The sequence below is a fragment of the Lycorma delicatula genome, chromosome 6 (assembly GCF_047948215.1).
Source record: "Lycorma delicatula isolate Av1 chromosome 6, ASM4794821v1, whole genome shotgun sequence".
NCBI lineage: Eukaryota > Metazoa > Arthropoda > Insecta > Hemiptera > Fulgoridae > Lycorma > Lycorma delicatula.
The window spans coordinates 23,385,206-23,491,907 of record NC_134460.1 but is presented as its reverse complement, the minus strand read 5'-3'; the positions used below and the strand labels follow the sequence as shown (position 1 = coordinate 23,491,907).

The following is a 106,702-nucleotide window of genomic DNA, read 5'->3' as shown; positions in this document are numbered from 1 at the left end:
GGTCAACTTTTAATAAAATTATAACAGATTTTTGTAAAATTTTTACAGCTTTACAAAGAATTTGTTTAAGATTTCCGGCATAATTTTTGTGACAAGAGCATGTCTGTGAAGGAAGCAGTGCATCCATTCATGTCCATGGTATAAGACAATCTTTTAATTTTTTATAATGCTGTAATCTGTGGTATTATGTTATTGCTTACTCAGCCAAGTTCTTCTGCAGCTGATCCAACAGCAGCTAAGAGGTGCAAGGAGGATTTATAGGCCCCTGGCTGTCTGTGGAAAGTTGTAACATTTGTGGGTTTGCCCATTTGAGTTAATAGGTAGATAGCGAGCTTTTCGTTAGATTTTTATTTCTTCAGGCGGCAATTCTTAGAAGCAACCCAAGTCCAAGTAAGTTGGGACTATTGAAGTCACTGAGGTAAGGACTGATGATTCGTCAGCCTCCTCTGGTGATGAATAAAGTCAGGCAGGGACTTCCACCTAGGTAAAGGAAGATAATGTGGCTGATTTTTTAAAATCAAAAAGTAAGTCTGGTAGCTCCATGCCTTTGATGAGGGATTTTAATGAGCAGCTGATGGCTTTTCTGGAGAATCCCAGAAGTGCGTCAGCTAGTTTTAAGGCAAAATTGACCCTACAATAGAAAGAATTACAAATTTGTATGTCTGCAGTGGCAGAAGGATAAAAGGCGTTGGCTTTGACGCCAGTCCAGGTTAAGGAGACTGTTCTTTTGTTAGATACTGAGCCTCCTAAATCCCAGCGGAGACATGCAAATGTTATCAAGGACAAGTGGGAAGTCAGTTTGTCTCAAAAGCAACCAGAGGTCCTTTTCATTAATATGAAAGAGGGACATACCAAAACCAGTAAAGAAATGAGGAATGAATTTCAAGTCATTCTTCGGTCATAGAGGTCAAACCTGAGAATTTGAAGCATAAGAGAAACTAAGAAGGGGCTTGTGGTAGCTGGTATCAGGGAAACAGTCAAAATTATATCATACTCGTTAACGGTCGACAAAAGCGACAGGAGAGCCAATCCTAAAAGAAAGACATACAATATTTACCAGTGTCTAGCTGAGATTGAGAAGATGTTTCTCATTAGAGAACAGAATGTCCAGTTGGATGATGCTGCATTAAAGTCCGAATGTCAGTTTTTATTTAAAATGGGTGGTAGGTGTGATGCAAAGCGCTACCATGGGGTGTGAGGTGAATGCATCATTGTTAAAGACTTTCCTCACTGAAGGGAGGCTGTTCATCGATTTTGCTTCTTGCAAAGTTAAAGAGTACGTTGATATTAAGTGGTGTTTTAGGTGTTATTGGTATGGTCACAGAGCTAAGTACTGTGATCTGCCCATTTTCTGTGAGGAAAGACATAAGTGCGAGGACTGTCCCAAAAAGGCTGATCTTCCATCAAGTACAAATAGTAAAAGGTTGAGGAAAGATCATAATGAGCACACTGTCAATAGCAAGGAGTGTGGATCATACTTGAAAGCTGTCGAGGTGTACTTTAATTCTCTTGATGGTTAGTTTCAGTCAGCTGAATGCACAGGGTGCTTCAAATCAAGTTAAATGACCTTGCGTCGTAAGCTAGATGTTTTGTTGCAGTATCCGTATACTGCAGAAAAGAAATAAGTTGTGTCCTCTTGCAGCAGCTCTCCAACAATCATGTTGTTAGGGTTGATATTCAGAACTTACCTCCATTGTAAGTTCTTATTCCAGTATTGGGACCCTGCTGAGTATCATCTTGAGATCAGGGAGAAATTTCTTCAATTTTCAGAGCATAGTTCAGTTATTATTGGTGCCGAAGTTAATGCTAAATCTCTTATGTGGCATAGTGATTATACTAATTAAAGTGGTGAAGCAGTTGAAGGTTTTGTCATTCAACATGACTTAGAAGGTTTTAATGTTTCTGGTGAGCTGGTATGATGGATGGTAGGAGACAATTTGCCAGCACCAATACTGATGTCACGATTAGAAGATACATTCCCGCATGTGTCTGTGGTTGGAAGGTTGTTGATAATTCCTCTAGTGACCATCAACTTATGGTCTTTGAAATCACTAGTGGCTGAGTGATGGTTGTAGGTGTAATTTCCCAGTTCAGCAGAAGCATTTTCTGCACAGCAAAGCCAATTGGCAGAGGTTTATCACAATTCTTTCTACCAGGCTTCATGTCTTGGACAGGAATCATGATAGTCTTGATCTAGAGGACCTGGCAGGTCGGTTATCAGCAGCTTTCATCAATGCTGAGTGTTCCATTCCCTGCAGTTCAGGTCGGGAGAGGGCGGACGTGGGAACTTACTGAGCTGAAGTCATCAGTTCTTCATTTATAGAGGTCCTCTCAAACAGAGAGTGATCCCAAGCAGATTTGGCTTTGAGGTATAGGAAGCTCAGTGTTATTATCACAAGAAGGCAGGCCAAACGTGAATCTTGGTTCCTTATTCAGGAACTAGATAAAGACTCGTGGGGTGTTGTTTACCGAGTGCTAGGGCATAAATGAACGAAGTACATTCTTCTGTCTGCTCTCTTGACCAGGCGAAGAGTGATCTCAGATAAAACTGAGATCCTACATACTTTGTTAGATGATCTTTTGCCGAATGATGATTTAGCTGTAGAAACTGCTTATCATCATGTTTGAAATTTGTTGCTTCTCATCGCGTGGATGTTTTGTCTTCAGAAGTTACTAGGTGAAGGTGCATGAGATAATCTGTAGCTTTGGCAGAGGTAAAGCTTCAGGGTTTGATGTAATAACGGTGGAGCTCCTTGTTCATTCAGTGAAAGTTAGTATGAAAATATTTAACAAAATGTTATTTGCGGGCTATTTTCCAGTTTGTTGGAAAAAGGGAATGGTTAAATTGTTGTTTAAGGGTGGCGGCAAGGATCCCTTTGTTAGTTCTTTATATTGGTCTCTTACATTATCGCCAGTTATTGGTAAGCTCTTCGATAAGATACTATATCTGCGTATTAATGAGAGGTTGACATCACAACAGTTGTTGATGTTGAATCAGTATGGCTTTCATCCTAGTAAGGGGATGGATGATCCTATTTTACGAGTTTTAACCATTTTCAAGAATAGTAGTTCTCTGTTGTCTTAGGGATTTACCTTGACATATCTGGTGCATTTAACAATCTGTGGTGTCCTGCTGCTTTATTTTAATTACAGAAATGTGGGTGTACCAAAACTGAAATGCAGGTAATGCATAGCTACTTTGGGCATCGAGATGTTCTACTTTGTGATGGTGACCATGAAATGGAGAAGACTGTTTGGTTGTTCCCAATGCATTGTGCTGGGCCCCTTATTGTGGGTTGTGGAATTTGATTCTTTGATGCGGCTAACGTTGCCTGGCGGTTGTCGCTTACACCGATGACAGCCTGCTGCGGGTCGAAGGATGAAGTTGAACTCCGTGCCTCTTGGGCATGCAGGATACTTGTGCTGTAGGGCTGTCAACAAAGGATGGTAATTAGCATAGTTAAAAACAAGATTATGCAGCTGAAGGGCTGTGATGTGGTAGGTCCATGTTTCAATGTCAGGCCATAGAATCGGTATGTTCAGGTTCAGAAGACCTCAGGGTGCTCCTTGATGAAAATGTTCGTTTTAAGGAACATTTACAGTACATCGCAAAGAATGCCACTTGTGTCTTCTTTGGTGTTCAATGTGTGGTTAATCAGAATTAGGATCTGAATTTTGAGACTATGAGTATCTTCTCTATTATGTTGTATGCCACACCTGTTTAGATGGATAGACTAAAATTTAAAACTTATAGTGACATTTTGTTGAGGGCTCAGCACCTTTTGTTGTTAATAGTAACAAGTGGTTATCATACAGTTTCTCGTGAGGCTGTCCTGGTGATTGCTGGAGTAAAGCCTGTTGATGTTCTTGTGCTTGAGCGTCAGCAACACTATTTCGCAAAGTTGGGTCAACTAACTTCTGCTATAATTAGATAGATTTCAGTTGTGGCAGACTAGGTGGGATGAGACCGCTGATGGACATAACACACATGGTCTTTTCCCTGATGTGAGAGTCTGCAGGGCACCTTTTGGGTGTCTCCTAACAAGTATGTAACTGTTTTTTGAGCCATGGTGCTTTTAGGAATAGGTTGGCTAGTTTTGGTCTGCCTCATTCAGGTCTGTGTCCATAAATTCGCATATTAGGTGATGCCTTTCATGTTTCATATGTCTTGTCATTAATATGTTGAAAGATGATTTGAGGTAATGAGGCAGATCAGAGATATTGGGGAAAACAGAGGAAAGCATGACAACCAGCCAAAGAAGATTTCTGATGAAGCATGGCAGCTTGTTAGAGACACTGAGCTTCTAATACGAGTGTTGAAATTCATTATAGATGTAATGACACAAGACATATTTATTTTATAAATCTGTTTCTTGATGTCAGATCTTTGAGTCCTTTACAGGATTTTATAAAGAAAAGCACTATATCTTGATATGAAATATAGTAGTTATTACAAGTATTTCAGAGAGGTGTCTCCTTACTCTTTCCATAGACCAAGGACTGATGTGTGCGATTTATGTGAAAAATTAAAACTTAAAATTGAGGCAGATCTTTCTGATAATACCACAAAAAGTGTACTTCAAACCCACGCCAGGAAAGTTGCTACTCATACAAAACTGAACGGAGATGTAAAATGTTTACCAATACAATTTGACTACACCCAAAATTTTCCTCTTCCTAAACTTAACATAACATTTCAATTTATAAGTGTCAAATGTGGTATGATATTTTTAATGTTCATTATAACAATGACAGACAGTATTATGTATTATTTTGTTGAAATAGATTCAAAAACGAATGCAGACAGTGTTGTTTACAGCATACAAGCACGTTAATGAAAGAGCTGGTATTGCAACTTTCACTTGTACAGAAACAAAGATTAAAGCCAGGAAAGTTGGTTGATGTTAGGAGCCTACATAGTTTCCTAAAAGCAGAAGAAATATAATGGATTGAAGAACATCTACAGAACCCAGTACAAATGATACTGCAGAATAAGATGATTCTGTCTGATGAATCTACAGATGTCAAAGAAATTCTTAAAGATGATTCAAAATGAGATTGTTTTCAAAGTTTTTATTTTTATTATTATTTAAAAATCGTACAATGCTGATGGTAATATTTTCACTGTTTTTTTTCATACTCACGTAATTTGTAAAACTTTAATAAACATCAATAAAAAATGACTTATGACAATAAAGACTGTTCACTTCATTTTTGATTAAAAAGGTCCTCAATGGACTAAATTAATATTAATATACTAGTAACATGTGAAAAGTACTTTCATTTCTTTTAAATAATCTAAAAAAAAAAAATAAATTATTTTATCATATCATAAAACAGTTTCATTCTTAATAAAGTCTGAAATACTAAAAAACAATTCTTTCAAAAGTAATATTTTTAAGGTCTGCCTTGCATCCAACAGTATAATTTATGACATTTTTCAAAATGCTGCTGTAACATTTGATAACCACTATTATTAATTTACTTAGATAAATATTATTTGACTTCACCAATGGTTTCGGTTATTGTTTAAATATTAATTTTAAGACTTTCAATTTCCTTGGACAAAATTTTCCCTGAAATTAGACAATTTTATGAATGAAAGTTTTAAACCAAAGCCTCCAAGTCTTTAATGCACCAATTTGTACACTGTAGATTTAGGTATTCTTAACTCTAAACTGCGCCTTGCTAATGACTTTCAGGCTATGCGTAAACGATACTTTGATCCATATTCTGTACAGATACAGATGGCCTGCCTGATGACTTCCAATTTCCTCTGATTAAATCAGTGGAGTACTGGTTTTTTTTATAGTTGTGGCATCTATGTCGATTATTATCCTGAACTGTGATAACCAATTTCGTTTTGATAAAACAAATCAAGCAGAGCTCTCTACTGCAGTTCATCATGACCGGATATGCAGTGGTGCCAACCACTATGAAAAACATCATTAATATGAAAATCAGTTGCTTTTACCAATTCAATTTTTTTTATGGAACCAAGTTCTTTTATAAACACGTTTATTTTTAAATAAATGTACTTTAATTTACAAAAATTTCTCAGCAAAGTAAAAATGTAGTGCTTTCTAAATAAGTGGCTTTCCACTAGTTAGTACGTCTACGAATCTGTTTACACAAGATCAAATATTAATTTAGTTTTAATCTGTCCATTTTTTATTTATAGCTCAAAAGCTTGTGACATAAGTTTGAGTAAAGAGCTGCTTACAAACATAAATTTTATTTTATAACTAGCTAGTCAACAGTATGACATGCTCATGTACTGCGTTCTTATCATGTTCAGAGTTCAACACATCCACCCTGGTGACCTTCCCAGACAACTGCAGTTTTTGTTAATTACTACTTAATTCTATTCATACTATTTTCAGATGAAGCCACTTTTACTCATAATATATACAACACATGGGATTCACATTGGTGATCAGAAAAAAATCCATATTCTAGTTGAATCAAATTTACAGCAACGATTTTCAGTGAAAATTTGGGTGGCATAACTGACAACCAATTAATAGGCCCTTTTATACTACTATGTGTAAGATTATTTGGAATTTTTAAAAAAAATTCTTAGTACTTGAAAATTTCTCACTGGCAAAACAAATTGAAATATATCTACTTGATGGAGGACCAGTACATTTCATGAATGAAGCAAGACAATTTTTAGATGAAATATTTACTGGAAAATGGGAGTAGATGTAGAGGGCCAGTAAATTGGCTGGACCTTACTCCCTTGCTTCAGTTTATGAGTGGATGAAATGTCAGATGTAAAGGTAAAAAGTAGACATACATGATTAATTAATTGCTTGCATTCTCAGTGCTGCTGCCCTCAATGAATGCAATAGGTTTGCAGCAGAAAATGTAAGGAAATGAGTTGAGTGTGCTGATGTCAATGGAGAAATTTATTGTAATTAATATAATATAAACTACAGTATTTGTTTTAAGTATAAGTACTTTTAGTTTTTCAAAGGTCTGAATTTAATGTACTAAAACAGCTATTTTTAATAATAAAAGTTTATCTTTTCTTCTTAGACTTTATTACTTTAATTTTCTCTGCATTAAATTCTCTACAATTTTTTTAATAGTTATATTTCAAACCTAAAAAATTTTTTTTTTATCCCCAAATTTTCCAGGTCAAAAACATAAGAAACCATCAAGTTTATCACTTATAACACCTTAAAAATTTCAGTATGACCTCATTTTACTGGGGGAACTGAAAACTGAGCAAACATTTTCACCAGCTGCAACTCATTTACAAACATTATCTTTATTATAGCCCATCAACTATCGAACATAAAGATAGGCAATTTGTTTCTAGATAAACCTTGTATTTCATCTATTATTAAGCATATAAAGCTAGAAATATTTTCATATAAACAAAAAAATCAATTATAGCTCAGGTATAAAATGGTTCATTTACGCACCTTTAGCAAAAAATGTAATTTTCTGAACATAAGACATGAACAATTTATTAAAACTGAAAGGAAACGCATAGACAAACTATTTTAATATTGGTTTTTCTTTTATAAAAAATTTATATAGTTTCTTTGCTGTGAATGAAATTCTTGAAAGCTTTTGAATGTAAGTGCACTTTTGATTTTATATACAAATTATCATATAGTTTTTGCATAGCTTACATTTTCGTCTAGCATTTTTCACTCTGAAATAATGTGTGCCTTATTTGATCATAACAAACATCTTCTGGGAAACTGATTTTTGATGGACAATCCTTTGTGGTGAAGGAAAATTATCTTTACTTTTTTCTTCATTCTAAGCAAGGCTTTGTGGTTTTTTTTAAAATTCTTCACTCTTTATCAGTGATAATACTAGAGTAGACCTAAAATCAATTTGACTAATAATTGCAAGTTTGTATATTTTCCATGAATTTACTATAACAGAATCAACATTTATAAACAATGGTCATCACCATTTTTCCATGCTCCTGAATTCTATAATTATCATATCAATCAATGCCACCCATACTTTTAATATATTTTCCCATCATTAATGGCTTAGCAACCAAAGTGTCTTCTTTCGTTTCGCATTTGACAATGGATATATGCCATTGTGGCTGCTGGCAACTGTCACCACTGCATTATCATTCCATCTGGCAACTGCAAAATTTGTTTTTTCAATGGAGAATCAGGAAGTCTATTTTCTCTGACGATGCCAATCACAAAATATCCTTTTTCGTTCAGTAACTAAAACAGATCATATGTAGAAAGGAGATTGTTGAAAAATTCTACCCAATAGGATTGATATATTTAAAAAATCTAGTACTACTAGTGTCTGATGACCATATTCAGATTTTTCTTTGTCTGCACCTCGCATGGAATAAATTGGAACAAATAACCATCTGAACTACACAAACACCAAAACTTAAATCCAAATCAAACTGGTTTTCCCCTGATAAACATTTTTGCTGAATGCTTACCAAAATATGGCATAATTTCTTCATCAATAGATAAATTATTAGAAAAAAAACACCAAATTGTAAATTTTGTTAGTTGACAAATGTAAAAGTTGAACATTTTATAAAATAATAACATCCATAACAATAGTAAAAATAGTACAACGTGGTAAAGCAAAGTTATTATTTATAATAAAAGAAAGCATGTTGCATGCCTAGTGCGAGATTCATCACTCCATACGCCAAAAGTACGTAAATGCACATTTTTTTTAACAATCAGTTTTCAAAATAAGTAATTTTCATGAACTGATGAATAAAAAACCTTAAATAAGAAAATAAATAGAAATATTATTTTTAACAAGCATATTGCAATCATTACATACCTTATATGAAAGAGGGTTACATGATCTTTTAAAATACAGTTAAGTTGATATGCAAATAAATTTGCTAATTAAAAACCTATAACCATATAATTTATTTTGTGATTACAATACCTAAGAAAATAAAAGCAAATTATACAAGCATGAAAATTTCTGTAGAATCTGTATATAGACAGTGTTATTATTCTTAAGAATCATTGTTATTCTGTTGTAAAAATTAAGCTCAGAGAAAATTTTAGGTATTTTCTCTATAGGCAATTTTTCTCCAGTGATGTACTGCCTTTATTCTACCAACTGGGAATTTTATTATTAATTTTTAGAATGACATACTATAATAATAAAAAAAACAAGGAAAGTGGAGATGTATAATCAAAAGTTGACAACCTATCTACTATTTTACTGCTAGAGATGTAGTGTAAAGCTTCAGGATGAGCAAAGGTAAATGTGTTTTCCTCCTGGGGGTCCAGTTATCAGTAGACTATTTTCATCATGTTAAAATTTCAAAACAAATCCAGTGGCACTGTATAATGTAAAATTAGTTTTAATTATATCTAAAACCTGAAATGTAAGTTATCATAATTACACTTGAAACAGAAAGAGCTAAAAACATTTCTCACTGTAATCTACTTGGTTTAATAATTTATTTGGAATACCAGTCAAAGTTTGAAACTACATCCAACAACTTAATTTTGTAAAAGTGATAAGCAACTCATTCACTGCTGTTTTCTTTTTGCAATAACATGATGATGCAGTCAACTTTTTAGAATAAAATTTCATTTTCCATTTGATACATATAAAATTCAGTTTCAAGGTTGCTAAGTTCCAGTCAATCAATAAATTTAATGCAAAAAATAAAAATAAAATGCAACATTTCATTACCAAAACTTTGGATTTAGATTTACACACATAAAGAATGTAATAAATTAAACCAACAAAAAAGTGTAATTATTTTATTAACACAAAGTCAATACACAAATATTAATATGCATCTATTTTTTATATCCACAACTGCGCCTACGACCACGAGCACGTTCAAATTTACGTCCCTTGGAACGTACATAAGGTTTAGTATGGCTGTGTGGGACACCTGGTGCAGGTCCGAAATGTCTTTCAGCTTCTCTAGCTTTCCTTCGTCCTAAAAAAAGTATAGAACTGTTTTAAGAGTACTGCTTTGTTCTGTTAAATATAAATTTGCTGAAATCAATTTATTACTATAAAAGTTTTATGGTTAATTTTTTAATTTATTATTATATTTTCATTCAAAACTAGATGCTAAAAAACAATTTAAAAAACCTATGTAAAATTTAAAAATAGATTCAAACTTCGTTCTATTTATGATTGTTTAACAATTAAAATTAAAATGAAGTTTAAATCTAGTTTTAAACTACACTTATAGACAAAATCTTTTTTTTTTAATGTTTCTCTAGGCGTGATAACATTTCTTGAACTGCTTTTTTTTACATAAATTAGATCTGTAAATAAAATTTTTCTATCACCATTATGTTTAAATAAATTACGCTTGAAAAAAAATTAAGAAAAATATAGTTAAAACCTGTAAAATTTATAATTTTGCATGGCCATTCCTGTGTTAGAATGATTTCGCTGATGCTTTTCTCAATAGCATCAGGCACATCCTGAATTAATGTCAAACAGTAATCAGGTAGCATGTTAGTACTCCATTTTCCTTTAGAGTGGCTTTCCATCACCGAAATGTCTTGGCAAAAATATTCACTGTGTTCATCACTTATATTTCCGTGGTTGTCCAAGAAAAAATCTAGATGCGAGTAGAGGAAATGTATTTTCAAACACGTATTACATCCCATAGCTCTGTATGAAGTAAGAAGTTGATTAACAATATCATGGTAATTGTCAGATTTTTGTTTGCCAAGAAAAGTTTTGCAAACGTCTTTAAATGATGTCCAACCTGCACTTTCTACATTATTCAAGATTGAGTTAAATACATCATTCTTTGACAATTCTTACAATTCTCTCTTATTTCAGGACAGCAAATATTCGTTTCTTTAATTTTCCCTTCACTTACATTCAGAAATTTCTGCCTGATCTCCCTGAAAAATCAGGGACTTCATTGCTTTTACAAAATTTTTCATTAGTCCTAACTTGATATGGAGGGGGGAAAAATATTTTTTGGGTTCAACTAAGGGCTCATGAATAATATTTTTCCCATTTGGAGTTGAGTTGTCTTGTTTTTTCCACTTTTTGGTAACATAATGTTTATCCTACCTTGGCTGTCCCATTCACAAAGAAAACACATATAATTAGTATAGCCTAACTGCATGCCTAACAAAATAGCTGTAACTCAAATCACCACGTATGTTCCAGCTGCTTTTTTATAATTTATTTTTTCAAGAACGTCTTTCTTCATATTGTATGTCTCTTTCAAATTAATACCATAAGCCTTTTGTATCAAAGGATATTTGTTACTCCTGTGCAATAGAACCCACTTTTAAATTACACTTGGATGAATCTATGAAAATGTGCCAGTCCTCAGGTTTATGAACTTGTCCTAAGTATAACATAAGCTCATCAATGTTTGTGCAATAAACAAACTTATTTTCATCAATAAAGTACTGAGAAGGTTCTTTTTGTCAGGTTCGAAAGCCCACAATTTTTGTATTTTTTTTAAAAGTAAATTCCAGACTTGCAGTCTTGATGCTAATAGTTCAGCTTGATTTTTTGATAAATTTAAATCTCTAACCAAGCCATTTAATTCATATAAGATGTGGCTTATTGAAAGATAATTCAAAATCATTGTTCTCTTTTTCAGTACTTCCTGATTCATCACTGCTTTTGAAAAATACATTCACAAGTGGCTCAGGAACCAGAAAAATTTCACTGTGAGGTACAGGCCTGATTACAGATTGCAATGAAAGATATTTTACAGTATGTTTAGATTTTTTTTATAAATTCCAGATACAAACAAAGGTAACAATCAGTTACAAGATTCTTTGGTTCATGCCAATCCATAGGTAATCCAAATGGCAAAGCCTTTCATGTACTTTTCAGCCATCCTCTTAAATATACAGAACAATTAGTGCATACTATATGAGGAGCCCACATCTTATCCTGATCACCAATTTTACACTGAAAGTATAAATGATGTGCTTTTTCAATTAAAGGTGTAATGTTTTTTCTATTTGATTTTACAGTAAACTCACCATATACATAACAAAAGCATCCACAGAAATTACACAATTTTGAGGCATTCTGACACTCCTGTTAACAAACTTAAAACAACAATAAGACTGAACAAAATTAATTCATTCCTAAATCCAGTGCTTAATACAAACACAACTGTGTTTTCAGCTCACTCTTCAGTATTAGACATGATGTCATAATATGTGACTATGATATGATTAAATTCTTTGTCTACTATTGTTTATTTATAGCTTACAAATTACGACATAATTTAAAACAACAAAAATGAGTTAACAAAATACAATATAGGAGCTTAAAATTGCTAACTATATGTTGAAAAATGACAAAAAAATTTTAATTAAAATTTAAAGATTTTCAAAAATGGTAAGTGATAGAAAGATTCTGAGTTCATATTCATTCATTTTAAGCATAAAAAAACAGATGGAAATCATGTACTGCAAGTTAGGAAACAAAAATTATGTTTATCAGTGCTAAATATATAAATTAATAAAGAATAACAGTAACAATAGGCTGAACTAATAATTCATACAATTAAATACTATATACTAATATTTCTACTTATGTTTATAAATTACTAATTACTGACCAAGTATAATTTAAAAAATTTAAGTTTGGAAACAAAAATGTTGCACTCAAGTATAAAAAATTTGTAACAAACCATAACATACTGACAACAAATTCTACATTTACAAAACATAATTAGGTAATTTACAAGCTTCATGCATGCACAAACTTAAAAGAGGGAGATAGGCAACACTTTACTAAGAGGCAATAGGAAATAGTAAATCAATTTAGTGATCCAGTTGTAAAACATTTATAGCTGTAATAATGAGAAATAATGGGACATTCTAGTTAATTAATAGTAGTATGTTTCTTATAAACTGATTTTGCTAATCCATCAATTTTGAAATATATATATATATAAGATTCTGTCAAACATTTTATTATGAAGACCAATAATTTAAACTTAATATTATTAAAATCAATTTATTTGTCTAAGGAGTAAAATATAAGGAAAATATTTTCTAATCATACTGATTCACTCTTTTATTTTGAAATGAAAAATGTATTTTCAGAGGAACCTTCATTTTATTAATTCTGTTTATAATACTTAATTTTAAAAACAAAAATGTGCCAAAAAAGAGAAGTAAAATTTAAAAGCACTTTTAGTTTTTCAATATTTTTCCATATAACTGAATTATATTACCAGTATTTATTATAGCAACCAGCATAAGCTATACTATCCCTTTTTAATAAATCTTAGCTGTTATTTTTATAATACACCTGTGATTCATTAACTTATGTTCTCTTTATTTTATAAATGTTTAAAGGAATTTCTAAAATTAATTTATATCTTCTTCACGAACACAATTTAAGAAACTTATTTTATATTACTGATTGAGAAGGTATTTCGGAAAATACCTTGGTATTACGGAAAATATTCTATTCACAGTAAAATAAAGAATGAAGTAAGAATAATTGTAATTACCTTTTATTTTAGTTTAAGTGAATTTATAATCTGAATATACATATAAAATCTGGACGTAAAAAAAATTGTAGACAACATATTAAACTTGAATTTTAAATAATAATATTTTATAATCATTAAGAAATATTTCTAACTGTTAATAAAAAATAATATATCAATATATAATACAGTTATATCCACAAAGTGATTCATGAATGTAACAAACATGTAACTGGTGAAAATAAAAACGTTCAAAGTACACTTTGTTACTTGTCAGTTGACAACAGATTTTGGCCTGATTCTTGGAACCCAAATTAAGGACTAAATTTAATGGTTGACCAATTAAAATAAAATTAAGCACCAGAACTGTATTTTTAGTGGTTTTTGAGAAACCTGGAGTAAAAGACAAAACATGCATGGATTGGGGTCAAAAAACATACTTATTTTAATAACTTTGTTAAATGGATAATAAACACATAAAAGTTTTAAACAAAACTTGAAATGTTATTATGAGAGAATGAAGGGGTTTCTAAACAGAAAAAAGGGAAAAAAGATTAGTGTCACACAATACACACTTTTTTAAAATATTTAACACAAATAAAAAGGGACTGTCCATTCAAATTAGTTCCTACATTCATGGAGGTACAGCCTAATTCATATTGAAAGTTATTCATTCCAACATGCAATAGGCAAATACACAGTCTAATATGCCACAGCTGTTTATACATTAAGTTTGGCAGCACTAAATCTGGAACATGAGCACTGGATGTATTATGCATGTTCTTACTCATTTACAACTATCTGACAAGCCAGCCAATTTGAAAACGTTTCATAATATCACTCTTTACATCAAGATACAATAAGGACAAATAAGGTGTAATAATACTTTAACTAGTAACAAACCTTGCATCAGAACTGTTTTCTTCCCAGTTGGTGCTCTGACTGCCAACTGATCAAAAGTAATTATTTCACCTCCTGCTTTAAGTATTCTCGCTCTTGCTTTCTCAGTAACTCTTAAAGCACAAATCTGAAATATTTTTCTCAATTAATATGTTTTACAGTAACATCATACATTGTCAAAGAAGTGTAATTCTCCCCCCCCCACAATAAAAAAAGCATATTAAATTTAATTGTAAACATACAGTGGCAAACAAATTAATCTGAACACAGTATTTGTAACAGAAAATTTTATTTTTAAAAGAGAAAATGTTTAATAGTCAAAATTACTCATATTTAATAGTTTATGTGTCTTCCTTTGTTTATGGTTATTTCATTAATCCTCTTTGGCATTGATTCCACTAAGGTAGAACAATGATATTTGATTTCTTCATCTTGAAACCAAACCTCAATCACTGAACTAATGTCATTTTTTTGTGCTACAATTCATTTCCCTGTTTTCTTTTTAGTATGACCCATCAATTTCCAATGGGATTCAGGTCAGGAATGTTCCCTGGCCACAAGAGCACTGAAATTTTTTGTTTTAGAAGAACTCTTTTGCTTTCTTTGACATGTGACATGGTGCAAGGTCATGTTGGAAAATGAGTTCTGGGTTCTTCTGCATAAGTGAGACTACTTGGACATATTAGCAAATGTTAATGTATTGGTCCGATTTCATCATCCCAGCCACGAGCTCCTGGCCCCTTCATGTGTAAAACATCCCCCAAAAAATCTTTTTGGCTGCATGTTAGGTAGCTAGTAGCTTCTCATCTACTGACTTACAAATATAGGCTACTCTCTCCCCTTGGACAAAGAAATGAGCCTTGTCTGAAAAAATAACCCTTTTCCACATCTCAACAGTCATTCTTTGCCCATTGAAGTCTTTTTGTCTTCATCACCTGTATCAGTAACTGCTTCTTTTTAGGTTTCCGAGCAATCCTTCTCACTGCCAACAATCTTCTACAAACTGTCATATCAGAAACATTAGTCCCACTGGTTTTCAAGTCCCTATTAAGGTCAACACCTGATAATCGTGGGTTAATATTGCTTTTCCTTATTAGTAATCAATCCTACATAGGCATGGTTTTCTTTTTCTATCCACATTTTCCTTTTCTCTTTGGAGAGATGGAACCTGTTTCCCTAAACCTTTTCAGGATTTCATTTACAGTACCAAAACCCACACTACAGTCACTGGCAACCTCAGTCATTTGTGTGTGTTGGGACAGAGCAACAATTTTTGACCACTTTCGTGAGGTTATATCCATTGTATTAACTTTTCTTTCTTTTTTCTGTTTACCCTCCGGAAATTACCATTGAGGCATTACTTTAGAGGAAGAATGAGGATGATACGTACGAGTACATATGAAGTGAAATCATGTACAGTCTCAGTTCAACCATTCCTGAGATATGTGATAAATTGAAATCTACCAACAAAGAACACTGGTATCCACGATCTAGTATTCAAATCTGTATAAAAGTAACTACCTTTACTAGAACTTGAACCCACTGGAACCACTAGACCAACACGGTGGGTTCCATTGTATTAACTAGAAATGAATAACAAACTTATAACAGAAACTCACAAGGTCACAAAAAACTAATTGACAATAAATTATAAAAACAAAAAAATCACTAATTCAATTTGTATATGAATTAACAACACAACCTGCAATACCTAACAGCATGCTGTCTGCCACAGAATGAAAATTCCCTTTGTTCAGAATAATTTGTTCGCTACTGTAATAGAAAAAAATATTATAAGCTGATTAATAAATGGTTACATAAAATTTTTTTATTATAATATGCGTAATAATACATTTTAGTTGTTTTTGAAACAATATTTAGGGCAGAAAATAATGAACTAATAAAATAAATCCCTTTTGGCACGCTAGAAGGTTAAAAATTAATTGTTTACTGACTAGTAATGTATTCATAAACTTAAGCAATGACAAATTATCTAAAGTACTTTTTTTCATAAATGATACAATCATTTATTTTTATTTTAATATTAAGCTCCTTTCATTTTAATTCAAAGCTTTAATGCTATGCTTTTTCTTCTTATCTTCAGATAAAAAATTAAACTGAGCATTGAAACGAAACTAGTATGAAACAGAATGTTTTCTTTTAATGTTCTTGAGTAAATAAACTTTTTTGCCTGCAAATAATTATATATGTTACGAATCATATTTTTAGTGACAACATTTTCCCCAAAAATATTTTTAATAACCGATATATCCTTTTAAAGTAAAAAAATCCTATAAATTTTTTTTTAAATAAAAATTTTTATTTTTAAAAAGCATCAGTAAAAAACCTTAACCAATCTGGTATGATATAAATAAAAGTAACAGGAATTAAAAAGCTAAGTAACTAAAATTTAGATAATTTAAGTAAAATTTTTGTAATATAATTTAATATTTATGTTAATTGACAATTAATGTTATTATCTATCTATACATTAGTAATTAATTTTATCTGTAAAAAAATACCTTCATTTGACATACTTACAGTCAATTTGGGGACCTCCCAAATTCTAAGATCATCAGTTACAGTTCCAACAACAACAGCAATCAAACCCTCTCGTCCAGGCTTTTTCATAAATCTAGCAATTCTAGCTAAAGATATTGGTGGACGATTTATTTTGGACATAAAAAGTCTTCTTAAAATTATTTTGTTAAACTTGGCATGTGTTCTTCTTGCCAGAAACCTGTAAAGCTATTCACAGAACAAATAAATCAGAACACATTAGAATTAACAATGTACAAATAATTTATTTTGAAACTTCTATTATTAATTTCGAATACCAGAAATTTTTTTGTTTTTTAAAATAAATTGGTTTTAGATAAAAATCATTTTCCAGTTAAAACTTAGCTTTGTATTACTCTAAATGAAAGTCAATTTTATTAAACTGTTATTTGCTTTCTGTTTAGAATTAGATTTTTTATAAGTTCTATTAAAAAGTTTTTATCTGCTTATTTTGGCAATTTAATAAAGTTATTACATGTCATGTTATTACATGAAAAAAGTGTGTTCTTGGACTATTGTTTTTTCACTAGTTTTCTAAAAAAAACTATAGAAGTACAGTTCTTGGACTAACTTTTTTAAATTTGTCAGATTGGATTTCATATAATCAATCATATCATACAGGGGCATGACTTCTGTGTTGTACATAGGGATGCATGGAGGGGATATCACTTTTAGAAAGCCAGCTCACTACTTTTTTCTAGTCAGCATCACAATGTCAGAGCAAGAGGTATCATTGTGCGTTGTGCAACGTATTATTAAATTTCTCATGGCAGAGGGTGTGAAACCATCTGAAATTTTGAGGCACAACATACTTAAAAAAACTCAAGTGTATATGATTGGCATAAGATTTAGTGTATGATTGGTCACCAACGTTGCCCAAGGACAAGTGCTACTGCTGAAAATGTTCTCATGGTTCGTTGCCTTATCAAGGACAACCATCAATTAACGATTGCAAAAACTGCTTCTGAGATCGGAATAAGCTACAGCAATAATTACAAGCTTACATTTATAAAATGGCAGCATGATGGGTGCCTTGTCTTCTCACTGAAGGTCAGAAGCTTTATCAGCTAAAAGTATGCCAGCGGTTGAGTTGCTACCAAGCTAAAGGCGAATTTTTTTTGCATTGAGTCATGTCCTGCGATGAAACTTGGGTGAACCATTACACTCCAGAATCAAAACCGGCAAGTATGGAGTGGAAAAAGGGAGAAACTGCACCCATTAAAGCCAATACTTAACTATCAGCCACACTCACTGACTGGAAAGGTTCTGGCCACAGTATTTTTTGAGTTTAAAAGAGTTTTGCATGTTGATTTTTTCCATGAACACTGTGCAGTTAATTCTGCGACTACTGCCAATTTTTATAGAAAGAAAAACTGGCATATCATCAAAAAAGATGTCAATTTCCAATCTGAGACATCAGTCTGCTTCATGACAACGCCTGGCTCCATACCACGGCTCAAACTCAGGAAAAAAATTGGATCCTTATTCAGGACTACACTGGAGCACCTCCATAAATTGTCAGTGGAAACCGTGTTTAATTACAGTTAGAAATTTACTTCTTGACAAAAATTTTGATTTGTTTGCATAGGTAAGGTACAATCTATAACTTATATACCAATCATACTTTACTGTTAATAAATTAATTTATTACTTATTGTATATTTATACACGCACATTATAATTACATGTACTAGAGCTGGTATATATAATTGATAATTTGACTGTTTGTTCAATCCCCAGAGGTTGGAAAGAATCTCTAATTACTCGTAGGACTATCTGTAAATTAATCATGCCTAAAAGCTCCAAGTAAAAATTAACTAATCACCACTGCAATTTTACATACCTTAATATTTATTTAACTTTATTAATCATTTTAAAGCTACTGCTTTACGAACACGCTACAACAAATTAATTAAATTTAAAAAAAATTTAATAAGCTCAATATTATAAGCTAAATTTAATCTAAGCTCAATATTCACTCTAATGTGTGTCAGTGTACAGCATTTATGAATACTAAATTTACATTTAATATTTTTATATAAAAATAAAAACACATTAAAAATTCCTGGCTCTTAAAAACAGCTGAATGTTCAGATTTTATTAAAATTACTTTTTGACTTTTCGTGTAAACCACATTCTAATTTTTTTGTTTGGTCCTTTTATAACTATTTTTAATTGTTTCTTGTACTTTTTTTTTAGCAATTACGTTCTATTTTTTATTATTGTACTTTTAAATTATTATTGTACTTTTAGCGTAACAAAAATTTCTTCTTTTTCTTATATTAAATATGAGGAGCGAGTCAAAAATTATCTACACTTTCCCCATAACATACCTTTAAGGTTGTCATACAGCCTTTGCGCATGTGCGCTTAAAGAGTTGGTACAATTGCACTCATATGTGCAAAGTTTTATCCCCATTAATCATTTGTCTTCCGGCTATTACAGTATAAACATGTCCCCTCCACTAGCAGTTTGCACCAAGGATGAACAACAAGCAGTGAGTAACCTGATTTCTCTGGTAGGATGATGTGAAAGAGACTGAGATTCTTCAAAGACTCATCACAATTTGGGGACAGTACTTTATTATGTAAAATTGTTTTTCATGGATTGGGAAGTTTTCAAGTGACCGAAAAAGTGTGATGCATGAAAAGGAAGCAGGATACCCATCAACTTCCACCACATTTGACAAGATTCAGCAAATATATCATTCACGGTATTACCCATCAATGATGAGCTTGGCTTCCGTTAAGTCTGTGTGTAATAGGTACTAAGACAGCTTACTGTAGAATGCAAGCTCAAACATGTTGACATCTGCCAACGCTTACTCAAACAAAAAAGGCGAAATATTTTTGAGCACAATAGATATTGGTGATAAAATGTGGGTTCATCACATGAGCCAAAATTGAAATGGCAGTGTATGGCGTGGTAACATCAGGATCTCAGACGTAGAACAAAATTCAAGATTGAGCAATCGGTAAAGGTTATAACTGTTTTTTGGAAAGCAAAAGGGCCTATGTTAAATTTCATAGAAAAGGAACTACGATAATTTCACTTTGAGTTATAGTGAAATGTTGAAAAACAAGTTGAAGCCAGCAATTCACAATAAAGGCCGAGGTCTATTGTCATAGAAAATGTTGTTGTTGCATGGCAAAGCTTAGCTGCACATGGCTTGCCACGCAACACTGTTCAAACCATTAATAAGTTGAATTTTGAGTGATTGGAACACCCTCCCTACAGCCCAGATCTTGCTCCCTCCGATTTTCATCTGTTTGGGCTACTCAAGGATGTTTTGCAAGGTCATTGATTTTCTAAAATGACATGTAGGAAACTGTGCAAAAGTGGCTTCATGACCAATCAAAAATCTTCTTAGAAGGAATATACAAGCTTGCGGACTACTGTACCAAGTGGACTGAAGGGAGGTGACCATGCAGAAAATGATTACCTGTTGAACCCCTACCTTTGCATAAATAAACTGAAGAACGAAAAGTATATAGATAATTTTTAACTCTCTTGTACTTGAGGCTTGTTTATGGTAGTTCATTTTCATCTTAAAATATTGATAGTGTAAGTTTCAATATTTGTTTTGTTTTTTTTTTAAATTAACTGTTCTCATGAAATCAATTTGTTTTCTGAAGTATGCAGACATAATTACCTTGATGACTACTTTAAATCGATTCTAATTTTTTTGGGTCATAATCTGCTTTTCCTCCCTCAAAATGTTCTGCTATTCCAAAGTTTATAATAAAGATGATTTAAAAGTAATTTATGTTACAGTTGTAGGCCACCGAATTTGTATTTTCTATACTGTGATAAAAACAGTCAAGATATATGACAACCCAAAATGATCTTTAGTGCAACCACCTTAAAATCATTAAAACTGTATAGCCCTTAACCTTTTCAGATCATGTAGCCTTGGAACTGGTTATGTACAGTGTCAGTTTTAAAACGCTGTTACAAAATCATTTTATATGGCATCTAAGTCGGTTATTCTTTTTTATGTTCACAAAGGAATCAGTTTTATTACACAATTTGAACAACGTTTATACGATGTAAAATGTTTTATTTAGACTAGAAAGAATATGACCATTTTTTCCCAGAAATGTGCTTGTGTGTGTGTGTGTGCGACTTGTGTATTATAATTGCTATGAGGATTACGGATTTATTTATTATTTACAAAAATAGCTTATCTTACTAGCAACATATTGATGTATTGAAACACATAATAAATTATGATATACGGGACGCAAAAAAAAAGAAGGAATTTGTGGTCATAAATTCGTCACTTTTACTTGAGGTCTATAAATATCTTTTCTGACAAATGATATCGGTAAACATGTACACACATCGATTCGTAATGAATAACAGTATACAGTAAAAATGGGTTTTTGTCAATCTGAATAGTCTTTTGAGTGGTGGGAATTTTTATAAAATGTAGTTTTCTGAATTTACTTTCACTTATACTAACATATGTTACTAATCTGTGATTTATGTCACGGGTTTTTCATCATATTCTGCCCAATTTTCAACCAATTTGCTTGAAAATTATTTTTAAGTATTATTTAATACTGAAAGTATTATTTTTTAAATCAGCAAACTATGTTTCATAAACACAAAGCAAAAAAAAAAAAAATTTTGCTAATAAAAAACGCGGTAGAAATGCGCAAAAAAATTCTGCAATTAAATTATTGTAATTTTTGTACTGTTTCAATTATTTTTTGTTACAGGCATAAAAAATATCCAATCGTAACAGTTTTTTTTTGTCAGAATCTGTTAAATCTCTTTAATATACTGTAATTTTTTGAAATTTTTTCATAAGACTATGAAGTGCCTCCCTTCATAGTCAGATACCAACATATTTTCGCGGAGCGCTAATCAACCACGGATCATTGTGATGGGGAAAAGGTTAATGTAAATATTGTATTAAACTCCTGTATGTCAGTCAGATTTGTAGAGTTTTTGCAGTTGTTGTTGTTACATCTTTGGTTTTAAACAGAGATCTGTCCAGTGAATATTATCTCACTGATAAGAATAATGTATGTCAAACAAGGGCTTTAAGGTTTAATCTGGCTAGAATTTTAGAAACTAATTCTTACAGTACTTCCAATAGCTCAACAACAGCTGCATTTATAACTGTTCAGCAATGCAAAAAAAAAAATCTTACTGGCCTGTCCATAATAATTTATGTAAAAATGAAACAATGAAGGGAGAAAATCATAAATTGGTAGATACAGCCAAAAAAAAAAAAATGAATTTCTAATGATCATAATTCTCTACAGTACTTGAATACAATGCAGTAGCAATAGTAGAAAGTTTGTTTCAATACCCCATTACAAAATAAGGTCACTGTTCTAGTGAAAGTGATCTTACAGAATTTTGGAAATCAAGATATTATCTTACATAGTTGCATAGTGTTAAACAGATCAATGAATTATATCATTTGTATGTTACAATATTCTTTAATGTGTCCTTTACAGATGATATATATTAATTCTAATAAAATGCAGTCATTTGTGTCATTTTATTTTGACTGACAATTCAAAAAGACCGCTGCAAGATTTATCATTAAAGAAATCTTATGGATCAGTATATTGCTGATCTTTACACCAAGAGGTTTGAAAGCCTATATTGCATTAAATTTAATCAAAAAATATATGGTGGCTGCTGACATAAATCAGGATGTATGGTAAAAGGTTATTTTACTGGCTTTTGCTTGATATCACAATATAAGCTTGCGTGTGAGAAATAGGATTTTGTTGTGAATGAAAATTGCCATTTCTGACTGGGATTTGCACCTGAAACCTCTAGATGAAACACTGAGATGTTACCACTTCATCATGGAGATAGACATTTGTGGGAAATCAAAGATATACACAAGAAAAATGTCATAAAGCTATGTATTACTTTTGAAAGTAAGGCTGGCCTGGCCTTTTATTATAAGTAAGTACAATCCTAATCAAACAGAGATAATAAGAAATTCATCCATTTAAAACTAAAGAAAGTTATTCTAACTCATTAAAGATAAGATTTTTCTGATTATTAAATGCCATATACATTGTGGAATGACAGAACAGAAGATTAGGATTACCATGTATTTATCTTTTAGTGTGGTCACATTAAAATTCAGCTAAAAATACATAATCCACTATCTGATCTTTTGCAACGTGAAATTGTCATTAAGCACATGTTCTATGCAGATTTTTAACATTAAATCTCCTTTTTACAGTAAATGGGAACTGTTCAAAAATCCCCAAAAGAAAATATTGATGAAAATTAGTCAAGATTTGCAGATCCTTATGCAGAATAAAGAAAAGTTATTAAAATAAAAAAAAACCATTAATTTAGAAAGTTATGAATTAGATAGAAATTTTAATCAATTGATCAAAATTTGGTTTTAAACTTCAAAAACTATAACAACAAAATAATTCTTGTACAACCTCCTCCCACCCTCAAAAAAAAAAAACACAAATTATATAAAAGATCTGAAAAAGATTGCGACTTTCAATAAAATAACAAATCATTCAACTATATTCATAGTCAACCAATGGATTGTTCTATATTGTATCATTGCTTCAAGACTCACATTAATATTGAACAATATAACAGACAGATATATATATAAGCACAGCACAATCTATCTGGAAATAATGTCTTTTGACATAATATTCTGCAGTAGTTTTGGGGGGGGGGGGGAAATTGATAAGGTTTATTTCAATTCGAAGAAAATTAAAGAAAAAGTTCAAAAACCTTCTAAGACATTTAACTTTTTTTTTGTATACTGGAAATCTTTTTGCGACAAGCCATTTTACTATTTTGAAATTCCCTCATACTGTACATAAACGATCCGAAAGGAAAAATAGTTTCTGGAAAAGTTTTCCAAACATTAAAAAGGATACAATAGGGAGGGTTTTTACAGTTCATTCTAAAAACTGTAAATGTTATTAAAACATGCTCAGAGATTAATATTGTTGTCATCTAAAAACAGTTAATGGTATTACATACATTTAAAGCAGCTTTGGGTTTGCAACAAAACAATCACCTTTGGGATGACTGCCTCATGGAGTTGGAAGTTTGCAGATGCCTAACCTATTAACAGAAATTTGTCATACTGCTATTAAACTCTAAAGTTTACAACCCAAAAAATGATTTATCCAAGAAGAGTAATAAGTCTCCCAGACACCTACATATAGTTTACAATGAGTTATAATAAAGCTTCAATAGTGTAAATTAAAAACTTTATCAAATAAATTTATACTTTTAATCTATCAGAATGTAATAATGCTAACACTGAAAATAAACAACTGTGAAACCTCATACTGTTACCGAGCTAAGTAATTATGTTAAAACTAATGGGTCACTTTAAATCAAGAGAAAAACATTTATTTTATCACTATACTTTTTACTGTTTTAACCAAAATTATTCATTGTTACATGGAGATCATTGTCAGACTAGATTGAGCAAACATTTAATACATTCAATGGTTTCATCATTTTAATCGTACATAAGACAATTTTTTTGTACACAATTACCAAATGCATTGACCTTAAAATGTATTGAAACCCAAGTGGATAGTCGATCACATACGAATGTATTAACTTATAATTATGATTGCTAGACAAGAAGCAAACGCAATCTTTAAGAGGTTATGTACAGTTCACCCGAAAAACACATAAAACATTTCAGTAGAACGTTGAAGTTGGAGAATGTGATATTACGATGTTAAATATGACTACTTAAAAACCAATTGTATTTTAATTAAAAACATCATGAAATTACCTTAACAAGAAGGGCCAGGTACACATCATCTGACTTCGGCTGAGTGCGCCTGACCTTTCGATCGTATTTGTGGTTGATGTCAATACCCTGAAAATTAAAGATTGCTTAGTTAGGAGATATTAAAAGAAATTATGCAAGATATATACAAAAAAATGATTATAACAGATAATAATTCCAACAAAGATGAAGAAATACCCACCATTTTGAACACACTGCAAGAAAGATCCACGCACCGGAACACAAGAACCACTTTCTATCACGGAACTCCAGCAAAGAGGTATCTCATCGTTATGTAGTCTATAAAGATTACATTAAAGTATGTTTCATATGGAGCTTATGTAGAGAAAAGAGTATTGAATTTTTAAAAATAGCTTTTTAAACTTTAAATAGAAATGTTTTATGAATTTTACAAAATAATTATTTATTGTTTACGAGATAAACTGTGTTCCATAATTATTGAGATTATAATACTGGCGGTTGAAAAGATTTTAAGCATAATTTTTCTGAATAATTTTAGCATCTTTATAACAGTTAATTTTTGTTTGGTGGTAGCGTTGCGTCGTTGCCATCTGTGATTATTACAAGTTTGTATCATCAATATTTGAACACTATCAATGTCAACAAAATAAAATTTGAGGTTAAGTTGATGTTAATGTATCTTCTGTTTGTTGTTAACGTACACTTCAGTTGTCTACTTTGTGAGGTGCTAGTTTCTTAGTCTGGCCATGTTTTGATATGTAATACTTATTTTCTTACGCTTCCTGAATTCCTTTTTTCTTCAACCTTTACAATCAGTAAAATTATTCTGTTTAACATGTCAGGTGAATTATCTGAAAAGGGGTTTTCGAATTTTTACCGTGATATAAACGAAGAAGTTTCCGAAGTAGATGCAGAAGATATGGCAAAAATTCTGAAGGTAATTTTACAAATGTTATTAAAAGCTTTATTTTTTTTTAATAACTGTGTGGGTTCGTAGTTGTGTTTGTTTCTACATTTTTCTAAGATTTTGTAATGATTTTCTAAAGTAAAATAAGTGGTCTGATTCATTTGATTATCAACATTATGTAGGAAGTGTTAAGAAATAAATTATATAATACTTTTTCATTTGTGTAACATTGCGGAACAAAGTATTAAGAATTATATGTGACTCACTTCCAAATTATATAGAAATTGTTCTTTAAAAACAGTTCTTATTCTCTTGTCCGATTTAATTGATTCTTATTCAGTTTTATTTTGTTTTTGACTGTAAATCTTGGGTGGGTAACCTTAACCTGTGATAGATTTTTTATTGTTTCAAGTTTTTCAATATAATTGGTTCACAAGACCATGTGAATCTGTGATTAATTTAACCTGTGTAATAAAGAAAATTGGGAGAAATAATTGTTTTGTGCTAAAGTATGTGATCTACACATTTAACATTTGGTGGTATTATGCCACCATAACTCTTCCCACACTGTACAAACATGCAGCTTTCTCACCCATATTGCTAATACATATTTATCAGCGGTCAACTAAACTGAAAAATTTAGTATAATAATAACCCACTTAAATTTAATGGCTGCCCATCCACTCATATTGGCAATTCAAATTTCTATATATACAGTGCACTTACGCATAGCATATGTAAAACGTAGAACAGAATTAATAACACACTCTGTGATTGAAAATACATAAATTCTAATATATATCAACAACCTTCATATCAATTTTCTGATACATTCAAAAGAAATACTATCTAACTTTTCAAATTCCAGACAAATAAAACTAACTAAACAAATAAAATTACAATTATTATTGTGCCAAACACTACATCTAACCGATTGAACATACATTCACCCAGTACACATACAGATACCACACAACTTAGGATTAAACTTAACAATCATCTTATAGGAACTAGACAGTAATACAATAGACCAATACAAATTTACCACATAACACTGTGTGTCTAAATATAAATAAATTTATACCTAAATATAGAAACATATTATTAAATTAAATGGATCTTTTACCCCACCAAAAAAAAAACCCTTAATTTTAAACCAATTGGCCAAAAATCGATGTATTTTTTATACCCAATAAGAATTAGGTGGGAATATGCATGTTTCAAAAATCAGAATTGGTAGTTTTTTGTTTCTCACTCCCCAAAAGTTTATAAGTTTTTCACCTGGAGATAACTGAAAATAGCAAGAAATATTGATATTAACAATAACCAGGTTGGAGAAAAAACCCAATAACCAGATATAAGCATTTATATTATCATCCTTATAACCATTTATATTTATCTATTCTATAAATATAATCTAACCAAACTTAACCTACGCTCGCTTAACTCACTAACCTTACTAATTAACAGTAATGTTTTGAATATTTAAATAATAAATTCATTAATTATTGCAGTTATTTATTATTTAAATAATCAAAACATTACTGTTAATTAGTCGAGGTTAGCGATCAAAGCAAGTGTAGGTTAAGTTTGGTTGATTATATTTATAATTTATATGTATAATTATAAGCAGTAGTGCTTATAATTTTAATATGCAAAATATGTTAGTATAGAGAATGTTTAAAATGACCCGTATAAAAACATGTTAGTGTCCTATTTCTCCAACCTGGTTATTGTTAATTAATATCAATATTTCCTGCTGTTTTGAAACATGTATATTCTCACCTAATTCTTATTGGATATTAAAAATACATCAATTTGTGGCAGATTTGTTAAAAACTTAAGTGTTTATTTTTTGGGAGGGGGAATTCTGAAAAAGATTTGATTAAATATATTATTTAATCTATACTATTATATAAAGATGAAGAGGATTTTTTTTGTTCGGGATAAACAAAAACTACTCTATCAATCGCAACCAAATTATTACCCATGTTTCTTGGCATAACTGAGAGGGTTTTCAGATATATTTCAGCTCAAAAAAAAAATATATATGTTGTATTTGCTGGTTCAAGCACAAAGTTTAATGAATTTAATTAATGAACTGTGAGTCTGTCACTGTGTGAGCTGGGTTTGAACTGAATAACTCAAATCAATCGAATGAATAATAATACGTAAATAATAGAATTAAATTTACACTAAATAGAATAATATTAAATAAATTTCTGTTTAACAGTGCTTGTGTTCCTGTGGGGACTACGTGTGAGGCTAGAGTAATGAGATATGTGAGCACCTCATGGGAGGCTCACCATAAACTGATAACAAATGGAATACCCCTGGGGTGCTGCTTTGGGAGGTTCTCTTGTAATATCTTTGCAGCCAATCTTTCAATTTTCAAAATTCATACTGGGTATTTACTAGTGATATTATAAAGGGGATTTCTTAACCATGTAAAAGAATGGCATTGTTAATATTAATACTTCTAACTCCACCTGAGATATAGCTATATAGATTTTGAAAAGATCTTTGGAGAACTGATAGCCTACTTTGTAATATGAAAGTTATAACCATTTTTAAAGCTTTACCATTTTTCATCAATATTATTTTCAAAAAATTTCTATAACATGCTGCTGGGTTATGATATATTTTGTGTTGAATATAATAATTGCTTATATTTATAATTATATATATATATATTTTGTGGGTGTTTATATATATATATATATATATATATACTCACAAAATTTTGACCTGCATAGAGCAACTAAAGCCTGGATCTACCAAGTCAAAAAAGACCTAAAAAAAGCTCAGATAAATTTCAGACAATATTGTACTCACAAAAAATGAAAGTGCAGTTAGAAAATGAAGTCCCAAAGAGACCAGGAACAAAGTGGACAGAAGAAAGAATGAGGACCCATGGAAAAAACGACAACCCCATGAAAACACAGAAAATTGAATCATAATGTTTGTGTGATCCAACAGTCAGTTGCAAATAATATATTATTATAAATATTATATTTTTATATTTTATAAATTAATTTTATTAATTAAATATAAATATTTATATTTATTTATACATATATTAAAATAAACCTCACACTTCAGTTTATTATTAGTTTTATTGAAGAAATCAGCTTATGATTTAGTAATTTCTCATCAGATTTAATTTTTCTGTAACCAGTTTAACAGTTATTTCCTCGTGCTGTTTGAATAGAGAGCGTTTTCAGACTGCACATTGTTATAGTGCATTATTAATAATTACAGAGTTTGGTTCAAGGGTGATAAGGAATTTGTCTGTTATCCTTTTCGAAATAATTGTTACTACTCTCTATATGATCATGACAATTCCTGCATTCTGGCCAACCTTTCACATTCAGGATGAATCCCTTTTCTCTCTGCCTGCGTAGATTATTATAAGGCATTCTCCTTTTGCTTAGTGTGACAACAGCACGTAAGATTTGTGTGTTAATATAATAGGTCTGTTTGCATTGTTTTGTTTTTTTTTTAATATAATCAACCTTTCCATCAAATGAGATAGATTGTTTTGAGTTTTTCCACCCAAAGCCTATTTTTTCAAGACTATTCCAATACTTTTCTTACTTCCCTCAAATACAATACTTTCCTGGAGAGGAAAATTTAGGGGTCCTATAGAAATACATTTTTCTTCTAAATAAAAATTGTACACCACTCACCTTATGAAACACATTGGTCAAAATTGTCCAAGCCTGTTACTACTGATCATATTATTTGTATTTTGTTCAGAGCTGAAAAGTATACAGTATCCTGATTTTTGGAATTTGTTTTTAACTAAATTGTAATTCTTTGTCCATTATTGATATTTACCAGATTTTCACTCTTGTAGCTTGGGTGGTCCTTTCTCAGGCCTTATCGCTGGAATGATTATACATTGATTTTTGGCGCTTCTTTCATAAACTTGTTCATACATCTGCTTATTATTTCCCTTCTTTGACTATTTAAAAGTTTACTTTAAAGTATTTGATTTAAAAGCAGGATTTTAGAGATTAATATTGAAAATCTTAACTGAAGTCTTAACTATATTGTTTTTACCAAAATTCAGTGCTGTTAGTTGCATTAACTGTGTACATGTAATTACATTCTTTTGTGCCTTCTGTTATATTAAAATTATTATTATTACTTTATCGTTTTAACAGTAAAGATAAACACATTATGGTTCTTGTTATTAATTTTAAGAGTAATTTTTTTATACAAGTAAATGTCCTTCATTTACTTGAAAAAGAAAATACTCTTTACAGATCATGTATTCTTTGCTTGCTTTGTGGTCGGTTTGTCGTGGCCACTGTATATTATTCAGAATAGTTTTACTGGTGTTGAAGGTAATTTTAAGAGTAAACTTTTTTTTTAAAAAACTTTATTCATATTTATTATTCTTATCCTTTGACATCATTTGTTCAAGTAGATTCAAAATGAATAAATTACAGAAAAATTTGCTGTAGTTTTTTCTAAATTTAAAAAAAAAATTCCTAAAAATTTTTATGGAAACCTTTTTTATATCAGTTTATTCTTAGAGATCTAGTGAATGCATCCTTGGAAAGTGAATGCCAAAATATTTTTTCTATTAAAAATTTTGTAAAAATGTGTTTGTCTATGTTGTGTGCTTGCATGTCTACCCTACTTATACACATACTGTACATACATGCACTCATATATAACTAAAAAGTATAGGTTATGATACTTTATATATTTACAAGTTTTTGGCAATGTTTTTAGGGCGCTGATGACATTGATGATGAATTATTTGGGTTTTCCAATCAGAGCAAGCAAAAAATCAAAAATGCTACGGTAAGATTTATTGTTTTTCTTTATATGATCAAATATGCTGATTTATTATATTATTATGTTCTATTCTGGGTGGCTCAACATAAACTGAACTGTACATGGGAGAGAAGAAACCAGAAACCATTAGTGTATTCCACATAGCAACAAGCAATATCATTTAAAAAGCCACATATTGAGCTGTGACGCACATTGATCTTGAATGGCAAGATGGGAGAACAAGACTTGTAGGTGTGAAGGAAACACAGTTGAGATAAAGCCAACCTCCAATAAAAGTTCCATTAAGAGGTCAATAGTAATCCGTTCATGGCTTTACAAGCGTTAAAGCCTATAGACCACGGTACGGTATTGTACATGGCTACTGCAGGAAATTGAAAGTGGTTTACTCTATCCAAATCTCTCCTTCATACAGATGAGATGTGGTTCCACCTCAGTGGCTACATTAATTCACGATATTGGTCTGTCAAAAACCCATGACAAATATTTGAGCTACTGCTGCATGATGATGTAAAGATTGGAGTGTGGTGCACTGTGTTGGGGATGAGAATCATTGGACCATTTTCTTCAGACATACTGAACTCAGTGCATCATTGAAACAAAGATGTCATTGCCGACATCTTCCAGCCTTTGTAGAGTATCTGACTCCAGATGAACAACACTTGGCGTATTACCAGCAGGATGGCGTGACAGCACACACTTCCTTGGTAGCAATGCACTCAGTTTTCATACCTGACAGAATTGTTTCGAAAGATCTGTGGTGTCTACAGACACCTGATATATAGTTGTGATTTTTATTTGCGGGGCAACCTAAAGGGCAAAGTTTACCAGAACAATCCACCAACTCTTGATGTACTGCAACAGAATGTATGTAAAGTCATCACCAACATCTAATGGGACAAGTTATAAGTCACACTGAATGGTTCATTGGGCCAAACTGGGCCTGGATCATGGCATTCAACATTTCCAGCAGTGCCTGTAGAGATGGAGGAACCCATATAAGTAGGTTTTTGTCTTTCATTTATTTGTATAATATTGCCTTACAATTCATGTGTTCTTCACTTGCTTTGGATTCAGTTTATCTTGGACCACTCATGTTATTTAGAATAGTTTTTCTGGTGTTGAAGGTTATGGTAATCTGAAATATTTGAAAAACTATTAAATGAGTTTTGTTGGTATTTATCAGTGTGGTTTAAATATGTATGATCATACTTAACTCACAGCTGTAGCTGTTTAACAAACATCTTCATAGGTTTTTTTCTATGTTTGCTGATGTATAATAATACTCTACACTTGTACTGATTATAATCATCAACAATTAAGAAGCTTGTATTTTAGGAAGTTTCTGTCCAAAAAATTGAATTAATCATTTTTATCAAGCAAGAAAGTTAAATACAGAAAAGTTATAGAATGAAATTTTGAACCAACTAAATGAAACAATCATTCGAATGTGGTCGTAATTTTCCAAAATTCTTTTGTTCTACATTCTATAAATGAAAATTCAAAAATAAAACTCATTAATACACTTAAAAATAACTCATCTTCAGGTGTTAGATTGCAGTACATGTCTAAATTATAATTATTTCATTTATAACAATGTCCTTAGAAAGTTATAATAAACAACTTGAAGTTGAATATGTCCCTAATGATTTTAAAATTTCCAATATTGTATCCATACTTAATCGGGTAACCCAAAGATTCTTTTAAATTACTACCCCATAAATTTACTAAGTAGTAACTCTAAAATCATGAATTAATTATGAAATCCTCAAGCAGAAAAAGTACCAAAATGCAGTAGAACAGTTTATAAGCATTATAATAAGTAATTTTATTAATAGCAAAAAAGCATTGACAGTTTGTTGTTGAAAATTTTGAGTTCATTATGTATCTCGGTTATTTTTAAGTTAATGAAATATCCTAGTTCCTTACTCTTGTTGACAAAACTAGTAAAAATACTTATTTAATTGTGCTTTGTTGTAAAACATATATATATATATTATTTTTAACAGGTAACTGATTTTCATAAATTAATTGCTATTTAATTAAATATCCATATTGAACATTGCAATGTCATCTCTTTTCCTGATGATATGTATTGATGTTCATGGGCTTTTTGTAAGAGTGTTGTGAATTGTACAGTGCAGGGGCTAAAGGTAGTGAAAGGCTTAGCTGGATGAGGACATTAAACATGTGTTTTTAATTTTTTTTATCTGTAATTTATAGTGAACATTTCACAAAACCAGTGTCCAATGGAAAGTGTGAATGTAAAATTATCTAGTTTTCTTTATTGACTTTTACATTTAAAATGGAGCCATCATATTGATAATATATTATCAGAAGCTTAAGTATTTAATTTATAAATTTTATAAAATTAATAAACTAAAAAAAAACAATAATATTGTTAGGCTGTTGTTTTGTATATGCTCAATCTGTTCTATAGTATGGAATAAGAACTTAGGAGGGGTGCCCTTGATACACATTTTAATAAAATTGTTTTCATTAGAAATATAATATTTAGGAGGTTCAGGTTTCCTTAGTAATGAACTTGAATTACTATTGAACTTAATGAATTTATTACTTATATATTGAACTTATTGAAATTACTAATGAATTCAGAGTATTGTGATAAAGTTGTATATTAAAAATGTATTATGGTATTAGTAAAAATAAAAATATTTAATTTTTTAATGAAGCTCATTAAAATTCTCATTCATCATTTATTATGTAATAAAATTGTCAACAGATTTAACGGTTTTTTTTAGACAATTTGTGTACACTTGTAATAAGTTAGTACATTTATTTTCAAGTAAATTCAAGTAGTAACTAAAAAGAAAAATAGCTTAATTAGAATTTAAGTTAAATTTAATAGTTTAATTAGTCGATCAGATCCAGAAATGGCATTTAGCATTAATTCACGAAATATGCTAATAACTAATTAAAATGGTCTTATTATTACACCACAATTAATTTAATTAAATATTTTTTATATATTTACTAAATATTATTAACTATATCATGTATAGTGTATACTCACACTTTAATAATTTATTTACTATTTTATTAGGTACATGTTCATCTTTTGACCATTTTATGCCACCCAGATTTGGATAATTGAATGATTTTTTAGCTACTTAAAAAAAAAGAATATAACTATTGTTTTGTTATATAAACCTAATATTTTTTTTAAAAAGTGTTCTCTTTTGTTTTGCTATGTTAAAAAATTATTAAATTTTATGTTGGTTTCTTACTTTTGCAAGTTTTATTTTTGAGAAATTGATGTCCCTTTGGTTTTATTATTTTAATATTATAAAGAATCTGAAATTGTTTATGTTTGTTTAAGTTCTTTTCTTTTGGTCAATATTAAGGTAAAGGAAATAGCAAATAAATTAAATGTGTTACCGCACAGTTTATAAGTTGACATATTTTAAAGGAAAATCTGGTTTTATATTTAAGTTTTTTATGGAATTTAAAACTAAATAAGTAGATAAACACATATACACACACACACACACACACACAGAGGATTGGTTTTTGTATTGTGTTAATTTCCCGCTATTTTGTATATTTAAAAAGAAATAAAAAGAAGAAATTTCTTTTTATTTCATTTTTATATTCATCATCCTCTCTTAATCTTTTTATTCTTTCCTTGGTCTTAACGTTTTATTCCTCTTCATATTTATCATCCTCTCTTATTCTTTTTATTCTTTCTTTGGTTTTAACATTTTCTTCCTCTATATTTATCATCTCTTAATTTTGTTATTCTTCCCTTGTTCTTAACATTTTCTTCCTCTTCATATTCATCCTGTAGTTTTTTTGAGATATATTTCTTCATGTTATCTTTCGTTTGCCTGTATGATTGTTTCTTTTTCATTTTTGATTCTTCACCAAATAATCCAATTATAAAAACTGAATATTTTATAATGTAAGGTCAAAATTAACATTTATAACCACTATACAGGATTTCACTAAATGGAATAGTTTAATTATTATTAATTGTTATTTATATGACACACCAGAAATCTGAAACTATTGTTAATTAGCAACTCACGATGATACCAATAATACTGATCTTATAATACGAGCTATAAAGGGACTTTTACTCTATTCTAATATTTCATGTAAGATTGTTGAATTAATAATTGCATAAATATTTGATGTTAATAAAAACTAATATTTCAGCAATTGTATAACTGTCCACTTTATTAAAGATTGGAGGATTGTATCTCACATTCAAATGAAGTAAGTTTAAATGAAGTGCTGCAAAAAATGTGTATATGTAAATTTAATAGGTGTACAAGGAAGTCATGTGGTATCCACATCAGATTTTTTAGTTAAGTGTATTCCAAGGGAGTAAGTGAAGGAAAATTATATTTTTCAACACTTTGATCATAAGCTGTATTTCTGCCTGCTGAAAAGATTTATTTATTTTACCTTTAAAATTCTAATTTTTTCAGCAGATTTAAAATTTGCTTGTATTTTTATATTTTCTTAAAAACTCTTCATATCTTTGCAATTTTTATTTTATCTTTTTGATTTGTTTTTGAATGTAGACTGGTTCTTTTGGTAAAGAAAAAGAAAACTATATGAAAACAATAAAGAAGGTTGGATTTGATGGTAAGTTTAAAAAATGTTTTGTACTTATTATTAGTCATCAAGGTTTTTACTTAGTGATTTTTTTATGGTGGTTAAATCCACATAAGATCAAAGTATTTTGTAGGAATATGGCATGGATATATATTTTTTGCATATGAAAAATTAAATATGTAATTAGGATTCACTGGACTTTGTAGATGAAAGTATGAGATGCTACCACTCCACCATGATGGTCAGTAAGCACTTATAATTGAGTACATCTTATTAAAAATTTCTGTCAAACTTAAATATTAATTGAAACTTATTTTCGTACATCAAATAACACTGAAATTAGAGAATTGTTAGGTACTGAAATTTACAAATATTAAAAATTACCATATTGAGTAATATTTAAAATTTTCCAAACAGTTCATTAATTAGAATATTTTTTTATAATTTCCTAATAAGTAGTAGTGTTTTGAGACATAATAGCTTATCTTTACCTAAGATAAAATATTGTTTATTTTATATTTATATCCAAATGAAACGTAAAAATTATAAAATTCAATATACAGCTAAGAAATAAATATTGCTACTGGATTACTGTTGAAGTGATGTCATCTTATTGTTTGTTAGATGACATCACTAACAATTCATTCCAGAGGATGAATTTTAAAAGCATGAAATAGTGTTTTAAATGAAACCATCTAGTATAATGATATAGAAGTATTGTACAAAAATGTTGATAACATATCTAACAATATTGAAACAAACTTGACACTTTTTAATCAGTTGGTATTTTGTTTCTCATATATTTGTAAAACTGTAAATACTCGAGTATAAAACTGATCAGTGATTTTTTTATTCAAGTGTACTTGGAGGAGGATATTGCATTAGTATTTGTTTGTCTGTTCCTTATTACTTCTGAGAAGTTGCACTGATTTTCATGAAATAGCTATAAACAGTTTATCTCAAATCATCCAAATGAAATTGGGTACATTAAAATTAATAAAAATAAACTGATGGTTGTAGGTATCATTTTCTGTAGCCTAAAAAAACCAAGATTTTAAAACTCATTAAGTGCCTTAACAGACAGTTTGTCAGAACAGGTTGTTCTGATAAGAAAGTGTTTAAAAATAAACATTGCATAACTATTATTTATTTTTATTTAACTAATAAACAACTAAACATTAATAGTAAATAATGTATCATTTAGAGTAATAAAAAACCAGCCATTATCACGTAGCATAGTCCTTACTAATGCTGTTTAAAGTAAAATATAAAATAGTTTAAAAATGATAAAGATTGATATTAAAATTAATTAAAATAAAGTTAGAATATAAGTATAATATGGATACGAGTTAGTAAATAAACTAAGATTCGTAAATATAAATGATAAAACTAGATGGTTAGTTGTGATATCTGTAATATGTATCCTATTATACCCATAGAAGTAACTATTAATATATTAAAGAAAAAATTAGTACAAAATCATAAAGATCCCTTATTTATTGAAAATATAATAGTCATTATAAGGAACATATACAAACAAAATTATTTTATTTTTGATAACAAATATTACACCCAGGAAAATACACTACTAATGGGTTTTCCTTTGTCATCCATATTGTCTGAGGTTTATTTACAGGAGCTTGAAGATAAGATAGTTTACAGGATAACACATACATATGATATTTTAAGGTGGACTAGATAGATGCATTGATGATATGTTTGTAGTTTATAATCCGGTGATAAATGACAAACATTTAACAATCTTGAATAAGTTAAACTCATACTGCAATGATTTGAAATTGATAACAATAGAAAAATAAATTATTTAGATGTTAGTTGTATTGAGTTTAGTAAAAATAATCAGTGTACAAATTCAGTATATAGGAAACCCACATCTGACAAAACCAAAGCACATAGAGCTTCAAATTGCCCATAGTCACATAAGATTAGTACTTATACAAATATGGTAAGTAGAGCAATTAATTATGTGAAACATAACATAAATAAAAATGAATTAAACAAAGAATTAAATATTATAAAACAGATTGCTATATATAACGGTTATGATAGTTGATGGTAGATAATATTTATAATAAACAGATGTAAAAATTAAAAATAACACAAATTTAATACCAATAAATAACACAAAAAATTGACAATGCATATTTAAGGTATGTGTATATTGATAAAATAGTCAAACACATTATAAAGGTTTATGATAATAATAAGTTTAAACCTGCATACCAGATGAATAAACACAATAAAACACCTAATAAGTAATAAATGTAGTAATATTTCTGATGTATACAATTTGGATGATATTTATAAAATTTAATGTAATGATTGTGACCATATTTATATTGGTAAGACCACTAGATCTTTTAAAACCAGATTCATGGAACATTTTAGATGTTATAAAAAAGGTAAACTGGGGTTTTCAAATGTATCAGATCATTTGATTGAAAATAAGCACACAATGTCAGATATTCAGACAAACTTAAAAATATTAAAAATTAAAAATTGCAGTATGGATAGGAATAATAAGGGTTTTGACATTTTAGAAAGGTATTATATATTATTATTATTATGCTTTTACGGCCAACATGGGACCACTTAAGTCAATTTTAGTTGGATCTTTTCTGAGAAAAGCGTGTTATTTTACTCTTTCGAGCTGCCCAGTATTTCTTCATCTGTTCAGATCTTGCTTTCTTTTCTTCATCCGTAAACACCCTCTTCGTTGTATTTTGTCGTTTGTCTGTCTTTTGTTTAAATCTAATGCTTTTATCTTTTAGCTTTGTAATTTTTCCAGTTTTATTCTGTAGGTCAGTCAGGGAAATTCCCAATTCTTTCATATCTTCTCTAATTTCTTTGATCCATCCTACTTCTAGCTTTTGGAACCAGAGCTTTTCAATGATATTTCTTGACAGTCTTGTTTGCGGTGTCCTTATGAGATGACCGAAGAAAGAGATTCTTTTTTTCCGCATAGTATCAGTAACAGGCTCTATTTCTCGATACACCACCTCATTTGGCACAATCCACCATCAGCCTTCTTTTTGGTGTTTTTTATTGATACACGTTCTGACAATTCTCCTCTCTATTTTCAGAATTTTTTCAATTCGGTTTTTCTGAGTGATTTTGAAAAGGGTCTCGCTTCCGTAGGTGACTTCTGGCTGTACTACAGTTTTATAATGTTTAAGTTTTGTTTTAGCAGAAAGGCATTTTTTGTTATAAGTTGACCAAGTTAATTTTTGGGATTTAATCATTTTATTTGTCCTGTTTTGCCATGTCACTTTTTCATTTAAATTATAAGTTATTATTTCCCCTAGATATTTAAATTGTTTTACTATTTTAATTTTCTGATTGTTTACCGTAATGTGCTCTATTACCAGAGGATCTATGGCCATTAGTTCAGTTTTTTCGAAAGAGATATGAAGCCCTATCTTTTGTGCTAGGTTTTGAAGGCTCATGATTTGTGTTTTGGCTTCTTGAATATTATTTGCTAAAAGAGCGAGGTCATCTGCAAATCCTAGGCAATTTAGTGTGATGGAGTTTTTCTTAGTACCCATTTTTATATTTTTGGGATTTATTTCATACCATTTTCTCATGACAAATTCAAGGGCACAGTTAAAAAGGAGTGGTGAGAGGCCGTCTCCTTGCCTCAATCCAGTTTTTATGTAGAAGGGTTGAGAGAGTTCACCTCTGAATTTCACTCTGGACTGGGTATTGGTTAAAGTTAATTTTATCATGTTTACGAGTTTAGGGTGAAGGCCCAGGTTTCTCAGAATATTCAGCATGGATGGTCGGTGTATACAATCATAGGCCCTTTTAAAGTCGACGAAGGTGATTATTAGTTGTTTTTTCCGTCTTTTATATAAGTCCATCATAAGTTTTAGGGATATTATTTGCTCCGGGCAACCTCTCCATGGCCTAAATCCCCCTTGGTATTCCCCAAGTTCCAGTTCAAGTTGGTCTTTGCGGTATTATATATATAAACATAAGAATAAAAATTTAATATAATCAACCTTCAGGCAGAGTATGAAGATGTCAGTACTATAAAGGCTGCGGTAGGTAGCACCACTATCTGTTTTGATAATAATGTTGAGTAATTGATCTTCCAATCTGATTAGTAAAGTAAATTCAGTGAAATGGCTAGCATATAATTTTACTTTAAGTATTTGATTTTACTTTAAAAGAATTTTTTAATTTAATTTTTATCTTTGTTTTAATTTTAATTTATTTGTTTATATTGACGTCATGTTGTTCACATATGTAAAAGTTTTTACATTTTTGATTATAATTAAAAATTTTTAATTTAAATAAAAGTTTTTTTTAAATTTTGTATAAGCTTTTAAAATATGATAAAGTAAATTTAAAAGTTTTTAATAAAATTTAATTAGTTTAAAAACAAAATAAAAATCAAAATATAAATGAATATGTGATATGATATTATGTATTGTGAGTTAATGATGTTTTTTTAAATATTTATATGAATATAATGCAGTTGATGATGCGAATTGAGTTCTCAGAAACGCTTCTGCTTATGTAATGAAATAAGGCAGTCCATCCTGTTTCAATTATTCTGTACTTGGGTTGATCTATTAAATGCAAATAAATAAATATGTTTGTATGTATATATATATATATTTTTTTTTTTTCACAATAGCCAATCTTAGGTGGATTATTGACATTGATTTTTACCTTTATTTGTTTGTAGATCATCTTATTGTAATTTTATGTTGATATTTTACTTGAATCATTTATATATTATTTAATTAAGTTTTAATGCTTTACAGAATTTAATGACTCTGATCCACTGGGTGATATTTCTTTATCAGATGATGATTTTTATGATGTAAGCAAGGATAAAGTTACTAACCCACCAGGAAGTGTGTCAAAACAGAGCGCAGTCAGTGCAAAGTAAGCTTTGTGTTAGGTAGTCAACTAATTTACTTATTTTTTTTGTCTGACAAAAAAAATATATATTTATGTGTGCATAAATATACACAATACGCAAATACGAAGGTATTTGCATTAACAAATAATCATAATTGTGTATCTATTCCAATCTCTTAACCCTTTCCTGTAATATTTTGCCACATTAAACAAAAGAAAATGTATTTAATTCAGTCACCTTTCGGCTGCTGTTATGCGTATATTCCTTGCATGCTACTCATATTCATATTCCTAATATTATAAACAGTTTTTTAAAAATATTTTTTACTTAAAATTTGATATAAACTTATTAGAATTTTGTTTATGAATGATATTTTTTTTGAAACAAAGCCTAGGATATGAGCCTAGTTTTCAATAATTTAAAAAAGATAGGAAGTTTCCCTTCTAACTTCTTTGATCATTCTATTACTACACTCAGCATAGTCATTTGTAAAATTTTTTTCATTAACATTTAGGCTTTCTTCAATGTCTGAAAAGATGCTTGAACGTGTTTTTTTTTTTTTTTAAATTTATATTTCTGGTGTTTGCTAAGATTGTTTAACCAACATTTTTTGATATTTTCTTTTTGTTAACATATATTGCCTCTTTTCGTTCATGTCTCATCAATACAATATTAAACTAGTAATCTTTTACTCATAAAAATTAATTTTTTCAACCTAATATAAAAGTTTACTTGACAAATCATTTTTAATATAATTTTGGTCAGCTTTATCAGCACTTTCTTTATATTTTTTAGTTGCAATTAAGCTTGCAAGCTTATTATACGTAATTAATTTCCCACCTTTGAGAATTTATTACAGTACCTCACTTTCAGGACCATAATATTGTAATTTTTCATCAGTTTGACAAAGGATATTGACAAGCTAAAATTCATATAAATATGCAGTTTATTCAATCTTTAGTATCTTATTTGTACTATTTAAAAGGGAAACTAGCTTATGCATTTATCAATGGATAATGACATCTTGTCCCTATATATATATATATATATATATGTTAAAGCCACTTGCTAGGTCTAGGCAGAATTTGTATCCCTGGGTTTAGGGAGTTTCTTGCATTATTCAACTCCTCCTATTGTTCATTCAGATGTAATGGTTTACAAACAACACATATTCTACCAACTATTATTTTGTTTTATAGAATTATCTCCTTTTTAAATTTCTACCTATTCTCTTTATTTCTATTGTGAAGAGTCTTTCATCGTTGTTTCTTAATTTTTTTAATATTTATCTGTCTGTTTACTTTTCTTCTTCATTTTTTCTCTCCTTATCATCGTGCTCTATTTGTAGAAACTTTTCTATTCATCACAACATATTGACAGGATTGTTAGTTTTCTTATCTGTGAAACTTAATTATATAATTTCAAAGTCTTATTGTAAGTTAGTAATTTATATTCTTTGATTTAGCTGTGTTGCTAACCCCTTTCTACTTAAACATTTTCTGTGCTTACACTTAATTTTTTTAGTTGTCCTTACATTGCAAGGTATTAACTCATGTAATATCTAAAGACCGCTCATGTAAAATCTAAAGATCATGTAAAGACCTCTGCTACTGTCTGATACCTGCTAAATATTTTTAGTGAAGTGAAAGATAATTCACAAAATAAATCATGTAATATACGTAATCACTGATAGAATCACCTGATAGGCTAGTTGACCTGAAGGCTCCCACTTGCTAGTTTTATTGGAGTTGTAACTTTCCACTGTATATGATCTTTGAAACCAACATCTTCTGAAGAATTGGAACAAAAAGGTGTAAAATATTCCTGCATTTATTGTTTACTCACTAGGATATCTTAATTTATAATTTCTTGATCAAGCACATTTTTATTATCCAAATTCCAGAACAACTGTATAAATTAGGTACAGCTAAAAACATTTTTGAAAAGTGCACCATGTGATCAGGCCAGGTATGGCTTTGGATTGAGAATTTTCTTTCTGTTATATTTAACCTGCTTAGATATTAGTAGTAATCAGTTATGATGGAATTACCTACTAGTAAACAGTTTAGTAAACTAGTAAACACTTTAAAATTTTAAAGTGAAACTGGGTCAAATAACACTGCAACCTTATAATTTTGTAACATGAATATTCTATAATGTTGTCTAGAGTGCTTTTCTATTATGTAATTCATTCTTATTGTTGAATATTAATTATCCTATAATAATGTAATGACTGTTAGAGAAGTAGTACATAATATTTTGGAAGTTGTTAATTTTGTTATTTCGGTAATACAACTTTAAAAAAATAGTGACTTTTGGAGTAAGATGCTGTGGATGTAGGTTAGAAATTGTTGTATGGGTGGATAGAATTTGAAATTGAAAGGTATTTAGGTTAATTGGATAAAAGAAATTTAGCAGGTCAAGTAATTTTCTTATAGAAATACAGAACTTAACAATTATTATTTTTAATTTAGGTAAGACAGTATTTGAATAAGAAGGTATTTGAGGATGTTAGTTGTTGCAGACGTGTTAACTATAAATAAAGAGAAATAGAGAAATTCAGTAAAAATGTTAGACTATTGATGGACCCAAAGTATAAGTAATAACAGCATACATGTCATCACTGGGGCAAGTTTGATCAAAAAATTGCATACCAATTTTTTTTCATTTTGTACACTAAAATGTCCAGTTAAAAAACTGTCTGCTATGTCTCTCTACATATGTATACTTTGGATTTTTTTATAGTCAAGTAAATTGTATTTGATGGTTTTGTAATACTTTCATATGATAGCAAATAATTTGAATCAAATATTCTGTATAAAAGGACCAACATCTTCCATGTAAATGACTGATAAAGTTTGGATAAAGCTTAGGAAAAAATCATGGCTAATCATTGAGTCACCATTAATAAAGTTGAAGAGGATGATATTATATATAGTTTATGTACAAGGGGCAGCTGAGATGTATTGCACATGAACATAATGAGAGAAAAAAATGTTATATAAAGCAATAGGTGCTGCCATTTTATAACTTCATTTGCCTTCTACAAACATTCCAAAACTCGTTGACCCATGCCCTCTCATTTTCTATCAGTCGCCATTGTATGGAATTGAGTATGCTTGCTGTGTCACCCTGAGAATCAAAAAACTATGAAAGGACAACATTTTTTGACTAATGAATACATTAAAAAATTCACAGAGCAAACTGAGTTTTATCAGAAAGTAAATTTCAGATTATTTTTACTACTAGAAAACACTGGCATAAAATGGTTTTCTGTTTACAATTACTTTCAAGAACACAACATAAAAATAAAACATGTAAAGTCATGTGTATTAAACTAATTGTAATATCCACTAATTTTTTACTCTAACTATATTTTGCTTAATATGCTAGATCTGCAAAGTAGTAATTACTATATTTATCAAATATATTTTTGTATTGTATTTGTCAGTTAATGTCTTTTATTGCTGTAATTGGGATTTCCTAACATTACCTGAAATTTCAAAATTACAATATATTGTCTCAAAACTTATTAACAATATTATGGAAGGATTTTTAAAAAAATATTATAAATAAATATAATATTTTAAATAAAATATTATAAATTAGTTTTTAGGTAGCTTTTTAATTTTGATTTTTTGTTTGTTTTAAGAGTTCAATCTTATCCTAATTCCAAAAAATCAGAGTCATCACCATCAGGTTTGTTGGATAAAAGTACAAAATCAAAACTTATTAAAGATCTGTTTGGACTAGATAATGATAATGAAAGTCACGAAACCTCAGCTGCAGTAACAGCTGGTGAGAAAAAGAGAGGGGATTGGCTTGGAATAAGAGAAAGTCCTAAAAAAACAGATGGTATGTTTAGCACTGAATTGATTGATGATAAGAGTAAAGTTAATGAAATGAAATTGCAGGATACAGTGACAAAAAGTAATAATAAAAATGTTACAAAAAATGAGAAATTACCTACTGATGTAATTGGTGCTTTGAATGATAATGATGATGATCTTATTAAACCAGCATTTAAACAGTCTGATCATTTAGTTAATAAAGATGATATTTTAAAGAAAGATCATCCTAGAAATTCATTAAGTTTTGATATTACTAATAAAAAAGAGGGTATTCATAAAAGTGAGGATGAATTTGATATTTTACGTGATACAAATGAAGATAAACTGATTGGAAAGAAATCAAAAAGTAATGATAAAGTACCTGACATAAATGATGAATTATTTATTAAAGGAGGAAGTAAATCTAATGTATTACACAATAATAAAGTTAAAGAAAAAACTGATATTACAGGTAAGCTTTTTCATTTTAAATTGTAGATTTATCTGGTGGGTAATAACTTACAGAATAAGTTGTAGTATGGAAAAAATTGGTTTTTTCCAGTATAATTCCTTAATAGTCTACAAGAAAAGAATGACAGATCACACAATGTGGGGAATTAAAAAATGGGAAATTAAAGTCAATAATACTGTTTAATAAATACATTAGCTAAAACATTTATTTGTAATGTTATAAAAGGAAAAAAGATCTGATATGGACACCACATGACTTCCTTGTATGCCTGTTAAATTATATATATGCATTTTTTGCTGCAATTCATTTAAACGTATTTCATTTGAAAGTGAGATATGATCCTCCAATTCTTTAATAAAGTGGACAGTTGCACATTTGCTTTATGGTGGACACCATATTGCATCACTTTTTTTTTATGTCTGTATCAGCATTTTTATTAGTTTATGTATTAATCTTGTTTCACATCACTCAAGTAGTTTTGTGATGTAGTGAGAATGTATCGTATCTGTAACCATGCACACATCAGTTCGAATCTGAATTCATATACATATATTTTTTTAACTTTTTTTTTTTTTAATTTAAATATATTGTTGCAAACTTGTCCTGTGTTTGCAACAAACTCACCAAAGCAGCTTCTCATACTTTTTTCCACCTTCTCCCCTAGGCCGGATCCACGTAAACCATAAACACGCCCCGGGGGAGTGTCCTTTACTCTAACAAGCCCACGTTTTTACCAGCTGTAAGTCCGACATGATAGGTAGGATTTTGATTTTCTTGCATGCCTGTAACTCCCAGTGTGAAATCACCAGGTCCGACAAAGCGACCCACCCCAGGAGCCGGGACTTGGTCTTACATTGCCTGCCTCAAATGGAGGCAACCTGAAAGCCACCTTTGCCAAAACTTGGTCTTTCAAGTTTCTGCCTTGAACAAGTGTCAACTGGCAGGACTCGGTCGTTACCAGGTCCAGGGCACCAGAGCCCCATGCTTCATTGCTGACGGCCACCCATACAAGCGTAGATAGATGCCGACTCCATAAGGAGCTACCCAGCACCCCATTGCCACCATTGCCAGTACTTTATGGTACTAAAATAAACCAGAACGCCCTCATACAGGAGAAACCAGAAAACCAGACATTGAACAGCAACCGCTCTCCACAAAACCTGTAGACACTAGGACAGCAACTCAACAGCAAGCAGCACACTCATGTGTCTGATGATCCACTTTTCCACAAATAATGTATACCTGCGGTTCCCACAATTGGCCCGCTGGTGAGCAGGCTGTCAACAATTGTAACACAACGCCGAGCGATCAGTCCCGCGACAAGCCGAGGACATGTGGCCCTGGCCCCAACAGCGACAACACCTATCATCAGAAACCTGCAATTCACCCAGCCAACCCTAACCCTAAGTCGCGGTAGTGGCGTTCTGTATCGCCCCGTAAGCCGGACAAACTGAAGACACTTGAAAATCAGCTGTCTCACCAACCACCTGGTGTATGGGTTCAATAATCTCCACCTCAGTCGTGGTACATTCAATATCCTGCAGGTGAACCACCGACCTGCAATCACTCCTTGTCTTTATGTCGACATGCAAGTCCTTGACCTTATCCTGAAGAACTGCCTTCAATGCAGCAGCCTTATCAGCACGCTCATCTCGAATATGCAAATCTCCAGCAGCCCCTGTTTCACCGACAGCACATTACCCACTTCCTCCATCAATACTGTCTCCTTAACAGTTTTGAGCAATTCGGCGTAAAACCCAACCACTTTAACCACAGCAGTACCGCTGTCAACAACCGCCAGGATAGAATGCCATGAAGCTTACACCACTTTTCCATATTTATCACCAAAGACCAGGGGCAACAAACCCGAATCAGGGACTCCATTTGTCCAAAAACAAACAACACCATATGTTTCAGGCATGATCCAATCTGGGCTCCCAGTAGAAAAAATATCAGATCTGGAGTCTTGCTGCATATCTGTCGCAAAGACATCAAAATCACTCCCAATGTGGCGTGGACATCCATCGTGGAATCATAAAACAAAACCGCCGATCAACAGAAGGATTGGCAACCCTCCCCAAAATGCAGGAGGTGTCCTTCAACACATCCCTCAGCTGAAGCTCAGGCCTCCATGACACATAGTCTGGAGGATGAGGCTCCAATAAGTCTATAAAACAACAAGTAGGGGCCTTCACATCAGAAAGATCTTCCACACAGACAAGCATTCTCATAACCCCATTTGGCCAAAGCCTAGTTACTACCTCAAGTCAGTTCCTCATAAGTCACAGCACACGGTGAAGGTAATCTTCCCAGCAGGAGGAGGAGAAGGAATCTTCCACCGCAGTCTGCATGAACACCACCTGTGACACTACCTCCGTACATGTACTGCATTCATCGCATCAGGCACAGCATCTTCCCAAACATACCTCGTAATTGAAGACACCGTATTCCACAAATCAATCGAATGACACTGAAGTTCCAGTTGTGCATTAGGATGCTGACGAACAAGATTCCTAATGCCCCTGATTTGGCAAATAAGTTTGTCTATGACACTCTGGAAGAGTTCCTGATGAGTAAAGGGTGCCTCGTCCAGCCCTAATCCATCTGGAGCAGCCTGCCCATTGCCAGTTTCCATCCAGGTGATTCACCACTGACCTGGATAGACATCCCCTCCACAGCACCCATACCAAGCGATTCAGAATCCCTGGACCCAGCCTGCAACTTCTTTAAGTGGGAGAGACACTTAACTGCCTTTTTGCAGAAGACTCCTCCTGTGACCTCTCTGTGCTAACACTCATCCTATAACCCATCCATGAGTCCTGAGATAGGGACAGAAGGACCTTGTCCAAAGTGTTCTCACTGCCTTCATCTTCCGACGAATCTGTTGGTTGCCCATCAACAGTCGACTCCACCTCAGACCGAGCAGCACAAGCTCCTCCTGCTTTCTCAGTCGACGCAGATTTATTGCCGCATGAAGTTCTACACTTGGACTTCCTATTCTGAGTAGATTTCCCACCCCTTGTCGTGGGCTAAATACGATCACCGCCAGAACAACTTTGTCCAGAACCAGACATCTCAAAATAAAATAAATAAACAGACGTTCATAAACCACAGAAAAACATAAAAATAAAGTAATAACCAGTAATGGAGTACAAACTGTATCCAAAGCACACCTGGAAAATATGAAAATTCTCAAAATCAACAAATTTTCTATTGCTGAACATAAACAAACGACGAACAGCTGATGTCAAAAAATCCTTCTTTCCACTAATTTTCTAAGAAAATCAAGTGAAAAGTACCAAAATACTCAAAAATAATTGTGAAAGTATCAAAATAGCCGAAAATACCATCCACAGCCACATAAATGCACTTATTTGGTGGAAAATTGCTAAAAACCGTCGTTAGCATATGGTTGCTAGGCACGAATATTGGGCTAACGAAATTGTTAAAAAATGAGTCCCAAGCCTTTAAAATTACACAGAACGGGTCGGAACGTGGTCAAATGGCCGTAATATTATCCGCAGGCAATTTCGCTAAAAACAGTTCAATATTAAAAAACAAATGCCTTAGCCCACTGTTGCTACGGCCAGCATAGCCCAGCCTTGGAAGGCATCGAAAATAAGATGAAAATAACACAGGAAACGAAAAAATAAAATAAATAACAAAAACACAGGAAAATGAACATAAAGCAATTAAACAACACTAACAAAATGGAAACAAGAACAAAAAACAGAAAATAGTAAAAACTGAAAGTGAGTTGTCAGAGACACGTTCAGACTCCACTAGACCTCAGCTGACTCTCCAGCTTCTCATACTTTTTTTTCTCTTTTCCTGTTTAGCCTCCGTTAACTACCATTCAGATAATACTTCAGAGGATGAATGAGGATGATATGTATGAGTGTAAATGAAGTGTAGTCTTGTACATTCTCAGTTCGACCATTTCTGAGATGTGTCGTTAATTGAAACCCAACCACCAAAGAACACCGATATCCACGATCTAGTATTCAAGTCCGCGTAAAAATAACTGGCTTTACTAGGACTTGAACGCTGGAACTCTCGACTTCCAAATCAGCTGATTTGGGAAGACGTGTTCACCACTAGACCAACCCGGTGGGTTAGCTTCTCATACTTAACCGCAGACAACAACACTATCCCAAAACTGAATACTCGGGATGCAGTTTTCTCTCATTTGTTAGAGCACATTCATACTGAATGCTTCTGCAGACTGTCCTCGCATTCATTGTAAACTGTATTGCATGCTGTATTGAACTGAAGTTCACAGTATGGAATGCAAGGGTGTCGGAGGATGCAATACCTTCCTGCCTATTGTAGTATATGGATATGTCCTTTGCTGTTGGGTCTTTCTAGTTGACTGGCAGGTAATAAATAGAAAATTAATATTCATGGTTAATGTGAATTTTGGGATTGGGATTGACATTCTGATCCAAAGGAGTTTTTGGTGGCAGGAACCCAACAGAACAATTCACTTGTAAGCTTATCTTCCAAGATGCACTCCCTTTTCATTCAGAGTGGGCAGAAAGCCTTGTAATTAGGGGCCATTTTACCATAAGCGGTGGGTGTCAGAGGTGATTGTAGGGCCTATTCCTATATGGCACTCTACTGCAACAGTAGGTTTACAGTCTAGTGCGGGTTGGTCAACTGAAGTTGACTTGTCAGTGGTAGTGCTTATATCTCTGCCCCAAGGTTTGAATTATAGTTACAGCATCCAACCCCCTATTGTTCATTCAAGCATAATAATTTCTATTGTTTGAACTTTCTAAGTTTTTCTAGAAAGAAACACTAAAGAAGTTCTTTCTAGAAACAATTTTTTTTTTAATTTTCCTTTTTCTATCTCTTGTTAACTTCCATTCTTCATTTTCTCTCTCTCTTAATTTGAAAGCTTGTCCATCTGTGACAATATTTTATGATCTGTGACAATAATTTTTTTTTTTTCTGTTGTAATGGAACTTTGTAAAGGACCAGTAAATTGTAAAGGGTTTACGTGAAAATTAAATATAAATATTCTATAGAAAGTTGTCAGTGATGTTGGAAAAAAATATAGTGTTTGAATAAAATGTTAAAACCCCAGGAGATGGTGCAGTTAGAAAAATTTATGTTTTTATTCTGTAACAATATTTGTGACTTTTTTTATGTCTAGGTAAAAATGTAGATTTAGGAGGAGACATTTTTTCTGCTGAAAGTCCTGGTTTGGGTCATTATTTACCATCATCTGGTTCGGCTAGACGTCCTGGCTATGGAAGGAGACGTGAAGGTATTGCTCTGTCAGCCAACTCTCCTAAAAGGTGATTTATGTGTAAAGAAGATTTTTTGTATTTCTTAATTCAGTAAAAAATTTTAGCTGAACATTTCTCATTAACAGTTTGACTGAGTTTTAATCAATCAAATTAATTAAAAAATTCATTTGAAAATAAAATTGGTCTTTTAGTATTTGATCCTCTGTTGTTGACATAGGCATCAGCTGTGTTTAATCTGATTTTTTCTTTTTCCTGTTTAACCTCTGGTAATTACCTTTCAGATAATACTTCAGAGGATGAATGAGGATGATATGTATGAGTGTAAATGAAGTGTAGTCTTGTACAGTCTCAGTTCAACCATTCCTGAGATAAGTGGTTAATTGAAACCCAACCACCAAAGAACACTGGTATTCACGATCTAGTGTTCAAATCTGTGTAAAAATAACAGACTTGAACGCTGGAACTCTCGACTTCCAAATCAGCTGATTTGGGAAGATGCATTTACCACTAGACCAAGCCGGTGGGTTGTATTAATCTGATTAAACCTTTTTTTTGTCGCCTCCTTTTTAACCTTGCTACTTAATGAAGATCTTTTTTTTTGGTTGATGATTAATTCATGTCATAAGCAGCAGGAAGCTTGTGTATGGAAATGTGTAATGGAAATTTTGTAGCATATGAAAAATGCTGTACCTGACCAGGATTAGAACCCAAGACCTTCCAGATGAAAGACTAAGAAGCTTTTCATTCTAGGATTTAAATGATATAAATTCTGAATTAGTAAATTATTATGATCTTATTTAACAAGAGGTGAGACACATTTTGAAGTGAAACCATATACATCTTGTTTAAGATTGTTATAGACAAAAAATTAGAATGTTGCAAAGTATTGCAAAAAAACATGAATATTATCCTTGTTTTTCCATCTACTTATCCATGTACTGGGTTTCTCAATAGCCAAAAAAATAGTTAATTATTTTGAGCTGTTGGGATTTAAAAAGAAGAAGGGTTTTATAATTTCTAAAGTCAACAGATTTTAATTTTTCATTGGATGGAGGTATTCAAAATTGGCTTTCATTATTGACTGACAGTCTTATTAAATTTTAATTGAAAATTAGTTATCATAAGAATCCCTTGCCTTATAAAAAGCTTGACTTAGTTCTAATATTAGTCAAAAATGTTTAATATGAGGGCTGTCTTTTAAGTTTTTACAAAAATCTGGAGAGAAAATAAAATTTTTGATCCAAATCATTTTGTTATTTCTCAAAATATTCAACTTTAAGATTTATACACTTTAGCATGCATTCAAATCAATTGTCAAAACGTTTTTCTACTCTGCAGTGGGTACCTCAGAAACATGGTTTTGGAAGGGATTCAACAGCTTTTTGAGGTGATGAGTATCACTGTTTATGCATTTTTTATTTGATATTCAGGAACAAAAAGAAGTCATTAAGTGATAAAACAGATGAATATGGATATTGAGACATTCATTCTGTGTTTTTCTCTGTCAAATAATCAATTCTTTGATGTGTTGTGTGAGAGCTGGCATGTCATAATGAAGAATGGTGTGATGTTTTGTTTTTTCTGATTTCATTGATGACTTCTGGCAAAAATAATTATTGTATTCCATTCAGCATTAACTGTTCTTTGATCCTGTAAAGCAATGGTTGCTGCATATCTTGTAACCGAAGAAACACGTGATCATTTTCTTGAAAGTGCTTTTTGAATGAATCATTTTTGTTGGATTTGGTTGATCTTGGAACAGCTAAGCAGTTGATTGTTGCTTAGTTCCTGGTTTGTACAAATATATCCAAGTTTCATCTCATTATGATGTTACATATAAATTTTGCATTTCCTCGGTCAAATTTTTTGATCATTTCCTTATACCAATTGACGTGAGCCTCATTCAAATTATTCATTCAGTCAAATTATGCGGAATCCTCTGGGAACAGATTTTTTTCACAGCTAAATGTTCATCCAAATTGAATGCATTATAGTCTTTGATATGCTTAAGGATGCCTCTACCTCACAGTAAATCATGTGCCAATTCTCTTCAATCATGTTGTGCACAGCAACAATGTTTTTTGGAAAAACAGTCGATTTTGGTTAACCTTCACAAAATTCATCACTGGTGGAAGCACAACCACAATGAAATTCTGCAAACTGATTGTAAATAGTCTTTGCTGATGGTGATTCATTACTAAAAGTTGAATGAAGCAATTCAAGGCATTGTTGTTGAGTTAGACCCTAATAAAATAGTAAAAAATCATCCAACCAAAACCTTCACGTGAAATTTCCATTTTTTCACAAAACTGTTTTTTGTAAATGCTCACTGTAAACAAACTACTCTGTCGATTTCTGAGCTGCCACTGTTGTACCAATAAAAAAAGTCAAATTTTACAACAGTAATGTCACATCTCAATTGTGCCACCTAGTGGTCATTTGTAAAAATTTAAGGGAACCTCCATATTTGCTTAATTTTTATTCACTATAAAAGTTAAGTTTGATACCTTAATATTATACCTCAAAATATTTAGCCATTTTTGTGACACAGTATACATACATAAAATTGAAGCTTTTTTCTTCATATTGCTCAGAGTAAGCCTTTTTAAACGTATTTATGTTTCTCACATTACAGAATTAAATTAGTCCCTGTGAACTTTTATATACCAATATACCATTTTGTTCAGAGGTGCTTGTGAAGCTACTTAACAGGTATAAAGAAAATAAGAATTAATTTTTAAAAAAATAAACGTAAAGGATTTTTAAAAAAAATTTTGACTGTAGAATGGTTTAAAAAAATACATGTAAGCTACAAACTTATCAAATACAGGGCATTTCATAATGTTCTTAGGAGTTAACAAAAATTCAGTACAAAAAAAGTATTTCACTTACCTAAATGAAAGTTGTATGAGGTGGTGCGGGACTCAAACAGTTTTTGTTAAAATCTATAAATGTTCAATATGTGCTCCTCTGGTGACACGGCACACATCAACACGAAAGTCTAGCTCTTGCCAAACTCGTTCTAATGTGTCATTTTCAATAGAGTTGATTGCATTGATTATGCGATCCTTTAGCTCAGCGATATTGTGCGGCATCGGTGGGATAAACACTTTATCTTTCACATAATCCCAGAGAAAGAAATCACATGGCATGAGGTCTGGTGATCTTGGTGGCCACAGCATAATGTATTGGTTGGTCTTCTTCAGATGCATGTCCTATCCAGCGCTGAGATAATGTTGTGTTAAGGTACAGTCGAACCTCGTTATGAAAATGGGCAGGACAACCATCTTGCTGGAAAGTGAAGTCTTTGAGTAGCTGAGGCATAAGCCATAATTGTAACATATCCAGGTATATCATGCCGGTTACTGTTGTTTCCATAAAAAACAATGGCCCATATACTGCCTCACGAGAGATCGCACAAAAAACATTTACTTTCAAACAATCCCGAATGTGTTTCACATAAGCGTGTGGGTGTTCAGTTCCCCAAACTCACACGTTATGACGGTTTACTTTGCCGCTAATATGGAAAGTAGCTTCATCACTGAAAATTACCTTGTTTAGAAAATTTTCATCTAACAACATCTTTTCCTGTAACTGTAAACAAAAATCAAGCCTATATGTTTTATCTCCATCAGAAAGACGTTGGATTAATTGAAGATGGTATGGTTTTCATAATAAACATTTACGGAGAACTCTCCACGCTGTTGTTTTCAGAATTCCTAATTCTCCGCCTGCAGCCGCAGTTGATTTTTTGCCCGTGGCAGCCATTTTCTCTACTGTCAACGCCTAGTGAAGAAATGGTTTACTAACTGCCTAGTATATATGGAAAAAACTATTTGAAGTTCTCTCTCTCATACAGTACTTGTTTTATTCTTATGAGTAAAATAGTTTTTTGTTAATGAATTTTCGAAACTCTGAAGAACTATGAAACGGCCCTGTAGTTTAAAAGATTTTCCAAAAGACTGTTATCATTTAGAGTATAAACTTCAGAGGATACATTAAAAATTATGTTTGTAAGAAACCATATTTTAAAGTTGTTTTCTCTATATTGTGTTTTCTGTTTGGTAAATAAATCCATTTAAATATAATTGTAAGATATAGAAGTTTATCTGTTTTACATTGAAATTGTTACTGATTTCCTGATATGTTCGCTTATTATTTTGTACTGAACAAGAGGTGACTCTTGGTGCTGATGCCTCCTTTTGAAAACAAATCTGTTAACCCTCAATTTGCTTCCATTTTACTTTAAATAACTTTAATTGCAGGTAATATAATCAGAAACTAATCTGAGAAATTTTTTTTTAGATCTGTTGACTATGATGGAAAATGGTTGTCTGAAAATAAAGTGAAGCAGTCAGATATTGGGTTAACTAGCACTGATAATAAAGAGACAGCTGTTCATCCACGTACACAGAATTTGGATTTTATTACAAATCCTGGTTAGCTAAACTACCTTTATTGTCCTATTGTAAGCACGTTATCTTTGTAAGCATCTAATTATTAATATTGTTTAATTTTTTCCATTCTCATATAACCTGCTTACAGTATTAGTTGAGATTTAAGGTTCAGAATTGTTATACATCTTAAATGTTGTGGTATTTAAAAATTAAAAGGAAAATTATTTAAAAAAATAAATAATAGCTTACATATTGTCTATAAAAATCTTTTAGTTATTTATTATTTTACTGTTTTTTGTGAATGTCCATATTGTTTGTTTCTGTTTAATCGTTAATTTCAAAATATTACTACTTTCTTTTCTCATTCAGAAGAATTTACTTCTTTTCACTTCATAGAAATAAAACCAGAAATTTGGCTATAATATATTTGCTATAATATATATTTACAAGCTGATGCAGTTGTTTTCCTTTAAACCATCCCTTTGAAGGTTAGTTTTGAAAAGTATTTTGTAGAAAGTAAATTAAACAGTTTATTTTTTTCACAATAAATTATAGGTAGGTAGATGGAAGATATTCTTTTGTTAAAAATTCTACAAAATATAAAATTAACCCAAAAAGAAGATTCATTTTTAATGAGAAAGCGTTTTCAAGTATTCAGAATAAAAGTTTTTTTTTAGATTATTCTACGATTGACTGTGGACAACATTTTTTTTACATAATGCTATTTTGAATTTGTCAACTAATTCACATTCTGTTATAACTGCATGATTTCAGCAAGTTAGATTTAGATTTCATTTTCTGAAATTTTAAATAGTAAGTGTGAATTTTTATTTGATTTATACTTTATAAAGCTGGGTAATCTGTTTTTTAGATCAAATGATTTAGTAGAAAATGTTATTCAGTTTCATGTTTTCAGTAGTGAGAGGCATGATGTAATTTTTTGTCTAGTCAGAAGTGCTTGAGTTAAATCTATATACTGCATACACAGTTAAAGTTTTGTTCATAAATTTCTGAAAATGCATTTTATTTTCATGTCCAGTGCTCCATCATGAATTTTTTTATATATCCAAGAAAAAAAAGCCTGTTATCATGTAAGTCCATCATCTCAATTTGTGTTAGGTTTTCTGTTTGTTTGCTTGGAATTATTAAAGGACAGTAGGTGTTTGAACAGGAATATGGAATTATGCATAAATGGCAGTATTTGTTTAGACAGGAATTTGCCGTAAACTTTTAACCAGGCATACCCGCTTACATGAGATCTTACCTGTATATTCATTTGAAATATTTACCAGTTAACCTCTTGCTCGTGATAAAATGTAGATTTTTAGTATTTACTTCTTTAGCACGTACTTTATAAAAAAATAGTAAAAATAAAATTTTGTTAAAATCTCTTTTATTAAATTTGATACTCAGAATTCATTTAAAAGAAAATTTTAAAGAATGAAAGTATAATCTGAAACAACTTTCCATTGAAGATTTATTTTTAAAATAGAGAACAGACTCTTAACAAAACCTTTGTTTTTATTATCTAATGGATTAGGATGTAGTTTAGTGAAATATTTCAAGCAATGAAAATGAAAGATAATAGAATTTTAAGCAATTCTCACTCAAACTTATTAAAATTTCAAGCAGGAGTTCCTTCCCTTTTGTAGAAACTGTTTTTATGATTTATTGCAGGAAATAAATTTTAATACAAAATTGAAAATAAGAATTAAAGCATTTAGAAAATTTTCATGCAAAATAATTTTTAGTTTTTTGACTGAAGGATTCCTTTCTGTTTGTAAGATAGATTACTTCTGGTACCTGAGTTACACCAAGTAATTTAATTTGTGTAATATAAAGTTGTTAACAGAATCTTATAATATTATGATTATGTTCATTTTTTTTTATTTGTGTCTGTATTACTTTATATTGTTTTAGAATCACATACTTCCGAAACTAATTCACTTCCTTCTTGGCTGGGTGGAAAGAAATATATTGATGATAAAGAAACTAACGAACCCACCAGTTCTGTTATTGACTCACATGTTGAAAGTAAAAAACAGCCAAAGATTGATAGAAAAGAAGAACATCAGAATATAAGTGCCAAAGATTTACCTACTCAAAAAGTTTCTGGTAATGTAAAACATTAATATTGTGTGGTGTGTGTATATATATGCACGTGTACATGCATTCATGTCTTTTATGGTAATCACAAATGATTAATTAAACACTTATTTTTCCAATAATGTAATATTAGATCTATAAAGTTCATTCATTATACACTATGAAATATGAAAATTGAATTGATTGTTGGTTTTAATATCTAGTACTAAAAATTAATGATCAGTGTTTATTTAATAAGTTAGCATTTTAGTGTGTAATTTCATTTTTTTTAAATAATATCATTTTATTCTTCTAAAGTACTGATTGTTTTCAGTAAAAGTATGAATACTTCTTAATTTTTTTTTAATAAGTCAAATTATTACATACTATATAAAAACTATACAGACTGTAGGAACCAGATATGAAAAATAGAAAAGCTGTGGGGAAAAATGAACTGTAGGTAGATTAAGTGTCTTAAGTGATGAAGCATTGCAGAATTTAATGATATTTTATAGTGTGATTTATAATAATGGTATTGTGCATGAAGAATTTCTTAAGGCAATTATGATTCCATTCCCTAAAAAAAGCACTTGATAATTAGTTTAATTCTATATTCAGTAAAGATTCCTCTGAGAATTCTTTATAGAAAACTGAATAGAAAAAATAGAGCAAGTGGTTATTGAAGAACGATATGGATTTTGGAAGGGTAGAGGTGCAAGAGATGCAATTGGGTTAATAAGGACTGTTGGCAAGAAGTTCATAGAAAGAGATAGAGGAATAAATGTGTGTTTAATAGGATTGGAAAAAGCATCCTATCTTGTCAGGTTGATTAACTAATGGAAATACTCGTAAGCCAGAAAGTAGATTGGAGCAGTACAAGATCTAAATAAAGTATTGTACAATGGAAAACACCTTATGAAAATAGGGTAGGCTCAAACTTGACTGTCTTTTCCAAGGAAGAGGAAGCTTTTCTCCAAGCAATGTTGTTAATCTAACCTTGATTAATGCATATGTTGAAGATATGATAAAAAATGCTGTAGAAGAAGATAAAAGGATTAATGTAGAACAAAGGTAAATATATTGTGTAAGATTCACAGATTGCATATACCTAATATACCTAAAATAAATATACCTAATAAATAATAAATATACATAATGTGTATGGCCTAATATGTTAATATACCTTTAAGTGGCCATGGTATATTTTTATGAGATGAAAAGTAAGATACTTAACAGATACTTTTAAAATTAGAAATCATTTTGACAATATTGTATGAAAATAAATATTAATAGAATATTAATGAGGATAGGAGACAATAAGTATGTTTACATAAGAAACCGACGAATTGAATATAATATAATATGGAATAGGAACTTATGTTTGATATAACTGAAAATTGCAGATGTGAAAATAAAATAATTTCTAGATAGTAGTGTCTAAGGAAGAGTAGTAGGAGGAAAAATTATTATACAGTAAAATGGAGTTAGACTTGAGAAAGCACCCATCTGAAGTGTTACATTTGGACTGTTCTTCTGTATAGATGTAAACCATGAATATTAAAAAAGTGGGAGAAGTTTGAGGAGATTAATAGATAGACAAAGTGAAAAATGAAGCGGGAACTAAGAGAAAATAAGAACAGAAGCTTAATCGGAATAATTTAGAATGGAGAGTTGTTGAATGAAACATATCATGAGAGAAAAAGGATAAATTTAAGAAAAACTGTGCCTGAATTAAAAGGATAAATTTTCTTCCTGATTGGAAAAAGAAAGGCCTGAAAAGAATAAAAATGATAGATGATTTTAAAAAAGATTGGTGCAATCAAGATCTCAAAAAATGAGGTGTAAATAGGAGAGAATGGAGGTCATAATGCAAATGAACTGTCTCAAGACTGTTAGGTCATTTGATGTGATATAAGCAAAAGAAACAATTTTTTTTTATTTTTACCCACAACAAAACGGAGATGGTATGTGTGTTTGGGGTAAGAGGTTGTGTGTGTGTCTGTTATCATTTTCCTCAAAAAGTACTGGACTGAGTTTGATGTAGTTTTTTGCATTACAAAGGTATCACTTTAGAGCAGCTTCTTAGACATGTTTTACAGTTATAGGCCACCAGGGGGCGCTGATCAGAGATAATGTGTGTTACTATTTTCCTCAAAAACTATGGACCAATTTCGATGTGGTTTTTTTCATTACATTGGTATCAGTTCAGAGCAGGTTCTTAGATATGTTTTATAGTTATAGGTCATTAGAGGGCACTGCAGTAGATGTGTTTATCTAAAACGGTTGGGCGAATTTTGATGCGGTTTTTTACATTACATAGGCATCACCTCTTTGCATTAATTCTTCATTATCACCTCAGAGCAGGTTCTTAGATTAGTTTTACAGTTATAAGCCGCCAACGGGCACTGCAGTAAATATGTTTCTTCAAAATGGCTTTGTGGGTTTTAAAATCTATCACTTAATTTAATTTTAACCTTAATCAACATTAATATTTTTTTTCATTTTCTAAATAATTTTTTAGAGACCTGTTTAAGTAATAAAGTAGTTGAAGAGGATCATCTTATTGGTGAGGTTTTAAATGCTAGTTCAACACTAAATTGTCAAAATTTATTGGCAATGCAGCAGACAGAAAACCAGTTATTGTCAGTTATGCAGATGAAACATCAACAAGATATGATTAGTGATTTATGTAACAGACAAAAACAGTTACTGAATGTGCAGAGACAACAAATTGAACATCTTGTAAAGCAACAAATTGATAAACAGTTAAAAATAGATGAACAAATGAAACTTCAACAAGAAAAGATTAATATATTGATGCAGGTGATATATTTATGCAAATTCTATTTATTCTAAAATGTTAGGGTTTAATTTATCTACTGACAATTCATCTGCAGTAAGTCTGTGTTGACATTTTTGAAATGTCCCCAGTAACAATTTTTTTAATTTTCATAAATTTTATTAAAATTGTTTGTCTTTATTCATTTAATTTGACTTAAAATTGAAAACTTGTTTACTTTCAATAGAAATCACAAATCTTTGTAAATAAGTATTTAATTGTTCAAATATAATTTCATAGTTTTGGGGTGGAAAAGAAGTTGATATTTTAAAATATAAAAATAGAAGTATTTCCCATTTCCATAGAATTAACATGTCATTCATTAAATTGAAAATAAGTCATTAATTAAAATAAAGATTAATTTTCAATCACATTTTACAATATTCTTCTTGAGTGTGATACACTAAGTAGGATTCAAAAACTATAGACTGACGTTTCTAGAACCAGATGAATGAATGTTGTGCCTATTATTCACCTAATACACAGTATGTCATTGGAATTATAGCTTTGTTTATTGTGCAAAATTATATTTAATTATAAATTTAAAGAAAATAACCCAGCACCCCATTGACCCTCAAGTCTAACTCCATTTTACTACATAATAATTTTTCCTCCTATTACTCTTCCTTAGACACTACTATCTAGAAATTTTTATTTTATTTTTACAGCTGCGGTTTTCAGTTACATCATACCTAAGTTCCTTTTTGTTTTTTAGATGAGTATTTTTATTTTTTTTATGACACATTTAAGTAATTGGTAGTCATCAGCAATATCAACTAACAATTATTATTATGTCATTTTTGCTGAAAATTCAGCAATTTTGGAATTAATTTTGATGCTGTTAGTTTCATACTAAAATGTAAGTTAAAATTGTTCCATGAGAACCATATGAAATACCCCCTCTTCAACAACTTCTTTAATAATGATTTGACAATTATTCATGGCAATATTTTTATTTTGTAGGTACTTTCATAAGTTGTTAATATGTTAGGACATTTAACCCTTTTTCATCATCATCTTCATGGCCTTCTTGAAACTGTTTGCACAGCTCATAAACATTTGTTGTCAACAAAACAGCCTTGCTAAAAGCCTTCTCTAATCACTTCATTGCCCTTTATTTCATTTGTAATCCATATCCTTTATTTCATCATTTTCAAACAAAATGAATCATCACTTGTGATAAAATATATTCTAAATTTGGACTATATGTCTAATGTGGTATAAAGTATTGATATACGTTATTGACAGAATTGCCATTACAAGGGAAAAAATGAACTCAGAAAAACATAGTATGCAGAATTAAAAAATTCTTGATTTCTTTCAGATCACATATTGTAGTCTATTTTTCCTCTTCCATCTTATTTACATGTTCAGACTATATTAGTTTGTCCTCATGACATGTCTTCATTTTGGATAGTTGACTTGATGCTTTGTTTTTATTAATTGCTTTTCATTTCGATGTAACCAATAATTTTTTTTCTTTTTGAAACATACAAATTTGAATAAATTAATAATTTCAAATGCTTTTGGATGTTATTCATAATTTTAGGATGAAAAATACAGGAAAAATAAAGAAATTAAAAGACACAAGTTGCATTTCATTCATTCATTTGTACTAAATCCACGAAACAGACGATCTAATCATATAGTTATTTTTTCATTGCTGTGAGTAATTAAATTTTGGTATTTTTTATCTTGTGTATAAAATGCTCATCTGTATAAGTATAAAATATGTTTTGTTGATAATTTTAGGATGAGAGAACTGATACGATGTGATAAACAGTCCCTAGTCTGTCATTCATTTTATGTGTACAATCTTGTGTAAACTACTCCTTTGGAAACAGACTCTTGACAGCCTGCACCTAGGAGGGTAACGCATGTCTTAATGTAGGACTCAGTTATTTTGTTCTTGTTAGAAGATTTTAGCTAAACGTTTTATCATTCTTTTATTTATTCTTATAAATGATTAAAATAGGCTATTCTAACTATCTAAGCTTTTCTAATAAATTATTTTTATTTTAATTGTTTTTAAAACTACCATAAAGTGTTACGCTGTAAACATATATTTTAAAGTATCTCTTTAATTTCTAAATTTATGTATAATAACAGCAGGTATAGGTTTGATCATATGTTTTTGGTACATTCCTTGTTTCATCCATTATTTGCAGTATTGTTGCTGAAATAACAGAATTCTTTAAATTTTGAGTATTATGTTCTCAGTTTTTTTATTCATATTATTTTCATTTGCCCTTACTGTCTTAAGTTTCATTCTAATGACTTTCTGATTTTCTTAATTTTTTTTAATTCCTTATCATCAGACTGGTTTTCTTTGTTTGCAGTGACTGTATGCTACACAGTCCCCTAACTTATTTTTATTTTCAGGTAAAAAAATAATATCATTAATTAAATTAATTCATATAAAGTTTTAAAATTGCTTACATTTAATAATTCTATTATTACATTTCTTCTGCGAAGTGTTTTTATTTTGCATTTCTGTATTTTCTGATTTTCTAGTGTTAATTCTTATTCAGGTTTTTTTTTTGTAGGAAATCAGAATCTAAATATAATTTTGTAGAATTAATAAAAAAAATACAATGTTTTTTTGCTTATTATCGTGTCATTGTTTTAATGTTAAGCATTGCTTAATTTCTAGTCTCTGATGACTGAAATACAGAAACCAGTACCTGAAGATTTTGTTATGAAAGAAAGTCTGATCAGTGGAGTAAATTTAAATCCGGCTGGTGAAGCAATTATAACCGTCCAAGGAGGATCTTCATATGCCACTAAAGATACACAGAATGATTTAGTTACTGAACTGGAGGTAAAAGTAATTTATTAATAGCAGTTATTAATAAGTTCAATTAATTGAAATCAGCACTGAATTTTATTTCTATAATACTAATATTAAGTGAAATGTAATATACAAAAAATTTGCGGTTTGTAAAATAATAGTATTGCATATTATTTCAAAATATTTGTCAATAGTCATTGAAATCCAGTTAATAACTTCTGTACACTGTGTTCATCAATTCTTACAAACATTTCCTCTACTAGGATATGCCTGCTGTATAATCTGGTGGAAAATATATGAAGAAATTTGTGGTGTAATTTTAAACTGATCTCCCTTTTTAACGTACTTTTTTCATTTTTTTTATCTCTTATAAAAAAAGTCAGGAAAATTCATTTGGTTATACAGTATAATCAACAACTTATAATTGAATTACACAATATACTGTAAGTTCAATTATAGTTGAACAGTTGATCTTGTATATTTTCAAGCCAACCATTTCTAAGTCAGTATTGTTTATTAACTTGTCCACCAGCAATACTGATATTCATATCAAGTTAAAAGTAATTGTATTTCAGGTGAATTGTAGTACTTAGCAGCATTACCAAAACAGCTGTAATAGCATTTGATGAAGTTAACTTTGAATGAGTGCTAAAAATGTTGCCTAACAGAGAATATAAAAAGTGATATAAGTATACAGTAGTATGTATGACACAACTGTAAAAGATGTATCTACTTTAAGAATAGTAAGTTCTAAGTTTTTTAAGCATAGTTTTCCTTTAGGTTGAGAGACTTACCTTATTCCGTTCATCCTATATACCCCCAGCATACCCACTCACAAGTACAAACACATATTCAGTGGTAAGCAAAATTAACCACTGATCATCGATCAACTACTACTTCTACAAAACTTGACTTGCTGTACCTAATTATAAACATGAAAATGTTATTGTGATAATCACTATAAATATTGTGTATATCAAAAACATTAGTATTGTGTTTATTTTTTACAGATCTCGTTACAGAGATTAAAAATTGAAAAAGCATCATTGGAGCAACAGCTTGAAAGCATAAATTTAAGACATTCAGAAGAGATTAAAAGTATGGAACAGTTTCATAGGTATGCTTCATTCATTTCGATTTAAGTTTATTAAGTGTCATTGCTAAGCTTTTCTATGATTCTTTACAGTGAAACTGATTTCTCATTTGGGTATAATTGTGAAAAATATTACAGAATGATTATGAAAATAAAATTTGGTATTAAATTGTATAAATAAGGGAAGGTAAATTTTAACCTCATATTAATTTTAAAATACTGTGAAAAAATACCTATATAAGTTTTTTAGACTGTGATTAACAGTTAGTTGTTATCAGTGAAACGCAGTAAGTTCCTAATGTGAAGGGTGATTAAATGTTCAAAGCGGGAAATGTTAAAATGAGTAATTATTTATTATGGTCAAGAATCAATTAGTTTCATTACAGGAAGGAATGAGACATTTCTTTACGTTACTTTTAAGTTTAACAGAGAAGTAATAATGAAGATGTTCAAGACTTGCTTTGATCAGGTGATACTGTCCATATATCGGAAACTGAAAATGAGTAAAAAATATAAATGAATTGGATTTTATTACATGCTGCACTATTACAAAAGATGAAGCCTAACTATAATTTCATAAAAATGTAACATAGCTTGTTTTAAAACTATTTTTAATTTATTTTCATACAATATAATAACATACTCATACATATAACAAACAGTTATTTGGGTACTGTGTAGTTGTTAATAAAGCAATAATTAGGCAATTTCTAGTCCATTTTTTCAAGTAGGTTGTTTCTGGGACCATGTAATTTGTAGCATACAAATTTTCTAGTGTAAGGGATTCAGGAATTTTATAATTAAAAAAATTATCATTGCATTTTTTGAGATACTTAAGAGAGTTTTGATGTGTTTTGCACATGATGGACAGTTATGAAAATTATTTTAAACTGTTGCTAACTATAATCAAATAACATAATCGTTGCCAAGGACAGTATTTAGGAACTATTGGCATTATAATATAACTGATTAACTGGTTTGACTGGGCCTCAAAGTTAAATCTATTACGCTGGAAGGCTGTAGTGTAAATCTAATTGCACCATTTCAACACAGTAAAAACAACAAAAAACCTCAGAAATTAATAAAGTTTGAATACAATATGGCTTTAAAGAAAAAAAAAATAGAACATTGTCACTAAATAAACTCTAATAAACTAAATAAACCTCTAGAAAATGTAAACTGAACTATTATGACTGCACAGTCTTCTGCATTGGTCAAATCAGATGGATCTTCAGGTAAATATATAATGAATATTTAAGCTCTATAACAACATATATTCAATACTTTGCATCTCATATATGCAAATCATAAATTCAGCAACATTAAAATTTTACATTTTCACTAACAGTAACATCCTTGATGTTTTAGATTTACACAAACAAGGATCTCATCATAATATGTTCTAACATTATGAAAAATAAAAAAATTAATACTACTAAATGATTGAAAACAACTCATATTTAGCAACTTTTTTGACTAATTTCTAAATTCATGTACAACTAACAAAAAAAAAAAATCAGAAACAATCAGCCTTGGTGAGATCAGCAAATTTTACAGTAACTGATTGAAGTTTTTAGTTTACTGGTATTGGAATAAAATTACAGTGATGATGCTTGGAATTGAGATGTGACATTATATTAATGTTATATAAAAATTACTCTGGTGTTTTTGTAATGCAGTTAGACAGCTGTTTAGTTTTTTGTGATTTTGTGAACATAATATTATATATGAGTAAACATTATTAATATAAAATGCATATAATTTAATATTATAGGTATTAATTATACATTTTTTGTCATTATTTGTAACATTGAAAAATTAGTTAAAAAAAATAGTTTTGTATAAATTAATTATAAAGGTAGTTTTGACTGTGAGATTTTATGCTACCCCCTTTTTTTAATTATTCCAGAATTCTAGTCTCTCTCATTAATATTTATATTTTTGTATTTTTATTTCTGTGGTAAGATCATTAAAATTCAATAGCCTCCAAATTATAATGAAATTGTTGTAGGTTACTGTAAAAACATTCAATAATGGTGCAATCAGTGCCATGAGTATAAATGTTATGAAATCAAATTTCGTAAATACAATAAATCATTCTTGTCTTTTGTAAATAATTAAGCACTAAATGTCACTTGTCTCAATTTGGTGTGGTGATTTTATCATAAATTACTTTTAAAATAATTTCATTTTAAGTAATTAAGTATTTATAAATTAAAACATAATTATTTTTATAATTAAGTATTTCTGTAACATTTCAGTTTACTTCCATCCATTTTGAATTTTACAATGAATAAAAATCAGGTTTGTAAAAATTCTCCAAATATTTTTTATTAGGGTTTGCGGAGAATTCACCACAAAAAGTCAATCAAAACCAGTATTGAATTTGCTGAAAACTGCTTACAAACTATTTTAACTTATTTTGATTGTTCCTTGGGAGACTAAGATAAATCCTGGGCTCCACATGTAGCATGCATCAAATACTACATTAAACTAACCCAGTGGTTAAAAGGAAAAAAAGAGCATTTGCCTTTTGGCGTACCTATGATTTGCCAAGAGTCTACTGACCATTATGAGGACTGCTGTTTTTGCGTAACAAATGTTACTCATTTCAGTTCAAACGATAAAAGCAGTATTGCATACCCAAATGTTTGTTCAGCTATGAGACCAGTATCTCATAGTGCTGATTTACCAATTGCAATTGCTCCAACCTTTTGGAAAGAAATTTATGATTCCCCAGAAGACTCAACCGATAAATCCTCAATTTCAATAGATATTAATTATATTCTTAAAGAATCAAGTACTGAACCACTCCTCATCACATAAGCAGAACTGAGCAACCTAATTTGTGTCTTGTATTTGTCAAAACAACATGCAGAACTCCTAGGTTTACGTCTTAAAGAATGGAATTTATTAAACAAGGATATTAAAATTTCAGTATATAGAAATCAAAACGAAAATTTTCTGAAATACTTTAGGTTTAATTTGTTCCTGCCATGATGTTAAGGAGCTAATGTCTGAACTGGACATTGAATATGCTGCTCATGATTGGCATTTATTTAAAGTCTCATCAAAAAGAAACTTAAAGGCAATGTTGTTGCATAACTCAAATAGAATTTCTTTTATACTGGTAGCATATGCTATAGGAATAAAAGAAACATACGAAAATATGTCAAAAATTTTGAAAGCTATTAAGTATGAAAACAAAAGCTATGATGAACGTTTGTGTAAATCATTGCTGACCTGAAAGCGATAGGGCTTCTTCTCAGTCTCCAGAGTGGCTTCATAAAATATACGTGTTTGTGGGAGGATAGTCAGGCTACATATAAATACTATACAATTAAAGACTGGCCAAAAATTTTCCATATCCCACGCACAGGCTTCAAGCTTATTGTGATGATGTCATCAAATAACAAAAAAAAAAAGGAAAAAGAAATCAGTTTACCCTAGGAAAATAAAATGTCAATATTCCTATTGTCGAAGCAGATTGTATTATTTTACCACCTTACATGTAAACTAGGTCTGATAAAGAATTTTGTAAAAGCATTAGATAAAGATGGAGATGGCTTTAAATATTTAGCTGAGGTTTTTTCACAGTTAAGTGAAGCAAGATTAAAAGAGGAAATATTCATCAGGTCACAAATAAGAAAATTAATTCGTGAAAATATATTTGACAGCAAACTGAAGCCTAAAGAACTAGCAGCATGGATGTCATTCAAAGACATCGTTACTGGTTTTCTCAGAAGAAAAAATCTGAAAACCATGGTCAGCTTATAAATGAACTCGAAGTCAACTACAAGAATTTAGAATGCAGAATGTCATTGAAAATTCAGTTTTTTCACATTCTCATTTGGATTTTTTCCCTTTAAATTTGGATGACATCAGTGACAAACGAGGAGAAAGGTTTCACCAAGATATATTGCAGATGGAACGATGTTATCAAGACAGATGGGATGAATCTATGATGAGTGACTACTGGTACATGATAAAAAGAGAAGACTTCACTGAATGCAAATTATGAATGAAATTAAGATAAACATAATTTTCTGCAAAATAAAATTAGGAATTTTAATTATAATTATTATTATTATTTTTGTATTCTGTTATTTAAGTTTTTCAATATTTTAAAGGGCCATTACTAAAAATCGGAGGGTGGTGAAGAAAAACTGATTTCATTTTAAAATTCAGCATAAAAAACACATTCTAATTCACCTACTTTTATCTCAGTTAAAATTTTTTTTTTGACGTCTGTAATTAACATAAAAAATTCACTGGTCTTAACATATGTTAACTAAAATATGCAAAGTCTTCAAAGGGTTTTTGATTTTTTTTTAAGAAATGAAATTAAGCAGTGGGAAGAAAGAGAAGAAAAGTTAAAGCAGTCACAAGATAATTTATACAAAGACTATGAAGCAAAACTTAAACAATTTCAGGTAATCTATATTGATATTTTAGAAGGTTAGGTATATCAATTATTAATGTTTATTAAGTTGAACCACTTATAAATGGTGCAATAGCATGAACAGGACCTGCAGTACTTTTGAATTATTGTGAAATTGTTTGAGTAATTGACTTAAAACATATTTTATTAAATGAGATGATCCAGTCTACTTTTATGTCTGTTCAATAAATATACTGCAGATATATTAAATTTTAACTGCAAATTTATTTTCAAGAGATAAATAAGTTTTTATGTGTGTGTATGATTGCAGTTAATTTTGAGAGCTATCTAATTAATTTAATATTTTTTCTGTAGCCTCTGTTAGAGTATATTCTGATAAGAGTATTAAGTGGTTAAAATATTCTTATTACCACTGGCTGCAGTATTTTTTATTGCATGTAATTTTTGTGAGTTACAAGTCCACTGCCTGGTATTTTGTAACGTTTCCACTGGTGCATTACAAGACACCCATATCTTGTAAGATTTAGCCGTGTCTAACACTATCTATCACTTATTGATAAAAGTATTTGAGTTACTTTATTGAATGTAATTTTGATATTAATGAAAATTTATTTATTTAGAGCACATATAAACCACATATTACAAAGACACTTACAGTAACTGCAGGTGGCTGGCAAACCCTATGGTCTAAGGATGAACCTTAAAAAGAGCCAAGTTTGCAGAGTTCGCAGAGTTTGCAGAGTTTGCAGAGCCAAGTTCTTAAAAAGAACGAGTTTGCAGAGGAAAGAAAGATCTTTGTCTTTGGAACTCAAGCAGGTAGGCCATTACATATACCTTGGTCAACAGATGTGAGCTGAGGGTGATACAATCAAAGAACTTGAATGACAAGTTAAGCTTGGGTGGCAGATACTCAGGAGACTTAACATCATTTTCATTAATAAACTCCCCTTCTGTCTTTAAAAGAAAGTTTTTGATTAATGCATTTTTCCAGTCCTTACCTGTGGAAGCGAAACTTGGACATTAACTGTTCAGTCATTACAGAAGCTGTGGGTAGCACAAAGAAGTATGAAATAGTGTATGCTTGGAGTTATCAGATTGGATAGGAAGACCTGTAAATGGATCAGACTAAACTATATGATACTATCATGAAAGTTAAAAAATTAAAATGGTGGTGGGCAGGACATGTAAAAGAACTGATGGCAGATGGACTAAATTAGCACTTGAACAGATACCACTACATGTTAAACACCACAGACCAACCTATTATCAACCTAATGAGACCAAAGGCTCATTAGGTTGATAATATTATCAAGTATATTGGACCGAATTAGTAGAAGATTGCACAAGACTATAATAGTTAGAAATGTGTTGAAGAGGCCATCATTCTTCAGTGGATCGATATTGGCTGAAGTGATGATGATGATGAAATGACAAATAAGAATTACATTTTTTTTTATGTATTTCTGTTTAAAATTACTTTTGTAGTAATGTAATAATTTGTTCTATTGTCATCTGTATCTCATAACTGGAGTTATATAAAGTAATGTTTGAAAAAATAAATATTTTTAAGGACATCTTCATCTTGTACACAGCACTGGATTATTTCATTTAGTCAGTCAGAACAGCCTTCTGCCTGATAGCCAATCATACAGTTTTTTATGAATTTTGAAATTTATTTGTCTTCATAATATCTTATACCTGTACATTAAATTCTGCAAGGCAGCTGCAGCCTACAAAGTTAAAACGTGCATAGGTTAAAAGGGTCATATTTGAAAATTATTATTATTTTTTGAATATGCTTTTTTTTCAAAGGTTTTGGTAAGCACTTCTGATATTAACAGTGACTTGTGACTCATCAGGCTGCCACAACTGTTGTGGATATGACACCTGATAAATAAATAAATGCATAATATATTTACATTTATGTATAAACTAATTAATGTATAAACTAAAATATTGTAAGTAATAAAAATAATATCACTATTCTTCAATTTAATTTTCTCATTTATTCATCAACTTTGATAGTAGTTTTTGTTTTGTATTATCTTTGTTACCCTCTCTAACAAATTGACACTTAATTGGCCAACCCTGATACTATCATCAGTTATTGGTACTGGTTCATGTACTTGATTCTGGCCACACAATTTTTCCAGTTCCATTGCAAAAGTTATGATTTTTCTCCATCAAGTATCGTTTTGCTTGAGCCACTTGATTTACTTTTAATATACCTCCACAAAAAAGAAATCAGGAAAGGTAATATACTCTGAATTTAGTAGTCGTGGTATTTGACTCTTTCCCAATCCACTAGTTTGAAAATTGTTACATCCAAATATTCAGAACTTGCAGTATAATTGTAATTTTACCAGAAAATCACCCACATTTGAAACTCTTTTGGCAGAGTTATTCTGTCATCTCCAGGTAAATATTTGGAGAAATTACTGAAAATATTATTGTTTTTTCGTATTAATATAATAGTATTCTGAGGTAAAAATATTAAAATAAAAAAGAAAGTACAACAAACTTGTGATGCGTCAGATTAAACTAAACATTTACCCTTGGGTTGTCTCCTTATTTCTAAAATAACATGCTAACTGGTTCTCTGAAACCCAAACATGCACATTGTATCTATTAATGCTCCTAAACATAGCTTGATCAACATAATAAACACATTTGCTTATATCAATTCTGTGCAAAATCTCCACATAAAATACTACAAATTGGAGAAAATTGCCTGGCTTTGTGATCCACAGTGTATATTCTTATTTATACATGTAACTGCTGCCATTTATAAAATTTTAACTATTGTAACCTGAAATATGTGAAACTCATTTAAAATGTAACCATTTGATTTCCCAGGATTATAGAGAAAACTTCTAAGGTAATGTCAGCTTTTACAAACTCTGCTTACCATATTTTATAGGTTTTATATAAATGCATAAGGCTAACTTCATTTTGTACTTTTATTTTCTCTCCATTTTCACCTCTATGTATATCTATATAATCTATATAATGTAACATCTTATTAGATTTTATTCAGTTTAAAATTTGGTTTATTGCTAAACATTCATATATTACTGTGATTTAACCTTTTATAAAGTTGTTTTGCATTTCTACACAAGTAGGTCAGACCCTTCAAATCTCTAAATAGTCTGCCTAATGAAATAGATTTAAGTTTCTTATTCTCAGATATTTCCATTCTAATTTTCTTCCTTCTTGGGAGCTACATAATCATGTGTCATTTCCAATAGACCCACTTTACACATATGCTGTTTAAGGTAAAAGTATCCTGTTAATCTTTTCATTTGTAAACTATTTACTTCTATTGCAGCAATGTTCAACTTTGGTGGTATGGTCCATCTAAGTTTTATACAGTACCCTTGACCAGGGAAGCTTAGTTTTCCTTCTTAGTTCTCTTTGTTTTATTTTAATAGATAGCATTTAACCATGAATCTTTCAGAAAAGAAAAAAAGCATAATAATTCTTTATGATTTTATTATAGCCTTGTCTTATATGTTATTGTTGCCCACAGTAAGGTTGGCCATTTGTATCTGCTCTGTCTCCTAAGTGACCCCGTCATATTACTCTCTATCTCCTCACCACCAATCACTTGCTACCATTTTGTTCAGTTATCTATCCATCTAATCCTGGCTCTGGATTTTCTTCTTTCCTAAATTCTTTAGTATTCTTTCCTAAATTCCAGTTTTTTGATGCTTGATGGACCCACTTTCATCATTGGTACCTGGTTATTTACCCTTACAAACCATACTATATGTTTGCTTCCATTGTTTATATTTTTTTATATTTGAACCATTTATTTCTCTCTCTGGGTAGTCCTTAGATTTTTATTACAAATTTAATTTTAATACTTTCCGGCTGTCAGCTTCTACAGTTAATTTTAGATAGTTTTTTGCTTCTTGAAAATTGTTTTATTAGTGATTTAATTTTTCATATGGTTGTTGTTATTATTTTTCAGGAAAATGAGTTGCAATTAATTGAACAACATAACATGAGGATCGAAAATTTACAAAAAGAGCGATTATCTGACCTCAGGCAAATGGGCGAATTCCATAGATTGGCAATGGAACAAGTTGCCAGTGTTGGTAAAATATTATTTGAAGATTCTAGGTATGATTATTTTATTTATTTTTTGATTATTTTGTAATTAGTATTTAATTTTAATAAATTACAATTTTTTTTTTAAATTCAAATTTTATCTTATACTTTTTTCGATGCTGTAGGCTTCATTACTTTTTGAACTATATGTTACAAATATCCATTACAATCATTATATTTGTCATTTAGAAATTAAATTTATATAGAGGTTTAGATAATATTTATAATTTAGATGATGTAACATTGAAGAACCAATTGAACAATGGTTGACATAATAAAGAATGAATATGGGGATTTATAACTGGATAACAATATGTTAATAGATTGCGTTAAAAATTCAATAAGTCAACAAGAATATGATGCTGATAATATTCAACTTATTGTGGAAAATATTAACATAGTGTTAAGTGACGCTAAAAGTGAGAACGATAATAATATTAGTGCAGAAAAAGATTAATGGGAACATCGGGTATAAATGAATTGAGCCTATAAGTTCCTGCTGTAATGACATTTTTTTAAGCTTTGAATATTATTAATGCATATTCATTTATGATCTTTTTGTCACATCCTAAAGATACAATTGAACAATTTTTTATTATAAAAAAAAAACAAGCCTCATAGTTAATTTAAGATAGAGAGATATTGTTGAACAAGTCAGGCCTCTTTACTCATCATCTTATGTGGAGGCGGCTGGCAAAACAGGAAGGACCCTTGATGCTCTTACATGTTTAACTAGCAGGGACCCTGAACCGGGAAGAGATGGCTCATACTCTCGATGGCAAACTCAGTTCTGCTATATGCAGTGCTGGTGTAGGTGGGAGGCTCTGGAGAGGGCGAGGAATGAGAGGCTGCTGCTCTCACTCCTGAGTTGGGCAGCGATCAAGATGGCTTCTACATATCGTACAATTTCAGGCGATGCGGTAGAGGTCATTGCTAGGGTCCCGCCCCTGATTCGTCTAAGGGCAACATAGCTAACAAGAAGGTACAAGAGGATGACGAAGGCTAAGATGTGGGGAATGCTACTTTAGATGTGGCAGACCAGATGGGATGCCACCACAGGGCCTCTGGACAAAGAGACTAATTCCCAGAATTGGGCCATGGATTGGGAGAAGGCATGTGGAGGTGGGTTACTATCTCACCCAGCTCCTCTCTGACCACAGGATTGTCATGGTTTACTTACATTAATTCGGAAGAAGAGCCTCCACAGTGTGTGCATATTGTACGCTAGTAGGCACACCATAGCACACGCTTTTTAACTGTGCTCGGTGGGATCATGTCAGGGCTCAGATGGGACTGGCGTAGCTAACCCCAGATAACATTGTGATGAAAATGCTTTGCAATTCTGGAAAATTCTGGGCTTGGAGAAAATGCTCGGAAAATTCTGAGCACAAAGGAAGAGGAGGGCACACTCAGAGAGGCAGCTCTGCAAGGCTAGGAACAGGACTTACTGATGAGGAATGCTTGTTGTGAGGAAGTAACGGCCATGCGATGCTTGATGATGCCATGATCAAGGGGATTTTTTATTGTTTTGTTTTATTGGATCTTCATGTTAATGTGTTTGTTTAATGTAATCAGCACTGGAATGGTGTATCAGACTTTGTTATATTATTTGTGTTTTCATTGTTTTTATTGTTCTTGTTTGCCGGTCATGGAAGAAGACTACTTGTCAGTCATAGAGGAGTAGGGTTATGTGTTCTTGACGGAATTGGAAGGGTCAATGAGTCTAATCAATTATTCTGCGGGAATTTTTCTTTTTAATTCTCAACTTGCAGTTTTTTTAAATTATGACTTAATTTCAAATGAAATTGAAATTTATCATTTTATATTAAATATATTCTTGCATTTTATTCAAAAATTATCTTGTCAGTTTGTGAGTATAAAGATTTATTGAAAAATAATATTTCATTGATTGATAAAGAATATTTTTTTTTTCATTTTTGAGTAGTCAAGGAGACTGTCTCAGTGTTAACATTATAATTATAAAATCAGCTGTTAGTAGTTACTAAATACTAGTAACTATATAACCTCATTATAGAGGTTACAAGTATTTCACTTTGTGTTCTAAATAAAAGTTTTGATTGCTGAGATTTTTTATTTGCTGTTCTCAATTAAGGATCCGTATTTGTAAAAGGGAAAACGATTTTTAACATTTATATTTATAAATTATGTATAAAAAATATTTATTCATTTATTAATATTGATTATCATCAAGCACTATCATTTTTTTAATGCAGAAGATGAAATGTATAAAATGATAAAATAATTTCATCTTTGAATTAAAAAGTATCAGATCTTTGCTGAAATTAAATCTGAGATTAGTTGGTGTGAAGTTATTTGTATAGTTCAAACAAATGCAAAATTGATTTTCAATACCAGTATTAATAGATAATTCGTTATATTGTAATTAGATAGAATATATCATTCTACTAGCCAGTTGAGAGACATATTCTGATCCTTAGGTGATCCAGCATTTATTATTAAATTAAATTTATTATTACTGTGGAAATAATAAATTACGAAATAAATTTCTCTTTATCCATGTCATTTTTACATTTACATTTGGTCGTAGACTGAGTGTAGTGAAATTTTATAGTGCCATTTTCAGGTCTCGGATTGTAAGATAAGTATAGACAATGTAACAGTTGAAATTTCTCAAATATGTTATCAACTTAAGTAAATTTCATTCTTCATAAACTAGTTAATGTTTTTTGATCATTTTTTGTTTTTTCTTCATTACTTGAACAGATGGCAATGTACACAGAAAAAACATTGTTTGAACTTTTAAATATTAATAATATAATTTTATAATTTAAAATAATAAATTAGAAAATTAATATTAAAAATAAACTGTAAATATATAATAAAGAAATTGATATTGTTAAAAGTAATACAATTTTTCTCACTGAGAAAAATGTGTTGTTTTTTTTCATTATTATTAATCTCGCAACTAATTTTTAAATATAAAAAATAACATAGTAAGCTTTAGATTTTTTACAGCTATAATAATAAAAATAATATATTTTTTTTAAATTAAGGAAACATTTTTATTAAAAATTTAATGATTATATATATATATATATATGTGTGTGTGTTATTTCTAACAATATTTATTTTTAAAAAAAAAAAAATTTATTTTATTTTGCATATAAATTTTACTATAAATTAATTTTTATACAGATATTCTTTCTGTATTAACACACATATACATTCCAATTAAAATGAGTTCAAGATTCTTACAAATAATTTTACGTGTGCATTTTAACATAGTGAGTACAAGACTAAAGAAAAATTACATAAAGAATAAAAGGCTTCAACATAATCACATTTCTTAGAATAACTGCTACTCCAGACATGCCTACCTGTAATGCTTACATCTGCTAAATACTATATTCTAACTAATATATATATATATATAAAGTTAGAATGTGTGTATGTGTGTGTATACACATGCGTGCATGCATGCACGCACGCATGCATGAGGTCTATAAATAAAGTAATGAGAATAGATTTTTTTGGCAGCCAAAGTGGCAACACTAAAGTTACTAGTAAACATATGGTTATACGAACAGCTGATTTATATTAGGTATTAATATTTTTAATCTATTGTTGCCATGGGAGATGTAAACAAACGTTTTGTGAAACAAGTTTTTGTTGTGCGTTACAAAAATTAGTGATGATTATGAGCAACGTTGTGCAATCAAGTTTTGTGTTAAAATCTGTGAGAATGCTACTGAAACTTTTTGAAAATTAAAAAGTGTGTGTGGAGTGACACTCTGTTGACACTGTCACGAGCCCAAGTTGTTAGGTGGTTTGAACCATTTTCAGATGGCCAGGAATCAGTTGTGGATGATCCACATTCTGGAAGACCATTAACGTCAAAAAGTGACAACAATTTTGAGCGAATCAGAGACGATACGGTACGACTGGCAATTAACTATCAAAATGATTGCAGAACAATTGAAATTGAACCATACCACAGTCCATCAAATTTTGACAAACGAATTGGACATGAAAAAATTTTGTGCAAAATTGGTTCCAAAAAACCTCACTGTTGAACAGAAAAACAATAGGATAGAAATGAGCAATTAAAACCATGCTAATTTGTTTCTTCGATAGTAATGGTATTTTCCGTAAGGCATTTTTGTCAACAGGACAGACTGTAAATCAATATGTTTACCAAGAAATTCTTGAAAGACTCTGGAAAAGAATTGCCTACCTGAGACCAGCCATCAAAGGCAACTGGATCCTGCATCATGACAATGCATCTTGTCACACTGCCCTATCAATCAGTGAGTTTTTGGTAAAGAAAAACATTTCTGTAGTTCCTCAAGCACCTTATTCATAGACTTGGGTCCTTGTGACTTTTTCCTGTTCCCAACTTTAAGAAAACACCTCAAAGGACACCATTTTGGAACGGTAGAAAACATTAAAAAAAATGTAACCAACCATCTGAAGGATATTCCGGTTTCTGAGTTCCAACACTGCTATGAAGAGTGGGAAAACTGTTAAAGCGTTGCGTAGCTTCCTAAGGGAACTTAAAGGTGATAGATTCTATATAATAGGTGATTTTTTTAGAGTGATAGAACTTTGAATTGAAATAAATCACATAAAATGGTAAGTTTGAAGCCAATTTTGTTTTTATCTGAACGATAACTTTCTGACATTTAATTTTTGAAAAAAATTCCCGGCATATGTCCACCACAACTAGCTTTGATTAACTGGATTCGACAGTCCAATTTTGAACTACTTTTTCAAGTAATTGGATTCGTATTTCGTTAATAACACGAGTTATGTTTGCTTCCAAAGCATCAATTGTTGCTGGTTTATAAGCATAAACCAGAGACTCTACGTATCCCTTAAGAAAATAATCCACCAGCGTTACATCACATGATCTTGGAGGCCAGTTCACTGGACCATTTCGTGAAATAATTTTGTCGTTAAATTGTTGTTTCAATAAATCAATTGTTTCGGTAGCAGTATGAGGTGTGGCACCATCCTGTTGAAACCAGAACTGTTGCAGGTCGATGTCATGAAAAATTTTTAAACCATTAATCACTGATCATGATCTGTAATGATTACCATTGATAGTAACATGCTCTTCAGCCTCATTTTTAAAGAAATAAGGACCGATGATGCCTCCAGCATGTAACCCTCACCATACAGTGCATTTTTCAGGATGCAATGGAGATTCATAAATTTGCTGAAGATATGTCTTGCTCCATATACGGTAATTGTGCTTGTTGACAACCATTTAACCAGAAAAGAGCTTCGTCACTAAATTTAATTTTTCAATAAAAAAGTGGATCTGTTTCCACTTGATTTAGGCACCATTCACCAAACAAACAACGCTTACTATGGTCTTGCAGCTTCAGTTCTTGCACCAATTTCATCTTGTATGACCAAGATCTTTACGTAAAATTTTCCATGTAGTGGATGGACAAAGTCCAAGTTGTTGAGAACAGCAATGAATAGACACATTTGAATCTTCTTCAACACTATCACTGACAGCACCGATATTTTCATCTGTACTTGCAGATCTTTGTCTTTTTGTTGCTTTTTCGTTGAGTAGAGTAAACGTTTATCAAAATTTATCAATAGTTTGAAGAATAAGTTTTTTTGAGGACGATTATGTGCACCATAAAAATTACAAAGTGCTGTATACGTTTGGTGAATAGAACATTGGTTTTGGAAATATATTTCCACAATTTGTAAACATTGTTGCGGCATCAGTTTTTCCATGATCATTTGCCAATTCTCACTGATGTGAAATGACAAAAACAAAATGTCATCAAAACAAAACAAATGACAGCTATCTCTATCAAAATTTCTATCACTCAAAAAAGTTTTTCTGAACCAGTCTCATTACTTTATTTACAGGCCACATGTGCATGCGTGTGTGTAAATCATTTTGAAATTATTTAAAACATTTTTAAATTTATTTAAATAAGGCATTGAATCTGTAAAAAAAATTAAGGGAGTTCGATGAGTGTGGAAGTTAACAAAATCCAAAACTATATTATTTTTTTTAATGTGTTTTATATCTAGTAGTTGGCTTGTTGGCTGGCTTTTTCAAATCTAAATTGCACTGAAAAATAAATTTTTAGATGTTAGCATCTATTGTTTTTGATGTACTGATTTTTTAAAATTATTCATTACTTTAGATTCTGTACAATATTCTGATCCTGAAATATATACTACAGCCTCAGCTTTTTGCTCCAGTTAATCCTTTGTCTTCTCTAAATAGTTTTTTGTCTATACTTTCTTCTACTTCTAGGTTAACTAAATTTGTATATTATCATTGAAATGTGGTTAATACGCTTGTTATTAATTTCTTTGTAGTATTTTCACCTTAATATGTGTAATTGTGCATGTTTTCTTAATGAAATTTTTCATAAATAATTTTCAATGTTATAGATTAATTGAAAGTAAAAGAGCAATTGAAGCTCAAAGGCCTGCAGATGAATCAGAGTTGTCTGCTAGAGAGTTAACAATCCTAAAGAAAGAAAGAGAATTGTCTGGTAAGAGAGGTTAACTTACTTTTTCAGTTATATATGATCAATGTTAATTTTTTTTTGATTGTATGTCCTTCATTTTCATGAACCATTTTCACATCACCATCCTCATTCACTTTACTCTTGCTCTACCCCTCAACCCTCAAACAAATCATTCTCTCTTTCTAATTTAAGGTAACATTTTCTTTGACAATCTTTGTTTTAACATTCTATTTATGTGTCCAAATCTTCTGAGTTATGACCTAATTTAAACCTTTTTGTAGGGCTTATATTATCCTAGATTAAATCCTTGTAATTAAAATACCATTTGCCATCAGCACTCTTTCATTCATTTTCTCTTAAAAGTTTCTTGATGTTTCTTCTTGCATTCACTTCCTCTTAGAGATTTCAATTCTCTAAGAAATTTAGAAAAGAATTCATATTTTTTTCCAAATACATAAATTCTTGAACTCAAAGAATTAATACTTTTCATAACATTATTTTTTACTCCTGTGCAGTTTCTCTATATTTCTCTTGCACTCCCTTGCTCTTCTACATACAAAATTTCATTCTAATCTTCTCAGTTTCATCTTTCTAGATTCAGATTGACTTCCATATCCACCTGTATCTCTCACGGTTATGAAACCATTTGTGAATAACATACTACCTGTGTTTTTTTCTTACTTTATTTCATTCTGATCCCATCCATATCAATGATAAAGAAGAGGTTAAAGTCTTTCTCCTCTTATTAATCTGTGTTAACCTCTTTCAATGCACTTTGAAACTGATTATAGTGTTCCATAAAACTGATAATCTTCCATGAAAATCAGAACAATATTCTCTTCACTCAGAAAACAACTGCAATGATTTTTCTGGCTGAAAAACTTAATAACCACTTTTTTTTTAGCAAATATGGTGCAACTTATTTGAGACTTGAGTCTCATTCCCTGTAACAATTTTATTAAAAACAAGAGCATTGTATTCAGTATTGTAATAGTAGGTACAGATAAGTACCAGTTTCACCCATAGTTGTTCATAAAGAAGTTTAGACACAGCATGTACAAAGTAGTATTTTTTCATTCTATAATGAAATTGTGAAATAATCTAAAGAAGTACTCCCAGTACTTCTCAGTACTGAGTAAGAAGTACTCTGTACTCTGTTGCGAATAATGATTTCATCGTTTTTGGTTCTGTAAAGTTACATATATTTTTGGTCCAAAAATATGGTCCTATCCTAACTCACACCCGATACTACACCTTGATATTACCCAAGAAGAAGAGCGCTGTGCTTCCATGCTCTGAACTGAACAGGGAACTATATTTCATAAAAAAAAGAAATCATGACAAATTTTTAATTTATCATTTTTAATTTTTAATTTGATTTTTTAATTAGAAATTTAGCTTATGGTAATTTCTATGTAAATTTAATGTATTGTTTCATTAAAATTGCTGCTGGTTATAACTAAAAGAATTTCAGTTACAAGCTGGGTTGATTTGATCAAGAATTTTACAATTGACATGCCTGAAACATTTTTATCTCTTAATAGATAATATCTGTTTTGATTCTGTCTGGCAGCTGATGAGCTGTGCGTCTGTGGGGAGATCCAGTCAAATCAACACCTGATGTTTGACTTTCCTGCTCTTGGGGAGGGGGGCCAGAGACCAGGCCACCCTGGAACTTAGAGGTCAAGGGGAAAACTGGCCACTCACAAGCGGCGAGTCAATGTGGTGAGAGCCACATTGTCGGACCGTGTGGGAGTTCCTTGATGCGGTTGCTATGTTCAACCAACATCAGTAGATTACTAAAGGAAAAGACTCCTAAGCACTGCTGTGGGAAGCTAACCTTCCCACATATATATGATATATATGGCAGACCACCAGTCAATTAGGGCTCCAAGTACTTTTGGACAGATTTAATATGGTGCTGGCATTCAGCAATCTAGGCGTGGCAGTGAATTGCTGTGTAGACAAAGTAAATTTTAATTTATGGATGTCCTATATATTTTTAGTAGTTGACGGGGTGCGCCTACCCATTTTTGTAAATATATGACTACGTAAGCCGATGGTGTATGGCACTGTGCTTAGTCTGCTCACGCTGTTATGTAAGCTCTAGGAGCTATTTAGGACACTGGTCACTAAACTGTTTCAAGGCTCAGTAGCTGTTTGTGGCACAGACATTCGGTCTTATGCTTTAGAGCGACAGAATGGGGTGGTGGTGGTGGGAGAAATGCCAAGCAAACCAATCTCTTAATAGATTTAGAAGTTTAATAAGGAAGCCGACAAACAGTTATATTTAAAATGTAATAAAAATTAAAAATATGTATATAAAACAAAAAGGAAAAATATAATTAATGATATTAAGGATGTAAATAATTTTGAGAGATTGTGAATTCTTTGAAAGGAAAAACATTTTATTTTTTAGACAAAAGTTGATCCAGGAGCTGGGTTAACTGCTTCAAGGGTTTATTTAATGTTCCTTTACCATCTAGTAGACTATAGTGTGTAGATTCTTTTTAGATATTTAATATATGGATAAGCCTTTTGAAACAGGTGTGTTAATATGACTGATAAGATTACATCAGAATTTTGGAAGTATATATCACTTCTTCTCTTGGTGTTACTTTTAATTACTTTTACTAGATCTCTAGAAAGGGGCAGTTTCAAATTCTTTTAAAAACGATGATTTTCCAATTATAAAAAAGTTAGCTGAGATATTGCTTTTGTTATTACAGAATATATTATAGAATAAATATGTTATTTCTGTACTATTTATTATGTAGTGATATATTTTAATAATTCTTTAGGGAAAACGTTTACAGGTTTGTCTCTAGGAAGGTTGCTAGTATGGCAAATAATATTTTGGTGGAGTTCAATATAGTATTTGCCAGAAAGGGCTTCTCTACACCGAACAGTGTCTTAAATTTGATCAGTTTGGTGAAAATAAAGCTGAATTTAGAGAAAAGCAAGGTTTATTTTTTTTTTTAATGGATGGATTTTTTAAGTATTAGTATGGGTATCACAAGCAGTGGTATCTATTGAGCTAACTTTTTTGCATTATTTTATTAATGAGTACTTTTTGGAGAATGGTATTTATATTTGTGAAAGGAGGTAAAAGGTTTTAGCATACGTTGTCAACCTTTATATTAATGGCTTCACATTCAGGTACCCTAAAATGTATGATAACTCGCTACAAAAGTATTTGAGTGTGTAGAATTTGAGGTTAAAGGAATCTAAAATAAAAAATAATAATTTTTCTTTTGTATAAGTGAAGAAAATCAAATTGAGAGAAATGATATTTTATTAGGGAAGAAATTGAAGTTGTTGGTAATATCTTGGCCCAGTTTTTAGTAACAAAGTTATTATTAGTGAAATCCTAGAGAAAATTAAAAAAGGCAAAGCTTGGACTTGAGTTCAGTATGAAACCACTTAATAACTAAGTGTGTGATAGCACATCTCAGACCATTTTTTTATGAAGCTTAAATTTGGGGTTGTTGGTATGGTTAAGTGAAAATGTTATTTAAACACTTTATTAAATGTTGGGCCTGTCAGAATAAAATCATATTATTAAGATACTAAGCACGGGAGTTGAAAGGTTACTTAAGTTGTTTGCACATGAAGTAGTTAAGTAGAATATTTTTTGGTTGAATAACTGTATTTCAACATTTTCTTAGGAGAATTACTGTTTATTGAGAGTGTTTGGTCATGGTGAGAACAATTATTATGTATCAAGGTGAAAACTGAGGATTATTATGCCAAGAAGTTTATGGAAAAAATTAAATACTCTGATAGTTTACGTTGAAGAGGAATGTTAGTATTTTTACAGTATTATGTGTCTATAGAACCTTTCTTTAAAGCTTGTATGTAAGATGGAATACTAATGATGTCTGTACAGGTGTGAGCTACAGCAGAGAGAGGATTTTTTAAATATTTTAATTGCTTGTTCTGCAAATTTGGAGTTAAATTAAAACACTGAAAACAGAAAAACTAATTAAAGATTATTTTTTTAAATCACTGAAAGATTGGTATGTGCTTGTAGTATATTGTAGGAATTCTTTGGAGCATAGAGTCAGATTGCTTTAATGAATAATAATAATTGAATGAAGTTAATAATATTTTTGTTGATACTCCTCAGATGGTTTTAAGGCATTGATCTTGCTTTTGTAACAGACATATTTGCAGTATTATAATTATTTATTAGTTTTTATTAAATTATTGTTTATTAATGTATTTAATTGTTTTATTACATTATAACATTTAATTGTTTGTTAAGTGTATTATTTGAATTGTGCAATAATTAAATTTTTTTATTGATGGAGACATAATCTATCTGTCTATTGCCTTACATCACCTTCTCTTGTTTTTTTCATAAAATTTACAGAATTGATTATAATGCATAATGCTTCTAGTTTTTGTTCAGCAACGTATACTGCTGAGTATGTTGTAGCTGACAAGATTATAAATGATAGCAAAAAATTTTAATAGTTGTTATTAATTGAATAATTGTGAACAAACTGATGTAATACAGTATTGGTACAAGTGCTGGATAAATATTTAGTTTAATTACTCTGCTGTGATATGATGGCATTATTACTCTTACCCCTTTTCCCATTACAGAAAATAGACTCTTTTCATAGCGTAAATTTATAAATTTAGTTATTTATTTCATAGTTAATCAATTTTTCTTTAAAGCTGTTAAATTGATATTCAAGTGGATATGGATGTGTTTATAACATCTAATTATTCAGATTATTTCTTAATTTAGAGGTATGATAATAATACATGAAGGGATGGTTTGTCCGTTACATTCAGGAAAGCTTCATTACGTGGGTAACCAGTGAAGTTGCTGTAGGAAAAGTATTAAATTTACATTTTGTTATTTTTTGTTGTATTCTTAATAACCTTACTTGAAGGAAATAATAACTGGATGGGGTAAAAATATTATACAATTGTTATATTGATTCAGGTTTTACTATTGGTTTTTAATTGTTATATTGGGTTCTCTTTTACTACTAGCTTTGTCTTACATTATTTTCTTATAAAGTTTTTGTTATGTTATTGTCATTTGGAAGATGTTTAACCAGATATCAGCCACGTCTTTCTATGATGCCTTAATTTACATCGCATCCAAAAGTGGTTTAGATCCAATTAAAGATTTCCATAGTGTAATTACTATTGGCTGTTGTTTACTCCTTGACAGGTAGATAAATTTCTCCTTTATTGTTTTCGGAGAGTGAAAATAATTATAGAAAGGTAACTTCTTTTACTTGATTAAACGTTGGGTATATGGTATAATATTTTGCTAAGGTGAAATATTACTACAAAATATATGTATATGTTTATCATTCAGTAATTAAAAAGACAAATGACTAGTAAAAACAAATGACTGTTGTTCTATCTTTGTGTAGTAAAGAAAGATATTGTTTCAGTAGTAAAGAAATTGTTCATCTCAGTGTCTGGGCCATTCTTGTATCTCATTCTTGATCTGGTCATTTTTGTCGAACTTGGTGCTACATATAAACTCTTTGACAGAACCAAACAAAAATATTTGATGATGTGAGATTGAGACAGTAAGGTGAATATGACCACATCTCCTAACCTAACATTTGAATAGCTTCCAATGTCTTTTGAAGAATATGATGGGATGGGTGTCATCATGAAGAAGAATTACACATTAAACAGAGAACCAGGATGTTTCCTCTTTATTTTGGTTGTAACTTTTATTTTCTAACATGTCACAATAGTCTCATTGCTGATTATATGTTTTTTTTTCCAACTAGTCACAATAAATTGAGCCTTTGTAATCCCAGAACATCTTTAGCATTACTTTACTGGCTGATGTATAGGTTTTGAATTTTTTCCTGGCCTACTCAGATGTTTCCACATTCTATACTCTGACATTTGGATTCTAATTCAAAATGGTTAATCTGATCTCATCACAGGTTATAATGTAATCTAAAAAAATTGCCTTCTACTAAAAATTGTTAATGTAAGTTCTACAGTAATCTGAATTCTAATTAATTTCTGTGATTTTGAGTTGGTTGTCTTAGAACCTATCTTGAACACGTTCTGAATAATTTAGCTTATTTTGAATAAAAGAATGGATAGTGCCAATAGTTACACTACAAATTTCAGTAATTTCCTGAATTTTTGTGTCTGTCCTTATGAATTGCAAAAAACTGCAATAACAATAATAAATTTAACTAATAACAACAAATATATATTCTTATTATATAAAAGTTTAAACTTCCTCCACTCTTCTGTTATATGAATGATGAAAATCATTGGTACTTGTTCTGCCTGATTTAAACTGTAACCCACTTATAAAAATTTGCACAGGTTTTTACACTTTTCACCATATTATTTTAACATCCACGAGTGAATTTCAGTGGGTTTACACCTTCAGAAAATAAATATCTTATCACAGCATGCTATTCTTCCTTGGAACATCTTTAAATGGACATTAAAATAAACTGAATAAGTTATAATAATAATAGAGACTTTTCAAATAGCTGATATTTTCTATGTCAAGGGTGCCAACTTGTAGATCAGACAGTTTCAGTTTATTTTATTAAATAGTTTTTCTGCTATTTCCATTTGCCTCTTTAATTGTTGAATGACTCTCATAGTATATAAAAAATAAATAATTTAGATGAATTCACATGTAGAAATATAAATTATGGTGCTTTTTTACTCCTTTTCACATGGCAGGAAAAGGAAAATAATTTACTGTAACAGCTACATTAAGAAAACAGAGGAAAAATTGAACTGGTAATTTATATTTTAATAAAATTGTTATTTGGAAGGAACTGAGCTAGTTTAACTCTTAAAGAATACTGTTAAGCACAAAGGAAGCAAGAAATGATGTCTACTGGTGTGAGTAAGTTTATTACTTTGATAGGTTAGTAAGGTAGTGATTTATATTTATAAAAAATAAAAAACAATAAATTTATTTTATAAAAATTATTAAATGTAATTATTTGCAACATTGATATTCTCAAGCTGCCCTCTTGAGTGAATGAAACTTGCAAGGAAAGAGAGAAAGTACAACTGTGCTGTTTAAATTTAAATAAATAAATAAGAATGCGAAACTAGGATAATCATCTACCCAGTTTTACAGAATTAATATTTGTACAGTAATGTGGGTTTACTTAGTGTTAGTTTGGTTTTTAAACTAAGAGATAAACTCCTTCATTTGGATCAAGTACCTTTCTATTAAATCCTATTAAGGACTAATATCACTTTTTATTTCTCACTTTCTATTAAGCATGCAAGATGGAATTGTCAGTAAACAAAATTTTGCTATTGATTTGAATTTTTTTCAGCTTTAAGAGAAAGTTTGGAAAACCAGCGGATGAATTTATTGGCCGAAAAAGAAGAAATGGAAGAAAAATTAGAGCTTGAAAAAAGACAGTCTGAGGAGAAATTAAAAATGTTGAAAAGAGAACAGTCTTTATTAAAAATAAAAGAAGAAGAATTTATTCGAGAACAAGAAAGAGAGAAAGATTTTTTGAAGATGCAGAAGAAACAGATAGAGGTTTGAATTGTTTTTTTTTCTGTATTTTATGGTTTGAAGAATCCTTAATTCAGTGTAGGTTATATAATAGCTATTAAATTGTACCTACACTACCTGCTAATTTAATGTAGATTTGCTTTGATCCTACATTACCAGTTTAGACAAATAAAATTTCATAACCCCTGTAATGTCTGTATCTGTCTGTTTGGATGCATTTTCAGCATAATTTCTTAATCTAACAATCCATTTATCAACTTCCTTGACTCCATGAAACTCATCACACACGCACATATTCACTCACTTACTTTTATTATGATTAATTCAATTTGTAATTTTATCTTTTCTCTTTTAAAAAGGAGTGTTTACCAGTTCTAGAATTAATTTTTGTTTTATAAGTGACATTAGTTGGTAGTATTATTTTCAGCCATAAAACAGTAACAGTACTGATTAGTTAATTATGTTGAACCCATTTTTATTTAAGAATATATGCTCAGTTTGGTTCAGAAGCTTTAGAATTAAGCAATAAAAATTGTCAGATTAATTTTATAACCTCAAAACATAATCCATATACCATTTAACTCAATACTTTACTAAGGTAGGTTTTCAATTTGCATGGTACAGGAATAGTCCTCCAAAGGATCTCCATAAGATATTTCACCTCAGCCCTTTTTATTCCAAATCTGTCAGTGTACCAGTTTGGCTAAATTCATTTGGCTCTTTCAGCTGCAATTTTGGTTTTGGGTAACAGGAAATAGCCAGCAGAAAATGAGTGATTAGTATAGACCTGTTTAGTGTGATTTTTATAATAGAAAAGTTTAATTTAATCATTAAATCAGACATGCTGTGCACATTATTTTTTTTTGTTTTATTTTTAATATTAATACATCTTTGTTTTGTTCTGGGTAGGAATTAAGAGAAAAGGTTTTGAAGGAACAGGCGAAAGCAATTGAGGAAAGACTACAAGTTACAGCTTCGCAGGCTAGATTAGAAGCATTAGCCAAACTACAGGGTGGGGAAAATGCTGCTTCCATTAGTTCATTTGACTTAGTACAGGTTTGTGTAATTTTTTTAAAAACTTTTGAAAATGAATATTTTTTTCAATGAGGATTTATTTGAGAAACCACTTTAGTGTTTTATTGAGTTACATAATTTTTCTTGCATAATCAATAAAATTAAAATCTTTAAGACATTTCTTTATTCTGAACTTCATTGTACATTAACCATTTTGGGACCAGTTTATCAACTGTCTATGATTTTTATCCATATAATCAACATTTCTGATTGAAACATTATAAAAAAGTTAGGCAAATAAGATTATTATTATTGTACAGATATTTTTTAATAATTATTACAAATATTTCTTACCAAATATGAAAGTATGATGGCATTTATTTATAGCAAAATGAAATAAAACATGAGATTAAAGAATTGAATGATACAGCAATCAAAACCAAGTCAAGTTCAAGTGAAAAAGATTGCCAAGTATGAAATGGTCAAAGTGAAGATGCATTAACAATTTTACTCTCATAATTGAGTGTAGCTTGTCAATATTTTAGTTTGGTTTACCTTGCCTTTGTAGAGCGTGATGCATTGTTTTTAGATTTACAGAAATGTACTATCTGTTACATACTGTAATTAAATTTTGACATAAGTTCTTTGCTTTGCTTAATCTAATGTGGTTTACTTCATCAACTAGTATACAATCTTTTTCATTATTTTATAAGAATGAATGTAGGATAGTAAAATAAGGATCTTAACCTAATAGTAGTCATTCCATTTCATAACAGTGAGTATACATGTGCACATTTCATATTATAATTTTAAATAAGATTTATTTGTAAATCAAAAATTGTCTTTTAAATAGTGATTAGTATGTTTAAAAATGTTGTTTTAAATTCTGTCATACAAAAGCTATTTAGAAAAGAGCTTAAATTTGAAAAATAGTGCATGAAGAATGGATTAACAGTGTTAGTTTGCAATGCAGCATTGTTGTGGGATTCATTCAGTTTTTGTAAAGCAAAGTTAGAAAAACCTGTTACGTTTTTAATAACTGCTTAAAATGTTACTTCGGTTGATAATACCACCAGCTGCAAAGTATGCTTGGTACTAATATTCCTCCAGCCAGAAACTGGTAAAATAGTTAAGACCCATTGTCAGCTTTGTTAAGTAGAAAGGAGAGAATGAAAAGATTAAGGGTAATGTGAGACAGTGGTACAGTATATCTAGAAATCGGTGGATTTGTCAGCAGTGAAAAGAGAAGTGGCCAGTAAATTGCTGTGAATGATGAATTGGTTAAGATAGTTAATTAGGTTTGAGATAGTCAGCAGTTCCAATTTTTTTAGATCTCTTGCCCAGTTCCTCATGAAATGATCATAGTACACTAGGCAGCGGTACATTTTTGGAACCAATTTGTTCAGCTGTTAAATTTTGGTACATATTGAGAGATATTTTATAATGCTATGGAAGAAAACAACAGAAAGAAGTAAGAGGAAATATAAGATAATAGATGAATTGAAGAAGAGAGAAGGATATTCTAACAGGACTAGTTGGTCACTAGGAATGATCTGAAAATTACAGAAAACATTTGAAAACAATGGTTTTAGACAGTGGAGTAACATGCATGAAATTTATTGAATTATCAAATTCAATTTTTTTTCTTTTTCAATACTTTTGAATAATGGTGCTCAAAATACAACTTAAGCTGTTGACTTGTGAAATCTACCTATGCAAAATAGAAGTTGTATTCCAAATTTCATTCACGTAGATATACTGCTTTTTTAGTACTGTAGATTCAGTTTTAAACATCACATGCCCATCCATGTAAATGTCTGCTAGTAAATGCTTTTTTAAAAAAGAACCAATTTGTTCAGCAAATTGTCATAATAATGTAAAGCAAAATCATAAATAATAAAATAAGCTATAATTTATTTTAATTATCTTACAATTCATTTTTTACAATTGTAATGGATAATGGCGGCTACTAATAATATAATTAATATATTCCCTTCGTATAACAGATAAACTAAATGTAGAAATTTTAATTCATTTGATACTAACATGTGCCTGTTTATAAATTTTATAATTTGTGCCTAAATTTTATAGTTATACAATAATAATTACTTATTGGGATAGGCTAGAGCTGAGGTCGAAGGTGCTATGAATGCAGCAAAAGAAGAAAGATTTAAAACAGAAGAAGAGAAACGGAAGCTAAAAGAACAGAAATTATTATTTGAAACAGAACGATGGAAGTTAAAAGAATGGGAGCATGAAATTTTAATAAAAACACAACATTTTGAAGATACAATTAAGGTATATTATGTAAATTAATATTAATTTTGAATATGTTATTAAAAATTTGTTTATTTATTAATTGTCCATTGAATGTTGCTGTAATAATCCAATATATCTTCAAATTATTTTTTTATCATGTTCACAGCATTATTTAGTAAAAACCTTCCACTAATTTTGTGTGGAAGAAATTTACCAATGGACCACAAGAGAAGCTTTATTTAAAAAAAAAAAAAAAAAGAATCATTGTAATCACTAGAAGTAGATAGATAATAAGCCTTAAACATAAAAAGAAAAAAAATACAGATTGTTAAATTTCAGTATCTGTAAATACCATTTATAAAAAATATAGAACAGTTATTTAATCAATTACAGTACAATTTATTTTAAAGTAGATGTTATTAAAAATTGACCAGTCTGAGCATGATTTTGCCCTAAATCAAGCCTTTTTTTTAGTGAAAAGTCTGAAGAAGATGGACTTTATTAAAGTAAACTTGGTTATGTGAAGTGTTTGTAACTTTTATCTTAATAAGTTTCATAAAAAAAGGAAATCCATGCGGATCAAATTTAGTTTTTTTTAAAAATATATTAAAAGTTTGATACACTTTATAATTAAATTAACTCTTTAATTTAATTATTCTAATATAATTTAATGAATTTAATAATTTTTACATTATATTTTAATAATTTCTTTATTTGTTAAATTATATATTTAACTGTTTATAGATTGCTTTCTCCCCTATTTGTTAGAGGCAACATGTCCAATGTTATCTGCTGAAAGGAATATATTAATCAATTGCTTTACACAATCTGTTTCAGTCTTTCTTATGGCGCAAATAAAGCATATATGATTTACTTAATAAGGCATTAGTCAGAGTAATCTCTTAGAGTAATGATATTTACTCTTCAACCAGATCCTGAGGTAAACAAAGTGAAGCTATTATTTATGGAGTTGACTATTACCTGTATTGACATCATTTTGCTCAGTAAGGCTGGCATAGGATGCTTCTTATCTTAGAATGGAAATGATGGTTGCAGAAATGATTTCTGCCTCATGTCAAGTCACCTACAACCTTTTTGATTATGACATCTGTCACACAATTGATCTTATGTTTTCAGAGCTTCATTTTTACTTTTTTCCCTACTGCTTTTTGGCAGAGAAAAATTTATTTATAAATGTTCTGTTCCATGTCGAGCCGTCCGGTGCTGCGATCTAGTGGGTACTAGCACTCACCGGCGAGTTAAGCTCGTATGATCATTCTGTGTCAGAATCCCGCGCAGTGTGGTCGTGTTTTCATTTCAGTCCAAGGGGACTCATAGTTTCTTGATAAAAGTTCATTTATGACTAAAGTGTCATACATTCTTAAGTTTAATGTAACTATTGTAATTCAAACAAAATGTCAAGGGTGACAAGTAATTAAATATAACGATTCAAGAAGAACATAGCATTGCTTCATTTCATCATCTACCATCTCATCAAAAATACAGTCCCACACTAGCTCTAAATTTTACCAATAAATTAATCACAAATTTTATCATACATTTACATACACAATCTTTTCTTTTTGTTTAGGTGGCTGAAGCTAGAAGAGAAGAAGGAATAAAGGCCTTAGAAGAAGCAAAATTGCTAGAAAAGAAAATAGAAGTTAAGGCTAAAGATGTTCATAGCCAGTTAAATGATTTAAATGGTAGAGAAGAAAAATTAATGAAGGTAATTTTAAAATAATTCTGTCACTAATGTTATTCTCAAGTATTTTATAAAGGTTTACCATGCCTTATAGACATAATTTTTGTTTTTAGTAATTGCAGTAGCACACAGTAGTGAGCTACCCTAAAATAACATCATCAACATTCCTGCAGATATATGAGTTTTGAATTTTTTGGATGAGTTGGAAGCTTGCTTCTATACTAAACTTTTGTTACTTATGCTCAGGTTCAAAGTGATATATATGAATTGGGCATGTTGTTATTAGCTCTGTCTGAAATTTTAATATAACATTTTGAGATAATGGGTGTGTGTATCTGCATGCAACCCATTTTGTCTTGTTATGGACAAAATATTTAGATGACACTTTAGTAATTAATATTAACAGTTAATTATTTTAAACAACTTAAATTCTTAAAAAAAGTAATAAATTAACATTTACTTAAGAAATTAATAATAACAGATTGGTAATGTTTGTGCATTTAAAAATAAATATTAATGAAAACAGTGAAATAGTTTCTGGAATTTTTAGGTAACTCAATCATAATACCACCATCTCTAGAAAATTAAATTACCCTTGGTCATACAAAATAAATTCATATGATGTACAATATAAATGTAAAAGCAAGAGCAAAGTAGAATTAGTCAAACAATTTTAAAAAATTACATTTTTATGTAAGCATAAATAAAGAGTATAATACAAAAGAAAATTGACATTTCATTTTAAAAAAAATAAACAAAAAACATAAAAACCATGAACATTGTAAATATATTACTGTGTGTTATATACATAGTTATACTGTGTGTTTAGAGCAGTAAATAATTTAACAATATTGAATGATATTTATAGAATTAATTATAAATAGATATATTGATAAAACAAATTAGCTGCTTTAAACAAAGAGGTTTAGAACATTTAATAAATATAAAAACAAAAGAAAGGATTTTTTAAATATTTTGAGAATAATCTAGAAATATTAGAAATAAATAGTAATATTATTAATAAACTTGTACATTTAGAGAAGTATACTTACAATTATAAGGACTTGAACAGTTAAATCCTGAATATTTTTTTTTTTTTTACTTCAGTTATTTGACTGGTTGGATGCAGCTCTTCATGATTCCCTATCTTGTGCTAGTCGTTTCATTTCGGTATACCCCCTTACATCCTACATCCCTAACAATTTGTTTTACATATTCCAAACTTTGCCTGCCTGCACAGTTTTTCCCTTCTATCTGTCCCTCCAATGTTAAAGCGACTATTCCAGGATGCCTTAATATGTGGCCTATAAGTCTGTTTCTTCTTTTAACTATATTTTTCCAAATGCTTCTTTCTTCATCAATTTACCGCAATACTTCTTCATTTGTCATTTTATCCACCCATCTGATTTTTATAGCACCACATTTCATATTCTTCTAATCTTCTCAGGCACTCCGATCATCTAAGTTTCGTTTCCATATAAAGCTATGCTTCAAACATATACTTTCAAAATTAATTTTTGATGTAAACAAATTATATTTCAGACTGAAGGCTCGTTTCGCCTGTGCTATTTGGGATTTTATGTTGTTCCTGCTTCGTCCATCTTTACTAATTCTACTTCCTAAATAACAAAATTCTTCTACCTCTGTAATCTTTTCTCTTCCTATTTTTACATTCAGTGATCCATCTTCATTATTTCTACTACATTTCATTACTTTTGTTTTGTTCTTGTTTATTTTCATGCAGTAGTTTTTGTGTAGGACTTCATCCATGCTGTTCATTGTTTCTTCTAAATATTTTTTACTCTCAGCTAGATTATTATATTATCAGAAAATCGTAGCATCTTTATCTTTTCACCTTGTATGTTATCCCAGATCTAAATTGTTCTTTAACATCATTAACGTATCTTTTAATTTTAACTGTATATTCAGATTTTCAGTGTAATGTTGATAATTAATTACTAGATATTATACTTTTTTATAACTGTTGATGAGTGCATGAATTCAATAAATGTATTATATAATTGATAAATTTTATTAAGCTTTTATTTTCTGTGTTCTTAGGTAGTTTTTAGTAACTATTAATTCCAGCCTAGTAGACAATATATTCAATGTAATTATTTGTGCATGTATTTGTTTTCCTTTCATTAAACACTTTGTCAGTCTTTCTAAATACTGAAACCTAATATGTGTGTGAGAGGTCATGCCTTGCTTTTATTTATATATTCTCCTAAGAGCAAAGTAAAACCCAGATGTACTTTGTTAATTTTTAAAAGTATCATTCTGTTAAGATGTACTTAGAAAGATAAATTATGTAAACTTTTGTGTGAATGTAAATCATCCTGTAAACATCATTATACTTATAGGAAAGATTGGAATTAGCAAAAGAAAGAGCAATTTTGGAAAAAAGACGAGCACATTTAGATTCTGTTTTGCCACCTTTATCACCAACAGAAAGTCTTACTCTCGGCATTACAAATAAGGTAATTTTTCTACTTATTAAGTGTGGATCGCTATTTGATAGAACCCACTTATAAAGTGACTTGACTGTTAAGTTTTAAATAATATTAATTATTAATAATAAGATAAATATGTCAGTAATTAATATAATACTTTAAATAATAATACAGAGAGGTCCAAAAAAATGTACTCGCTGTTTGCTAGTCCATACTTTGTGACAAATTTGACTTGACGTGACAATTTTTGGCAGAGAGGGTTATAGTATGTATTCAAAATGACCACCAGCAGCTTCTGTACAATGCCCATGGCACCAAACTATGGCTGTTAGTGTATCTGGCCTAATGGAGCACATGACTACAATTTTTTCATGTAGCTCGTCGTTTGTTGCTGGTTTTTGGTCAATACACGTCATTCTTGATGGACCCCAGAGGTCTCAAATCAGAAGACCGAGGTGGGTGCTAAACAGCACCTCTTCAACTCACCCACCATCTGGGTAGAGTTTTATCGAGGTACAACCTGACATCTTGATGGTAGTAAGGCGGGGCTCCATGTCTGAAGCATATCAAGATACGCCTCACCAGTTACAGTACTCTTGAAAAATTAGGGACCAATCGAACCATGCACTGACAGACCACACCACACAGCAATCCCTGGTAGATTCACTGTCCTGCTCACATGAGGATGAGGATTTTCAGGAGCCCAGTAGACATAATTGTGGCAGTTCACAGTACCCGTAAGTTTAAATTGCACCTCATCAAGCCATACAAACCTCCATGCAAATTCCTCATCCTTGTCAACCTTGTGCTGAAATCATTCACAGTACTCCATCCTTCGATCTGGGTCGTTCTCATTCATCACGTGTAGCAGTCTTGGAATGTACACTTTCCACTTTGCACTCTTCATAATGTGTCTTTCACTTGACCGGCTCACCCCACTTTCATGCCCTTAGTTCACTGATTTTTGTAGTGATTGGGTGAAATTTTGCAACACTGCAGCAGTGGATGCCGGACTTGTAGCTGTTCATGGTCTGCCAGAACTTTCCTTGTGTACATCGTTAACAATTCCATCGGCTTCACATTTATTGCAAATGCAGCTAATTGTTTGACATGGTGGTGGCGGTGTTTCCAATTCTCTCTGCTACTGCTGTTGTATCTTGTGAATGTTCTCATATTTCCAGTAACACTCCAGCACACCCTTGCATTCAACAAATGATAAGAAAACCTCAGCAATTGTTGCTAGTCAACTGTCTTCTGCTGCACTGGCTAATATGACTGGCCTGTTTCACCACCACACCTGTGCATTTGTGGCATAAATTGCCAGCTCCGCATACCATGACAAATTTAATACCTTGTATTACACTACATATTATATTAGTGAGTGTAAGTCTTTTTGTTTATATATTCCTCTGTATGTAGTATAAGTAATATCTAGTATATATTTTTGCTATTATAGGTGTTTCATTTGACTATCTGTTTTCACTTGTGAGTTATGAGCAGCAACTGTGAATTACATTTCACCCACCTTTTGTAAAAATGAATAGCTATGAGGGTTCAGGTATATCTGTAAATATAAATATCTTTATAAGTCTGCTTTATCTTGGATCTTGATACAGATATCTCTGGTACATCCTCAGGCTGAATTTTTTTACTCCAAAGAACATCCAATAACCTGTTTATATAAATCTCACACATCATAAGTTAATGAAGAGATTTCATTGTTGAAGACTTATATGTCACTTCTATTTTTCACACAAAAAAAAGATGTTTGAGGTTCTAAGTAGAGCTTGAACTTGTTTTTCAGATGTTTAAGGTACACAAATAAATTTAACATAGAAGATTGACAAAAAATAATATATGAACAGACCAACAATCTGTTTTGTGTATTTAGGACAATGTCAAGAGACTTGTATCTGTAGATTTGTTGGTATATCCTATTATTTTTGTTTAAGATTTATACTTTTTATTAATCTTTTATTTATATCTAAAAATTACATTCTTTTCAAATAATTGAGAAAAAATAATTTTGTGAAAAGTTAGTGCATGTTGAAAATTATTGATGCAGGTCACAATAATAAAAATAACTAATAGTTGTTAACAGTAATAGAAATTTAGTTTGTTGAAATAATGTAATTGAATGATTTTAAAATGTAATGTTTATTTATATAAATTCAAACCAATAACAATAACAGTTCATGCATGGTATTTTTTTACCAGTAAAGGAATTTAGTTAATTCCTAATCATCCAAAATAGTGAAGGCAGATTGATTTTAAACTCAAAATGCAGATGAAAATTTTAAATTCAAGAGCCAGATTTCAAAAAGGCTGATAAACCAAAAATTCAGGTATCCTGGGTTTTCTACAAGTTCCAAGCAATTTGAAGCTCACTAAGTGTATCATTCTGCTACCAAATCACTTACTTTACTTGACCATTTTGTACATTTGTAACATAGTTTAGACTGAAAAATCCAATTAAAAGTGGAAGTGCAAGTTTTACTTCCCACATTCGAATATTTTTAAAGAAAAAATATGATGAGAGACTTTTTGAACTCTCTTTTTCTCTTTCACCCTCCTCTCTCACACACATGTGTGCGTGCGTGTGTATGTGAGCAGGGTCTGGCAGAGTGATCTGACAATTTTGTACTCATTATTATGTTGACATAATAATGCCAACATGTTAGTCCGTGAGAAGGCAGGACAGTGGTCCTACCTAGCACTAGTCATACCATTATAGTTGCCATTATGAGGTTGATCGGGTTAACATCATGCGTACATCATGCGTTTGTGATTGAAGCCTATTAAACCCTTTATCACTACACAGCATTTATTTCTCAGATATTTCAATTTAAATTGAAACATGTCTGTTCCTATGGATAAAATAATACTATGGATAAAATGTTTATAAATCAAACAGGTGAAAATGCAGTGTGAGAATACCTGAAAACAGTGATGCTGTAAGGTTAGTCGTACAGTCTCCACGACATTCAACAATCTGCTACACCCTTCAGTTCCACCTTTACAAGATGATGTTAGTGCAAGGAACTCAGTGTAAATGACTGGCCTGTAACTGTAACTGTCTTGTAAAGCAGCATGAAAGTTCATCCTTGAAAATGTCACCATGACACCATTATTCTTTTAAGTGACAAGACACATTTTCACCTCTCTGGATATGTCACTAGACAGAATTACCATTACCGAGCTGCCAATAACCCACAAGAGTGTGACCAGCGACCTCTTAACATTCATATGTTACAGTGTAGTGTGCAGTTTCAAAATTTGGTATAATAGCCCCATATTTTTTTGAGAAGTCAAATTACAGAGTAACAATAATAGCTCATGTAACGATGTTGCAAAACCTTTTGATACTGAAAGTGAACAAGCTTGGTAACAGAATTTGCTTCCAACAAGATGGTGTCACCGCTCATACGGTGAGTTTACATGGATGTTTTTCAAGAAACCTTTCGAGGATGTTTGATTCATGAGAAGGCAACATTCTGTGGCCTGGAAGTTCACCTGATCTGGCCATTTGTGACTTTTTCTTTGAAGCTATTTGAAGATAAAGTCTGCTGTGGTTGATTATGTTCAATTGCAGAACTCAAGGAAACCATTCAATATGAAATTGCAGCAGTTCCACGAACGATTAAAAAATTAAAAAAAAAAAAGTTAAATGAGTGTGTGAAGGAAAATGGGAAACATTTGGACAACATAACAAGTAAAATATGTAATATTGTAAATTAGTGGAATATTGTGAAGATTTTTAATTTGAAATTTGTAATACAACAAAGTAAATTATTTTTTTTGTCCCTCCAAAATTGTCACATTATTCTACCAAACCCTGTATATTTATATTATATATATATATATATATATATATATATATATATATATATATTATTTTATCAAACATTTTTTCCACTCTATTGAATTATTATAATTTAAACAATAAAATCAAAACCATCAAACAGTACATTAAAATGCAATTGTAGTGATTTCACTCAATATTCATTCTCAGCAGGTAAAATTCTAGATTATACATAAAAAATTTGTCTACAGTGCTTTGTCATTTTATTATTGAAACCTTTATTCCATACCATATATTGAGTACTGTACAATGTCATGCCATGGTATGGGATAGAGGTTTTAATAGTCAAAGCACTATATGCAGATATTTTATACGTGGAATTTAAAATTTTAACTGCTGATGATGAAGTATCAACTTCGAAAGTGTTGCAGTTTGTAAGCATCTCTTACTTTTTAATGGTACTGTATTTGTATTTTTTTGATTTTATAATTTTTAATATTTTATATATATATATATGAAATACAGACCACCAAAACAGATAATTAATAGATAAGATAAACTTACCATATTAATTTCCAGTTATCAATTTTTGCGGGATCATCCTGCATTTTCTGTTGGTATTGAATTTTATAATTATATTATAATTTGTCAGTTTGTCAAAATTGTTTTTGTTTTAAACATTTTGAAATTTATTATGAGCATATATGCAAATTCTGGAATCATTCCAAAGCATGCATTCCATTACAGTAACTTTATTCTTGGCAAGTTAGTCTGCAATAATATAGAGTAATCTGTTTTTAAACCATGGATTGGATTTGTCAAATAATTATTACTATATTATTATTTATTATAATTTTTTACTATTGTTATTTTATTATGTAAACTTCTAATTTATATTGACCTAACATCCTTGTATCTATTTGAACTTCCATAAATTAAGCACAAATATTTTTCATATAGACAAACCAAGAAACGTGAATTTAAAATTTCTCGACAATTAGAATCATAAATTTTACTACATTTACTTCATTAAAAAAATTTTATTCCAATTCACCTTAGAAGTGAGAACATATTGTTCTTAATCTGTGGAGAGGTTGCAAATGGAGTAGGAATTTTAGTTATTTAGCAAGAAAGGTAAGTGAAACTAGTTTTTAGAAGAATATTTAAAAAGTTACAAGCATAAAGTGGTAGGTTCTCTTAGAGTAATATTTTCTTTTTTCACTAGGAAATTTCTATTAACAACATACATTTTCACAAAATTGTGTATTTCATTGTTTCTTTTTCTTTTAAGACTGCCATGTTATTGTAATGGCTGTAGGTGATCTGATTTCAGACTGATGTCACTCCTGAGAATTATATAGTCATTCTTAAGAAAAATAAATACCCTATGCATCAGTTATTCTAATAGATAAAGTGAGAACAAAAGTGATTTAACAATATTTATCCAACAATATATCTATTTAATTGTTATATAATGTATAATGCTTATTTTAATGCTTCATTAAAAAAATGTACAAGTATATCCAGGTTAGTTGGTCCAATTTGTATGTGTTTCCATAAATTGCAGTTATATAAATTGCAATCTACTTCACACATTGCAATACAATTTTTCTGCAAATTTTAATTTAATGGCTTAAGAAAGTATTATGTTAAAAAACAATTTTCGGTCAACAATAAAATTATATCCACTGCTGAAATGGAAAAAAAGTAGTTTTGAAAGTTACACACTACTATGTTCCTAATTTATTTGCCAATCGATTATATAGGTATTTAACTACATGTAGTTAATCATATGGATGAAGTATAAAAATTAGTTATTATATCTATTTTTTTCTATTAATTGCCCTTATAATATAAATAAATAAATATAAGATGAAGATATTTTTACAAAATGTTAAAATGTTATGTGATATTTTTATTTGAAGGCAAAATTTACTATCTTAGAATCTTGTTCATGAATTTCACTTTAACAAATGAATGTTTGCTTTAGTAGTTGAAGAAAATCTAAAAATATAAGATATTCCATTATTTAAGTGCAATTTAGAAGACTTTTTTAAAATCAGATGACTTTTTTGATCTAGTTGTAGCAAACAGACTGACAAAGCTTATGAAAATGATTGTAGTCATTTTTAAAAATAAATTAATAATCCCCATAATACAAAATTTCAAAACAAAATTCTGCATTCTGATAGGCAATCTGTACTATTTGTGTTTGCATGTACTTTTTTTCAGTTAAATGTATGAAAATTTGTTTGTACTTTTCAGAATTTTGTTGATCCAAAAAAGTTAATAATGAAGCTAAAGGCTGAGAAGGAATTAGAATCATTAACTGCAAAATCATGATACATTTGGTAATAAAATTTAATTGATGCTGGGCGACAAAATGTTCAGAAGCATATTAATCAAAAGAGTAAACTCATGTATTGTTTTAGAGTAAATAGATGTGGCAGTTGCAGTTATCTTAAAGTGTTTTTAAATGTATTTTGTGTTTGTTTTTCCCTACATTTCTTATTTAGTTTTAGTAATATTTATTGTCATAAATAGCGCATTAATGTAGTATGTATATTTGAACCTTAGAAAATTTGTATCTTTTATACATTTTTATTTTATAATAAAATAATAAACTTTGATTAATTTTATTTTTATAAAACCACCTTGTACTCTTCATTAAGCTTTGCAGCATCACTTTTATAATTAATATTTGATGATGTTATTACAATGGGTTTATATGAACGTAAAAAGAGTGAAGCTTCTTTTTATTGTAGCTACTTAAGCTCATTCCTTGTATAACTATCCGAATATGTATCCAACAAATGCATGTATTGCAGTCACTGAGAAAAGGAACGGATTTTCAGTATTTTTGGGATGGATAAAAAATATATCAGATAGTGCTTTGTTTTTTAGAAGTGGAAAGAACCCCATTTACAGGCACCTAAGCACTATCGGGATCACTAGCAGGTTCCATAAGATGTTATTAAGTGAATATATACCTGCGCACTACCGACTAAACCTCCATCCCTGGCAACCTTCCCCCCTGGAACAGCGAGTAGAGCATGGGTGGTTAACGCCCCCACACACACAATTGGTCACCACAAGAAAACATCAAAACCATACCATTACGTGCATCACAAAACACAACACATCACAAAAGGATATCAAACACAGTTCCAACCATGCACAGATCACGCCAACGCACAGATCACGCCAACGCACAGACACAGAGACATCGCAAAAACTCAAGTGAAGAGAAAGACCAAGCATGAAAGGTACTATTAAAAGAGGTGCTCATCAACCACACATGCACTCACACTATGCACACACACCTAGCAAAACATGCACTCAACTCACATACTTACCCATAACAGCCATCAGTCGTTTCTTCAGTGATGAGGACAACACACTCAGACACTGGGAACGGAGTGTCCACAGCCTCAACGCACCAAGGCGACTCACGCACACTCACAGTAGTCCTCCAGGCACTCAGCCGCAGACCTGTCCAACCCAGCACCCAGACATCTTCTTCTCTGCCGGAACTCCTCCCATAAACGAAGCTTGTCTGTCATCTTCCTAGCATATCGATCCACCGCAGTCCACTCATCCTCTCCAGTCATTAATATTCGCTGAGTGTCTTCGGCTGGAACATATTTCCATAGCTCAGGGTATCTAATAACTACTTTCACTCTTCCCTGAAATGTGGACATCTGAAGTAGACATGCAGGGGGCTCAACTCTCCAATACTTTGTTATTTTTGAACTGGTGGTCGACTGTGTACCTTCCCCAGTTTCACAATCTTGCTGTTTGAGAACTGTTACAATGGTTTTGCGCCTTTATTGTTTAGACAATTCATCTCTGTTTCATGGGGATTCAGAGTGTTTTGGCATACATTTTGTTCGAGCACCCACCTCATTGCGGCGAAAAGAGTGGCAATGACTCCTGGTCGTAAGTCCCTGTTACGAGCAAAGGGGCCTTTACCCTTAGTCCTGCTCACTGTCTTTTAGAGCGAGGGCCATACTTTGTAACTGTGTTTATCTTTGATTTCATGCATTTGATCCAGTACCAGCGAAGAGGTGCAAAGAGTGACAGGAGAATACAGAAGATCTCCAGCTGCCCATAGTTTGCTGCGGGTAGTTGTCATGTTTGTGAGCTTGTGCCCCACACTTTTTGAACAGAAGGAATACAGCAAGCATTTCTGTTCATATCCTCTTAGGTCAGGGAATCTCTGACCATGACCAAATTTAGAGAGGTAGGCCAAAAGCCTGGCTGGAACTTTTTCCTTCAACCTCCTCAAATACTAGGTCAGAAATGGATGTAGGGTTGACCAACTGGGAATGTGTAAACCATTCGTTGAAGAGTTATCACAAGCCGGGGGCAGCTCTGCCCCATTAGCCCATGATGTTTTGGCAGAACTAGATGGCTTATTTTGCTGTTTAGTAAACTCCAAGAGTACCAGTTCTACTGAAGGGAGGTTATTGCCTCATCTGGAATTCTTATTAGCAGCTTTCACAGCTCTTATGGAGGGTTTCAAAAATCGTGTCTCAAGGACTAAAGAAATTACTGTAGTTCAGAAACCAGCCCTAGCCCTGACGCAACCATGTAGGTATGCTCAGGGGCAAACATGTATAACCAGCCAGTCATGTAAGAAACCTGAGGTTGCATTTGTTAATAAGGTGGAGGGCTTGACTCTATCCAGCAGTCAGCTGAAAAAAGACCTCCAGATTGCCCTTCTGGGTGACCAGAAAGGTCTTAAAATCTAAAATATTAAAGAAACCAATAAGGGGTTAGCGGATGATAAAGAGGCTGTTCAGGCAATTAGAGATTCCACTGCGGTTAAGCAACTGAAAGTAAAGGTAGACCCAAAGAGAATGCGTAGGCCCTGCATTATAGTCTATGACATAGAACGTAGCTTACCCATGAGGATGTCTTGTCCCTCATTACAGAGCAGAACATTGATTTGGATGAATCCGCCTTCTGGCGAGACTGTGGCTGGTCTTTAAAACAGGCAGACATGATACCCAGAAATATCACAGAGTTTTTGAGGTTGGTTCTGGTCTCTTTCAAAAATTTAGGTCCGCGAGCAGACTGTTTATTGATTTTGGATCTTGTGTTATAAAAGAGTACGTGGATGTCCAACACGTAGATGTTTTAAGTGCAGCAGATATGGTCACAGCGCCAGATTTTATAAGTGTGCCTTGGTGTGTGCACATTATGGTTAGGAAGGACACAAGCATACAATTGTTTGCATAGATCCAAGGCTCCAGCCTGTGCTAACTGTAAAAGATTGCATAGGAATCATTTTCTTAAAAGTAACAATGCTTATTCTGGTAATTGTCTTTGTTTAAGGAATTTTTTTACTCGTTACATGAACTACTCATTAAACCATTCAAATAATACTTCCCCTTATCATACACGCTCGGTTTTTATTTTTTATTTTACAGTAAGTGTTACATTTTTTAAAATCCTAGGATTTTTGGACTTGCCTATAACAAGCAATTTAAGTTTATGGATACCACTCGCATTTGAAAAAGACATAAACAAAATTCTGTTTTTAGATATTCTGCGAACTGAAGTGCACAATGGGACACTTTTTTTTGTAGCAGCCTCCAAAATAAACCTGGTCAGGACCAAGACCCATCTCTTGGACATTAGAAGTTTTTCTTTACATGGCTAGACGGCAGTAAAATCACATGAAAGTTTGTCACCTGCGGTGGTTAGTAAATGGATACCATTGCACTTCTTGAATTTGTCAAACCACTCATAACTTGCGTGGAAATCTTCTTTCTTCATAGAAAAGCTTAGCATTTTCTTGATGACTTCGCCAGAAAGAGGAATATGTTTGGAACGTTCCTGGATAAACCAAGCATAAAGTGCATCTTCCATCAACAGGAGCATGTCAGATTTTAATGTTTACCTATCATTTTTACCACTGACATTATCTTTTACAAATTTTTCTATTTTTACCCGATTTTTTACAAGTTGCAAGTCATAAATTGTTGCACGTTCAGTTCCTTTTTTCCTGGGCAAAAAAGGTTTTGGTGTTATCATCAACTGACACGATGTATTTTTCTTTTTAAAAAATAAAATTAATTAAAAACAAAAAAATTTTTAAAAACAATTAAAATGCATTTTAAAATAAAAAAAAACTTTAGTGTATACTGAGATCGAAATAAAAACAGTGATATATCACACTATGTATCTGATTAAGTGGTAATAAAATTACCATCTCCTTTACAGCAAATGGCATAAATAGCTTAAACAGTAATGTAAATTTTTTAAAATGAACGGGTGGCCCTAAGAAATTGTAAAACATAAGATAACTTTGTTTTATTATTCACTAAAATTGTTCATACATTAGCACCTATGTTAAACTTGTGATGTAATACCGCATAACAGATATAATTCACAAGGATGTGGTGCACTGTTAGTTGGCAGTCACAGCAAGCACAAACGGGTGCATCTGTTGGATCATCAGATATCCATGAGCGAGTGATTCCTATTCGTAAACAGCAGATACTAACCTCCTCTTGATGGTTATTTCTGCATGAGGAGCTCCACAGTGATCTTAATTGGGCGAAGTTTATTGTTCGTCGTAGCATCCCATTCATTTAGCTAGTCATCATGAACTGTCCTCTTCAAGAAACATACAAGATCGTTAGAAGCAACGCAGTTGGTAAAAGTAGGCTGTAAACAAGCCTCTTTTGCCACACTATCTGCGCACTCATTGCCTGAAATTCCAATAGCTGGGGATTCAGTAGAAGCTGACTGTTGTACTATTACATCTCATCATTTGTGAAATGGCAGACTGAATCTCACATACATCAGGTTGTTTGGAGTGTACAACACTAATTGCTTGTATGGCACAAATGGAATCTGAGCAAATAAGTACATGTCAAAATGTTGGCTAATATACTTAAGGCCTTATTAATAATAGTAAAAAGCTCCAAACAAAAATGCTGGGGAGGCCAAATATGTATTGTCTATTGTCAACTACAAAAGCACACCGAACAGAATCATTTAAAGCCATCCATATAAACTGTAGCATCCAGAATCAAACTATTTGTATCATAAAATCTGTTCCACAGAAAAACCAGATTTGTGTTCTTTTATTGACATAGATCAAAGCATTAATTAGCGAAAGAAGGCTGCCAGGATGTGTAATAACATGGAGCAACAGTAAGGATTGGAGGCAATTGTATACCTAGACAATGAAAAGGGGCTAAGCTCTGATCCCTAGCGAAGCAGATCTTGGCTGTTCTGGTATCGATTAACGTGCTGGTTGGAGAATGTCCAATTTCGCATAGAGAAGCTACATCACCAATTTTTTTTACCTTTCTCAATTCTTTTTGAAATAAACTTAGCGTGAGGTGCTTACATTTTTGTAGTTTCAAGATTTTCAAAACTAAAAACAATGAAATTTGGATACTGTTTAAGATAGAAAACTGGACATGTTTTTTAAAACGAATATGACAACCAAACATGCACACGATCATGCGATACTGAGATGTGTGTAAAGATACTGTAAACAGTTCGAAATTTGATACTTAATATAAAATCTTAGTTCACTTTCAATAAAAATTTGTGGAAAATACAGATTCTTTTTTCTGTTATTACAATACCAGTTTGATTTTAATGTGTTGTCACATCTGTTCTAAATCATGTTGGATAGAATAATGGTGCACCACCACCATCCCCAAACAATTATAGAAAATTATAATAAAATACATATTTAAAAAATGACTGACAATGCTTTCAACAAATCCTGAGATAATATAGATGGCCTATGTTTATGTTAATATATTTTTTTATATTAACAGAAAATTTAATAAAAACTTCTTAAATTCTGTTTTTATCTTGTAATTCCAGTTATTAATTTTTATTAAACCTCCTTTCTTGATGTTTAGAGATCCTCACTTACAAAAAGGTTTAATTTTATAATGCAAACCATTGTTATTTGTTTCCATATACTGTTACATTTAACACTAAATCAATAGCAGACATTCTCTGCGCATCTATATGTCCTAATTTTTCTATAGGCAGCGGAGCAATATCTTTTCCTTTACATGTTGGTAATTTTTTTCTTATCTTTAATCCTGTTACACTAGAAAACATAATTTTCTAGACTGCAAAAGAATGCTTTTCAGTTAATACATATGTATTAAAAAATGATTGAGCCCAATTTGATGCCCTTCATCAAATCAAGTTTTTACCTCAAAAATAATTATTATTAAAAGTGTAATTGAAAAAAAAATTAAATTCTTAGTAAAACATTTGGGATCTCAGTTGATCTAATTAAGGGAAAAATTCACTTTTTTGTAAACAATAATCAACATTTTTATTATAATATAAAGTAAAATGTAGGAAGTTAAATATGAAATATGTCAGCCAAGTTACCACCATGGCTCCATCAGTAGCTGTCTACTCTTTCAATAAAAATATATATTCATACGTCTCTAAGTCAATTTCTTCAACATAGCAGTGTCTGGGGGTTAATAGCACTCATTTTAACACTTCAAATATTCCCACAAAGTAATCACAAGGTGTAAGATCACACAATCTTGCTGGCCAGTTTTGATCTTCAAAGTAAGAGATTTAATAACCTGTATATCTGATCTGCAATACCAATATCAGTTATGTTTATTAATACAGCTTGACAGGTGGAAATGGGCTTCTTCACTCATGAGGATTACTGTTTTCTGTCACCTTTTCCAACATCATCTCTGCAAACTGATCTTGAGCATGAGGGGTCAATTCCTGAACAACCATCAGTTTGTAGGGGTGAAAATTCAAATTAGAATGAAGTATTCTTTTGACAGTTCAATTGGGAATGTTCAGAGCAGATGACGGTGTGCTGAATGCTGATGGCTAGCTTCAATCTCCTGCCTTACCTGTTCAATGTTCTCCAGTGTTTGTATGGATCAGGATTTACTCTAGAATTTAAGTTACTGTAAAATTTGATCATAAAAAGTATTTGTTAACTTCTTATGCCTTTTTAAATTAAGAATAGTTATCAACTTTAGGTTATGATAGATGGGTTATATTTTATGACACTGTATAAACATACCTCCCTCTAGTTACAATTTTTTAAATATATTTTTCTATATACAGAGCGAGTCAAAAGTATGGAAACCCTTCAACAACTTTAAAACTGTTCCAGATATAATACTGTAACTTTCAGATATCAATTTAACTGATCTCTATATCTTAAATAAATATGTAGTTAAGATTATTGGTAAGTCACAACTACAGAGATAGACCAAAGTAATTTTGCTAGTCTCAAATTAACTACAAATTATAAAACTAAAATGTCATGCCTGACCGGGAATTAAACCTAGAACCTCCTCACAAAACGGAGGTCAGCTTAAATGTTAATGAACTATATAAATATATTAAATATTATTACTAACCTGTGTATACAAAGAACACTTGTTAAAATTACATTGAAATGTATTAAAGATCCAGCGCATCTGTAAATATTTGAAGTTGTTTCATTAACATTTTCAGCTTGTAAAGTGGCTACTACCCATGGAAACTTGCTGAACTAAGTTTCCTCATGTTATGTTATTTCTCAAATTACAAAATAAAGATTAAGGTTATAATAACCTATTATAAAAATACAGTTATAATAATATGCCTTAAATATAAGATATTTCAGGCATATTTTGCTTTGCCCTAGATTTAATTAATAATGTGAATGACAAACCAAAGTATGTTTGACCTTTTTTTGATATAATAAAGATTTATTAAGACAAAACAAAATATGTCTGACATATCCTACTTTGACATGCAAACATGATATTTTCAATGACATATCTTACTTTCAGTGATGAAAATAATAACAAAAGTTCACAAATATACATATCTTACTGTGCCAGTTTGTAGAATATGATTAGAAAAGGTTTAAAATGAAGGTTAGTCAATTTTTGGAAAAGAGTGATAAGTCTGCTTTGACAAGCATCCACAGAAATATTCTTTTAACTTTCACCCATTCTTTAAAGATCTTTTCTCTTATAGTTCCATTTTTTCACCTCAATCTTTATTAAAATTGAATTTCTCTGATCACAATGAGTATATTATTCATTTTTGTTTCATTATTTCTAGGATCTTTGCTTTAAGCCTTGTTTCTATATCCAAATGTTTCCATCAATTCTCACTGTGGAAAAAATATTTTATATTAATCAGACCAAGCATTAGCAAATATTGAGTATAGTACTACATCGTGTAAACTAATGTCACATTATTAATATGAAACTAGGTGAATATTAAATTTACTCTACTTGTGCAGAGATATTAAGGTGGATCTCATAATTTAAAAGTATTGAAAAAATCCTTGAAGATGGCTCTGGA

At 30.8% G+C, this 106,702-nt stretch overlaps 2 protein-coding genes across 3 annotated transcripts; one reads left to right on the top strand and one right to left on the bottom strand.

Moving 5' to 3' along the window:
• Window positions 1-9,735: 9,735 nt before the first annotated feature.
• RpL18 (ribosomal protein L18) lies at window positions 9,736-25,003 on the bottom strand. Its single transcript, XM_075369378.1, has 5 exons — window positions 24,877-25,003; window positions 24,678-24,764; window positions 16,886-17,092; window positions 14,348-14,471; window positions 9,736-9,934 (listed from the first exon to the last, which is right to left on the bottom strand). Exons 1-5 carry the CDS (start codon window positions 24,877-24,879, stop codon window positions 9,789-9,791), a joined length of 567 nt encoding a protein of 188 aa, XP_075225493.1. The 5' UTR covers window positions 24,880-25,003; the 3' UTR covers window positions 9,736-9,788.
• Window positions 25,004-25,264: 261 nt separating this feature from the next.
• Window positions 25,265-98,991, top strand: twy (fas-binding factor 1 twitchy). 2 transcript variants are annotated; one of them, XM_075369376.1, is made up of 20 exons: window positions 25,267-25,593; window positions 30,310-30,381; window positions 34,923-34,986; window positions 39,750-39,873; window positions 43,503-44,152; window positions 49,311-49,455; window positions 53,713-53,846; window positions 55,725-55,919; window positions 58,411-58,712; window positions 61,382-61,549; window positions 62,530-62,636; window positions 66,949-67,045; window positions 70,988-71,139; window positions 77,542-77,645; window positions 84,941-85,152; window positions 86,038-86,184; window positions 88,264-88,440; window positions 89,993-90,130; window positions 92,470-92,586; window positions 98,627-98,991. In XM_075369376.1, exons 1-20 carry the CDS (start codon window positions 25,492-25,494, stop codon window positions 98,702-98,704), a joined length of 3,285 nt encoding a protein of 1,094 aa, XP_075225491.1. In that variant the 5' UTR covers window positions 25,267-25,491; the 3' UTR covers window positions 98,705-98,991. The 2 variants fall into 2 exon arrangements, with proteins under 2 accessions (XP_075225492.1, XP_075225491.1); XM_075369377.1 differs by lacking the exon at window positions 92,470-92,586 and having other exon boundaries at window positions 25,265-25,593.
• Window positions 98,992-106,702: the final 7,711 nt, after the last annotated feature.

What these genes read in the sequence shown, in the direction of transcription:
- RpL18 (XM_075369378.1), bottom strand. An exon ending in ACCTGGCCCTTCTTGTTAAG is followed by an intron (nt 17,093 to 24,677) that starts GTAATTTCATGA and finishes TTCTGTGAATAG; the next exon opens with CTTTACAGGTTTCTGGCAAG. An exon ending in GAAAACAGTTCTGATGCAAG is followed by an intron (nt 9,935 to 14,347) that starts GTTTGTTACTAG and finishes TACTTTTTTTAG; the next exon opens with GACGAAGGAAAGCTAGAGAA.
- twy (XM_075369376.1), top strand. Translation starts at nt 25,492, where the DNA reads ATGTCAGGTGAATTATCTGAAAAGGGGTTTTCGAATTTTTACCGTGAT. An exon ending in AAAGAAGGTTGGATTTGATG is followed by an intron (nt 34,987 to 39,749) that starts GTAAGTTTAAAA and finishes AATGCTTTACAG; the next exon opens with AATTTAATGACTCTGATCCA. An exon ending in ATATTATTTGAAGATTCTAG is followed by an intron (nt 71,140 to 77,541) that starts GTATGATTATTT and finishes TCAATGTTATAG; the next exon opens with ATTAATTGAAAGTAAAAGAG.